Below are 118,109 nucleotides of genomic sequence, written 5' to 3' on the forward strand. Positions count from 1 at the left end.
GAGATGAGACAAAATATTCAGTTTAATTTTTTTCTAGCTCCCACATTTTCCCACATCTTTCCCATCACGCCTTGCAGTTTGACAAATTCCTACAAGTACATGCAGAATAAAACACGCAAATATTAGAACATAAGTGCATGAGAAGGTAAAAACAAGAACAGGTTAGGAATTTTGTCGGGTTCATCCACTTATTTGGGTCTATATACACTCTAACAATTAGTTTCTTTAAGTTCCTTCTGGTGCAATGCTCCTTTCCTTCAGTTCCACAGCTGGGCCTTCCAGTACTACACTCAAGTAATTAATGTTCATATCAGTGTCAATAGATTGATTGACTACAAGAGGTGTTGTAACTAAGCCCAAAGCTCTCTTCAGGCAACGTGCATGGACACAGACTTCCAGCATTGCCAGGAAAAGGAATTCTGATTCAGGGATACCAAAACTAATGATGACACCATAATCAATGTCCTACAGAAGCGATTTCATCGTTCAGTAGAGACTGGGAATCAAAGTTCTTAGTCTATGCAGACTAGACATCTGAGTCATTTTAACTCCCCACGCTCCCCCCTCAGTAACTTATCTTAGGCTGCTGGTGGGATTCAGCCTGTGGGTGCTGAGACTGAACCAGGACTAGAATACTTTCAGACGAAGGGTATGTAATATCTTTATAGACACTGATTACATGTTGTACTGTTATAACTTAAAAAAGTCTCATTCTTAATCTCTTCTCCAGGTTGTAGTACATTCCAGGAGTTGGCAAGTGTTATTGCATTTAGTCCGCAAGTTTGATTTGATTTGATTTGATTTATTATTGTCACATGTGTTAACACAGTGAAAGGTATTGTTTCTTGCACGCTGTACAGACAAAACACACCGTTCATAGAGAAGGAAACGAGAGTGCAGAATGTAATGTTCCAGTCATAGCTAGGGTGTAGAGAAAGATCAACTTAATGCAAGGTAAGTACATTCAAAAGTCTGACAGCAACAGGGAAGAAGCTGTTCCTGAGTCAGTTGGTACATGACCTCAGACTTTTGTATCTTCTTCCCGAAGAAAGAAGGTGGAAGAGAGAATGTCCGGGGTGTGTGAGTTCCTTAATTATGCTGGCTGTTTTGCCAAGACAGCAGGAAGTGTATACAGAGTGAATGGATAGGTGGCTGGTTTGTGTGATGGATTGGGCTACATTCATGACCTTTTGTAGTTCCTTGCAGTTTTGTGTTCCTTGTGTTTTGTTTAATGTTTTTGCTGTTTTTGGATTTAAAAATCTCGTGTTTTTGTAGTTCCTTGCAATCTTGTGTTCTTTGTGTTTTGTTTCATGTTTTTGGATAAAAAAACTCATGGATCAATAAGATGATCTTTTTTAATTACCTCAGAATAATGTCTGCTTGGAAGCCCAGTGAAATTGTTGCATGTCCAACATTAATTTTTTACCAAACCTTTGGATGCAGTCCAGCTGAATTCATTAAACAATAGAGATGCACATAGGTAGGTATGAGGGAGGTAATTTGACCAATCTTGGCTAGAATAAAAGACCTTAAGGCCAGTCCCAATATCTAATATTAACTTGAGTAAATCTAAGATTTTTGATGATATACTTTGTCCAGAACTGCTGATTATTCTTTGGGTTGTTATGATCCTGAGCCAGATCCCTAATTTTTTGGTAATATCTAATTATATTTGGAGAGGCGATGGTCTAGAGATATTATCGCTAGACTATTAATCCAGAAACTCAGCTGATATTCTGAGGACTCAGGTTCAAATCCTGCCATGGCAGATGGTGGAATTTGAATTCAATAAAAACAAAATCTGGAATTAAGAATCCACTGATGATCATGAAACCATTGTCGATTGTTGGAAAAACTCATCGGTTCACTAATGTCCTCTAGGGAAGAAAATCTGCTGTCCTTACCTAGTCTGGCCTACACGTGACTCCAGATCCACAGCATTGTGGTTGACTCTCAGCTGCACTCTGAACAAAGGCAATTAGAGATGGGCAATACATGCTGACCAGCCAGTGATGCCCATATCCCATGAATGGATTTCTTGACAACCACCCAGATGATAGTAAACACTGTGAGTCAACCAATCTCATTGAAACACTGTCTCTCACACAAAGGATTTCAGACACATGCTGAACACCTCCCAACTTCTCTGCACCTGGGATTCTCTGGTGCTGTTGCAGTGAAAGGAGTTTTGGCTGAGCAAATTATCCATTCTCACAATAGTGGGATGGGACTGGTGAATCCTGCCCTTCAGTTTCAGAGATCTCACCTTGCAACTCTCTCCAAAATTCATTCCAACTCAGTTGACCTCAACGACAGTCCGCCTTGCAGGGTTACAATCTTTCCTCCTGAGTTCACGTTCCCCTGGATTTCCAAGTATATGCTCAAGAACCAACTCATAAGCACAGCACCAGCTCTTCAGCTGCACTGACCACAAGAGCATAAGACATAGGTGCAGAATTAGGCCACTTAGCCCATCGAATCTGCTCTGTTATTCAATCATGACTGATATTTTTCTCATCTCCATTCTCCTGCCTTTTCCCCATAATCCCTGATCCTCTTATTAATAAAAAACCTATCTATAGTCCACTGACCAAAATATTACTGCTCCAGTTACCATCACTCCCATGGCCTGCAGCACAGTCACCAACCTACTGCTGTATTCTTAAAGACCTGAGTTTGATCAATTTCTTTCAAGGATATAGAAATCATGGAAATCCTACAGTACAGAAAGAGACCATTTGACCCATCGAGTCTGTACCAACCACAATCCCATACAGGCCCGACCTGCATATCCCTACATATTTACCCACTAATCTACTCATTTCAGGACACTAAGGGCAATTTTAGCATGGCCAATCAACCTAATCTGCACATCTTTGGACTGTGGGAAACTCACGCTGACATGAAGAGAATGTGCGAACTCCTTCCCAAGCTGGGAATTGAACACAGGTCCCTGGAGCTGAGAAGCAACAGTGCTAACCACTGTGCTACTGTGCCGCTCCACTTGATAAAAATATCAATTGTTCCAATCTGTCCTGATAACTTTTCTTTAACCTCAGGATTAGAGTTTTCCACGCTGCTTCAATGGTTTGAATGTTTTCCTGATGCCCTGCTCCTTATATCTGAACACATGGTTTCAAAGCACCGCCTGACTAGCAACTCACTTCCACAATGTACATAAACATGTCTCAGAGCGATGGGGCCAAGCTAGGGGTGTGGGGAATGAGGGCCATGGGAAAGAGCAAAAACATGGTAAAGAGTATGGCTTAAGGAAGCTAGTTAAAGCAGTGAAGGAGGAAACTAGAGTGAAGTCGCAGGAGATACCACAATTGTTGGATCAGACAAAATGAGTAATCAATGATAGAGAGCACTACACTGTATTATATTGGAATGTTTACCAAACTATTTTTTAAATTGACCAGATGTGTTTCTAACTGGCTAGGGCACATTTATTGCCCATCCCTAATTACCCTACAGAAGATGGTGGTGAGCCACCTTCTTGAACCGCTGCAATCCATGTGGTGTAGGTACAAGCAGAATGCTGTTAGAGAATTCCAGAATTTTGACCCAGTGACAGCTGATTCAAAATATATAGTTCCAAATTAGGATGTTGTAAGTGTCTTGGAGGGGAACTTACAGGTGGTGGTGTTCCCATGCTCTTGCTACGGTTGTCCTTAAGGTGGTAGAAATCAAGGTTTGGAAGGGGCTGCCAAAGATACCAAAAAGCCTTGATGAGTCGCTGCAGTGCACCATGTAGATGATACACACTGCTGCCACTGTGGTGGATGGACTGAATGTTAAAGGTGAGTGGAAGGGATGTCAAACAATCAAGTTGCATTGTTCTGGGTGATGTCGAGCATCTTGAGTGTTGTTGGAGCTGCACTTATCCAGGCAAGTGGAGAATATTTCATTACACTCTTGACTTGTGCCTTAGTGGTAGATTGACTTTGGGAAGTCAGGAGATCAGTTACTCGCTGCAGAATTTCTAGCCTCTGACCTGCTCTTGTAGCCATAAATAACTGATCCAACAATAATTTTTCCTTCCTTGTGCTTTGCTCCTTACTGCATCAGAGCAAGTTGACACATTAACTGCTGGTCCTTTTCCCACCCATACAGAATACACTTATGATGCTTACTTTTCTTTCCAATACGTAACATCTTGCAAATGTCTGATTTAAGTTTCTTTATCCATGCATTTGGCCATTTATTAGTTTTATCTTCAGCTCATATACAAGATATCAAAAAACTAAAATCTTCTATTTCACATGAAGATATGAGGGAACCAGCACCAGTTTTGTTTTGAATGCTGATATCTAGGGGTCATAAGCCAATTGATTATCAAATGTTATTTGGTTGATAACCAGCCTTTTACCTTTGTTATTGAGTATGCAGTGTCCCAGTTTAAACACAATCACTGTACTAATGCATATTGTATTTGCACATTTTTTTCTCAATATGTTTTCTCCCAAGGTCAGACTCAGCTCAGGTGGTAGATTAGTGTCTCAGAGTCACAAGGTCTTGGTTTCATTGCCCTATGCCAAAGTGCAGTATTGCACCTATTACAGTACTGAGTATGCAACATTGGGACCTATTAGAGTACTGAGGAGATTAACACTGGCTGAGAGGTTGGGGTTTAGCTTTATTAGGTACTCGAAAACTTAGATCTGTATTTCCCTAAATTCTGTGGAACTTAACTCCATAGTGTGCATCTTTTGTTCCTGACAGGTTTCATTCCTGAATTGATGAGCTTAACCTCCACTCAGCCCTATCCACAACCCGGAGGGTGAAAGGTGTCCAAACCCTGACCCTCGTGTTCGGAAGGGTTGGTGGGGGAGGGGGGGGGGTGCACATAAGGAATGCGGTTAGACGCTTGCCTTCTCCTGAAATTGTCCTTGTTTTGCTGAGGCTCCTGAGTTTGTCAGTGTCCCAGAAATCTGGGCAGCCATCTTTAGACTTTTAGTAAGACAAGACAAAGTCAGTGGCTTGGGATGAAATTCCTGATACAGGATTAAAAAAATCTGAGCCTACCACCTGCAGGGGAAGGAAGCAGGTTGTTGTTCACTCCAGGGTTGAACAGTGGAAAATCAGAACTGGGTCAAACCAATCTTTTTGGCTAACCAAATAAACTGTATCAATCTATATCAAATGAAAGCTTTTGAGAGAGGTGAGAAAACTGTAGCAGGCATATAAGGCAGAAGGTTTCATAGGGCTGAATGGGATACAACAGAGTTCCAAGCAAACAGAATATCTCTCCAAGGGGGTCATATGATGCTGTTTGCCCAATCAGTAGTGACTGAAGTTCTGTGAAGCTGATGGGCTCAAAGAATAAGTCTGACTTGAGGTTTAACTGTCCGACCTGAGTGCCTGCCTGCCCCTCTACCACAGCTATATTCAGGGCCAGGTGTCCCTGGAGGGGGAGCAGGGGGTGTCCAAGGGTACCGTTAACACCTTATATGCTTGCTGGGCAACACAGGGACTGGAGTACATTACTGACCCCTTTAATCACATTTTGATTTGATATTTTAAGTTTCCTTTGTATTTTGTCTTTTATTTTGGGTGGTTCCCTTCCTTCTGGGAGATGCCCCTTTTAATTTGTCCCCTTGTTAATTTGATTTATTTGGTTTATTTGTGATGTGCATTTAGTCAAACAGAAACTTTACCTGTATGGATTGATTGGAGACTCAAAGATCACAATGGATTTCCACACATGAATCAATTAATGAGGTAATGAATTAAAAGACCCACAAACATTGATGAAAATCACACCCAATGTTGTAATGGATACACCATTAAATCATAGAGAACCAGGACCTTTTAAGGTTTGATCCACAGTCTGCATGGAGATATCAGAGCCATGGTGTCAACACCCGAGTTAGAGAGTCCTAAGGTTATCCACTCAGCAACATTAGACAGTGTGTGTATGTTAGCATTGGGCTGGGTTCACACTGATTTTGACAGTGACGCACCTCATGGAAAACAGCATGCCGATTCACTGTCCAAACTGATAAAGGAGGAGAAAAAAACAGGCTAGACAATTTTGACAAAATATTGCAAGTGACTCACAACTCACAACTCAACCCTAGAAGGAAGCAAAGCTTTTGAGAGAGTGAGAAAACTGTAGTGACAAAAATTCAAACTGAGACTTTTTTTTAAAATGGAATACATGGGCCATATAATTCATTTTTTAAACAATCAAATATTTCATTTTAATTGTACACAATAATTACAGCATTTTGAATGACAGACTGTACCCAGAAATATATTATAAGTGCATATACACAGATTAATAAAATACAAGGCATATGATTATTAAAAGGCATTATTCAAAATATGAAATCAGCATTTCTGAATAATAAAAATACAAATGATTGTATCCCCAATGAACCCTGGAGATTTTCTTCCACATCTTTCATTTTGAACTTTGATTTGAAAACATTTTCAGAACAGTATTTAAGTAAGGTGATAGCAAGGTGCAACTTTCAGGGGACAGAAATCAAGTCTTAAAGATCTCCAAAATGATCTGCATTCCCTGGAATAGGAAATATACTTTATTCAACTTCCCTGTAATGTTATCTGTTTCAAAGGGAGATATCTATACTGTTGAGTGTCTATAGTTTAAAGTATTGCTGGGTAGTGAGCAGACTTGAGGGGTGCTGGTTCAATGTAGCCTGAGAGCTTTTTCATAAAAGTCAGACAAATATAAATAATCATTTCTTCTCTTTTCTGATGTCACAAAAGCCCAATGGCACACGAACTGTTATTCAATACAAAACGCCTGTTCCCAGGCTACTACTGATCAGAAGTTCATCTCAACAAAGTATGACCGAAACAAATCAGACTGAAGAATGTACAGATATCTCTCTTTTCCAACACTCAGCAACTCTGAGGGAATTAAACACACCTCCACAAATGCCAAGTTTTGAGGTGTGCCCAAGTGCCAGATTTGTAAGTAGCGGGTTCCAGAAGTGGAGGAGGGCAGATTGGAAAGATTGTTTTAAACGTTGCTCAAACAACTCCTGAGCCAGAATATCACAGTGTGGTGCTGATGTGTGTGGGGAATGGTCTGTGTGAGAGAGAGAGAGGGAGAGATAAAGATATGAAATGGACTCACTCATGTTATCCTACCTCCAGTTTCAGATGGAGAGTTTTACTTTTCTTTCTTAGTGCAAAGAGGCACGCAGCTGTATGCAATAACTGAGACTGGGCAGAGACTCAACTGCATTCTGTGAAACTGCAGCCGCTCCCTCTCCAATACCAGAGACACGCAACTCCATTCATCAACTCCTCTTGCAAAAAATGTGATGCTGCTCTTGTCCATGTTATCAACAGGAAACCTTTTGTATTATGCTGTACAAAAATATGCTTTGCAATCATGATTGTGTCATTTAGCACAAATAAGTCATGGGATACAGGAATTGTTCCTTAAGGATTGACCTCACCCGCTAACATGTGAGTGGAGTAAGAAGTGTCACAACACCAGGTTAGAGTCCAACCACTTTATTTGATAGTAAACTATCAAATTTACTATCAAATAAATTGGTTGGACTCTAACCTGGTGTTGTGAGACTTCTTACTGTGTTTACCCCAGTCCAACGCCAGCATCTCCACATCACAACATGTGAGTGGCACAGTGGTTAATACTGCTGCATCACAGAGCCAGGGACCCAGATTTGATTCCCAGCTTGGGTCACTGTGTGCAGAGTTTGGATGTCCTTCCCATGTCTGTGTGGGTTAATGGTAACTTGGGAGCTTTTTTCCCCTCAGTGTACCTGAACAGGTGTTGGAGTGTGGCAACTAGGGAATTTTCACAGTAGCTTCACTGCAGTGTTAATGTAAGCCTACTTGTGACATTATTAAAATGAAAATTAATTGTACATAAATGCTTTTCACTCTGGAGAGAGTTTTGGGTAAAAACAAATTCTAACAATTTAAATTTTAACATAAAATAAAACTTTTATGATTGGTGACAGGAAAGCAAAAATATTTGAGATCACTTAAGTCTGCTCAGTCCAGTGGAGTCTTTACAGCCATTAGATAAAAAACTCCACCACTAAACTCAGCGCAACTGTTGTCAGGATAATACCTACTGGGTTTTGAGTATTGTTGAACCTTGCCATCATCAGAACATTAATTTGTAAGAAAATACAGCTTTAAATTGTTGCAAAACAATCAGATTGAAATCAGTTAAAGGCAAAGTACTGCAGATGCTGGATGCTGAAACAATAACTGAAAATACTGGAAAATCTCAGCAACTCTGACGAAGGGCAGCCAGACTCAAAACATTGGCTCTATTTTCCCTCCACAGATGCTGTCAGACCTGCTGAGATTTTCCAGGTGATTGAAATCAGTCACCATTAAACAACTGCATATTGCCATCCCTTTCTCCTTTCATTTGCTTTCCTGCTGAAAGCTGTTTGTTTGTTGAGTCATCATTCAATGAGCAGTCCTCCATCAGCTCACCCAAGTGGCAACTTTTCACCTGTCTATTTCAGTGCCCAGTGCCTGAAAGCGAAGGGCATCACAATTGTGCTTGCTGCCAGTTTCATCCGATGTTCACCCATGCACATTTATGTCCGGAGTCACTGCACACAGCAGTCAGCAATGGGAATGCCAGAATTCAGCAGCACTGATGACAACTGTGGTGTCTTCCAATTGTTGTCCCTGTTGAGATGATCTAACTCAAACACAGACTGAGCTAGAGACCGCACTTACACACTGAATTTGGAGAAGGGCAGGAGGGTCTTTAGAACTGTGCCCCGTTACAAGGAGCTCACTTCTAGATAATGATTTTCAGAACAACACAAACATTGAATGATACCCTCAAACACCTTTTTGGTCAGCTTCCTTTGGTATGTGCTACATGTTTCCATCTCAGTATCTCAGTTTCCAGGGGTGCTGGTTTTAAAATTTCCAAATTCACAGTTGTAGTTATGTCTGAAATAGTGTGCAAAAATATTAAGTTGCATAGATTAGTTAGAACGTACTCAGCAGGATAATTAGTTTTCCTCCTTGGACCTTCCAACTCTTCCTTCAAGTGAAATATTCAAACCTGGTAGAACTGCACTCACAGAGAATCTGACTTTAGATCCTTGTTACCTAGGTCACTAGTGATAATTAACCTGAGATCCTCACTTACAGTTTATACATTTAGCCAACTCTTCAGGAATGACTCAAGTGAAAATTAGGCTGCAATTATTAAAATGAGCCAAATGGGCCTGCAAAGCATTTGTTCCCCAACGTCCTAGAATTTCTCGGGCTTACATTCAACCTGTCACCCAGAAAAGTGCTCGATTCATTTATTCGGTGGCAGTGACCAGGAACCATAAAAAAAATAATTATTTTTCTTTTGTTGGACTGCTGTGCAGAAAAAGATGGAGGACCACCTGGGCTCATGCCACCTCTTCACAACTTTTGAACCCTAGAGTATTTCCAACACGGCGACTTCAGGCAGCTTGGAAGCCAGGAGAGTGGCCACACATAGGAGCAGGGAACTGTAGTATGTACATTCTTCTCAAAGAAGATGAAAATCTGGAACCACCAGGCCTGGGAAAACTGATTGCTCTGTGAGGGAGTTTTCAAGCTCTGTTGAGAGAAACAAGAATTGATATGAAAAGATATCATACTATATATCTAATGGCATGTCTGAGAACAAAGATACAACAATGGCCTAGTGATTGGAAACCTACTAGATAAGCAGGATCTGCCTAAAATAAAATAGGTTGTGTTACTAAATATAGTTAATCTGTGTAATCTAAAGACACAATGACCTTGTCCTACCAGATTGTTAATCATCTTTTACTGCTCACAAACAAATACTTGCTGACATTTGACAGCATTTAGAAGAAGAGGTGATCTCATTGAAACAAATAAAATTCTTCAGCGATTTGACAGGATAGATGGCTGGGAGGACATTTTCCTTATGCAAAGTCAGCTATTTGGGAATGAGATGAGAAAAGAAAATACTGCAACTACTACTGTTCTAACGCCAAGTTGCACTTATGTAATAAAATATCCTCAGGAACTTTTCAAGTGAGGTCAAGCAAAATTTGATACTGAGCCACATATGGAAATATTTCACCAAAAACTCAAAGATGTAAGCTTTAAGGAACACGTTAAAAAAGGAAAGAATGATAAAGAGATTTAAGGAAGGAATTCCAGAACCTTGGGCCTTGGTAGCTGATGACACTGCCAACAATGGCAATGTACTTAAAGTTAGGAATATGGTCATTTCTGATGGCAAGTAACAGGTGCATCTGCAAACTCAGCACCTACTGTGGTCACACTCCTCTGTACAATACAATGGGTTTCTTTCACTGCTGACTGCATTGATGTGCACTTAACAGCAGGTGGCAATACTGATTTGTTGCTACGCCATCCTGTCCCCGACTGATCCAAGTCCTCCATACTTCACTCATTGCCTCCTACTCATCATCCCCCCTTCTCCCGGTCCTTGCTGCCTCCCATGTCCCCATCTCTCTCCTGAACCCTTACCACTTCACACTTGCTGCCTCTCGCTCAAGCACTCTCTTGCCATCTTTCTTCTGCATTTATAGCATCAGTTCCCCTCTACATTGAGCCATTACACATTCCCCTGGAAAGATACAACAGGGGGTTAGGTGTAGAGCAAAGCAACACACTTGCCATCTAAGTTGTCAAAATACCTGCCAGTTTCCCTACAGATCTGAAAAGTACTGCTGTCTCGAGTATTACAGTAACATCTTGAAACAATTATTCCAGGAACCATCACAATATCGTGCAACAATCACCTTATACTCAATCTGTTTAAAAATATTATAGAATCCCTGCAGTGCAGGAGGCCGTTTGGCCCATTGAGCCAGCACTGACAACAATTCCACCCTACCCCACATATTTACCCTGCTAATCCCTCTGACATTAAGGGTCAATCGAGCATGGCCAATCAACCTAACCCGCACATCTTTTGGATTATGGGAGGAAACAAGACGACGACATAGTATTATTTGCAGATTCAATGCAGTTCATAGTATAATCTTCATCCAGCAGAGCTTCGGCTACACTGTTGCTGGCAGTGACGTCACAGGTTCTGCAACTACACTTGCTGCATCACCATTTGGAAATGGTCAATAGGCCAGCATCGGTGGGGCACAGAGCTGTAGGGATGAGGGCTTAGGTAAATCTGCAGGAGATCCTGGAGGTGGAGAGAGTGAGGGCCATGAAATAAGATCCAAAAAGACAAAGGAAAATTTTAAAATTCAAATTTAAAAATCACCAATGTTTGTCCAGCTTGGAAATTCTCTAGCCTAGAGCATCATGGCCGCTTTGTCATAAAGCATATTCAGGATTGAGATAATGTGATTTTTGCAGCACCAACAGAACCAAACAAAATGGGGGAACATTGGAAAGTAGAGTTGCGGTGGAAGATCAGCTACAATCTTATTGAATGGTGGAGCAGGCTTGAAGGCTTACCAAATGACTGCACCTACTCCTGTTTCTTATGAGGTTGTGTGAAATAATATATGAAATATGGTTACTTAAATAATCAAGTAAATAGTTGCTAATAGTAAATCGATTTGATTTATTGTCACGTATTAATATACAGTGAAAAATAGTTTCTTGTGCTACACAGACAAAGCATACCATTCATAGACTAGATAGAGGAGAAGAAAAGGAGAGGGTGCAGAATGTAGTGTTACAGTCACAGCTAGGGCGTAGAGAAAGATCAGCTTAATGTCACCAAATTTGTAAGGGATTGAAATAGAGAGTTGTTAGAGAGTTTAGAAGAGTTAGGGTACAGTTTTAAAAACATAGAACAATAGTAAAAGGGCGGAATGGTAGCACAGTGGTTAGCACTGCTGCTTCACAGCTCCAGGGACTTGGGTTCAATTCCCGGCCCGTGTCACTGTCTGTGTGGAATTTGCACATTCTCCTCGTGTCTGCGTGGGTTTCGTCTGGGTGCTGCAGTTTCCTCCCACAATCCAAAAGATGTGTGGGTTAGGTTGATTGGCCATGCTAAAATTGCCCCTTAGTGTCCTGGGATGTGTAAGTTAGAGGGATTAGCAGGTAAGTGTGTAGGGATATGGGGATAGGGCCTGGGTGGGATTGTGGTCGGTGCAGACTCGATGGGCCGAAGGGCCTGTTTCTGCACTGTAGGCTTCTATGTTCTATGTAGTAAAAGACTGAATTAAAGGGTATGCTGGGGACAGTTCACAAGTGGTTGCCATGCTCCACCACCACCTTGAGAAAAGTGGTCAAAAAGAAAGCCACTTGTATATTTGTTTCTTGTTGTGCTGCAAGTTGGGTGTCCAAGTGTAACCTTCAAAATGCGTTTCCTTCTCCACACACCACAAGGAACTCACCGGAATATTGGCCATCGTGTGGTACCACCAAAACAGTCTTGTTGTAATATAATAAGCCACTAAGACATCCACACTGTAATGCTCATGGGCTATCAGGATGCACACGATCCCAGCCGCACTGAGGATCCAACAGATGCACGGATACCACCAGAACCTGCGTGGTGAATCTGAAAAAATAAAGCCACCAGGTGTTAACTAATTTAACAAAAACTCAGCAGGCTAGATTTTCACCTTCACCATCTGAGTGATTATCTGACCAAGTGAATTATTCACCCTAAATTTAACCCACTTGATTTCTATTCCATTGTAATCGAGCAAGTTCTGTAAAGGACTTGAAATCCGCTCCTCCTGATTACCACCTAGGCATTGAAGATCAAAATATACCTTTTAACAACCTTATGAATGACAAGCAGAAGTCTAAAACATAATTTCAAAAACAAAAGCAAGTGTAATTCTGCACAGGATTGACATCTGCACCTAAGCTGCCTGCCAGAAAGTGAACGGCATTGCGTACAAAACTGGTGTTGCGTGAATTTGTCTTAGAGGAAAGTGGCCAGGGAATGTATTGGGTAGGATGTGAAACTAGTGTTCACCTTGCCCTCATCCTGCGGTTTTCTGCTGGTCAGGCTAGGTTAAAATTAAATGCATCGCGCAGAATTTTCCATGTCCCCTCCCTTTCCCTGCGGCGTATTTTGTGGTTGCAGATTTTCCAATCCCGCTGCTGTCAAAGGGGCTTCCCGTTGATTGCACCTTCCATCGCCAGGGAACTCACAGCAGAGGGTCACTGTCAAAAGGAACGGAAGACCAGAAAGATCTGGGAACAGCTGGAATATTTCACCCATTGTGTCAATATTTGTTCCATTATCTTATTCTCTATATCCACATTTATATGGAGTCACACCCAGATAAATTATATTGTTAAAATCTTATTCATGTAGCCACTTCCTGTCAAGTGACATTATTGTAACTGGGAGCATAGTAACTTACAGACAGACAGCTTTTCTAACTTTAGACAGGAATTTATAATAGATGCAAAAATAGAGCCAGAATGGATAATTTTTATTAGGGAATTTTATTAGGGAAGTAGGGATCTTGTTGCAAGGGATCCTCTTGGGACGAGCGATATTGTATGGTTGAGTTTTTGATGCAGATGGAGGAGGAGAAAGTGGGGTCCCGGACCTGTGTCCTCTGTTTGAACAGAGGGCAGTACGATAGGATGAGAGAGGAATTGGCGAATGTAGACAGTGGGTGAAGATTGGTTGGTAGGACGACTGAGGAACACTGGGGGATCTTTAAGGAGGTCTTCTTCGGTGCTCAGCAGAAATATATTCCAATGGCAAAGAAGGAATGTAGGAGAAGGGATAATCAGCCATGATTATCGAAGGAAATAAAGGAGAGCATTAAATTAAAAGCTGATGCGTTTAGAGTGGCTAAAAGTAGTGCGCGAGTAGAAGATTGGGAGAGGTTCAAAAATCAACAAAGAATGACTAAGAAGTTGATAAAGAAAGGAAGGATAGACTATGAAGCTAAACTAACACTAAATATAAAAAAGGACAGTAAGGGTTTTTACAAATATATAAAGAGGAGGAGGCTGGCTAGAGTGAATGTTGGACCCTTAGAGGATGAGAGGGGGGATTTAGTGGTAGGAGATGAGGAAATGGCTGAGGCCTTAAATAAGTTTTTTGCCTTGGTCTTCACGGAGGAGGACGCGAACAGTTTGCTGGATATTAAAGATAGAAGGATGGTAGGAGTTGAGGGCCTGAATGTGATTACTGTCACTAGAGAGGTAGTGCTTGATCGACTAGCGGGACTGATGGTGGACAAGTCCTCAGGACCAGATGGAATGCATCCCAGGGCTCTGAAGGAATGGCAGAGGTGATAGTAGATGCCTTAGTGATTATTTACCAAACTTCACTGGATTCCGGGGAAATACCGGAATATTGGAAAACGGCTAATGTTACACCGCTGTTTAAAAAAGGCAGGGAATTATAGGCTGGTTAGTTTAACGTCTGTTGTTGGAAAAATGCTTGAATCCGTCATCAAAGAAGAAATAGCGAGGCACCTGGAAAGGAATGGTTTGATAGAGCAGACACAGCACGGATTCGTTAAGGGGATGTGACAGTGCGGTAGACAGAGGGGAGCCGGTAGATGTGGTGTTTCTCGATTTTCAAAAGGCGTTTGATAGGGTGCCGCATAAAAGGTTGCTCCAGAAGGTTGGGGGCATGGAGTTGGGGATAAGGTGTTAGCATGGATAGAGGATTGGTTGTCTAATAGGAGGCAGAGAGTTGGTATCAATGGGTGCTATTCTGATTGGCGGTTGGTGACTAGTGGAGTGCCGCAGGGATCGGTGCTGGGGCCTCAACTATTTACCATTTATATGGATGATCTGGAGGAGGGGGCTGAGTGTAGGGTGTCGAAATTTGCTGATGACACAAAGATGAGTGGAAAAGCAAATTGTACGGAGGGTGTGGAAAGTCTGCAGAGGGATCTGGATAGGCTGAGCGAGTGGGCAAGGACCTGGCAGATGGAGTACAATGTTAGCAAGTGTGAGATTATCCACTTTGGCATGAATAATAGTAGGAGGGACTACTATTTAAAAGGCGAAAAGCTGCAGCCTGCAACGGTGCAGAGGGACCTGGGGGTCCTTGTGCTTGAGTCGCAAAAACCCAGTCTGCAGGTGCAGCAGGTGATCAAGAAGGCGAATGGGATGCTGGCCTTGATAGCGAGGGGGATAGAATATAAAAGCAGGGAGGTCTTGCTGCAACTGTACAGGGCACTGGTGAGGCCACAGCTGGAGTACTGTGTGCAGTTTTGGTCGCCGCACATGCGTAAGGATATTTTGGCCTTGGAGGGAGTGCAGAGGAGGTTCACGAGGCTGATACCGGAGATGAGGGGGTTAGACTATGAAGAGAGACTAAATAGACTGGGTCTGTACTTGTTGGAGTTTAGAAGGATGAGGGGGGATCTTATAGAGACGTATAAGATAATGAAAGGGATGGATAGGGTAGAGGTACAGAGATTCTTCCCGCTCAGAAAGGACAGCAGGACTAGAGGGCATAGCCTCAAGATAAGGAGGGGGGGGGGCAGTTTAGAGTGGAGTTGAGGAGGAACTTCTTCACTCAAAGGGTGGTGAATCTCTGGAATTCTCTGCCCGTTGAAGTGGTGGAGGCTACCTTGCTAAATATATTTAAGACACGGGTAGATAGGTTTTTGACAGACAAGGGAATTAAGGGTTATGGGGAAAAAACGGGAAAGTGGAACTGAGCCACTTCAGATCAGCTATGATCTTATTGAATGGCGGGGCAGGCTCGAAGGGCTAGATGGCCTACTCCTGCTCCTATTTCTTATGTTCTTATGTTTTATAAACAGGGACCGAATATAATTTGCACACCTTGTTTCAGTAATGATATAGAACGTAAGGCACAGGGAAAGACCACTTGACACAACTAGTCCATCAAGTGTTTAAGATCCATTAAGTCTCCTCCCATCTTTTCTCATCTAAATTTACTATTTTAACCCTCTTCTCCCTCATGTGTGTCCATTTTTTTCTTAAAATGACTCCACACTATTTGCTTCACCCATTCCCTGTGATAGTGACTTCCACATTCTTATAATTCACTGGGTAAAGAAGTTTTTTCTGAATTTCCTATTGGCGATGATCTTATGTTGTTGCCTCTAGTTAGGCTCTTCTCGACAACAATGGAGTGGGAAAGGCAGTGGTGTAGTGGTATTGTTGCTGGACTAATAATCCAGAGACTTTGCATAATGATCCAGGGACCAGGGTTCAAATCCCACCACGGCAAATGGTTAAAAATTGAATTCAATAAAAAATTTAGAGTTAAAAGTCTAAATGATGACCACAAAATGATCAGTAAAAATCCATATGGTTCACTAATGTCCTTCTGCATCATTACCTGGACTGGCCTACATGTAACTCCAGACTCTCAGCAATGTGGTTAATTTCAGGGATGGACAATAAATGCTGGGCCAGCCAGCGACACCCACAACCCATGAATGGATTAAAAATGAATGATCCATTCTATCACAACTTCTCGCATTTTGAAGACACTATCTTTTTTCAAGAGAAAAGAATCCCAGCTGATCAATCCTTTCCTGATGTGTGTGGCCACACATTTCTGGTATAATCCACATAAATCTTTTTTGCACCCTCTCCCCTCTAACCACTCCTCCACTGAACACTGCATTTGGGATCTCCTCCCCAGTACCAATTGGGCAACATAGTCAAGAGTGATGCTGGCAATTATGCAATCTTGTCCCGCATTTTCACGAAGAGTTGAAAATGCGGTGAAAATGTTTTCTAGGAGTTAGAGATAGTTGTTGGGGCGAATGGGATCAAAGGATATGGGGTAAAGGTGATTCAGGCTGTTGAGTTGGATGATCAGCCATGATCATAATGATTGGCAGAACAGACTTGAAGGGCCGAATGGCCCCCTCCCATTCCTATTTACTATGTTTTTATTTAAAACATTGGGTACAAATTTCAAGATACTAAAATGAAGCCACATCTAACCAGAATTTAAATTCACAGCAGCTCCAGTGAATTTTGATTTAACTGTGCAGAATCAAGTGATGTGTTAAATAGTCGCATGCATCTTGTCTAACTCAGAAGCAAAGGCAAGTTACTTCAACCTGGGTAAAATACAATGATAACACAATATTCCATTGTTTATATGCACAACAAATTGATCAGACTCTGCTCTTCGAGCTTAATTATAACTGTATGTATGATTGGGCGTGGTGCAAATATCATCTGGGAAACATAATAGGCTCTGGAAATATAGCCTGGGGTAAGCTATATAGAAAATCTTGGCATTGCAACTCCAAAAGGACTGAATGAACTCTTTTATGGTTATGTAACTGACCACAAAGAACCCTGATGCTCACAGCTACGAAAGAAAAACACAGCTTTTTTGTATTTGAACCCAGAGAAAGCCTGCAAAAAAATACACATAACAGGATGAAGCTTGAAATGATAAGGCCAATGCATCAGTTGATTATTCACTACCACATCTAGGTCAGAGTTGGCTTGGGGACTTCAAGAAAGGAACAATGGTTTGAATAGACATTTGAACGTGAGCGGCCACACCACAATAGCACTGTCATGTCCTGTATTGTTCTTCTAAATCCGAACCAGCTCTGGGAAAGCATTCCTGGGTTATCTGTGGAATGAGATGGAAGGGTTCAGATTCCTGGAGGATCACAACAGGCTCTGGAGTCAGAGGAGTTGTGCCAACAGGACGGCCTCTCTCCGAGTACAGCTGGAACCAATATCCTTCTGGGGAGATTAATTGGAGCCAAGGGGACTTTAAACTAATACTCGAGACAGGGAGAAAGCAACAGAATACTTTAGGCTGCTAGGGTAGAATTTTACACCACTAGATTTTACAGACAAGGGAGTTTTGAATGGCCCGCTGATGGCCTAGTGGTATTATCGCTAGGCTATTAATCCAAGAACTCAGCTAACGTTCTGGGGACCTGGGTTCGAATCCTGTCATGATAGATGGTAGAACTTGAATTCAATAAAAAATATCTAGAATTAAGAATCTACTGATGACCAAGAAACCATTGTCGATGGCAGAAAAACCCAATCTGGTTCAGTAATGTCCTTCAGGGAAGGAAATCTGCCATCCTTACCTGATCTGGCCTACATGTGACTTCAGAGCCACAGCAATGTGGTTGACTCTCACCTGTCCTCTGAACAAGGGCAACTAGGGATGGGAAATAAATGCTGGCAAGCCCATGCCTCAAGTGAATAAAGAAAAAAACATTTTATGGCCCCACACCCAGCACAACAGTGCCATAAAATTCTACCCTAAAAATTGTAAATGAGTGATGCAGAGCAGTGAAAAGATGAGGATTAAAAGCACACAATGGATTTAAGAAGGGCTGCATATAAAGGAAATCCAAATAGAAAAAGTGCCTATTAATGCTCAGAGCCTAAGAAACAAAATTGGGCACCATTAAGTAAAACAGAGGTGTGTGATATCACAGCAGTATCTAAAATAGAACGGCAATTGGGTCAGCACTGGAGAGTATGTCAGAACTCCATAGCTCCTGCTCCCTTGCACTAGCCCAAAGGTCATTAACAACTCCACACCAACATAAAAGCAACCACTTACATTCTTTGATAAACAAGTAGGTGATAGTCAGCATGACAGTGTGACCACTGTACAGAAAGTCTCCGCACATGATATGGGAGCCAGTAATCGAAAGCCCTCCGCCAGATATCAGCTTTAAGATTCTCTGCAGCTTGGCCTGGGAGTCCCCATACAGCTGGAAAAGAAGAAAACTAGGATGAGAAATAGAAGGCCAACAACGTGAGAAACTTGGTGCAGTTCGCACCACATATAGCCCAGACATTACCCACCCGCCATGGCTCCAGCAAAAAATCAATTTGGAAGATACGAGTGTAACTGATACCAATCCTTTCTGTGCCTTTGCAAGCAAGCAAACATACATGTGCTTTTTTGTTTAATGGCACTTACATATCAAAAATAATTTATTTCAAAAGATCCAAGTGGCAACCAATTGTATAACCGGCTTATACAATAGAATTCAATTTGACCTTCTTCTGATGAATCCTTAGCACGATCTCTAGAATTGCTTGCATAGTTAACTTGCCTCAAACATAAACAGAGACTTCAAACAAATACAATGTAGTGACAGGATAAATAGCTTCATAGATTTAAGGCTATGATAACCAAACTTAATGAAATATTACAACAATTTAGGGAGACACAGTGGCTCAGTGGCTAGCACTGTTTCCTCATAGTGCCAGGGTCTCAGTTCGTTTCTGGCCTTGGGTCAATGTCTGTGTGGAGTCTGCATGTTCTCCCAGTGTTTCCCTGGGTTTCCTCTGGCTGCTATGGTTTCCTCTCTCAGTCCAAAGATGTGTAGGTTAGATGGATTAACCAGGGTAAGTGTGTGGGGTTTGAGGAATAGGGTGGGGAGAGGGCCTGGGTAATCAGAGAGTCAATGCAGTCTCAATGGGCCAAATGGCCTCCTTCGACACGGTAGTGATTCTATGACTTTACGATAACCCCTAAGAGAAGTTTCCGTGATCCTGTGCTCCCAGTAGGGGATGGCACTTATGGAGGATTGGGTTAAAGATTGACTACAATATTTCTGTGAGGTTGGGTTTCACCCGAAGAAATTATTTCTTTATTCTTTTTTTTAGGAATATTTTGATATCAGTCAATTGATCCTAAATTTCCAATTTCGTCAGAAACATGGAGAAGTTATTTTCACATTTCTTTCCACACAAAACCCTTTATAAATATTACCCAACTCCCAATAACCTTCTCTCTCTGCCAATCTCAAGCATTGTTGGATTCTCCTCGCCCTATTTGAATGTTTGAAAAGCATCACCAATACCCAGAAGGAAAGCAATTGTGCTGTAAATATCTTTGAAATTGCATACAGCATGCAACTAAGTTTAAAACACCAAGGGGTTTGTTGGACAGCGTCAAAGGCGGGAAATGTGACGTCCCTTTCACTGAACCAATACAGTGAAGCTAATTATGGCTCTCCCATTTCACCCCATACTCAACACCCGGTGGCACAGTGGTTAGCTCTGCTGCCTCATAGTGCCAGGGACCTGGGTTCGATTCCTGGCTTGGGCCACTGTCTGCGCAGAGTCTGCTGTCTGCATGTGTTTCCCCTGGGTGCTCCAGTTTTCTCCCACAGTCCAAAAGGCGTGCTGGTTAGGTGCACTGACTGTGCTAAATTCTCTCTCAGGGTGGCACAGTAGCACAGTGGTTAGCACTGCTGCTTCACAGCTCCAGGGACCGATTCCCGGCTTGGGTCACTGTCTGTGTGGAGTTTGCATGTTCTCCCTGTGTCTGTGCGGGTTTTCTCTGGGTGCTCTGGTTTCCTCCCACAGTCCAAAGATGTGCGGGTTAGGTTGATTGGCCATGCTAAAATTGCTCCTTAGTGTCCTGAGATGCATAGGTTAGAGGGATTAGTGGGTAAAATATGTAGGGATATGGAGGTAGGGCCTGGGTGGGATTGTGGTTGGTGCAGACTCAATAGGCTGAATGGTCTCTTTCTGCAGTGTAGGGTTTCTGTGATGAATCCGAAATGATATCGGAATGTGGTGGCTTGGGGATTTTCACAATAATTTCATTGCAGTGTAAATGGAAGCCTACTTGTGACTAATAAATAAACTTTTTATACTTTATAACACCCACAACTGAGATCAGCTAAATCAGCACAAACCTGGGACTGTCTCCCAGTCCATTTTGATTTTGCTTCTCACAACTTACCGATCCACTGCCGTACTGGTATTGCACTTGATCACTGAAAATAAAATGACCCAATGCAGAGCAACACATTATAAAGTGAGGGTCTTACTTTTGGTGCGCATTGAAAGTGCATGCCAGGCACCGGTAAAGTGGTGACATACATGGTGATACACCTGTAAAGGTACAGAGTTCCCATTATGAAGAAAAACCTCCGTCCCACAATCGACCTGCAATGGAAAGAAAAGCTGTAAGTTCAGTGTTTACCTACAGAGAACTCACTACTGTACCACAGAGAAACAATATTGTAAAAAGAAACACGCACCTTGTGATCGGATCATGACTTCCAATTCCAGAAGCTCCTAAATTAGCACCAGTTTATGGCAAAAACGAATCAGTACCAATGTACATTCTTCTGAGTGTTTACACCATGATTCCACTGAGCCTCAAATGTCCCCTCTCCACATTCTCACTACTGAGTTCTTAGAATCACAGAATCTACAGTGCAGGAGGCCGCCAATTGGCCCATCGAGCCTGCACCGACAATTCCACCCAGGTCCCATCCCTGTAACCCCTAATCCCCTTGACACTAAGGAGCAATTTATCATGGCCAATCATCCTAACCCACACATCTCTGGAGGGGGGAAAACTGGAACACTCGGAGGAAATCCACACAGACATGGGGAGAATACGCAAACTGCACGCAGTCACCCAAGGCTGGAATTGAACCCAGGTCCCTGGCGCTGAGAGGCAGTAGCGCTAACCACTGTGCCACCATGCCTACCTGCTTGAAACATCCTTCCTCTTGACATATTCATTTTGTGCACCCAATGGAAAGCAGATTGAATATCTGAGCGGACAATTCTTAACTGCCTGAGTTAAGATCTGAAAGTTAGCAGTGGGATGAGTTGGGTCGCTGGTAGGCCAGCATTTATTGTCCACGCCCAAACGCTCCTCAAGAAGTTGGTGACTTCCTTGAACTGCTGCACTCCATGTCGTGTAGGTACACCCATAGTGCTGCTTGTGGGGGGAGGGGGGTGGTTCCAGGATTTTGACCCAGTGACAGTGAAGGGACAGTGATATTTCCAAGCCAGGATGGTGAGTGGCTTGAAGGTGAACTTGTATGTGTTGGTATTTCCATCTACTATGCCTGCTTCCCCTGAGTTGATAGAGTTCTTTGAGTTGATAGAGGCAGTGGGTTGGAAGATGCTGTTGAAGGAGTCTTGGGGAGCTGTTGCAGTGCATTTTGTAGATGGTACACGCTGTTGCCACCATGCATCAGTAGTGGCGAAATTTAATGTCTTTAAGGTGCTGTATGGGGTGCCAATCAAGCAGGCTGCTTTGAACTGGATGGTGTTGAGGTTCTTGAGTGCTGTTGGAACTGAACTCATCCAGGCAAGTGGAGGGTATTCCATTACACTCCTGACTTGTACTTTGCAGATGATGAAAAAGATAGGGGAGTCATGTGGGGAGTTACTTGCTGCAGGATTCCCAGCATCTGACCTGCTCTTGTAGCCACAGTATTTATATGGCTAGTCCAGTTCAGTTTCTCGTCAAGCGTAACCCTTAAGATGTTGATAATGGGGGATTCAGTGATGGTAATGCCATTGAATGTCAAGGGATGATGATTAGATTCTCTACTGTTGGAGGAAGTCATTGCCTGCTATAAAAGTATTACTTGCCATGTGGCTTTAGATATTCCAGCAGCACTGGTTCACACATGCACAGAAATTCCATGATGTCTTTCAACTCAGCCTGGTCTGCTGTGTATGCATTGAGCATATTCAAATGTTCTAACTTCATTATGTTCTAGCACTGTGATGTCACGTACATTCGCAACCGAGGGCCACCCCCACAGTGATGTCAGAAGGATCACGCAAGAATTTCAAGACTCAGCAGTTCTTTAGTTGTAGAGAGAGAGACTGAAGAGAGACTTTCTGTCTGTACCCAGTTTTGCTGAGATCCTGGGATGGGGAGGAAGTGGGTGGGCGGCAGGAGGGGTGGGTCGGATGAGAGTTGTGGTTGGGGTATTGTCTCCCGAGTGATGTTATCTGAAATTGCCTTTTGTTAAGTGGTTGGTTCCTATGATAACTGTGCGAGATGTGATTCATCTCGAGAGGAGCAGTCTGAAGTTGACGATAATCATGGATTGCCTCAAGATCTTGCATCATCTTAGGGCAAGGATACCTTAGGAGCAGCTTAGTGGAACCCTGGGAGCACAGGAGGAGAAATAATAGCCCCCAAAGCCTTTCATACTATTCAAGAGTAGAGCAGATCTGTGACATGTCTCCATGTGCCTGCCTGTTTCCAATATCCCACAAGATCTTGTCTCAATTAACAATGGGCCCAGTGCCACTTTCCATTTGCAGATGAAAGTTGCAAACCACTATCACATTGTATGTGTAACGGTGAGTCTTGCAGTTCACAGAAACCAAACATTCCCGTGTCAGAAGACACCCCAGGACTCTGCTGGAAGATCCCCTCCTGCCCCAGTTAACAGCTCGATTGCCCGACTGGCACAAGTGTACCAGTGATACACAATCAATCAGATTGGACAAACAGCCTGCCAGTTCTGTTAGCCCATACTAGATGGTTGGATGGGGCATAGAGGGATATGAGACGATTGACTGGGAGTGTGGGATTACACTGTATCAAATAGGAAGAGGGGTATTAGACTTGGTGGGACAATGCATTGCATGGGAACAGAGGGGATGTGGAGGAGAGATGGGAGAGGAATTACACTGGGCAGCTGTTCAAAGCTATGGGGAGTGAGCAGAAAACAGGAAATTGGGCAGGATTGGTGACTCTAGGACAGGGTAGGTAGCATGCAAAGTGCTCAAGTCCAATAGGTGTGCAAAGGCATTGCCTAATCCCCAATGGCTCCAGCAACCACTATGGGCAGGCATCAGGCACACCTGTGGTTGATTCCCTAGGTATTGAAGGCCTTGTTCCCCCCAACACACCCCCGCCACACACACACACATGCACGCGCACGCACACACACATCCATGTGTAGCTTTCCCTCCCTCTTCCACTTGCCGCTGTTCTCCCCACCACACACACTTTACCAAAGGCATTGGCGCCCCAGCACATTCCAAAATGTGCAGAGCCAGGCTGGCATCCCACATGATCATAAGGGCAGCCACAGAGTCAGCAAGGGCACTCTCTATTGGCAGTGCAAAAACAAACACAAGGAATGGGAACTGGAGTAGGCCACAACCGACCCATCTACTGCCCAGATCCCTCAACTCCCCCAGACCAGAAACCCATCCGTCCCAGCCTTAAATATATTCAACAGTGCAGCATCCACAAGCCTCTGGAGTAGAGAATGTCAAAGTTTCACAAGCTTTTGAGTGAAGTAATTACCCTCATCTCAGTCCTGAACAATTGGCGCCTTATCCTGCACCATGTCTTCGATTCCCTGACCAGCAGAAACAATCTCTCAGGGTTTATCCTATCAAATCCCCCTCAGAATTTTGCAGGTTTCAATGAGGTTGCCTCTCCACAGAGGCGGGGGCCTCTACTTTAGCTCAACCACCTAGGTTGCAATGGATGTCCAGGAGGGGAAGTTGTAGGTGAGAGCATGATATCAGTAAGCAATCCATCAGTGCTGTGCCACTCATAGGTGTCACAGCTGGTTGGCCCAGGGCCACAGGTTTATAGACGGATCGAGTGGTGCAAGTGCTTACTTCTGCGGACTACAATGATAAAAGCTGCAAGAGTCACTCAGTGAGGCAAGAGAGGTTTGGCAACACAGGGATGCAGCAGCTCACTGTAAAGGGCAACGTGTAGAGAGGTGATGGAGGAAGAGCAACTAAGGGAAGATAATGCACCTGGGAAGGACAAACAAGGCTAGGGGTGACAAAATAAATGATGGGAAATGGAGGAGTTTAGGAATAGAGGGTAACTGGAGTGTCTGCAAGGTAGGTAAGGTAAAGTGGTTAGAAGGTATATGAGTTACTTTCCTTTCTTATTTAATGCACAGAATAGGCAGGTTATATTAGAGCTGTATAAAACACAGGGTGGATCACAGCCGGAACAATGTGTGCAATCTGGGCACAACATTACAGGGAGGATGTGGTGAATGATGTGTTCTTCCCATTCATGTTACGAGCACAGAATTGATAGGAGGGGTTCAGGGAATATATCAGAATTAACATGGGAATTCCTGAGAACGTTTCAGTATTTGCAGGCAATCCCTTAGGAATATGTCACCAATTGAATGGGTCCCTGGGTGGTGTTTCTGCAGTTTCATTGCTTTTCGTGGCAGGACTTTTGAGACTGAACTTTGTGCTTTTGAAAATTGCCAGATTGACAGGGAACACAAGCGTGTGTGTCCACTCACTAAAGAGTGTGTTAATATTTACTGTAGGCATGTGAACAACATTATAGTTAGCTACAGACGATTCCTGTGCGGTGTGTCAATACTTACAGGGATTCTTGTGGAGTGTGTTAGTATTTATAGTGAATCCTAGAACCATTGAATCCCTACAGAACAGAAAGAGGCCATCTGGCTTATCGAGTCTGCACACTGACTCTCCAAAAGAGCATCTTACCCAGGCCCACCCTGCAACACCACACATTTATCATGGCTAATCCACCCAATCTACGTATCTTTGGAGCGTGAGAGGAAGCTGGAGCACCTGAGGAAACCCACACAGACACGGGGAGAATGTGCAAACTCCACACAGACAATGACCCAAGCTGGGAATTGAACCTTGGTCCCTGACGCTGTGAGGCAGCAGTGCTAACCACTGTGCCACCTTCAGCACTCCCTCTCTCCTGTGATCGTTCTGACCAGCATATGGTTTCAAAAATTCAATTAGATTGTATTATTTTGCCAGTTATCGGGCTCTTTAAACTTCACTGTTCTCTGAAGATGTTCCAAACTGTCAAGATAGTTTAAACAAAGTCACTACATGAAAGCAATTTCCTTTAGTATGTGTGTGTCTTTTGTTCCCTGTGGTTACACACACATAACAGAATGGTGTACAATATCGGACACTGTAGCACTCTCGCTGTGACTTTGACCAGCACAGGTTGCCTGGGAGAATTCCAACATTCAAAGGTTTCTTTTTGAGCACAGATGGCATAGAAACTGACTTTGTATTCCGTTCTTACAAGATTGAGGTACAAGATTAAAATGATAAAGGCATTTGATGAGTTTGATTCAGAGAAACTATTTTTTCTGGCAGGACACAAAAAAAAGGCACAATCTTAATATTAGAGCCAGGAATGATGCATTTTTCCCTGTGGATAGGTGGTGGAAGTCTTAAACTCTCTCCCGAAGGCGGCTTTGGATCCTGAATAACCTGAACTGTTAATGACTGAGACTGTTCGATTGTTCAGGTATCTAAGGGATATGGAGCAAAAGGCAAGTAGGTGGGGTTCCGTTCAGATCAGTCAGGGAGAGGGGCTCAAAAGGGGTTGAAAAGCCTGCTCCATTTCAATCCAACTGGATTCAACATTGGAGGAAAATGGGAGGAAAAGATTTTTCACCCAGAGGGTGGTTGGTGTCCGGATCGAACTTCCCCAGCTGGGTGGTGGAAGCAGATTCGATCGAGGTGCTCAAACAGGGAATTAGATTGCTATCCAGAAAGAGAGCAGGTGTTAGGTTATGGGGACAAGAAGGAAGGGGGTGAGACTGAGTAGAATTGCTCTTTCAGATAGCCAGACTCGACAGGCCAAATGGCCTCTTTCTGCACTATAAAGGTTCTGTGATTCAAAACACCTCATCTGCCAGTGCTTTCATTTCCTGTCGTTTGAAAATTTAAGCTTCCTGAAAAGGTTTCTAAAAATGATTAAGCAGATTATATTATTCTTATAGGACAAGTCAACATTACAGGCCCCAACATGTACTTTGGTTCAGAGGTAACATTCTTACCTCACGGGCAGACACTTATAGGTTCAAGCTTAACTCCAGAGATTTGAGCAGCTAATCCAAGCTAACATTGTAGTATTAAGACAGTACTGCACTATTAGAGATGCCATCTTTTGGATGAGGCATTAATTAGAGTTTAACCTCTCAGGTGGACATGAACATTCATGTGGCACTACTCAAAGAACAGGCAGGGAGTTCATATGTTTCCCTGGGTCGATATTTATTCCTTCACTGACATCAAAAATTGGAGCTCCGAATAAAGGGTCATCGAATGAAACATTAATTCAGTTTCACTCTCAACAGATGCTGGTTCACTTAACGTTCTTTCAAAAAGAAAATAAATCTGCCATCTTTACCTGGCCTGGCCCACATGTGACCCCAGAGCCACAGAAATGTGGATGATTCTCAACTGCCCTCTGAAGTGGTGCACTCAGTTCAAGTGGATGGACAATAAACTCCCACCCCAGTAACCAACACTGACATCCCATGAATGAATAGAAATAACAATTCAGCTACTTCTGAACTGCAGTGCTAAAGAAGCCAACAATTTTGGTCCCAGTCTGATACTATCCAGGTAAAGGATTAGAAGATGGAACATAGAAAAACTACAGCACAAACAGGCCCTTCAGCCCCCAAGTTGCGCTGATGATATCCCAACCACTCGGCTTACCTATAACCCTCAATTCTATTAAGTCCCACGTATTCATCCAGAAGTCTCTAGAAAGACCCTATCGAATTTGCCTCCACCACCACCGACGGCAGCCGATTCCACTCACCCACTACCCTCAGTGAAAACTTACCCGATATCTCCTCTGTACCTACTCTGCAGCACCTTAAACCTGTGTCCTCTCGTAGCAACCATTCCAGCCCTTGGAAAAAGCCTCTGAGAATCCACCCGATCTATACCTCTCAACATCTTATGCACTTCTATCAGGTCACCTCTCATCCAGTGTTGGAGATAATTACTGACTGTGCTATAACAAGCCTTTGCCAATGCTCTGTCAATGGAATCTCACGTAAGATGTGCTAGGCTTTTTTTTCAGCATCCTTTGCTGGTTGGTAACGAGGCTATAAGCAGCCCTTTAGTCCCTACATGTCACGGGCATTTTGACAAGGACGTCCTTGTTTCTCCATATGTTTGTCCTCTGGATCAAGCACGGTGGCACTTTGGTTAGCACTGCTGCCTCAGAGCCAGGGACCCAGGTTCGATTCCTAATTTGGGTGACTGTCTGTGTGGAGTTTGCATGTTCTCCCCCGTGTCTGCGTCAGTTTCCTCCCACAGTCCAAAGATGTGCGGGTTAGGTGGATTGGCCATGGCAAACTGCCCCCTAGTGTTAGGGGGACTGCTAGGGTAAACATGTCGGTTATGGGGATAGGGCCTGCGTGGGATTGTTGTGGGTGCAAGCTCAATGATCCAAATTGTCTCCTTCAGCACTGTAAGGATTCTATGATTCTATAATTCTAAGAAATTGTTTACAATGTTGTTACAATCAGGCACAGTTACAGGGACTAGGCTCAAGAACAGTCACCTGGGCCAAGTGCAGGGGGTGAGGTGGATTGGGATATTCATACAGCTTCAGAAGGGGAGAGTAGGGATGGAAAAGGTTCAAGAACCTTTTGTGAAATTATCAAATAAAATACCGGGGTATCTCAGAGAGGGTTTCAGCCCAGCTAACAGATCTCAAGATGTTGAGAGTTTGTGTCTTGACTGATTTTCTCTGATTCCAGAGGTCATCTCCAGATGTGTTGATTCTATTGATCTGCCAGATGATATCCAAAAGAATGGTTCCCATTGATCGTAACAAACTCCCACTCTAATGCATCTTTCACCCTGCTACCTTTCTTTTTTAAATAAACAGAGATTTGGTTTCTCTTATTCTGTGTGCTGAACAACTTAAGAGGTTCTTTTTCCCACCCTCTCCTAAGTTTACTTTGCCCTCTGGTCCTAGATTCTAGGAGGAATTTTGGTTTTTACTCCACCACAACCTTGGCTCAATGACAGCAGTCACCCTGGACACAGAGGTCACAGGTTCAAGACTCATTCTGGAGATTGAAGACATTGTGCAAGCCAAGGGAGCTGAAGGAGAGTGCAACACTGTCAGATAAGGGGCGGCACAGTGGCACACTTGTTAGAACTGTTGCCTCACAGCGCCAGGGACCCAGGTTCAATTCCGGTCTCGATCACTGTCTGTGTGGAGTCTACTTGGGTTTCTTCTGAATGCTCTGGTTTCCTCCCATAGTCCAAAAGATGTGCGGGTTAGGTTGATTGACTATGCTAAATTGTCCCTTAGTGTCAGGGGATTAGCAGGGTAAATGTGTAGGGTTACAGGAATAGGGCCTGTGTAGGATTGTGGTCAGTACAGACTTGATGGGCCAAATGGCTTCCTTTTGTACTGGAGGGATTTTATGATCTCCTGTCATTCATATGAGATGTTAAACCCAAGGCCATGACACCATTCGAAAAGCAGCTGGAGAGTTCTTCTTATGTCTTAGTCAACCTTTACAACAAACATCATAAGGGGAAGGTGGGATCAGGCTATTGAGTTGGATGATCAGCCACAATCATAATGAATGACAGAGCAAGCTTGAAGTGCCAAATGGCCTCCTCCTGCTTCTATTTTCTATGTTTCTATGTAAAACATTGCAGTCTGTACGTGTCGTCTGTGGACAAATTGGCTGCCATATTTCCTACTTTGATTCCACTTCATAAAGGATTTCATTGGCTGCAAAGCACTTTCTAAAAAGTCCCAAAGTCAGCACGGCATTACACAAATGCAAGTCCTTTCCTTCTGGAATGATGCACACACTCAAACTTCAGCAGGAACACAAAAGATATTTATTAACAAGGAAAAGCTTTAAAGAGTCTAGCAGGTCACCTCCCCTCCCCACCCCCAACTCCCCATCCCAACATACTTTCGAGATGTCTTCTGCCTCAGATAAGACTCTCCTGGGGTGATTACCCACTCTTACACCGGGATATTCAGACTGCGCTCAGCCCAAAACCAGAAAATCCCACCCGATATCAGCAGACCTTCGCGTGGCTTGCACACCCCCCCACCTGCTATGATTCCCTCGGCGGGTAGGATGGGAAAACTCTCCCACCATCCTCGATTGATCCCTAAAGCCAGTTGACTCTCGTCTGCTCTGTTACCCTTAAAGGAATAATCACCCCACCTTCCCGGTGGCAATCAACTTCCTCTTTATTGAGGGGACAGCTTTTCAAAATTTGACTACGCGCCTAGGACTGCTTACAAACACCGGCCTGCCCTATACCAACTTTCAAAGTGTCAACTATGCAAAGATAAACCATACTAAAAGTTGCAGAAAAGGACTTGCATTTATATAGCACCTTTCATAATTGCAGGACTATGTCCCAAAGTGCTTTTTAGCTAAGAATGTATTTCTGAAATCAGTCATCATTATACAGTAGAAAATTACATCAGTCAATTTAAGCAGACTAAAAGGTCCCTGAAAGGGCAGTAAGTTGCTTTATTAACGTGTGCAGCAACAGAAATAGTGTATGAGCACATTGACAATCTCAGGATAGCAAACAGACACAAAGAGCCTTTGGAGAGCTCAGTTTGAAACTCATGCCCATACACGGATACACAGAGCAGTTCCCAATATGAAGACAGACCTGCATTGCACCATTTGGTTAAAATCCGGAATACTGCTACCCAACTGAAAACTCCAGTCAGCTACCTTAGAATGATGACCATTCTTACCCCCAGTAAAATGATCACAGAATCTGTCCTGTGCAGAAGGAAGCCATTCAATCCATCGAGTTTGTACTGACCACAATCCCACCCAGGACCCATCCCCATAACCCCATGTATTTACCCTGCCAGTCCCGCTAACACTAGGGGCAATTTTAGCATGGCCAATCAACCGAACCTGCACATCTTTAAACTGTGGGAAGAAACCGAAGCACCCGGAGGAAATCCACGCAGACATGGGGAGAATGTGCAAACTCTGTAGAGACAGTGACCCAAGTTGGAATCGAACCTGGGTCCCTGACGCTTTTGAGACAGCAGTGCTAACCACTGTACCACCATGCTGCCTTCATTTTGCTTTGAGTTAGCAAAGAGTGAAAATATGACACTATTGCCAAAGTCTTACTGATGTTTACACTGGCAGGATCTTACAGTCCTGCTGATGACCCACCCTACCGTGGGTTTCCCGGTGGCAAGGGGGACATTCAATGGGAAACCTCATTGACAACAGCGAGGCCATAAGACTCCACTGCCCGTCAGCAGCACACCATCTCCTGCTGCCGCGAAACACGCCACAGAGGGGGTGGAAAATCTCACTTTGAAAGTCTATGCATGCAGAACTTGTTGCTTGTGCCAATAATCAGCTGACTAAAATGGAAGAAAAATCAGAAAAGAGACTTGGAGGAGGCCCTTTCAGGCTTACCACCAAGGCCCAAGACATCTAGAAACATTCTGTTATTTGTCTAAGACCTCTAGAGACATGGTTATATTCAAACTCAAAAGCCAACACAGCCCCATCCCCATATTCATCCATTAGTCGCCAGGAAATATTACATTGCAGTCCATATCATTGTTCTAATAATTCAGAGGCCCAAGGTGAACATGGGTTCAAATCCCAACACAGCAGCTGATAGAATTTTATTTATTTAATTAATTAATAAATAACAAAAATCTGGAATTGAAAGCTAGTCTCAGTATGGTGACCTTTGAACAATCAGCAATTGCCAAGAAAACCCATCCGGTTCACTAATGTCCTTTAGGGAAAGAAATCTGCTGTCTTTACCCGGCCTGGCCTACATGTGACTCCAGAGCCACAGCAATGTGGTTGACTCTCAAGTGCCCTCTGAAATGGCCCTGCAAGCCACCACCAAGGGTAATTTGAGACTGGCAACAAGCACGAGACTTGCCAGCGATGCCCTTGGCCCATGAAATGATTTTTTTTAAATGAGAAGTTTATAGAGCACAAATGCAGAGGACAGTTTACATGTAGCATAAACATTGGTGATGCTAGCTAGAGTAGAAGTGGAGATGAATTTTCTTATTAGATTATTGAATTTTTTTTTGGGAGGGTGGGAATGGAATGCCATGGTCCCTCTTGGAATGCAATCACAAGGAAATTGGGAACATGCTACATATGAGCTATGTTTCTGTTAGCGGACACACGTGCATCATAAAGGGATTATAAAGTAGAATAAACTGGCTGGGCACAGCAAACAGGAAGTGGAAGGAATTTTGGCTGGGGACACACACAATGTGATGAGGAAAGGCCTCTTCTGCCCCCACTCCTGAAAACCATTTACAGCAACTCCCATGCTCACCCAGCTGAAAGATCAGAGTGTTGGGAAGTGGAACTCTTTTGCCAACCTCAAGATAAGGACTCGAGTTGGTGGCAGAGCAGCTGGATGCAAAACGAAGCTCTCTCTGCCGGATTTCGATGATGTACTCAAGGTCTATTTCAGAGGAAGGCCCTGGTTATACAACTGTCCCTTGCTTGGGTTTACATACTAGAGGCCCACGTTTTAAGGCCTCAGGGTTCCCCACAAATTTTATCCTGTGCACCTGCATCAGATATCAGAGACATATTGCTTGGAACATCATTGTTATCAGCAAAGATGAGATACTTGCATCCAGGCCACACGACCCAAGTTCAAACTTGGGAGTGCCAAAGCTGAAAGGACAGTTACTAATCAATACCCCCCCACACCCTATATTCCCATTCAGTTCCAATCGAACAACTAAACTACAGTGAGAAATATCTTTCCAGACCATGAAATAGTTTTATGTTCCTCAATATCATAAGGAACTTTCCAGAACAATACATTTAAAATCATAGAATCCCTACAGTGCATATGGAGGTCATTTGGCCCATTGAGATGGCACCAACTCTCTGACACAGCATCTTATCCAGGCCCTTTCCCCCACCCTATCCCTATAACTCCACAAATTTACCATGGCTAACCCATCTAATCTTTACATCTTGGGACACTAAGGGCAATTTAGCATGGCCAATCCACCTAAACTGCACACCTTTGCAGTGTGGGAGGAAACCAGGGCACCTGGAGGAAACCCACACAGACACGGGGAGAACTTGTAAACTCCACACAGACAGTCACCCAAAGCTGGAATTGAACCCAGGTCCCTGGCGCTGTGAGGTAGCAGTGCTAACCACTGTGCCACTCTGTTGTTTCCTGTGCTTGACAGGTTTCCCAGCTGTTGAAAGTATTCACGTCTTATGAGGTCAATGCCAAATCGGACGATGAATTACATGCCAAGGAGTCACTCACCGGTATCGAAGGAGCAGCCATTGGATTGTCCAGAGGCCAACAAGAATCAGACCATTGACCTCCGAGATCTTGAAAGCCCACTCAACACGGTCCACGTAGTCAAAGAAGGTATCAGGTAGTGGAGGATTCTTCTCTTTAGGCGGAACTCTTTCATGCACAACAGTGATCATAACACTCGTCATAATCAAGTTGAACAGTGCGTAAATAAAGGCGACACCAGTCTTCCACCACTCCATTGGAAATTTACTGGTGATATCTGGTAGGGAGATTTGAACGTACTCCTTTGGGCTCTTCCTGATGCCATTTGGTAAACTACTCGACTTGGCGCCCTCATTGCTGACAGAGGGCAAGGTGGACCTGCCATGACCGCTGGAAGGCATGCTCTGCTGATTGTCTGCCTGTTCTTCAAACTGTAATATCTCAATTACTTCCATCAATGTCTGTACATCTGACAGTCAAATTATAAAAATATGGAAACCATGCAAAATTACCACAGTTCTTATTCTTTTCTAAATGAAAAAAGTTTCAGCAGAACATCTGTAGTGTAAGTGCAGTTCTTTACGGCAAACCAGTCTATCGATTGGAGATGATTGTCTTGGAGTGTAGAAACTAGGTGTTCACCTGCAGGGCAGGTTCTAGAGTCAGGATTGTAACAAGGGTGTCCAAAGCAGTGCAGTTGTTGCTTCATTCCACTTTCAGTCTGATCATACCTGTGAAAAAGAAACGCAGAAATAAGCAACCATGTTTCAAACAGGGCAAGACATTGGTGGAAAACTTCACTAATGTACACGGGCAAAAATAACTTTAGCCCGACGCACTATTTTCTCCCCACGTGGATGACAATCACCGTCCAACATACTGGTGCCCTCCTTGTGCCAATCCAAATAGTACCTCAAGACAAGATTCTTGCACTGAGATAGGGTAGTATCACAACTGACAGCGACCCTATTCTCCCCTCCCAAACCCATGACCATTTCCAGCAACAGTGCTATCTTCCACATTTCAGTGGGTGGCACAGTGGTTAGCACTGTTGCCTCACAGCGCCAGACACCCAGGTTTGATTCCTGGGTCACTGTCTGTGCAGAGTTTGCACGTTCTCCCCATGTCTGCGTGTGTTTACTTCAGGTGCTCCAGTTTCCTCCCACAGTTTGAAAGACAGGCTGGTTAGGTGAATTGGCCATGCTAAATTCTCCCTCGGTGCACCTGAACAGGCACCAGAGCGTGGCGACTTGGGGATTTTCACAGTAACTTCATTTCAGTGTTAACGTAAGCCTACTTGTGACACTAATTGATAAATTTAAAAATATTTATTACCTCAAAGGCTGTGGATGTAGTTTATATGGACTTTAGTAAGGCAGTTGACAAGGTCCCACATGCCAGACTGGTAGATACATGGCAACAAGACCACCCACAAGTTCCCCTCCAAGCCATTCAGCATCCTGACTAAGAAATATATCACCGTTCCTTTGCAGTCGCTGGGTCAAAATCCTGGAATTCCCTCCCGAAGGGCATTGAGGGTCAACACACAGCATGTGTGGACTGCAGCATTTCAAGGAGGCAGCTCACCATCACCTTCTCAAGGGCAACTAGGGATGGGCAATAAATGCTGGCCAGCCAGTGATACCCACATCCCATGAATGAATAAAAACAATTCCCACATATACAGCAGCCACTTGATAATGGTCAGGAGCAGGAATCCTGGCCTTTCCCAGACCCAGATGTGAATATGACCCAAGCCACTTTCATCGCCATGCTGGTGAATAAACTAAGCACCACGCAGGAATTCTATTTTCCTCCACTTTTTTTATTGTTGGCTCTGTTCCACTTTCCGCAATACTCTGACCAAACTTCATACTCTCGGGAAACTTTGTGGATTTGTTTTTGAATTCTGGTCATAAAAATAGCAATCCAGCAAGTTCACCACAAAATATCAGCAACTGTCAAGTAATCTTAAGTACGTGGTCAGGTAAAAGCAACACCAGTCCAAGTTTGCAATTCACCGCACTGCAATCTAAATGGTGATGTGATTTTCTTTTGCATCTCAAAATCATAGGTCAGTGCATTGATTACTAGGAAGGTTAAAGAATGTTGGCTGCATCACACTCAAGTCTGCTATCGGTATTCTCACCCGAGTCAGAAGGCCAAACGCACTCTGATGGTTTCATGGTCATCATTTAATTCTAGAATTTTCATTCCAGATTTTTATTGAATTTAAAGCTGTGGTAGGATTCAAATCCAGGTCACCAGGGACACCCCAGGTCTCTGGATTACTAGTCCAGTGACAATACCATCACCGTAGTGGGTCAGATCTCCAACAACGATGAGACAAAGTACAGGAATAAGATAGAGAATCTGGTGAACTGGACAATAATCTCTCCCTCAATGTCAACAAAATGAAGGAGATTGTCATTGACTTCAGGAAGCGTAAAGGAGAACATGCCCCTATCTATATCAACAGGAACAAAGTAGAAAGGGTCAAGAGCTTCAAGATCACCAACAACCTGCACCCCCCTGCCCCCATGTCAATACTTAAATTAAGAAAGCCCACCAATGCCTCTACTTTCTCAGAAGGCTAAGGAAATTTGGCATTCAGCTACAACTCTCAGCAACTTTTACAGATGCAACATAGAAAGCATTCTTTCTGGTTGTATCACAGTCTGGTATGGCACCTGCTCTGCCCAAGACTGCAAAAAACTACAAAAGGTTGTGAATGTTGCCCAATCCATCATGCAAACCAACCTCCCATCTATTGACTCTGTCTACATTTTGCGCTGCCTCGGCAAAGCAGCCAGTATAATTAAGGACCCCATGCACTCTGGACATTCTGTCTTCCACCTTCTTCCATCCAGAAAAGATACAAAAGTCTGAGGTCATGTACCAACCGACTTAAGAACAGTTTCTTCCCTGCTGCTGTCACACTTTTGAATGGACTTACCTTGCATTAAGTTGATCTTTCTCTACACCCTAGCTGTAACACTACATTCTGCACTCTCTCATTTGCTTCTCTATGAACGGTAGGTTTTGTCTGTATAATGTGTAAGAAACAATACTTTTCACTGTATGTTAATACATGTGACAATCATAAATCAATTCAAATCAATACCACAATGCCATTTCCTCACCCCAAGTTGATACCTCACACAGGATGATAGGATTGCTGTAGTGTTGGAGGTCCCACCTCCATCAAACCAGGATTCCTGTTAAATTTTTCAGGTGAATGTTAGTGAACCCACAATATTATTCACAGAGCAAGGGACTCCTCCTCTTTCCAGCTCTCAACCAAACACAGAACAATAGATTATTTAATAAAAGCAAGTTACTGCAGATGCTGGAATCTGAAACCAAAAGAGAAAATGCTGGAAAATCTCAGCGTCAGTAAGAAAAGAGTTGATATTTCAAGTCCAGCTTTGGCAAAGGGTCGTCTGGACTTGAAACATCAGCTCTTTTCTCTCCTTACAGATACTGCCAGACCTGCTGAGATTTTCCAACATTTTCTCTTTTGGTGACAATAGATTATTTATTGCATCCTGGTTTGTGAAATCTTATGATGCTGAAAACGGTTTCACCATTCTGCACTTCAGAAGTAATTCTTTGGCATTATGAATCACACAGAAATGTTACACAGAATTGGCATAGGAGACGGCCGTTTGGCCCATCATATGTGCACTGGCTCTCCAAACAAGTGCCATTGCCCTGCCCTTTCCCCGTCCCCATGATATCCTGAGGTTGTGAAAAGTGCTGTGTAAATGCAAGTTCTTCCTTTGTTCTTCCTGTTTCTTGTGGTCATTTCTTGTGTTGGCCTTTGCAATGTCTAACAATTGAAAGAGCGAACCAGGTCATACATTTTCTGGTGATGTTGGTGGATGCATGTTGGATAACAGAGTTGTTTGAAGTCTCCTGTTCTTCTTCAAATAGTCTTGATTTGATTTATTGTCACATGTATTTGCATACAGTCAAAAGTATTGTTTCTTGCGTGCTATACGGACAAAGCATACGTTCATAGAGGAGGAAAGGAGAGGGTGCAGATTGTAGTGTTAGATTTACAGACAGTTTATAAGAGTTAGAGTTATAAAAGCACAGAACGAGAGTAAAAGACAGGATTAGAGGAAGTGATGGGGACAGCTCTCAAGAAGTCACCACGTTTGGCGCCATCTCAATGTCTGAAAGAACATTGTCATTCCACCCTTCATGTTTCTGATCAGGAAAAAAAAACCACCTGCAACAACCTGGCACTCATTTAGTATTGCATTGGAATGTCTGTCCTAAAGGTGAGACTTTAACCCACAGCCTTCTGAGTTCAGAGGCACTTTTGTTTATGGGATCATGCTGTGTACAAATTGGCTGCTGTGTTTCCCTGTATCACATTACTTCAAATGTACATCATTGGTTGTGGAGCATCTTGAGCTTGCGAAAGGCACTATACAGGTATAATAAATCTTTCTCTTCTCTCTGTTGCTAGGATCCTTCCAACAGTAATGTTGGCTTCTAGTTCAGAGACTAGCCCACAATTGTACGGATTGACATTCTACAAATTACAGTAAACTAACTGTTAACTCAGTGATATGGATTGAAAGAAAGTATTTGTGTAACAACAGTGACTCAGGAATAAAGAGAACTGGGGATAATTTGAAGCCAATTGCTATGTCGGACTGTTGGGATATAGCTGCTAAGTCGCCACTTGATCAAACTGGTCATATGTCTAAATACACATCATAGATGAGTAATGTAACAAGATTTGTAGAATTACTATCCCTTCTATCAACTGCAGCAGACTAATTCTGTCAAGGATATAATAAAACATTCATTTTAGATTACGCTGTGTTAAACTTTTTTTAATTCATTTGGGGGACATGGGCCTCACTGGCTGGCCAGCATTTATTGCCTAGTCGCCCTTATTCAGAGGGCAGTTGAGGGTCAACCACATTGCTGTGGCTCTGGAATCACATGTAGGCCAGACCAGTAAGGACAGTAGATTTCCTTTCCTAAAAGGACATTAGCGACCCAGAAGGGTTTTTCCTGACAATCAACAATGGCCATGAAACCATTGGTAGATCCTTAATTCCAGATATTTTTTAGTGAATTCAAATTCCACCATCTGCTGTAGCAGGATTCGAACCCGGGTCCCCAGAACAATTAGCTGAGTTTTTGGACTGTCTGGCAGTAATACCACTAGGGTATCGTCTCTCCTGAGCCTGGTTAACGCAGTACGAGGGAGGATACAAGCAAAATACTGCGGATGCTGGAATCTGAAACAAAAACACAAAACGCTGAAAAGTCTCAGCAGGTCTGACAGCATCTATGGGGAGAAAATAGAGTCAATGTTTTGAGTCTAGATCATCCAGATTCAAAACATTGGCTCTATTCTCTCCCTACAGATGGTGTCAGACCTGCTGAGAATTTCCAGCATTTTCTGTTTTTGTAATGCAAAATTAGGGTACTTTTGAATGATGCTCGATGGAAGCAAGTTGAATTCAGCAATTAAATTCCTTCCCTGGTTCTTGTATGTTGACAGAATGCACCATCCTTAAATGGAGAAGCAATGAAACAAAGCACTGTTAGTAATGCATCAAGTTGCACTCTGTTCAGTCTCTCACATTATCTGGTCAGAATAAAGTTAACTTGTGATTAACTTGTGTTTATTTAGTTTGTGCCGGTTGCCAAGCACTTTCTTGTGAAGAATTATTGGTTTATACATGATGACTCAAGGGATAATGAGTCACCATCAAACATAAAACCCTGGGGGTGGGTTAAAAAAGTCTCAGTTCCAATTCATTATTCAGACAGTGTCATCAGTGTAAGCTACTCAAGTTGACTACTCCTCAAGTACTGCCAAAGATGGCCAAATTTATTGCTTAAAACTGCAAGTACAAAATCTCGGTTGAAAGGATTTAAACAAACACTGGCCAAGCCCAAGGGTATAACGCTCAAGGCAGAGCATATGAGACAATCCTTTCAATGACAAGTAAATTTTAGCCTTCACTCAACAGATGTTCAGAAGCAGGTCCAAAATACACATCTTGTAATCCTGGAAGAGAATTAACTTTGCAACTTAACTGCCTTAGGATTTAGCTTTAATACTCAATGCTAACGCTTTTGCATTAGTGTCAAGCTATCATTAGCTCAGGGACAAAACTGCTTTTTTAAAAAACGTCAGGAAAATCTAAGTTCCAAAATTGTTTCTCAATGAGAGACTGATTTAATGCCAACATCTGGAAAACGTAGCGAGGTCCTTCTAGTCGAGTCTCCCACTCTCCTGCTGGCACTTGTGCTCCAGCTTCTTAAGAGTTAGTTTGTTAAGTCATTCAGCAGCTGTACCGTCCAGCAAGATGAACAAACTAGAATTCTTTTAACCTCCGATGTATTTTAATTTTATTAACTCCAGCTGCCAAAGCAAAGATTGCCAAGTTAGCTAAAGGTCACAGTAAGCCTGAGTCAAGCCACAATCCCATTTATCCCCCCCGACCCCCCAACCCTGCTGCCTTTTGTACAGATTACTTCAAAAGGTACTGGCGACACAATTTTGCATTGCAGTACAAGGGTACAAAATAGCACAGCATATTTTATATTATTTTGTGTGCGAGTGTGTGTGAGTATGCACGCAAGCGAGTGTAAGCATGTGTGTGTGCATGTATATGCGTGCATGTGTTCTTGAACACATACGAGCATGTGTTTGAGAGTGCATATGTGTGTGTACGCCTAAATGGAAATGGAATACTCCAGAGGAAAAAAAAATCATTGGTTTACTTACTTACGGTCACTATTTCTAGGTGAAAGTTGATAACAGATGCACTTTCTTTTCTTATAAGCTCTGCACGTGTGGATAGTGCGCTAAGTGCCTCATTTGGTCATAGCCATAGATAAGCAGTGAAAAGCTTATGGAGAGCCTCACCAACTTCAGCCTACATCCACGCAAGATTGCTTTCCTTTGAGGATCACTAGGTAGCAGCCTGGAGCAGGATCCCTGGTTGCTGTTCTGCTCCCTATTTTCCTGTTGTTCACCAGGGTTTCTACGTTGCCAGTAGAGTAGATATTACAGTTTATGATTTTGCTCTATGGTGCTTATACCGCTCACTATTAGCAACAGAGAAATTTTTTTGACAGTCCCTTTAAAATCTTCAGCCTGGAAGGTCGAAGGCAGCAAGATGTATGGGTTCACCATCCCCACAATGCAAGTTCCCTTCCAAGCCACCCACTTGGAACTCTATCACTGTTTTTTCACCGTGGCTGGATTTAAATCCTGGAACTCCTTCCCTAACAGCACTGTGGGTGTGTCTACACCACATGGACTGCAGTAGTCTATTTTTGTCTATCCTCTTCCTGAGCCACCGCCAAGTTCTCACTAATGATGGCCACATCCCATGAACAAACAGAAAAAAACTAACCCCAAAAAAAACTTAGTCATTACTACAAGGGAAATAAATTTTCCAAGTTAAAAGGCTGTTGTTGAATTTATATTTCTTCTGTAGCAACTGAAATCCTTCCTTAGTGACTCATGCAGACTACAGTTGCTGGAAAATATTGCTAACTCACCAACTTTAACCATTTCTAATACATAGAGTGGTTGATGAGTCAGTGACTTGGACATGAGTCTGACTGATGACTAGTTTTATTGAGCTGCGATTTGACTTGTTATGGGGAGGGGTGGGGGTGACTTGTGGATTTTAATTGATGACATATTTCAATTTAGAAGAAAACTCCTTTTTTTTTAATCCCAGCACAATACAGCTGATTGCTGTTTTTGGCACCAAACACAATTGGTGTATTCATAGAATCCCTACAGTACAGAGAGGCCATTCAGCCCATCAAGTCTGCACAGACAACATCCCGCCCAGCCCCTATTCCCTTCACCTCACCCTGCCAATCCCCCTGATAATAGGGTCAGCACAGGTTGTGCTTCCCCCTATGCAATCCCATCCATTTAAGACTGCTGATTGGCTGCTTCAGAGACTGGATACCAGATCCACAAGTGGAATTGGCCAAGAAGCTGGTCAATCAGGAATGGTCTTGGTGCCAGATTCCCTCCTTTCTCACCAACCTCAAGTGAGGAGAGATCTATTCATTGGCATCAGTGGAGGAAGCCCAATAGAGCAATTCCAATTCTCCAGTCAAAAGGTTTCAGTCCAGTTCTCTGCTGGTAAACATCTTCAACCCAAAGTCCCAAGGTCAAAAGCTATGTGTAACCACCCCTACCTCTGACCCATTACATGGCCATCTGGCTGAACATGAGCCAGGGAACCAGGGCGAGGGACTAGGGAACAAGTCATCAAAACTGACAAGCAAAAGCTCAGTAAGAAACCTCATAACACCAGGTGTTGGACTTTAACCTGATTTTGAGAGACTTATTACTGTGTTTACTCCAGTCCAACGCCGGCATCTCCACATAAAGCAAAAGCTCGACAGCCTTCACATGTAACACATCGTTGTAAATGCACTGAATGCGGATATGTTAAGGTCATTTTAAAATTGATTCAAGCACAACAGACATGGCAACACAGTGGTTAGCACTGTTGCTTTACAGTTCCAGGGACCTGGGTTCAATTCCTGGCTTGGGTCACTGTCTGTGTGGAATGTGCACATTCTTCTTGTGTCTGTGTGGGAGGTTTCCTCCTGGAGCTCCAGTTTCAGTGGGTAAATATGTAGGCATATAGCGGTAGTTCCTGGGTGGGATTGTGGTCAATGCAGACTCAATGGAACGAATGGCCTTTCCTTGTACTGTAGGGATTCTATGATTTACAATGTGCGAATTGCTCTTGCAAGGTTTCCAATCTCATTGTCACCAAATGTTACATCATTTGGTTAGAAAAGTGCTGAATGTTTGGTCACAAAGATAGCTACTATCTGTAAAACATATGGGCTGATTCACCAGAGGTCCTTAAACCGCACCTTCCAAACCCACATCCACTTCCATCTTGAAGGATGAGGGCAGCAAGGGAACACCATCAGTTGCAAGTTCCCCTCCAAGCCACTCATCGTCCTACCTGGAAACATATCATCATTCCTTCACAGTCGCTGAGTAGAAATCCTGGAATTCCCTTCCCAACAGCATTGTGGGTCAACCCACAGAACATGGACTGCAGCGATTCAAGAAGTCAGCTCACCACTACCTTCTCAAGGGGCAACTAGGGATGGGCAAAAAAATGCTGGCTAGCCAGTGACACCCATGTCTCACGAATGAATTAAAAAGTGTGGGGCACGGTCATTGGCACCGCTGCCTCTCAGCGCCAGGGATCCAGGTTTGATTCCCAGCTTGGGTCACTGTGTGGAGTTTGCATGTTCTCCCCGTGTCTGTGTGGGTTTCCTTTGAGTACTCCGGTTTCCTGCCACAGTCCAAAGATGTGCAGGTTAGGTGGATTGGCCATGCAAAATTGCCCCTTAATGCCAGGGGTACTAGCTAGGGTAAATGCATGGGGTTATGGGATAGAGCCTGGGTGGGATCAGTGCAGACTCAATGAGCTGAATGGCCTCCTTCTGCACTACAGGATTCTATAATTTTATGTTCCTTCAGGGCCGATTGAGGCTAAATTTCATTCACCACCTACAAGGCCATCCTGAAAAACAAGCTTCAACATCATGCAAAGGTCCATTGACCTTGGACGGGATTTTCCATGGCTGGAAAATCCTACCCAAGGACTCTGCTCCCACAGCTCTCTGAGGCAAAGAGTTCCAAAGACTCTCAATCTTCTGAGAGATGAAATTTCTCCTCATCTCAGTCTAAAATTGGCACCCCTTTATTCTGAGACTATGCCCTGTGGTCCTAGACTCTCCCATGAGGATAAACATCCTCTCAGCATTTACTGTCAAGCCCCTTAAGAATCCTCTATATTTCAGTGAAATCACTTCTCAATCTTCAACATTCCAAATAGTCCCAACTTATTTAACCTTGCTTAAGAAGACAATCCCCCCCCATGCTGGGGATAACCCCAGTGAGCCTTCTCTGAACTGCCTCCAATGAAATAATATCTTCCCTTAAATAACTCCAGTTTGCACATTCTCCCCATTTCTCACATGTTTCTTCAGGGTGCTCCTGTTTCCTCCCAAAGATGTGCAGGGCGGGTGGACTGGTCATGGTAAAAATGCGCAGGGTCATGGGGATAGGACAGAGGGGAGGGCCTGGATGGGATGCTCTTTTGGAGAGTCAGTGCAGACTCAATGGGCCAAAGGATCTCTTTCTGCATTGTAGGGATTCTACAGTTCTATGGAAATGTTAACTGTGGGTTGGATTTTCCTTCATGTGCCCTAAGACAGGATTCGCACCAGAGGTCTATGGACCTTTACATAGTCCGCTGAATTTCCCATTCAGCCTGCTACAATTCCCGCAGCGGGTGGGATGGGAAAATTTCACCCTCTGTTTCTCTTTGCTCAGATGCTGCCAAGACCTGCTGTGTTTTCCCAGCACTTTATTGTCCTAGATTTGATTCCCAGCTTGGGTCACCGTCTGTGTGGAGTTTGCCCATTCTCCCCGTGTCTGCGTGCGTTTCCCCTGAATGCTCTGGTTTCCTTCCACAGTCTGAAAGACATGCGGGAACAATGACCTCTCCCTCAATGTCAACAAAACGAAGGAGATTGTCATCGACTTCAGGAAGTGTAAAGGAAAACATGCCCCAGTCTACATCAACGGGGATGAAGTAGAAAGGGTCAAGAGCTTCAAGTTTTTAGGTGTACCAACAACCTGTCCTGGTTCCCCATACCGACACTGTTGTTAAGAAAGCCCACCAACACCTCTACCCTCTCAGAAGACTAAGGAAATTTGCATGTCAGCCACAACTCTCACCAACTTTTACAGATGCACTGTAGAAAGCATTCTTTCTGGTTGTATCACAGCTTGGTATGGCTCCTGCTCTGGCCCAAGACCGCAAAGAACTACAAAAGGTCATGAATGTAGCCCAATCCATCACACAAACCAGCATCCCATCCATTGATTCTGTCTACACTTCCCACTGCCTCAGCAAAACAGCCAGCATAAATTAGGCACCCTGGACATTCTCTCTTCCACCTTCTTCCTTTGGGAAATAGGTACAAAACTCTGAGGTCACGTACCAACCGACTCAAGAACAGTTTCTTCCCTGCTGTCAGGCTTTTGAATGGACTTATCTTGCATTAAGTTGACTTTTTTCTATACCGTAGCTATGATTGTAACACTACATTGTGCACTCTCCCATTTCCTTCTCTATGAATGGTATGCTTCGTCTGCATAGCGCTCAAGAAACAGTACTTTTCACTGTATGTTTATACATGTGACAATAATAAATCAAATCAAAAATTAAACATGCTGGTTAGGTGCATTGGCCCGAACACACAGCGGAGTGTGGAGGACCAGGGGAATTTCACAGTAACTTCATTGCAGTCTTAATGTAGGTCTTACTTGTGATTAACAAAATAAAAACTTTAATTTCAGATTTCCAGCATTCCTAGTATTTTGCTTTTACGATACTGATTTCCACTTTAAAAGAAACGACTTTTGACTTGGTTTGAGTTAAATGACTCGCAAAAAGCGAGTGTTTGCGGCAGGGTGTGAGGGAGGGAGGTGTTGTCTGCAGGGGAGGGCGACGGGTGCGAGGGAGAATCTTGGAGTATCAGAGATTCAAATTAGTCCATTCCTCACCAGACATCCAGCCGTTCCAGTAGGAGTCAGTGGCTGTTCAAGATAACTGTAACTACTTCCCTCTCAATTCTCCAAGTCACTCCCGGGGAAGGGTGTGAAGAAATCTCTTCCCCGAAGCGTTGTTCAAGGCTAAAGTCGGAGTGGAAATACGTCCCTCTCGAGTCCAGAGCCCAGCCCAGCCTGCGGGGGACGCTCCGGACTTGAGAACTTTTAATGCAGAGGGACACTAGATACCCCGACAAGGTGCTTTATCAGACGGAAATTATTTAGACACACTGGCAAAGAGTAAAAAAAAGTGAACCAAAGACAAATGAGCTTGGCTCGGGTTCGTAAAACCCACCCACATCGTTATCTCATTGCCGAATCTGAAGAACGTGTCCACTGTGCGCACTGTGATGTCGACGGTTCCACACGATGTTGTTAAATTGCCTTAGTAACTTGGCTGGAGTGCAATGCAAAGGTTAGGCACCTTTTTGTGCACAAGGTAAGGTCCCCGTTTCCCTTGCTGTATCTACTCCAGCTGACATTAAAGCTGGGGTCAAACCTGCTCTGGCTTAATAAAAGCTGGAGTGCTTGGCCATAGACAATAACAAAAGTATCCCCAGAGTTAGGCAGGGATTTGTGACTGTGTGTAGTGGGGGGCGAGGCGCGGCTTAGAAATCTTAGCAGCAAGCAGCGCTTTGAGCCAACTGCAAATAGCGATAGTACCCAGAGCATCAAGTGTGAGGTTTTTTGTTTGAATGGGCCGAATACACACACATGGGCTGGACTGTGTTAAAAGCCAGCGCAGACGGATATAAAAGGGGATAGAGTAGGAACAAGAAACACTGAGGGAAGATTACTGTAGTGTCAGATAGGCGAAAGTTAAAAAGTTAAATTTTATTTATTAGTCACAAGGCCAACATTAACACTGCAATTAAGTTACTGTGAAATTCCTCTGGCCGCCACGCTCCGGTGCATGTCTGGGTCAATGCACCTAACCAGCACGTCTTTCTGACGGTGGGAGGAAACCCACGCAGACATGGGGAAAACGTGCAAACTCCATACAGACAGTGACTGACCCAAGCCAGCAATCGAACCTGGGTCCCTGGCACTGTGAGGCAGCAGTGCCACCCCTGTAGTACTAATCACTTCCCAAGTTTTCCTGTTTTTTTTTCCAGATGGGACCTGTACAGGCCACTCCTGAACAAGGCAGGGCTAAAGTCCTTGCAGACCAATTTGCTGATGGGGTGGGTTTAAATCAACTTTGCAGGATTAGTTTGTGGACCAGGAAACTGTAAGGATTCTATGATAAAGTGAAAGAGAAACCAAGTACATTAAAAAATCGGGAGAGATGGTAACACTACAGTAAGAAATATTAAGTGGGGTCAAAGTTTGAGGGAATACAAGGAGATCTAAATTAGGCTTACAGTACATGTAGTTAGGCAGAGTGTGGTATGCAAGGTTGGTGAGCTGCAGGTACAGGTAGTGACATAAGAGAACAATGTTGGCAATAGTTGAGCGCTAGCTCAATTAAACTAAGGACAGTACCAGCAATCCAATATTCCTAGATACAAGATGTTCAAGAAAGACACAGAAGAAAGTTTTATAGTTTAGTTATTAATATCACAAGTAGACTTACATTAACGGTACAATGAAGTTACCATGAAAATCACTTCGTCACCACACTCCAGCACCTGTTTGGGTACACTGAGGGAGAATTTAGCATGGCCAATGCACCTAACCTGCATATTTTTGGAATGTGGGAGGAAACCGGAGCACCCGGGGGAAACACACGCAGACACGAGGAGAACTTGCAAACTCCACATGGACAGTGACCCAAGGCAGGAATTGAATCCGGAGCTGTCCATGGAGCTGTGAGGTAGCAGTGCTAACCACTGTGCTGGGAATATTACCCCCCCAATACTGGAGAGAGGATGCCCTCGAGGACAGATTCTGTTTGGTTAGAACTAAGAACCACTTAATCTATGATTGTGTTTTATAGACCACCAACTAGTGAAAAATATTTGGAGAAACAATTTTTCAAGGAAATTAGAAGTGTAAGAATTGTAATAATGAGGAAGGGGGGGCACTTAATTATTCTAATATGGACTGGACATTAAGGAATGTAAAAGGTAGAGAGGGGAAAAGAGTTTCTGAAGCATTCAGCAAAACTTTCCACATTAGTCTATTTCCAGTCCAACAAGTGACATTGCTCTAGCTCTGGGAAACAGGGTGGGACATGTGGACGAAATGCCAGTGTGGGAATATTTAGGGAACACTGATCATCTTATAGAGGTTTATAAAATCAGAAGGGGTTTAGATAAGTTAGCCATGATGTGGAGATGCTGGCATTAGACTGGGGTGGGCACAGTAAGAAGTCGCACGACACCAGGTTAAAGTTCAACAGGTTTATTTGGCAGCACCAGCTTTCGGAGTGCTGCCCCTTCATCAGGTGAGTGGAGGTCCATTCACCTGATAAAGGAGCAGCGCTCCAAAAGTTCGTGCTACCAAATAAACCTGTTGGACTTTAACCCGGTGTTGCGAGACTTCTTATTATAGATAAGATGAATAACCAAGATCTTTTCCCCAGGGTAGGGGAGTCCAGAACTAGAGGACATAGGTTTAAGGTGAGAGGGGAAAGATTTGAGAGAGACCTGAGGGGCAGCCTTTTCACACAGAGGGTGGTGCGCATATGGAATAAGCTGCCAGAAGAGGTGGTAGAGGTGGGTACAATTATAACATTTCAAATACACTTGGACAGTTGCACGGATAGGAAAGGTTTAGAGGGATATGGGCCAAACACAGGCAAATAGAACTAGTTCATTTTAGGAAACCTGGTTGGCATGGACGAGTCAGGCTGAAGGGCCTGTTTTCATGCCATATACCCCTATGATTCTATGACATGGTTTATGGAAAAAGGCCAAAGAACAATCCAGAATTAAAATAATTGAGGGAAGGTAAATTTCAATACAGTAAGAATGAATCTGACCCAGGTAAATCTAGAATCAAAGATTGCCAGGCTAAACAGTAATGGAACCACGGGTTGCCTTGAAAGAGGAGATAGCTACAGCTGAGGTACATTCCCCTTGGGGCGAATGAAGGACAAACAAAATCCAGACCTTCTTGGATGACAAATTAGAGAAGGATGAAGCACAAAAGGATGTGTATGACAGATTTCAGGAACATAAGTAGGAAACAGGATGAACATACAAAGTTCAGAAGGGAAACCAAACAAAAAGAAAATGAGAGTGCACGAGAAGAGACCGGCAACTAACATCAAAAGTCTCCAATAGGTTTATAAAAAAGGTGGTATAAGTAGGGCTGGGGGCTAATTAAAGACCAAAAAGATTTACGCATGACTAAGAGAGGGTGTGACTAAGATAGTAAATAATTACTTTGTATTGGACTTTACCAAAGAAGATGGCATCCAAGTCATCCTGAAAGAGTAGGTAGTTAAAGAGACTTAACAGGCCAAAAAGTTAATAAAACAGGCGGTGTTAGATAGGCTGGCTGGTGATGTGAAAAGGGAAGGGCCATGGCGGGGGGGGGGGGTGATCAGTTTTCTTGTTCAAAGCACTGCCCAACTATTCATTCCAAATAGAAAAAGACAAACAAGCAAATACTTTTCTTCTGAATTAACTTTATCATAATTCAGCCCATGATATGAAAGAAAAAAGTGTGTCAAAGCCTGTTCCACCTTTAAAGTAATGTTCTATTTTGTGTGATAGCTGGTCACAGTTTGGCTGATGAATGATGCCGATTTAAAACGCTGGTGCCTAAGGGGAAGGACCTGCTTTGGTTACCATCGCTATATTTTCAATAGCCAGGCAATGGAGAATGGGACTGGAGCCTCCTCTTTACACAGCTTTTATGTACAAAGAGCAGTGGCACAGTGGTTAGCACTGCTACCTCACAGTACTAGGGACCCGAGTTTGATTCCCAGCTTGGATGACTGTGTGGAGTTTGCACATTCTCCTTGTGGGTTTCTTCTGGATGCTCTTGTTTCCTCCCTCAGTCTAAAGACACGCAGCCTACATGGATTGACCATGCTAAATTGCCCCTGAATATTCAAAGACGTGCAGGTTATGTGGATAAGATGGGGTAAGTGTGCGGAGTTATGGGACTAAGGCGGTGGGGGGGGTGGTGGGTCTTGGTAAGATACTCTTTGAGTGTGTCAGTGCAGACTTGATGGGGCAAATGGCCTCCTTCTGCATGGAGGAATTTTATATGGATGAAGTAAAGGAAACCTGACCTGAAATACGAGAGCCAACAAATTTGCTGCCAATGCTCATAAATCTAAGAGAAAGAATAAACAAAGACACAGGGCGGGATTTTCTGTCCGCACCCACCCCAAGACCAGAAAATCCCACCTCAGGTCAATGGACCGGTCTGTGTCCCACCTGGTACAAGTCCACGTGGCAGGCAGGATGGGAAAATTCCACCCACAGTCCTACCCTAAACCTCTCAACATGTTGGAGATCATCGGGCAATGATGTGTGAGCAACTAAAACAAATATTTTATCTTGGTTTCTACTCCAGATTTTAATCAAACCAATATGACTAATTCAAGGGAGTGCGGTAAACTACTGACTTTCAAATCAGACAAGCTTGTGCAACTTGCTGACTGGAATTTGACACACCCAAGGCTGCAATATTTCGTCACAAGCGGCAGTAAAAGCACACAGGTGTGAGGAGATACATGCAGTCAGATGAATGACAATTTCTTACAGAAGTACAATGCGGTATCTTGTACATACCGCAACTGTATTCAAGCCAAGTGAGGCAATACATCAATACATAGAGCATTTTGAAACCTTCCACTACATCCTCTCCGGAGTCAAATCATTGTTGAGCTTTTTTTTTTACATACTCTAAGGGGCGAATTTTCCTGTCCCACCCACCACGGGAATCCTAGCGAGCGAGGGGTAGGCCATGGAGAGGTCATTGACCTCAGGTGGGATTTTCTGGTTTCAGGGCAAACGTGGCCAGAAAACCCTGCCCTAGAGCTCCCTATCTTGTCAATAGGATTTGGCTCAAGGTCAGAGGAAAGTGACATCAAGGTGACTGAGTGGGGCACCAAGGAACACTGTAGCAAAATTAAGTGCAGGTAAATGGGAATTGTAGGCAAAGTTCTTCCCTGGTTGGAGTCATACTTAGCACAAAAGGAAGATGCATAGAATTTATAGAATTCTGATAGTGCAGGAGGCCTTTTGGACCATCAAGTCTGCACCGACTCTCTAAATGAGTGTCTTACCCAGACCTGGGGCAATTTTCCAATGGCCAGTCCCTCAAACCTGCACATCTTTGGAGTGTGGAAGGAAACCGGAGCACCCAGAATAAACCCACACAGACACGGGGAGAATGTGCAAACTCCACACTGCTGTAAGGCAGCAATGATTTTAAAGAATTTTTGTTATTCATTCATGGGATGTGAGCATCGCTGGCAAGGCTAACAGTTATTATCCATCCATTGATACCATTGGCAAAAAGAAATTATTAATTGCCATCTTGAAAGCACCGATTGATTGAGCGTTCACTGGGTTTTAAGGGAAAGAATTTTACTACTTGTGTGAAAAAGGGCTTCCTAAATGGTCTGGTTTTGATTTTAAAGATAAATGTCCTCACATGGTTGATTTCCCCACCAAAGTGTGAAGTGTTTCTTTATGTCCACCCAATTGGGTCTTTTCTTTAAAAAAAAAATTTAAGTAACTCAATTGGATCAACCTGTAACCTTCAACGCAAGTAAAGGTAAACTGAGTTTTACAATCGGACAGCAGATACTATAATTACTTAAACAAGTTTCATTGTCAATCATGTCACTTGTCCCTTTTAATAAGAGACTGTGAAGTTGCTGCTGTTTAGTGTCAAAAATACTTTGATCAGTTTAATTCAAGACCAGGACACAAATGTCAATAAAACATTTGACAAGACTCAGTGGTTGCGGTTACAAACCAACTGATAATATCGAGAGCGCAGCATTCAAATATGTGTCAGATATTCCTCCACAATTTGAACCATAATGATCTAACTTCTGGATTTACTTGGGTCAAGGTCACCATTGCTCATCATTATTGAAGTGCAAGTTGAACAGCAAATGCACAAGTCCAGATATTGCTGAATTTCCTATCTCCTCCAGATGCTGCCCTAATAATGGTATCTAGCCAAGATATTCCACACCTGCAGGAAATCAGTTAACTTCAGTGATTCATAACCTCTAACCTCACCAGGAAATCTCAGGGCTTATCCATTTAAGCATATCATAGATTCCCTAGTCCATCAAGCTTTACACTGACAATCCCACCCAGCCGCTATCCCCATAAATCCATGTATTTACCCTGACATTAAGTGGCAACTTAGCATGGCCAATCAACCAGAGCTACACATCTTTGGACTATCGGTGAAGACCGGAGCATCCGATGGAAACCCACGCAGACACAGGAAAAACGTGCAAACTCCACACAGACAGTGACAGGGCCAGAATTGAACCCTGGTCCCCGGCACTATAAGGCAGCAGTGTTTTAAGTTTGCTTATTAGTGTCACAAGTAGGCTTACACTAACACTGCAACAAAGTTACTGTGAAAATCCCCTGGACATCACACTCCAGCATCTGTTCGGGTACACTGAGGGAGAATTTATCATGGCCAATGCACCTAACCAGCACGTCTTCTGGACTGTGGGAGGAAACCAGAGTACCTGGAGGAAACTGATGCAGACATGAGAAGAATGTACAACCTGCACACAAACAGCAACCCAAACTGGGAATCAAACCCAGACCGCTGGCGCTGTGAGGCAGCAGTGCTAACCATATGTAAATTTTTAATAATATATTAAGGCTTAGTTAATGCTGAACAATCCCTGACAATGGCAATTAACTTTTTTTAAAAAGTGTGGAGTTTTGTTCATTCCTATTTTTAATTATTGTTGGACATTTAAAAAAAATTAAAACAACAATATTTTCTTTCAGTCTCTCTTAATTCCATCTTTCTTCCCTGTTCTCTGATTTGGCATCAAATTAAATATTCAAACCAGCAATTCCTGGTTTAAGCCTTATGCAGCACAGTAATAACTCTTTAATCTGTTAGTTTAAGGAAGTGGATTGATGGTTGATTGCTGTGATCATGCAGGTCCCAGATCCTCTATATAAGCATCACACTGAAATACCGAGGCTTCATTCCTACAAATTTCAGCGTAAAACCCCTCAGTCTCTACGGAAGTGTATTGAACAATGGGTGGCTTGTCTCAGTATTAAATGATGCTGCACATATCAGCAAGTCAAATAACTCTTCAGTCACCTGTGACAGTCACATCACACCCATAAAGATACTTGAGCAGTGGACTCAAGTAACATGGAATAACAGACATGGTACGCTCTCAAACTGGATTACTGGAAGTCAGGTGACTTGTTTCAGGTTTTTGGACAGACGAGACAGTGGCACACTGGTTAGCACTGCTGCTTCACAGCTCCAGGGACCAGGGTTCGATTCCCGGCTTGGGTCACTGTTTATATGGAGTTTGCATGTTCTCCTTGTGCCTGCGTGGGTTTCCTCCTTGTGCTCCAGTTTCCTTCCACAGTCCAAAGACATGCGGGTTAAGTGCATTGGCCATACTAAGTTGCCCCTTAGTGTCCCGGGATGCATAGGTTAGCGGCATTAGCAGGTAAATATGTGGGGTTGAGGGGATAGGGCCTAGGTCGGATTGTTGTCAATGGGCCAAATAGCCTCCTTCTGCACTGTAGGGTTTCTATGATTCCAAAATGTCTGAGAACTTACTAATGTAAATGGATTTACTAAGTATAAAATGATTGTTTCTCACCATTTCAATGAAAGGGATTTAAAAGACAATGGCCACCATGAATTAAGGTCTTTCAGTGAGCTAATTATAATTGGTATATTAATGGGATACCAATCATCCTCCCACCCCATCAGATACTAATCTCCACAACTCCAACTCATTATGTGGACAATGCAACCTATTGAAACTACCATCAAAATTAGCAGAGGGGGAGGGGGGGGCAGTCAACAACTTATTACTCTAGAAGAGAACCAGCAAGGCAGTCTGGGGCACAGAGCAATCACCCAACAAGAAGAAAGCAATCCTGCCTCAAACATTCATCAAGGGCAGAGAGAAGAACGATTCACTTCCCTGCAATGGTTATATTTCTTTTCAAGAGAAGCTCAGCCTCAATTTTGTATGAAAAGTCGGAAAGCTTCCAATCTCCACTGTCTTCAAACAACCAAGAGAATGAATCCTTCAGGCCTTATAATGCTTCTCATCTTAAGGAGAACATTTGATTTGTTTCTTGTTAGCCTGTTAACAAAACAAGTGCATGTTTCTGTCTTGCCATGTTCATATGTCTGTGTTTGAGAAAGTGGGCAATTTGTTGCCTTTACATTTTGGGCGTTGTGGAAATTTACGTTTATCATTTCCTTTGACTTACCAGAAAGCCAGTGCATGTCTCAAATAAATTCACAGCATTCAAGGTTTAAAACACTAAAAAGAAATCTTAACGTGGTCTATTTAGGAAAAAAAAAGGAGAAAAACTATACTTCCATTTCTCCCCATTGGTAACAGATCACTTCACCATCACACATTGTTGGCAACACTGCTATGGTTACAAAATATTCTATTCTGACAATATGCATTTCTATGTCGTATACAATCCAACCACAATGTCAGCAAAGCTACTTTCTGAAGATGATCTCCCTAGCATTCTTACCTCATGGTGTGGAGATGCCGGCGTTGGACCAAGATAAACACAGTAAGAAGTCTCACAACACCACGTTAATATGGCGTTTGCTACCAAATAAACCTGTTGGACTTTAACTTCGTGTTGTGAGACTTCTTACTACAACCAACATTGCAGAAAAATGAATTACCTGGTCATTATTACATTGTTGTTTGTGGGAATTTGCAGTGCAAATTGGCCATTGCATTTCCCTGCAATACAACAGTGACTACACATCACCAGTATTAGCCTTGTTGCAAACCTTTCTTGTTCACAGGTATCACAGACTACATCCGTATGTTAGTCTTGTGGTCTTAATCATCTGGTCAAACAGGTTACCTGTGAAATATCTGTCAATTCTCTTTTCCATCTTCTTCCGTAAGGAAAAATATACAAAAGTCTGAGATCACGTACCAAGTAACTCAAGAACGGCTGCTTCCCTGCTGACTTTTGAATGGACCTACCTTATATTAAATTGCTCTTTCTCTACAACCTAGCTGTAACTGTAACACTACATTCCACACCGTCTCCTTTCCTTCTCTATGAATGGTATGCTTTTTCTGCAGAGCGCACAAGAAACAATACTTTTCACTGTATACTAATACAACAATGATAAATCAAATCAAATATGGAGCCTGTGGCCAAACTATGAGAAAGCATTTGAAATTATCAGGGGATAAACAATTATAGATGAGACAAATTAACCCTGATGAGACTAAACTTCCCTTTGCTGGACATGTAGTGTGCATGGCACGGAGGTAAGTAATAAAGAGACAGTATAAGAGGAGGAGACAGGCCTGGGATCTTGTTAATGAAAATCCTAAGAATTAGTACATCTTAGTGCACACAAGTATCGAGGCAGGATGGAATGTGAAAATTATAATACCTTTCCACTTTAAACAGCAGACTTCATCTACAGAATAGCTTTCTTGAACCTGAAATATTGAAGGCAGCAACATCACACAAACCAGCCTGCCATCCAACGGAAAAGCAGCCAGCATAATTAAGGACCCCACACACCCCGGATATTCTCTCTTCCACCTTCTTCCGTTGGCAAAAAGATACAGAAGTCTGAGATCACACACAAGAACAGCTTCTTCCATGCTGCCATCAGACTTTTGAATGGACCTACGTTACATTAAGCTGATCTTTCTCTACACCCTAGCTATTATTGTAACACTATTTTCTGCACCCTCTCCTTTCCTTTTCCCCTATGTACTCAATGAATGGAATGCTTTGTCTGTATAAGCAAGCAAGGAATAATACTTTTCACTGTATACCAATACATGTGACAACAATAAATAAAATCAAAACAGAACATTCATTTAGACAGCTTGAAGTTTTCTAGGGTGCATTTTGGTGCTGGGCAGATCGTTAGCCACCAATTGGCTAAGAAGTGAGCTCCATGGTTATTTAGGGTAAAAGATGAGGAGGTAATAGTTTGTGTGGCAAATTTACAGATTACCAAGTTCAAATCCCATCTTGGCTGTTTGAGAATTTGAATTCAGTTCAAAAGAAAGAAAATTCTGGAAATCAAAAGGCCCAGGTTCAGTAAGTGACTGAGATTGATATAAAACTACAAATGGGAAAGAAACCTGCCGTTCTTCTTCAGCCTGATTATATGTGACTCCAACTTGATTAGCTCATGATTGCTCTGAATGTAGAATTTCATAGAATCCCTACAGTACAGAAGGAGGCCATTCAGCCCATCAAGTCTGCACTGACAACAATTCCACCCAGCCCTATCCCCAAAACCCCATTTATTTACCCTTCTAATCCCCCAGCACTAAGAGGCAATTTAACATGGCCAATCAATCTAACTCGCACATCTTTGGATTGTGGGAGGAAACCGGAGCACCAGAAGAAACCCACGCAGACATGGGGAGAATGTGCAAACTCCAGACAGTCACCCAAGGCCAGAATGGAATCCAAGTTCCTGGCACCGTGAGGCAGCAGTGTTAACTGCAGTGCAACCTAGTTCTCAAAAGCAGCTAGACGTTGGCAATAAATGCTGACTTTGCAATCCATATCAAATCAAAATAACGTGAATGCTGAAAATCAGAAAATCCTGGAAGTACTCAGCAGGTCAGGTGGCACCTGCAGAGAGAGAAAGAAATAACAGTTCAGATCAATGGCCTTTCATTAGAAAATGGGAATAGGTAGAAATCTCAGACTTTAAGCAAGTTAAATGGGAGTGTGACAAAAGAACAAGTGGACAGTCTGTGACACGGTGGAAATTAAAATATCAAGAGTCAGTTCTACAAGGCCAAAGGGAGTGGAAATAGGACAAACAATGGAGAGGAGGCAGTGGCGTCATGGTATTGTTGCTGTTCCAGAGACCCAGGGTAATACTCTGTGGACCCAGGTTCAAATCCCACAATGGTAGATGTTAAATTCAATAGAAATGTGGACTAAAAGGTCTAATGATGACCATGAAACCATTGTGGATTGTCATAAAACCCATTTGATTCACAATGTCCTTTAGGGATAGAAATATTTCACTCTTGCCTGGTCTGGCTTACATATTACTTAAGTTCCACAGCAACGTGGTTGACTCATAAATGCCCTCAGGGATATATAATAAATAATGGCCCAGTCAGTGATGCCCACATCCCACAAATAAAAAACAAACAAAAAAGCGTGTTTCGAGGAGGTGCGAATGATGAACGGTTGCTATCTGAAAACAAGAGAAAAAAACTTGCAAAGAGAAGGTAACAAAATGGGGCAAAGAATTCAGATTGAAAGTGCGAGTTTAATATAACACTGACTCAGGTTTACAGCATGACATAGACCCTTTGATCCAACTTGTCCATGCCATTTTTTTTTAAAACCACTAAGCTAGTCCTAATGGCCCACATTTGGCCCATATCCCTCTGTACCCATCTTATCCACGTAACTGTCAATGCCTTTTAAAAGACAAAATTGTATCCACCTCTACTATTATTTCTGGCAGCCATTTCTAGACACTCACCAGCCTCTGTGAAAAAATTGCCCCTTAGGTCCCTTTTCTATCTCTCCCCTCTCATCTTAAACCTATGCCCTCTAGTTTTACACTCCTCTACCTTTGTGAAAAGATGACGACTATCCACCTTATCTATGCCCCTCATTATTTTATAGACCTCTACAAGATAATCCCTCAGCCTTTTACGCTCCAGAGGAAAAAGTCCCTCCTTATAACTCAAACGATCAAGTCCTGGTAACATCCTAGTAAATCTTTTCTGCATTCTTTCTAGTTTAATAATATCTTTTCTATAATAGGGTGACCAGAACTGTACACTGTACTCCCAGCGTGGCATTACCAACATCTTGTACAACATCAACAAGATGTCGCAACTCCTGTATTCAATGTTCTGACCAATGAAACCAAGCATGCCGAATGACTTCTTCACCACCCTGTCCACCTGTGACTCCACTTTCAAGGACCTATGAACATACACCCCAAGAGCCCCTTGTTCTATAGCTCTCCCAGTGCCCTACCAATAACTGAGTAAGTTCTGCCCTGATTTGATCTACCAAAATGTATCACCTCGCATTTATCCAAGTTAAGCTTCTTTTACCTTTCACCAGCCTACTGGCCCAATTGATCAAGATCCCACTGCAATTGGAGATAACCTTCTTCAATGTCCACAATGCCAATCTTGGTGTAATCTGCAAACTCACTAACCATGAGTCCTAAATTCTCATCCAAATCATTGATATAAATGACAGATAACAGTGGACCCAACACCAATGCCTGAGGCACACCGCTGGTCACAGGCCTCCAATTTGAAAAACATCCCTCCACAACCATCCTCTGACTTCTACCATCAGGCCAATTTCGTATCCATTTGGCTACTTCACTCTGGATTCCATGAGATTTAACCTTACGCAACAATCCACCATGCTGTACCTTGTCAGAGGCCATGCAAAAGTCCATGTAAATAACTGCCATCATCTACCTTCTTGGTTAACTCTTCAAAAAAAATTCAATCAAATTCGAGAGACACGATTTTCCATTCAAAAAGCCATGCCTACTGTCCCTAATCAGACCTTGCATCTGAATTAGGGGGCATGGAGAATTGAAATGAGAATTAGGGGGCATGGAGTTGGGGGTAAGGTGTTAGCGTGGATAGAAGATTGTCTAATAGGAGGCAGAGAGTTGGTATCAATGGGTGCTATTCTGATTGGTGGTTGGTAACTAGTGGAGTGCCGCAGGGATCAGTGCTGGGGCCTCAGGTTTTTACCATTTATATAGATGATCTGGAGGAGGGGGCTGAGTGTAGGGTGACGAAATTTGCTGATGACACAAAGATGAGTGGAAAAGCAAATTGTGCGGAGGGTGTGGAAAGTCTGCAGAAGGATCTGGATAGGCTGAGTGAGTGGGCGAGGACCTGGCAGATGGAGTATAATGTTAGCAAGTGTGAGGTTATCCACTTTGGCAGGAAAAATAGTAGGAGGGATTACTATTTAAAGGGCGAAAAGCTGCAGCATGCTACGGTGCAGAGGGACCTGGGGGTCTCTATGCATGAGTCACAAAAACCCAGTCTGCAGGTAATCAAGAAGGCGAATGGGATGCTGGCCTTTATAGCGAGGGGGATAGAATATAAAAGCAGAGAGATCTGGCTGCAACAGTACAGGGCACTGGTGAGGCTGCAGCTGGAGTACTGTGTGCAGTTTTGGTCACCGCACTTGCGGAAGGATACATTGGCCTTGGAGGGAGTGCAGAGGAGGTTCACTAGGCTGATAGCAGAGATGAGAGGGTTGGACTATGAAGAGAGACTAAATAGACTGGGTCTGTACTCATTGGAGTTTAGAAGGAGGAGGGGGGATCTTATAGAGAAGTATAAGAAAATGAAATGGATGGATAGGGTAGAGGTAGAGAGATTCTTCCTGCTTAGAAAGGATAGCAGGGCTAGAGGGCACAGCCTCAAGATAAGGGAGGGGCAGTTTAGATCAGAGTTGAGGAGGAACTTCTTCACTCAAAGGGTGGTGAATCTCTGCCCATTGAAGTGGTGGAGGCTACCTCGCTAAATATATTTAAGTCACGGGTAGATGGGTTTTTGATAGACAAGGGAATTAAGGGTTATGGGGAGAAAGCGGGAAAGTGGAACTGAGCCACTTCAGATCAGCCATGATCTTATTGAATGGTGGGCAGGCTAGATGGCCTACTCCTGCTCCTACTTCTTATGTCCTTATGTTATCTCAAAATGCCTGTAGTTCCTGTCTCTCAGAACAGCTTTGAACCACTTATCCACTTCAGATGTGAGGCTCACTAGCCTGCAGTTCTTAAGCTTTTCACTGCAGCCCTTCTCAAACAAAGGCACAACATTTGCTACCCTCCAAACTTCAGGAACCTCACCTGTGGCTGTCGATGATTCAAATATCTCTGCTGGGGGACCTGTAATTTCTTCCCTAGCTTCCCACAATGTCCTGGGATATACTTCATCAGGTCGTGGGGATTTATCGATCTTGATGCGCTTTAAGACTTCCAGCACCTCCTTCTCTGTAATGTATACACTCCTCAAGACATTATTTATTTCTCCAAGCTCCCAGTATTCATGACTTTCTCAACAGTGAATACTGATGAGAAATATTCATTTAGGATGTCACCCATTTCTTGTGGATCCATACATAGATGACCTTGTTGATCCTTAAGAGGTCTATTTTCTCCCTCGTTACTCTTTTGCCCTTTATGTATTTGTAGAAGCTCTTTGGATTTTCCTTTGCCTTATCTGCCAAAACAATCTCATGTCCCCTTTTTGCCCTCCAGATTTCTCTCTTAGCTCTACTCCTACACCCTTTATACTCTCTTGATTGCGGCAGCCTATGCATGTCATGTGCCTCCTCCTTCTTCTTGACCAGGGCATCAATATCCTGAGTATTCCAGGGTTCCCTGCTTCCACCAGCCTTGCCCTTCACTCTAAAAGGAATATGCTTACCCTGAACCCTGGTTAACACACACCTCTCACTTACCAGACGTCTCTTTGTCTGCCACCAGACGCTCCCAAACTTTTGAAAGTTTCTGCCTAATACCATCTAAATTGGCCTTGTCCCAATTTAGAACTTTAATTTTGGGCCAGACCTATCATTCGCCATAGCTAGCTTAAATTAATGGAATTATGGTCACTGGTGTCTCACTAACACAGTGTAGGGCAACTTTGAGCCCTTTATGTACAGGCAATCAGGTGAATAAGAGGTGTCACAAGCTGGAGCTCAGGGTAGTGCATATTGCTGTTTGCAAGTAGTGTACAGGAATGGAATGAAATTTCAGCTGGGCATTTTCAGAGGCCAACAATTAGGATGGAAATGAAGCAGAACCCATAAGAATAAAAAGGGCGATGGGTCAGAACAGTTCAACACAACTATAAATGGTTGTTTCCTGTCATTTCTTCCTGCTACTGTATGTGTAATGGTGATGGTTGCCCAGAGATTGTTTTGCATCCGGCTTCAGTGCATATGAAAATGTTCTATTCCACAGTGACTGGCTCGATACCAGTCTTGTGTTTAAGGTTGCCATCACACTTAACAAACACACACTGAGGGTGGAGATCGGATGAGTTATTCACCCCAGGGAGAATGGCATTGGACTGAATGTTCCCATTCAAGTTACATTTTTACACTCGGTACTTCTCAGATCATTCAAGTGTGTCAAACCAAATTAAAACCCTTCCTCAGCAGCCAGGTGCTAACAAAGAGGTCACATTTCCATTTATCTGGACAACACTAGGTTGTTCAGGAAGGCGTCACCAGCTGTCGACACTCATGATACTTCCCGAGAACGGAACGTATCTGAAGGACGTGCAATTTTTTTCCCACCAGTCACATCAAGCAGTGGGTCATTAAAAAGCCTTGGGAAGAACGAGCAAGCACAGCTCACTGAAGGCTGCATTGAGGCTTCCATTCTGAGCCCCTGGACCTTGCTAGATACCTAAAGTTGGCCTGTACAAACCAACTACTGGGAAACCTCCTAACTGACCTACAAAGATTGGTACAGCTCACATCCCAGGTAAAAGTGGTAACAGGTAAGGAAGGCACATGATGCTTTTTTTCTCATGACTATTTTGCTGGCTCTGGTTCTTCAGGTGAGGCATGGACATCTACTGTTGTTCTCCTTGGAGCAGGAAAGGTTAACGGGAGACATTCAAAATCATTAATAATTTGACAGATTAACTAAGAAACAACTGTTTCCACTGACATTCACATTGCCACGCACCAGACACAGGTTTAAGGGAATTAGCAACAGAACCAGGGACAATATATTTTTAAATTAGTTTGTGGGACATGGGCATTGCTGGCTGGCCAGTATTTATTGCCCATCCTGAGATGCCAGAGGGCATTTGAGAGTCAACCACATTGCCATGGCTCTGGAGTCACATGTAGGCCAGACCAAGCAGGGAGAGCAGGTTTCCTTCCCTAAAGGACATTAGTGGACCAGATTGTCTGACAATCGACAATGGTATCATGGCCATCAGTAGATTCTCAATTCCAGATTTTTATTGAATTCAAGTTCCACCACCTGCCATGACTGGATTTGAACCCGGGTCCCAGAACATTAACTGAGTTTCTGGATTACTAGCCTAGTGATAACACCAGTCGGCCATCACTTCCCCTAAAGTGAGAGGATTTTAAAAATTACATAGCAAGTGACAATGATCTGAGACTCCAAATTGTACTACATGGCTGGGTGGGGGGGAAAGCATACTCAACAGTAACTTTCAAAAGGGGATCAGATATATACTGGAGTTAATTAAAAATGTCCAGCAAGAGGGAAGAGTAGGGGGAAAGAGCAGGCCCAATTGGATTCATCATTCAAAGCAGTGTCCTTCTGTGCCATATCATGTGTGGTGATACAGGGAAAGGACAGGGGAGAGGGCCTGGCTAAGATACTCTGTCAGAGAGTCAATGCTGACTGAATGGGAAAGAGATTCAGAATCCTTGCCAATTTTTTTTTCCACTCTGGGATGGAAGCTGAAAGTCACAGTCTGACAAATCCAGTGATCCACAGGCACCTTGTTCACAGGCTTCTGGTTGGATGCACTGTACAATCATATCATAGAATCCCTACAGTGCAGAAGGCGGCCGTTTGGTCCATCGAGTCTGCATCGAGCACAATCCCACCCATGCCGTATCCCCTTAGCCCCATGCATTTACCTTAGCTAGTCCCCCTGACACTAAAGGGAAATTTATCATGGCCAATCCACCTAGTCCATATACTTTTGACTGCGGGAGGAAACCAAAGCACTTGGAGGAAACCCACGCAGTGACCCAAGTCCATAATCAAACATGGGTCTCTGGTACTGTGAGGCAGCAGTGCTAACCGCTGTGCCACCGTGCTGCCCCTACGCTGCCTCTTATTGCATAAACTGGTAAAGACATTACCACACAGAAAATGAAAAATGGGCATTTGGCCATCCATCTTGGTATTTATCCACTCCATACGAGCAACATTTCGAGTCCCATTGGTCTCCTATTCCTACCCTTTAACCTAAGTAATACAGAAGGCAGGATAGTTCAGAGATGTAACCAATGTTTACTTACTGAAGAGAGACATGTTTCCGAAACTTTTCATCTTGCACTCATCAGGACAACCACAAAAATGCCAACTAACTAACTCACTCAACAATATATACTACAAAAAGGAGAAAAAAAATTGGTTGGCAAGTTAACTCTGGCTGAGGTGCTGCCATGGAGACAACAACTGGGGAACTATAGGTATCCAAGAAGCCGGATAATTCAGAAAAAGGTGCGAGGCTTAAACACGTTTCATTAGTTTGCAGAGAATGGGTCCCTGCGTATAGATGTCTGTCACCCCTAGCAAGCACAAAGAAACTACATTACAAACTCTATTGCTTTGCTTTATTGTTGTCATATGTATTAGTATACAGTGAAAATTGTTGTCTCTTCACGTTATATAGACAATGCATATTGTACATAGAGAAGGAAAGAAGAGAGTGCAGAATGTAGTGTTACAGTCATAGCTAGGGTGTTGAGAAACATCAACTTAATGCAAGGCAGGTCCATTCAAAAGTCCGATGGCAGCAAGGAAGAAGCTGTTCTTGAGTCAGTTGGTAAGTGACCTCAGACTTTTGTATCTTTTTCCTGATGATAGAAGGTGAAAGTGTGTGTGTCCAGGATTAGGTGGATTGGCCATGATAAATTTCCCTTTAGTGTCAAGGAGACTAGCTAAGGTAAATGCATGGGGTTAAGGGGATACGGCATGGGTGGGATTGTGCTCGGTGCAGACTCGATGGACCAAATGACCTCCTTCTGCACTGTAGGGATTCTATGATATGATTGTACAATGCATCCAACCAGAAGCCTGTGAAACAAGGTATCTATGGATTTGTCAGACTGTGACTTTCAGCTTGCATCGAGTGAAAAAAAAAATTGGCAAGGATTCTGAATCTCTTTCCCATTCAGTCAGCATTGACTCTGACAGAGTATCTCAGCCAGGCCCTCTCCCCTGAACTTTCCGTGTATCACCACAGATGGAGTAAAAAGTCTGACAACACCAGGTTTTAGTCCAACCTGGTGTTGTCAGACTTTTTACTGTGTTTACACCAGTCCAACGCCAGCATACCCACATCATCACCACAGATGGCACAGAAAGACACTATTATACCTGTATCAGTGCTTTGAAAGATGAATCCAATTGGGCCTGCTCTCTCCCCATTCTTCCCTCTTGCTGTACATGGGGTCCTTGAATATGCTGGCTGATTTTTCAAGGCAATGGAAAGTGTAGACAGAGTCACTCAATGGAAGACTGGTTTGCATAATGGACTGGGCTTTGTTCACGACCATTTGTTATTTCTTGCAGTCTTGAACAGAGCAGGAGTCATACCAAACTGTGATGCAATCAGAAAGTATGCTTTTTATGGTGCATCTGTAGAAGTTGGAGTGTCTCGTAGTAGACATGCCAAATTTCCTTAGTTTCCTGAGAAAGTAGGGGCGTTGGTGGGTTTTCTTAACTATCATGTCAGCATGGGAGGACCAGGACAGACTGTTGGTGATCTGGACGCCTAAAAACTTGAAGTTCTCAACTATTTCCACTTCTCCTTTGATAGAGGCATCATCCCATGTCTACATGCTTCCTGAAGTTGATGACATTCTCTTTTGTTGACATCGAGGGAGAGATTGTCTACGAACCAGTTCACCAGATTCTCTATCTCGTCATTGTTTGAGATCCGACCCACTGTGGGTGGTGACATCAGCAAACTTGAAAGTCGAGTTGGAGGGGAAGTTGGCCACATACTATACTCCTTACACAATTATGACTAAGGGGCTGAGGACACACCCTCGTGGGGCACCATGTTGAGGATGATCTTGGAGGAAGTGTTGTTGCCTATCCTTACTGATTGTGGTCTGTGGGTTAAGAAATCTAGGACCCAGTCACAGAAGAAGGAGCCAAGCCCCAGACTACGGATTTGGGAGAATTTTTAAGATATAAATGGTGTGGGAGGCTGAGTTGTAGTCTATAAATAGGAGTTTAGGGTCAGGGAGATGGCGTCTGCTATGGACCTGTTGCGGCGATAGGCGAACTGTAGTGGATCCTGACAGTCTGGAATTGATTCATGCCATGACTAATCTTTCAAAGCACTTCATAATGATGAATGTCAGAGCCAGAGGATGATAGACATTAAGGTATGCTGCCTGGCTTATCTTTGGTACTGAGATGATGATCATCTTCTTGGAGCAGATAGGGACCTCAGATTGGTGTAAAGAGAGATTAAAGATGTCTGCGAATACCCCCACCAGCTGGTCTGTGCAGGATCTGAGTGCACGGCTGGATACCCTATCCAGGCCAGTCGCTTTCCAAGGGTAGAGTTGAGAAGGCTACTCTGACGTCTGTGACTGTGACCTCAGGTATTGGTTCAGCTGAGGCTCCTGGAGTAGAGGGCATGTTCTTGCTGATTATCTTATCTCGTTGATGTAGTTATTAGCACACCCAGGAAATATTTATTTCCTTATACGTTTATGGAGGGAATGAAGGTCAATTGCATGCTAGATTTGGTTTTCAAAGTAGAGAGCTTGATGCAGTACCAGATCTCTATGAGGGAGGTACCTGGGCAACACTGATTTGACTGATGTTGAAAGCAAAATCACAGGACATTTCATTCCATTACCCTATTTTAAAAGGGCCATATTTGTAAAGATGGCTGAAGGCTTGAACCAGGTTGACTGGATTACCCTGACAGGCAGGGATATAGAATACAGAAGAAAAAGACAGTAATTTCAAAGTAATTCTAATTACGCAAAGGGAAGCCACACTATTGACTATAGAGATTGGGTCACTGTGGCACAATGGTTAGCACTGTTGCCTCACAGTGCCAAGAACCGAGGTTTGATTCCTGGCTTGGGTCGCCATCTGTGTATGGAGTTTGTAGGTTTTCCTCCGGACGCTCCAGTTTCCTCCCACAGTCCAATAAACATGCTGGTTGGGTATGTTAGCCATGCTAAATTCTCCCTCAGTGTACCCGACAGAAGCCAGAGTGTGGTGACTAGGGGATTTTCACAGTAACTTCATTGCAATGCTAATGTAAGCCTACTTGTGACACTAATAAATAAACTGGACACATCTAAGCAAGACAACAATATGACACGAGTCGAAGGTTCACTGCCAGTGCTGAAAAAGAGAGAGGTGTAAGGTTTGATAAATGAGGTTTTATAAGATTGTTGTGTTTTGGAACAGTGTCTTTAAGGTAAAATGTAGGATTCACGTTACCGGTTCTGAAGTCTGTTTAACAGCAGGCCTGATTGATGTGGCTATGAAGATTAAGGGAAGACCCAGATTGTTTTGCTGAAAAAAGCACAATGTTCACACTTTGAGACGACTGCAATAGTTTACAGTGATTAGACTGCACATCTCCAAAGACCAAGGACAGATTTGAGAATATCAACTTATAAGCAGTTACATTTAAACTGCCAATGTAATTCCGAAATAGAGCTGGGGCCGAAGCTAATCACTGTTGCTACCCGGATACAAAGCCCACATGATTCATGTTGCCATGGACATGGACTCGTGAGGGTGGGGTAGGGGGTTTCTTGCATGTGAATTTTATGTGTCCCTCAATGTGTTTTTGAGATTGGCCAGCAGGTCTGCAAAACAGGATTTCCCCATCCTGCTGAACACAAGTCCCACCTGAGCCGAAGGAACGGCTGTTAAGAATGTAAAATGGCAGCAGGCCTGTTAAAGTCAGAGGGATGTGTTTCCTGCCAGCTCGCCAGATAGTGGAGGTCAAATATATTTCTGAAATACACAGACATTTTGGTCTGCCAGAATCAGGGAGAGAGACAGCAATTAGAGGACTAAAGTCTCAGTCGTTCTCTACACAGGGATATGGGTGGGAACCAGATCTCAGATTGAAAAGTCCAAATTTGAAGCTGAATAGAAGCCTCCCCTTCTGGTTTTAGAAATTCTGCTGGTTAGCTGAAAGCAAGGTTTTCCCTTTCTGGAGGGGGAAATCTGCTTAGTGGCTTGTTTGGAATTTTGGGAAACTGTTCCTACTTCAAACTATTTGGAGACTTCATCCAAAAGACCCAAGTCCAGTATTATGTGAGCACTAGTCTTTGCTGTGTTCAACCTGTGAAAAGAGAATTTTGTTTATGGGATTGGTTTGATTGGACCACATTAGATATATTTGTTAAGGGTTATACATTATAGTGGTTATTCTATTTCTTGTCTGTAATTGATAAAAGTTCTTGCTAATTATATATTAATTATACTCTTAAATAAATTTTGTTTGATAAAAAGCTCCCTAGTGGGTCATTTGAATGCTACCTGAAGTGAAACATATCATGCTTATCCTAGCCCAATTCAAGATGTGAAACTGAAATTTGTACAAATGGTGAAAGATGGAAAGAAGCAGCCCCAGGAAACTCCATGTCCCAAATGTCTGACTATTTATGGCAGTACGGGGGTTAAACCAACACCGGAACAGCACAGCAGCAGCTAAGCCGATGTACCAATGTCTGCAGTGAGATGAAGTCAGAAAGAAGAGCATGAGAAACAGAAGACAAAGCATGGGAAGAAATGAGAGAAAAATGTTAAAAATTGAGGCTATTGTCGAACCTAAAGCAGAGGCAAAGCTTCACTGGGAGTCCATGCAACAGTTTGTCACTTTCAATCACATGTCTATGTTTATGGGAAAACAGCCCAGCAGGTAATAATTTCAGCATATACAAAAACTGCACAGATTAAATACAAGAAATAGGAGCAGGAGTAGACCACATCACCCAGCAAGTCTGCACCATCATTCAATACAATGACGGCTGATCGTACTCCTGTCTACATCAATGGGGACAAAGTAGAAATGGTTGAGAGCATCAAGTTTTTAAGTGTCCAGACCAACAACGACCTGTACTAGTCTCCCCATGCTGACTCTATAGTTAAGAATGGCCCACCAACGCCTCTACTTTCTCAGGAGACTAAGGAAATTTGGCATGTCAGCTATGACTCTCACCAACTTTTACAGATATACCATAGAAAGCATTCTTTCTGGTCGTATCATAGCTTGGTATGGCTCCTTCTCTGCCCAAGACGACAAGAAACTACAAAGAGTCAGGAATATAGCCCAGTCCACATCGCTAGCCAGCCTCCCATCCATTGACTCTGTCTACAGTTGCTTCCGTCTCAGTAAATCAACCAGCATAATTAGGGATCCCAAGTCCCCAGACACGCTCTCTTCCACCTTCTTCCATTGGGAAGAAAGTCTGAAGTCACATATTAACTGACTCAAGTACAGCTTCTGCTCTGCCGCCATCAGACTTTTGAATGGACCAAACTCGCACCAGGTTGATCTTTCTCTACATCCTAGCTATGACTGTAACACTACATACAGCACTCTCTTTTTGCTTCTCTATGAACGGTATGTTTTATCTGTATAGCATGCAGGAAACAATACTTTTCACCATATTCTAATACATGCGACAATAATAAATCAAATCAAATCTATTCTACTTTCACCACCTGCTCCCAGATCCCTTAATTCCTCGAGACACCAAAACTCTATCCCACAGTCTTAAACAGTCTTATGACCCTGTGTTTTAGAATCCCCGACCAGCAGTAAACAATCTCTCGGCATCTACCCTATCAAACCCCTTCATAATTTTATAGGTTTCCGTGAGATTGGGAGTTTAGAAGAATGAAAGACAGAGGACACAAGTGCAAAATACAAGCTACTTTGAAGCAGGAATTTGTTTACAATCGTGTAAGATTTTGATGGAATGAATAACGAGAAAGATTGTTAATGAAAGGATAAAGATATAAGGCAATCGAGGAAAGAACCAGTAGGTGATTTAAGAAAGCGTTTTTTAAAATGCAAGAAGTGATTAAGATTTAGAATGAGCTGCCAGATAGGCTAGTGGATCAATGGTGGTCTGATAAATGAATTGGATAACTACTTTAAGGGATATCCAAAGATGTACGGGCAATGTCGATGGCCAATCTAAAAATTGGCGCTTAGTGTCCCAGGACGCATAGGTTAGAGGGATTAATGGGTAAGTATGTAGGGATGTGGGGATAGGGCCTGGGTGGGATTGTGGTTGCTGCAGACTCAATGGGCCGAATGGCCTCTTCCTGTACTGTAGGATTCTATGATTCTATTCTATGATGTGGTGAAAGAGTGGGGGAGCTGGATTGCTCTTTGAAAAAATTGGTGCAAATTCAAAAGACCAAAGGGCCGTTCTTCAGTGCTGTGCTGTGATTATAGATATATCATAGGAGAATCGTAGAAACTTTACGGTACAGAGGGAGACCATTCGGCCCATTGACTCTGCACCAACAACAATCCCATCCAGTCCCTATCCCTGCTCAATTACCCTGCTAATTGCTCTAACCTATCAATCCAGGATACTAAGAGGCAATTTAGCATGTCCAATCAACCTAACCCACACATCTTTGGACTGTGGGAGGAACCTGAGCACCCGGAGGAAGGCCACGCAAACGTGGGGAGAATGTGAAAACTCCACACAGACAGTGACCCAAGCCGGGAATCAAACTTAGGTCCCTGGAGCTGTGAGGCAGCAGTGCTAACCACTATGCCACCCCTAGAGGTACAGCTCAGAGTTCTGGGCTTAACACGCTGGGTTGACATCCAGTAGAATACTGGCATCTAATGGGAATGAAGCCCACTCCAATTGTAACCCCACAGAAGAAAGACTGAGATCTGCTGCTTAAGTATGGAGTTGACATCCAGGAAGGTGCCCAGAGCTGATGGCAGTGAGTGCATACCCCCTTGCTAAGTTAACCCCAACAAGTGGAGATCAGAGTTTAATCTCTCAATGGTGAGCAGGTATCCAATGGGATGTGCACATTAGATGGCAGCGGGGAAGTGACCTCTGTGCTGGGGGTGGGGTGGGGTGAGGGGCGGTCAATGAAATGTAGTTCCTGGCAGGGAGTTGTAAATTTTTGCTCAGAGGCTAATACCGATACAGCTCAGAGCATGATCCACTGGGCATAAAAGAGTGGAACAAGGAATTCCAGTCAGCAACACCAGGTTGACTTCTGACAGGTCTAAGATTTCTCAGATTTAACCAGGCTGAAAATGCGAAATAGCAACGATTAAGATCAATCTCAAAAGACACAAGATGGTGAAAGAACAAAGGTTATAACGAGATTGCGGAAAGTGGTGTAAAGAGGCAGCAAGACATTAGTTTCTCACTCACCGAAGGATCTATTTGTAGCTAATGGTCTAGCACACAATCAGCTTCACCCAGCACATTTACATGAACTGCAACAAGCAACCTATTAATCATGTGTTGTCCTCAAGGCAAGATCAAGCCACAACTCGAGAGATTAGTTGAATGAATTATATTTTGTACAGCAGCTGAGTTGTACATGCCCACATCCCAGGAACTGGGTCTGAAATTGATTCTGTGCCCCACCCAAAAGCCCGAAACTTGCATTTGATTTTAATGTTGGCATCTCTGTGCTGTGGACTTTGCTCTATTTATCAGGGTCTCACAATAGAAGTACTGTCATTATCTTGGACTGAAGGCTTAAACCTTAATAACAGTTTGCAGTAACCTGGCCTGTATTCCCTCAAGCGTAGAAGGTAAAGGGGAAGATCTAAATAAAATCTTAAAAGGATTCATAGAGGGAATTCAACACAAGCAGTATAAACTTAAAAAGGAGGTAAAAGGGGTTAAGGAAATCAAGGAATGTGGAGCAGGCAGGTAAAATGCAGTCAAGGTGCAAAGCAGCTGTGATTTAGTAGAATGGTGGAGCAGACTTGAGTGGCTGAAAGACCCACTTCCGTCCTTATATTGCAATATTCCTACATGAAGTGGCCCGTGGTTAGCACTGCTGCTTCTCAGCACCAGGAACCTGGGTTCAATTCCCAGTTTGAGTCACTGGCTGTGCGGAGTCTGTATATTCTCCCCATGTCTGCGTAGGTTCCTCCGGGTGCTCTAGTTTCCTCCCACAGTCTGAAAGACATGCTGGTTAGATATATTGGCCATGCTAAATTCTCCCTCAGTGGACTCAAATAGATGCTGCTGTGAGGCGACTGGTGGAGTTTTCACAGTAACTTCATTATAGTGTTAATGTAAGCCTACTTGTGACAACATTAAACAAACTTAAAAAAAAAGATAGAACCCAAACCTTTTCACTGATAGCAAGTCAAACTAAGAACACAAAACAAGGAACAGGAGGAGTAGACCACACTGTGCTATCATATTCCTAGATTCCCTAAAGTGCACAAACATCCCTGCCTTGGGAATTGACCAGGCATCCACAGCTCTCTGCAGCAGAGAATTCCACTGATTCACAACCCTCTTCACCCATTCCAATCCTAAACAATCAACCTTTTCCTCAGAGACTAATGACTCTTCAGTCTGGGGGAACAAACTGTCAGCTGTCTACCCTATCCAGTCATTTTAAGAAACTGATGAGATCGCCACTCCTGACAGAACATGGACCCATTCTATTCAAATCCTCCCCACCTGAATGGCCTTCTCATCCCAGAAGTCAATCCAGTTTAACCTTCAGTCACTATTCAAATCCGCAGAATATTTTGCTTATTCATTTGGACGTTGCTGACTGGCCAGAATTTACTGCTACACCTAGTTGCCCTTGAGAGAATGCACAAAGGCACAGACTCGGACAGCTAGCTGCAATACCAACATGCTCCAAGTAAATGCAGTTATACCTACACAGAAGTAATAAAAGCCTGAAATCCAATCCCTGCTGACGACTGCAGAGAATGGAGGGTGCTGGGGGAGGCGGGGGGGTGGGGGGTTGTTGGTTGGAAGTAATGTGGCTCTTCCTTGGACATGGATTTAGATATCTCCAGGTCTATGGAAATGTACAAAGATCGATGTATGTGCTGTGCGAGGCTGCAGTGTGATGCCTGACACAGTTGGACAGCTCAACATCACTTTCTGATCTGGAGAGCGTCTCCTTCCTCGATCAATGCTGGACAAATTGATGAGCTACCCACAAGTCAGGGTGGGGTGTTGTCAGGTCGAGGAGGGGTTGGGAATTCCTATGTGGCTCGAGATGTTGCAGAATGCTCTGGAGAGTGTGGTGCTCAGTTGGGTGGGTTTCCCATGTGGGGTTCAGTCTGAATCTTTAAAACCCTGAAGTTAGAAATGCATTTATTTCTTCTAATTCTTTCAGAGTAACTATTAGTGTAACACTGGCTGAACCAATCAAGTTAGCGATTTTAAATCGCTTTGCTGGATGGTTCCCAGCCCAGGAGGAAGTTAGCGCTTACCCTTACCTGGGGACTTCTGAGAGAGATTCCTCAGCGCATCTTTGGGGTACCCCGCCCCAAATCCACGCTAGGGAGCCAAGAAATTACAGACTATTATCTAGTTCTTTCCACTCCCATCTCTGACACTCCAGTACACATTTCAGAGTTAAAAAATTTCAGGAGAAACGCAGAGAACACTGGAAAATATCAAGCAGCATTCTAAAAGCTCTGGTTGGATCTTTTTAAGGTGGATCGATGCCCACTATTTATCAGGTGTACCCCACCTTTTGAGCAATAACAAGGGTGGAACAAGGGGTACAGTTGGAGCGAGACAGAAGAAATAGATGTATTACAATTGGGTTACATGAAAGAGAGTGGGATGGAGCAGAAACACTGGCATGTGTAATTGAACCAATGGCTTGGTCCATAATGTAAAGTTTATATAATTTGGAGTTACTCATTTCAACAATTGCGTGCACAATGATGCCAACTTTCAGATGGGACATGAAACTCAAGCCTTGCTGGCATGTTAAAGTCTTGGATCTTATTACAACACTGTGGTTGCCAAATAAATTAATGTCAAACATTTTTTAAAAACAGCTAGCAAGCGTAATGAAGATGTGTTATACAGAATATTAATTTATATCGTTGACTGTACATTATTAGAGAGAGACAAAACTTTTTGAAAATAGTGCAAAGAACATCAGCTGTCTTCCATTTGTGAAGGACACAAGATGCTTTCTCGAGATAAAGGGCGGGATTGTACAGCCTCGCTCAAGACCAGAAAATCCCACCTGAGGACAACGGACACTTCCATTGTCCATCTCTCGCCTGTTCCAATTCTGTGGTGGGCAGGGCGGTAGAAGAGAGTCTTCAGAGGTCTCAGATTCAATGGCTAAGAAAGCTCAGATTGAAACAAGGTCACGTGACCCAGCTCCTGGGTGTAAAGATTGGATTTGAGCTATCAGAGAGACTGCCATAGGGCAATAGTCTTACCCCATTGCTCTTCCTCAGAAACCACGCTCAAAGCTGTTTTGTAATTTCCAAACCCACCAGAAGACCTCATTGCTGCAATGCAAGACTTCTTGAAGGAAGATTGCAAACCAACACCACCACCACCATTGCCAAGAGAAATGAGAACCAGCAAGCCACAATTGCTGAAGTGAGATACCCAAGTATCAGCAGTTATGGCAGAAAGTGACTCTTTTTTTAAACTCCGCAGGCTTTTTATTTTTTTGCATGTGGAGGTTGAGGGGGGGCAGGGCATGTTAGTTGCAAGTGAGTTGCTTTGCATTGGTGGGTAAGTGGGCATATTTCCCAAGTGAGTTTTAGCATTAAAACTAACTCTTTACTTGTTCACTTAAGGAACCAGGCTGACTTTTATTTTTACCCAAACAGGTAAACACAAATATATACATTAAATTGGCCATATCACCTTTTTAAGTTCAAACTCAGTTATAACCAGCCCAGGAGTGGAACAAAGCGGGGAGTCAGTTCGTCCCTTTTAATCTGGTCATAACACAAGTGTTAGGCTGTCACTGCTGCACCCAGTTGAGAGTATTTACCTGATTATCAGCCCATTGCTGATTGCACCAAAGTGTATTTGCATTGTTGTGTAATCTCACATGACAGATACCCTGGCAGGTTTGTCAATGCTGCTCTGCAGATCCGGCTGAATTATCCAAGAGCAGCAAATACCCAGTCACAACACAATTGAAACTCAAGCATGCACGAATGAGACTGACAACTCTTGAATCTGTGTTCTGGGTTCCACTCCTGCCGCAGTACTTAAATTGCACCAAAGTTCAAATCACGTCCCACATGACTGTGCCACCTCTTGGTTCTTGGGCTGTTCCCGCAGTTTGCGACATGGTTGGCCCAACCATCCTCCTCTAAAATTCTTCCACTTTCACCAAACGGGTGAGCCTGTCCTCACCTGGTTCCATTCTTACCCATCTAATAACAGCCAGAATCACTGATGAAGAATCACTTCTTGCTTCCACCATTATCTCTGATCTCCCCAAACATCTATTGTTGGTCTTTTCCTATTTCTCATCCACACGCTGACTCTCAAAGTTATATCCCACTGATGACTCAGTGGGCAGCACAGTAGTTAGCACTGCTGCCTCACAGCGTCAGGGGCCAAGGTTCAATTCCAGTCTTGGGTGATTGTCTTTTTGGAGTTTGCACATTCTCCCTGTATCTGGGTGGGTTACCTCCAGGTGCTCCGGTTTCCTCTGACACACCAAAGATGTGCAGGTTAGGTGGATTACCCATTCTAAATTGCCCCTTAGTGTCTCAAGATGTGTAGGTTAGGTGGATTACCCATGGTAAATGTGTAGGGTTACAGGGATAGGGTGGGGGAGAGAGCCTGGGCAAGATACATTGTAAAGTCAATGTGGACTCAATGGGCCAAATGGCCTTCCTTTGCTCTCCAGGGATTCTATGATTCCATGACTCCCAACTTGACCTCAATCACCCTTCCCAACTTTTCCATGGCTTTTAAATGACCAGACATGCACGTCCAATGTCCAGTCATGGATGAACAAAAAGTTCCACCCACTAAGTATTGTGAAGATCAAAAGCCATCGTCTTTGGTCCCACCCAACATCAAAAGCTAGCTAGCAACTCAGTCCCTCTCCCTGACAACTGAGAGGCTGAACTAGACCATTCACAGTTGGCTTTGTATTTGGCCTCAAGATGATCCTGTGGCCTCATATCTAGCCTCATCACAAAGACTGCCTAACTTCACCTCCATAACATCACCCAACTTCTCTCTTGCTCCAGCTGAAGCCTCCATCCATGCTCGTATTATTTGCTCGCCTCCATGCTTGAATATTCTGACCCTCTCTGGGTTGATCTCCCACATTTCATCCTCCAAAACCCTAAGCTTGTTACGAACTCTCCTGTAACTTGCACCAAGTCCTGTTTACGCGTTGCGCTTTGACCAATGTCAGATTCCAGATGAGTGACACCTCCATTTTAAAAATTCTCACATCTCTCCACAGCCTCAGCCCTCCTCCAACCTAAAAACTCAAGGTATGAGTTCTTCCAGTTCTGGTTTCCTGAACACTCCACTCATAGGCAACCTTGCCTGTAGTTGCAAAGGTTCTAAAGTCCAGAATTCCCTCTCTCACTCTCTTCACCTTACTGTCCTCCTTTAATATACTTCACAAGACCTCGTTCTCACCAAGCTTTCAGTCAGCTGACCTCATATCTCATCTGACTCAATGTGAAATTTTGTTTGATGTCATTCCTGCGCAGCACCTTTGGATTTTTTTAATGTTAAAGTTCCTCTAGTGACAAGTTGTCGCTGCTTACAAAATCCGAGCCAACAAATTCAAACACACCTCAATCAAGTCACTAATCAATCCAAATACATATTAAGTAGATCACTGCTCACAGGCAACAGAATTTCTTGCCTATACACCCAAGAAATATTTATACAACATTCAGGATGTCTAAAGTGTTTCACAGCCAATAAAATATTTTTGAACTGTAATTACCACTTTTATGTCACAGATGCAGCAGCCAATTTGCATGCAGCAAAACCACACAAACTGCAATGTGACACAACTTGTTTTTATTTGTTGTTTCAGGGATAGGCGTTGCTCAGGAGACCAGGAAACTCTTTTGCTCCAATAGTAAAATAAGTAACGTCACCCGGCATTTTGGCCAAGATCAGGTATGTTGGATCAAGCCCAAGATGGGGTGCAGTGCCTCATCTTGTCAGCTTGAATCTTGTTTGTCTCTCTTGTGGGGCCCTTGAATTGGATTCAATTTGAATTTGGTTTTTGGAGTAAGCAAGGAATGGACTTGGGTTTCCCTGGTCCACTCTGAGCACTGGCTTTGTAACTTTAACAATGGATTCATTAAACAAAGTCAATATAGTCCTAGATGACTGTAAACTGCTCTCCCCTTTGAGGGGGGAGAGCTGACTGGTGCTGATTTAACCCGAGCATCATCACACCTCAGACAAGGGGCAAGGTTGAGAAGTCGGGGCCTTTGTGAATAACAAAGAAAAGAACAAAGAACATCACAGTGCAGGAACAGGCTCTTTGGCCCTCTAAGCCTGCACCAACCATGCTGCCTGGCTGAACTAAAACCCCTACCCTTCCGGGGATCATATCCCTTTTTTCCCACCTTATTCATGCATCTATCTAGATGCCCCTCCCCTGGCAGCAAGTTCCAGGCACCCACCATCCTCTGTGTAAAAAACTTTTACATTTCCTTGTCCCTCACACCTTAAACCTGTGCCACCTACTAATTGACTCTTCCACCTTGGGAAAAAGCTTCTGACTATCCACTCTGTCCATGCCTCTGATAATCTTGTAGGCTTCTATCATGTCTCCCCTCAACCTCCGTCGCTCCAGTGGGAACAAACCAAGTTTCTCCAACCTTTCCTCATAGCTAATGCCCTCCATACCAGGCAACATCCTGGTAAATCTTTTCTGTACCCTCTCCATAGTCTCCACATCTTTCTGGTAGTGTGGCAACCAGAATCAAACACTATATTCCAAGTGTGGCCTAACTAAGGTTCTATAAAGCTGCAACATGATTGCCAATTTTTAAACTCAATGCCCCGGAATTGAACCCATACTATTGGCATTCCTGGAAGGAAAAAATATATGATGTAGAGATGCCGGCGTTGGACTGGGGTAAACACAATAAGAAGTCTCTCAACACCAGGTTAAAGTCCAACCAGTTTATTTGGTAGCAATCCCACAAGCTTTCGGAAACGGTGTTCCTTCGTCAGGTGTATGAAAGGTCCACACACCTGACGAAGGAACACAGCAAGCCAAGGACAGACACATGGGCATGGGAGCAGGATCGTGTATTAAAATAGCAAGCAACTGGAAAGTCAGAGTTCTGACTGTGCACAGACTGGAGGTGCTTAGCAAAACGATCACCCAGTTTATGCTTGGTCTCTCTGATATAGAAGAGACCACATTGGGAGCAGCAAATGCAATGTACCAAATTGAAAGAGGTGCAAATGAAAAGCTGCTTAACCTGGAATGAGTGTTTTGGACCTTGGATGGTAAGCATGGAAGAGGTAAAGTGACAGGTATTACACCTTCTGCTAACCACCATGCTGTTGGCATCACTCTGCATCACTAACCAGCTGTCTAGCCAACTGAGCTAAACCAACTCCCCCACTCCAATAGTGCTCCATGATCTTTAACACCAGAGAGTCAAAGCAACACTAATGATAGTGAAGTGTTCCCTAATAGCAGATTTGTCGCATCAGTATCGATTGCATTCTCCTCTCTTGACTGGGGTGTGATTCCATGACTTTCTGGCTTTGAGGCAAATGTTCTGCTGCTAAACCATATTTGACACCTAAGAGCCAAATGAGGGGATTTTCTTGAGCCCTAGCCCACACAATTTAACAAGCTTCCTGTACTATTCCAGGGAGGAAGGAGAGGAGAAATAATGAGGAAGGGCTTGAAAAAAATACAGTTGCTACTATGGCGTTTGATGAAACATTTCCATTAGACCACATCATCACACACTCAGATTCAAGTCATTACAGACTCAACATGCGATGAAATATGTTTGACAATATTATGGGGTCTGGTGGGGTTTGGAATATCACAGCATCATTATGGTTTACAGCTAACCTATACCACTCCAAATTGGCTCTTAATGCTGCTTTGCCAACCAGCAATAATCAAAGGCAACTTATTCCAACTGCTCCTACACCTATGTAAATCAGAGATATTTTTAGCATTTAATACTTTGGAATTACCAGCATCAATGACAATTTCTATTCACCATAGTTCCAACATTTCATCCTCATGGCAGGCTGGTGCAAAAGATTAAATCACATGGGGATCAAGGGTAAACTAGCTGGATGGATTCAGAACTGGCTTGGCCATAGACGACAGAGGGTAACGTTGGAAGGGTATTTTTCTGAGTGAAGGTCTGTAACTAGTGGTGTCCCGCAGGGATCAGTACTGGGACCTCTGCTGTTTGTAATATATATAAATGACTTGGAAGAAAATGTAGCTGGTCAGATTAGCAAGTTTGTGGATGATACTGAGATTGCTGGAATTGCAGATTATGATGAAGATTGTCAGAGAATACAGCAGGATATAGATCGATTGGAAAATTGGGCGCAGAAATGACAGATGGAATTTAATCCGGACAAATGCAAGGTGATGCATTTTGGTAGATCCAATTCAAATGGGAGCTATGAAATAAATGGCAGAACCAAGAGGAGCATAGACACACAAATCTGGGTGTGCAGGAAAACAGATCATTAAAAGAGGCAGCAAAGGTGGAAAAGGTGGTGAAGAAAGCATATGGCATTCTTGCCATCATGGGACAGGGCAGCAAATATAAAAGTTGGCAAATTATATCACAGTTATATAAAAAGGTTGGTTAGGCCACATTTAGAATACTGTGTCCAATTCTGGTCATCACACTACCAGAAGAATGTGGAGGCTTTGGAGAGAGAGCAGAAAAGGTTTACTAGGATGTTGCCTAGTATGGAGGGTATTAGCTGTGAGGAGAGATTGAATAAACTGGGATTGTTCCCCCCGGAAAGACAGAGACTGAGGGGGCAACGTGATAGAAGGTTATAAAATTACGACGGGTATGGATAGGGTGAAGAATTGGAAGATGTTCCCCAGGGCAGAAATGACAATTACAAGGGGGCACAAATTCAAGGTAAGGGGGGAAAGGTTCAGTGGAGATGCGAGGGGGAAGTTTTTTTTTATGTACATAGTGGTGATGCCTGGAATGCACTGCCAAGTGAGATGGATGAGGCGGATACATTAGCGACATTTAAGACTTATCTTGATAGGCATATGAACAGACAGGGAAATAGAGGGATACAGGCGGTGGATCTGTATAGGACAACTTGATCGGCACAGGCTTGGAGGGCCGAAGGGCCTGTTCCTGTGCTGTACAGTTCTTAGTTGTTTCAGAGCAGTCAGGATGTTACATTGCATTAAAAGATGACACCTGTGATGAAGTTAAATGGTGATGCCATCTGCCAAAATTGAATCAAAGATTCCAATGTATAATCAGAAGAGGAGCCAGAGAATTCCCCTATTACCTTGATCAATAATCCTCCTTTGGCCAAATTCACAAACAGATTAACTTGAATTTACTGCTTGCCTTTAATGGAGTATAAATGTACTTCACAGGAATGTTACCCAACACAATTTGGCACCAAGCCACGCAAGGAGATTTTGGGAGAGGTGAGCAAAGACTTGGCCAGAGAGATAGGTTTTAAAGCCCATCTTACTGGAGGAGGGGGGAAGAAAAAGAGAAGTTTAAGGAGGGGAATCTAGTACTTAGCAACTGGGCAGTTGAAGATCTAAATAACAGGGCATAATTGGTCATTTTTCTCCCTTAATTGTTTGTGGGACTTGATTATTAGATCCTGCTTTCATTCAAAACTAAAAATTGCATTTCGCTCAGTGGATTGCGAAGCACTTTGAGATGCCACATCAGAGCCTCAATTTGCTTTCAAATCAAGTGTGACCTCCAAAATGCGCAATAATTTCAATAATGCTCTTATTGTTTATGCCTGTCACAAGTTGGCACTGACAAATCTTCAAAATTAACCTGCACAATGTTGAGAAAAGGATCTGTTAACAATACCTGCATCATCACGCGTTCTGAACTGGGCAACCAGTCATACACAAATAGGTCACTGTATATTTGAACAATGCTTAATAAACTAGAAAGAAACAACAGACAAAACGTATGACTGGCAGAGATCAGCCGATAATATTTCACAAACTATCTGGCTCACTAGCTAACTTGAAACAACTCCAACCATTCAAGTTGCACTTGGCAAAATAATTTAAAGGGGATTTTCTGGTCAGCACATCTTGCACGTCAACTAGCAGAATCAGCAGTTACGCCCACCTATTTAGGCCAGTGAGGTGACTTTCCATCATATATAAAGTTCAAGTTTATTAGTCACAAGTACATTAACACTGCAATGAAGTTACTGTGAAAATCCCCTAGACGCCCCACTCCAGCACCTGTTTGGGTACAGCAAGGGAGAATTTAGCATGGCCAATGCACCCTAATCAGCACGTCTTTCAGACTGTGGGGGGGAACTGGAGCACCCAGAGGAAACCCATGCATATATCCACCAAACATTAAAGGAGGGGGAAAAGAATAAAAACCAAGAATAAAAACCAAGAAAAGAATCATAAACCAGATTATTGCTGCTCGAGTCTTGTGGAGTTTAGGCTGTAGTTTTAAATGGGATATCTTCCAGAGTGTAGCCAATTGTTAAAGCGATCTCCTTAATGCAACTATAGGGTGATTCAATGCATCCACTTACTTTATCCCAATATTAGCCACAATAAAACAACCAATACTTAAATACCCCTTCCTAACAGCACTATGGGTCTTCCTACACCAGAGGACTGCAGCGGTTCAATAAAGCAGCCCACCACCACTTTGTCAAGGGCAATTAGGGACAGACAATAAACGTTGGCTTAACCAATAATGCCCACATCCCATAAATAAAGGTTTTTTAAAAAATAAAAATCAATTTTTGATAATTTGCTCAATTGTTTTCAGCAATAAACTAATTTGTAATCCTGCTCATGGTTTTTAAATATATATTTGTTCATGGGATGTGTGCATCATTGGCGAAGTCAGCTTTTATTGCCCATCACTCATTGCCCTTGAGAAAGCAGATGGCACACTGCTACTAACATGCACGATAGTGCAGGGGGTGAATTACACGTAAAGTGGTGGACTGGTGCCAATCAAGTGGGCTGCTTTGTTTTGGATGGCGTCGAGCTTCTCAATTGTTACTAGAGCTGCACTCATCCAGATTTGATCTCCTGGATGAGTATAGTATTAGAGGGTTGGATGGAGAGAAATTTGTTGAGTGTACTCAGGAGGAATTTCTCATTCAGTCTGTGGACAGGGGGCAAAACCTGACCTCGTCTTGGAAAATAAGGAAGGGCAGGTGACAGAAGTGTTAGTGAGGGATTACTTTGGATCCAGTGATCATAATTCCATTAATTTTAAGATAGCTATGAAGAATGATAGATCTGTCCCAAAAGTTAAAATTCTAAATTGGGGCAAAGCCAATTTTAACAGTTTCAGACAGGAACTTTCAAAAGTTAATTGGGGGAGTCTGTGGGAAGGCAAAGGAACGTCTGGTAAATGGCAGACTTTCAAAAGTGTGTTAACCAGAGTTCAGGGTAAGCACATTCCCCTTAGAGTGAAGGGCAAGGCTGGCAGAAGTAGAGAACCCTGGATGACTCAGGATATTGAAGCCCTAGTCAAGAAGGAGACGGAGGCACATGACATGCATATGCAGCTGGGATCAAGTGGATCCCTTGAAGGATATAGAGGGTGTAGAAACAGAGCTAAAAGAGAAATCAAGAGGGCAAAAAGAGGACATGAGATTGTTTTGGCAGATAAGGCAAAGGAAAATCCAAAGAGATTCTCCAAATGTATAAAAGGACAAAAGAGTAACTAGGGAGAGAGTAGGTCCTCTTAAGGATCAACAAGGTCATCTATGTGCAGATCCACAAGAACTAGGTGAGATCCTCAATGAATGTTTCTTATCAGTATTTACTATTGAGAAAGGCATGGGTGCTAGGGAACTTGGGGAAATAAATAGTGATGTCTTGAGGAGTGTACATATAAACAGAGGTGGTGGTGCTGGAAGTCTTAAAGCGCATCAAGATAGATAAATCCCCAGGACCTGATGAAGTGTATCCCAGGATGTTGTGGAAGGCTAGGGGGGAAATTACGGGTCCCCTAGCAGAGATACTTGAATCATCAACAGCCACAGGTGAGGTTCCTGAAGATTGGAGGGTGGCAAATGTTGTGCCTTTGTTTAAAAAAGGCTGCAGAGAAAAGCCTGGGAACTACAGGCTAGTGAACCTCACATCTGTGGTGAATAAGTTGTTCGAAGGCATTTAGAGAGGCACAGACTGATGAAGGACAGTCAGCATGGCTCTATGAATGGAAAATCTTGTCTCACAAATTTGATTGAGTTTTTTGTAGGGGTAACCAAGAAGGTAAATGAGGGCAGTGCGGTTTATGTTGTCTACATGACCTTTAGCAAGGCTTTTGACAAGGTACCACATGGTAAGTTGTTGCATTAGGTTAAATCTCACGGAATCTAGGGCGAGGTAGCCAAATGGATACAAAATTGTCTTGATGGCAGAAGCCAGAGGGTAGTTGTAGAGGGTTGTTTTTCAAACTGGAGGCCTGTGACCAGCAGTGTGCCTCAGGGATCGGTGTTGGGTCCACTTTATCTGTCATTTATATCAATGATTTGGATGAGAATTTAGGATGCATGGTTACTAAGTTTGCAGATGATATCAAGATTGATGACATAGTGGGCAGTGAAGAACATTATCTCTGATTGCAATGGGATCTTGATCAATTGGGCCAGTGGGCTGACAAATGGGAGATTGAATTTAATTTATATAAATGAGAGGTGATGCATTTTGGTAGACTGAATCAGGACAGGACTTATTCAGTTAATGGTAGGGCGCTGGGGAGAGTTATGGAACAAGGGGATCTCGGCGTACATTTTCAAAGCTCCTTAAAAAGTGGAGTCATGGGTGGACAGGGTGTTGAAGAAGGCATTTGGTATGCTTGGTTTCATGAGTCAGAACATTGAATACAGGAGTTGGAATGTCTTGTTGAAGTTGTACAAGACATTGGTAAGGCCACACTTAGAATACTGTGTACAGTGCTGGTCCTATTATAAGAAGGATTTTATTAAACGGGAAAGAATGCAGAAAAAATTTACTAGGATGTTAACAGGACTTGATGGTTTGAGTTATACAGAGAGGCTGGATAGACTGGGACTTCTTTTTTCCTGGAGTGTTGGAAGTTTAGGGGTGATCTTATAAAGGTCTATAATATAACAAGGAGCATAGATCAGTTAGAACATCAATATTTTTTCCCAAAGATAGGGGAGTCTAAAACTAGAGGGCTTAAGGTGAGAAGGGAGAGAAGCAAGTGTCCGGGGGGCACTTTTTTCACACAAAGGAGTTGTGTGTCTGGAACAAACAACCAGAGGTAGTACTAGAGGTGGATACAATTTTGTCTTTTATAACGCATTTAGACAGTTACGTGAATAAGATAGCTATTGTGGGATATGGGCCAAATGCAGGCAATTGGGCCTAGCTTAGTCATTAAAAAAGGGTGGCATGGATAAGTTGGGCTGAAGGACCTGTTTCTATGCTATGAACCTCTATGGCTCTAATAAAAGCAAATTAGTGCAGATGCTGGAATCTAAAACAAAAGACAGAAAATGCTGGAAAATCTCAGGGAGATTAGACCTAACGTTTGGAGTCTGGAGACCCATCGTCAGAGCTCAGATGCTGTTCAGACCTGCTGAGGTTTTCAGAACTTTCTGTTTTTGTGCCCCTTATCTCGTACATGAGCTCCTGTTCCTGAAACTACTTAGACTGAGAAATCCCAGTCCCAGTCTGTCTCCACCCTCCCAGTCTGCGCACGAACCTATCCCAAACTCAAGCATTCCTCTCCATTTAAACTCTACTTCTCTATTGCTTTCCCTTTCTGCCCCAGAACCTCTCTGCCCATGTTAAAAAAAAAGCTTTATTGGCACCCAGTCCATCACTGTATCAGCTGGGATATAATATCTTACCCCGCTTTCCACATTCAGTGTATCGATCAACTGGAATAGAGTATCTCACCCACGCCGCTGTATATCAGCTGGGACAAAGTACCTGACTCCCCCCGCCCTTCCCCTTTCTACACTTATTGTATGTCAGCTGGAATAGAATATTTCACCCCATTCCCCCTGATGACCCAGCTGTTAGTCAAAAGATGGTCAATAGTGAGGGAACAAGGGTTAATTGTGCTCTAATCATCAAAACAAGAAAGTCTTTCTTCTTACCCAACTTGTCTTTCTGTCCTGGCACACCTTTACACCGAGTGCCCACTTGCCTGCAAGTGATTAACTCGTCTTGGAACTCTCTGCTACTCATGGATGAGGGAGCGAGCCTTAGAAACAGAGAGAGAGAGAAAACAAAATAAAGGATTAAAACGCACCAGGAATGGAGGAGGAATTAGTTTGTCACTAAAAATAAACTCCCCCCAATTTGGAATTAAACCACTCTGAAGATAGTCCCGGGGTGCAGGAGTCACTGGAGCAAACACTGCTTAATTTAGTTCCATTTCACTGGGAGAGAGGAACCTCTGTCCCGTACCCCATGGTCATCTACCCTAGCTCCGAATTTCACAGACACGAAGCCCCCCGACACGGTGACCCCCTTTAATCTTTGTCCCCGTTTCTTTACTAGCCCCTTTAAGCTACCAACTCATTTCCAAATACTTCAGAAACTCTCCCCTGAGCTGTGTACCAATCTATCTGAAGCTATTCAGAGCGCCCACGAAGTCCAGTCCTTTCAGACTGGTTTCCACTAAATCAGTGACTGAGGTGTGAAATCTGTGTCGTTTTTAAACAGGACACCTCCCCCCCCCCCACTCCCTCCCTTACCAGGTGCACCCTCCCCTCCGGAACTGGAGAAGTTTCTCGGGCGTTCCTGACACTTTCACAAACTCCTGCAAAATGCAGAGCAGAGAGAGAGAGAGGTGAAAGTGGAGCCAGGGGCTCTCCCACTCCCGCTCCCATAACCCCTAGCCACTTACCGCAGCTCACACCATGCATGTCCTCCTTCTTCCCAGCCCCGCTTTGCAGTCTGCCAGCCTGCGACAAGAAGCTGTAACGAAGCGGTCAGAGAGCACACAGCTCCGGACAAATCCCAGTCCCAGTCTGTCTCCACCCTCCCTCCCAGTCTGCGCATGAACCTATCCCACACTCAAGCACTCCTCTCCATTTAAACTCCACTTCTCTTTCGCTTTCCCTTTCTGCCCCAGGAACTCTCTTGTCCATTTTTTAAATAATGCTTTGTTGGCACCCAGTCCATTACTGTATCAGCTGGGATATAATATCTCACCCCCCTTTCTACACTCAGTGTATCATCAGGTGGAATAGAACATTTCACCGCCCCCCACAATTACTGTATCTATCAGCTGGGTAGTATATGTCGCCTCCCTCCCCCCCCCCACCACCCCCGCCACCACCTTTCTATGCTCGGTCTATCAACTGGAATAGAATATCTTATCCCCTCCCCCCCTTTCAGCTGGGGTAGAATGTCTGACCCCCCCCTTTTCTACATTTACTGTATCGATCAGCTGGAATAGAATATTTCACTCCCCCCCCCCCCACTTCCTTTTCACACTCTGTGAAATTGTATATCTTTAAGTCATTGTGAGGGCAGATCAGTCAGCCAGTGCAGTGATGTGAGGAGCCACTATTCATTCCTTTCTATTCTGAAGTATCAGAGTTATTTTTCTTCCTCCATATTGTGAGTGTGGGATTCGATGACGGTCGAATCTTCTATGTGAAGGTGACAACAAAACATCCACAACCCATTCCATTCGCCTAAATGTACCTTAATTCTGCTCTGCCCATTCCGCCATACAGTTGTTTCTGAAATGATTCCAAGGATCTCCCTCCCATTAAATAAAAGAAAGCTTTTGCATTGATCTCCCCCTTTCCCCAGCCTCAGGATTTTGCAGAGTCAAGGATGGGGGGGGTATCCCTGATGTTTAACAATTGTTGTAAGATTGTTCTACCAGTAAATTCACCTCCTACATTCTGTGCGAAGAAGTCACCAAAAAACAGTTGTAAAATCTTTTTGAGTCCGTCCAGGTTTCTCATCTACACAATCTAATTCAAAAGTAATATCTTGCATTCACCGTCACCTTAGCCTCCATATGTGCCTGAATAAGCTACACCTTCCTTCTGAGATCAACAGAATTATTCTCATCAGATATGGTGAAAGCAAGCTTCACGGTCATTCAGGTTTTTGTTCAAATCTTAATAATCCTTCTAAAGGATATTTTCAAATACATATACATATAAAATATATATCCTTATCTCTCAATAGTTGTTGTACAAATGCTGACACTTATACTTAGGAGCCTGGCAATTGAGTGTCAGCAGATGTTGACAATAGGAAACATCACAGCCAAGTCTTATCGTGTCCTTAGCCCACAAATACTTACCAGTGGTGGTGGGGGGGATGGGGTTACTGGACAGCAGTCAGGAGCAGGAGATGGTTTGAACCCTCCCCAATCCCATAGTTGCTGGAGCCTTTGCTGCCGCAATGGAAACTTCCAACAATTCATTACAAAAGAGGAACTGAACTGGGAGATCTTTGCCTGAATGATTCAGTTTAATACTGGGTGGTGCAATGGATCACTGAAGTACGTAATGCAGGTTTGTGCAACACATTGGTTCAGCCTCAGCTGGAATATTAGGGGAGAGGATAACGCATTGGAAATGTCACCGGACTGGTAATCCAGAAGCCCTGGGGACACGGGTTCAAATCCCACCACGGCGGCTGGTGGTAAATCTGTAATGGTGACCATGAAACTATCACTGATTATTGTATAAACCATCTGTTTCACTTTAGGGAAGGAAATCTGCCGTCCTTACCCAGTTTGCACTACATGTGACTCCAGACCATCGTGGTTTGCTCTTAACTACCCTCTGAATTGGCCTAGCGAGGGCGTTCAGTTTGAGGGCAATTAGGGATGAGCAACAGTCGCTGGCCTTGTCAGTGACACCCACAGCACATGAAAGAATAGAATCATGCCCAGTTTTGCATGGGCACTACATTGCAGGAGGAACGTGAAGTCATGAGAAAGGATGTGGATACAATTCATGACATTGGTTTTAGTGGTGAGGAACTCTGAATGTATGGATAGGTTGGCGAAGCTGGGGCTTTTCCCCTTGAAGAAAAGATTAGCATGAGAGGGTTGTGAAAATCCTGAGAGATTTGAACAGAATGGGGAGAAACCGCTCCCATTATTGGGAGGCTTGGAAGAAGAGGGCACTGATTTGAGATGATTGACAAGAGAAACATTGGCGACATGAGGAGAAACTTTCCACACAGCGAGTGGTTAGGATCAGGAATGCACTGCCTGAGTGTTTGGCGTTTGACAGTCATGGCTGACAGAGGAGAAATGGATAATAATTGGAAAAGGAAGCAATTGTCAGATTTTGGGGATAGGCTGAGGGCACAGAGCTAGCTGAATTGCTCTTGCAGAGAGCCAGCATGGACACAACAGGCCAAATGGCCTTCTATGCTATAGTAAGAAGCCTCACAACACCAGGTTAAAGTCCAACAGGTTTATTTGGTAGCAAACGCTATTAGCTTCCTCCATATTGTGAGCATGGGATTCGGTGACGGTCGAATCTTCTATGTGAAGGTGACAACAAAACATTCACAAATTGAATTGGCTGAATGGATGTGCTTAAACAATTGGAAATGAACAGACAGTGTAATTAATCGGAGAGGGTGGGAGGGCGGTTGGGTGGGGGGGGGGGGGAAGGTCTCTCTACTCCTGTGAAGGTGAGGGAAGTAGAATTTCTGTCTCCAACCTAGCTGAAGCTGACCATCCTGACTGCAGGGTTTAAATGACTGTTTTGGTGGGGAGGAAGGCACAATGCCCCAGTATACTGGCTGCTTTCAGAATCACTCTTAATGCAGCGATACAGTGGTTAGCACTGCTGCCTCACAACGCCGGGGACCTGGGGTCAATTCCGGCCTTGGACGACTCTCTGTGCGGAGTTTGCACATTTCCCCCGTGTCTGCAATGGTTTCCTCCAGGTGCTCCGGTTTCCTATCAAAGATATGTGGGTTAGGTTGATTGTCCATGCTAAATTGCCCCTTGCGTTTTGGGGATTAGCAGGGTAAATATGTCGCGGTTACGGTGATAGCAGCCTGAGTGAGATTGTTGATGGGCTGAATGGCCTATTTCTACACTGTAGGGATTCTGTGATTCTATGATCTCTAGCAAGAGACCTTGAGGCACCTACCTGGCGTCAACATATCTTGCCAGTGAATTTATTTTATTGATCAGAAGGATACAGGTACTTGAACAACAATTGATCATCTGGCAGGATGATTACCATTTTCCCGGGTGCTGCTGAGATTTCCCCTGCTGCCTAAGTGCATACATGCGTGTCTGTGTGTGTGTATGCATGTGTGTGTGTGCACATGTGCATGTGTGCGTGTATGTATGCATGTGTGTTTGTGTGTGCACATGTGCATGTGTGTGCATATGTATGTGCATGTATGCATGTGTGTGAGTGTGTGTGCGCGCGCGTGTGTGTGTGAGTGTGTGTGTCTGTGTTGCACTGAGGCCAAACAAAAGCAGAATTTCCCTTGACCTGGTGGACAGGGGGATGGGTGACAGAGCTGGTTAAGGAATTTACAGGATCATTCTAAACAGGGCAGAATCCTGATATAATCTGGTTCCACCCCAAATTCCTGGCCTTCCTGGGTGGGGATCTTATTTTCCGTCCTCCTGGAGCTCAGGAATTTCAAGTGCATGCGTGACCTGGCTGATAGAATAGGTCTTTCTGCAGCATAGCCAAAGTGTTTGAGCATGGTACCCTTAGAGGGTAAAGCTGGGGAACTAATAATGGGAAACAAGGAAATTGCAGAGGCTTTGAACAACTATTTTGCATCTGTCTTTACAGCAGAAGACACAGAAAGTACTCCAGAAACATAGAAACTCAAGAGGCAAAAGGGAGAGAGGGTCTTAAAACAATCCCGATCACTGGGGAAAAAGAAACTAATGGAACTAAAGGCTGGCAAGGTCCCTGGACCTGATGTTCTGCATCCTAGGATTATAAACGAAGGGGCTGAAGAGTTGGTGGATATAGTGGTTGTAACCTTTCAAAATTCCCTAGATTCCATCAAAGTGGAAAACCACAAACGTACCATCCCCACCTAAGAAAAGAAGGAGTGGGAAAGCAGGAAACAATAGGCCAGTTTAACATCTGTCATGGAAAAATAATGGAATCCATTATTAAGGCAGTGGTTGTAGGACATTTAGAAAATCATAACACAATCTGGCAGAGACAATATGGTTTTGTGAAAGGGAAAATTGTGTTTGACAAATTTATTTGAACTCTTTGATGATGTAACAAATACCAGTGGGTATAAGATACCAATCGATATAAGCTGGAACTTTCTGGCCCCATCATGAAGAGAGATTGGATGACCCAACCAACATTCCAGGTGCTCCGGTTGTCCCCCCCACAGTGCAAAGATGTGCGTGTTGATTGGACTTACTAGATTGCCCGTAGTGTATCGGAGTGTGTAGGTTAGAGGGATTAGAGAGGTAAATCTGTGGTGTTGTGGGGACAGGGCCTGGGATGTTGTTAGTGCAAATTCGATGAAACGGCTTCCTTCTGCACTGTAGTGATTCTATGATTCTTTCTATGATTCCATTTACTTTTGATGAGACTGGACAATCCCGGCTGAGAGCAGGGCTGGAATTTTCCAGTCCCACCTGCCATTGGAATCATCGTGGGCGGGAAAGAAAATGGCTTCCTCCTACTTCCATTTCTCACGCCGTAATGGTCTTATTGGACTTATTAGTTGGTGAGTCAGTTATCTCTGTTGGCTGGATGTGGAGTGACACCAACAGCGCGGGCTCAGTTCCCGTACTGGCTGAGGTTATTCGTGAAAGCTCCGCCTTCTAAACCTTGCCCCTTGCCTGAGGTGTGGTAATCCGCAGGTTACAATCTCCCTGAAAGGGGAGAGCAAACTATGGTCATCTGGGAATATGGTGACTTTACCTTTTTGATGGTATTATTCAGTTCTAGGCACTACACCTCAGCAAGGATCTATTAGGCTTGGAGATGGTGCAGTGCAGATTCATCAGAACTAATTTAGGGATGAAAGGGAAGGCAGATTACATAAACTCATCTTTAATTTTGGTAAGTATAAAGGGTTTAAAGGATGACCCAATAGAGTTAATTGTAACGATTCAAGCTTTTGATGAGGTGAGGTTTGGCAAGTTATTACCTTGGCTGGGAGATTCCGAACCCATGAGTCACAGCCCTTAAAATTAAAATGTGCCTGTTCAGGATGATGCCAGAAAGCACGTCTTCACACAAAGGGTGGTGGAAATGCAGAACTCTCTTACCCAACCGAGTAATGTTTTGTCATTTTTCAAAAGAGAGATGATTGACTTTTGTTAGTCAAAGGTATTAGAGGGGTTGTAGAACAAAAATAGGTGGTTGGAGTTAAGGCAAAGATCGGCATTTTTGGATGGCAGAACAGGCTCAAGAGGCCAAATGATCTACTTCTGGTGCAATGGGCAGGCTTTTACGACCTCGCTCGTCCCAAAAGCATAAAATCCCGCCTGAAGTCAACGGATCTTTCCACTGTCCGCTCCTTGCCCGCTCCAAGTCCCAGGGCAGTAAAATACCTAAAGTAAAGTTTATTTATTAGCCACAAGTAGGCTTACATTAACACTGCAGTAAAGTTACTGTCAAAATCCCCCAGTCGCCACACTCTGGCACCTGTTCAGGTACACTGAGAGAGAATTTAGCACCACCAATGCACCTAACCAGCACATCTTTTGTAGTGTGGGAGGAAGCCCATCAAGTCCGTGCCGATTACAACCCACCCAGACTCTGTCTCCATTACTCCCATGCATTTACCCTATTAGTCCCCCTGACACTAAGGGTCAATTTAGCGTGGTCAATCCACCTAACCTGCACATATTTGGATTGTGGGAGGAAACTGGAGCGCCTGGAGGAAACCCACGTAGGCACGAGGAGAATGTGCAGACACCACACAGACACTGAGCCAAGTCGGGAATTGAACGTGGGTCCCTGGTGTTGTGAGGCAGCAGTGCTAACCACCGTGCCACCCATGCATGGACGAGCTGTTTCCACAATCGACATCGACATGGAATAGAGAATGGAAAAATAATATTATTTGAAGATCCAGCAACTTCCTGATGGACAGTTGCTAAGATTGAGTGTCAAGATAGGCTGGAAATAGACTCGACAGCAAAAATATAGGACTGATCAGCCTGAGAGCAAGGGTCGAGGTCCCCATGGATTGTCCCAGCATCTCTAAGAATTAAAAATGTATCTCCTGGATGCTGTTGTGAGAAATTCAGGAAGGAATATTGGATGGGGGTAATGATGGAGAATGGTTTCATGAAGGAAGTCATGATGCTCCAGCCGTGCGTGATATGGGGCAGCCTCGATGGTCGATCTGGCCTTTCCTTGCCTGTCAGTTTTGTACCTTTGACTTTCTGTTAACATTTACAAAAACAGTTCTCATTGAAACTTTTTCCATTCCTGTGATGAAATGGAAGGAAATGTGGTCTCTAATAGTTGTTAGAAAGCATGTTTGCACAGTGTGGAATATTTGTTAAATGGGCTCTTGTGCTCAGGCAGGATAGATTGGCACAGAATACCAGAATGAAGGAAAGTGACATAACTAAAATAGGCCAAAGTATCAAAGGCAAAGGTTATTCAAAGTCAAGCTGATCGATTCCGATAGTGCAGGGGATTGTAGAAAGTAATGTGTCATTCTGATTTGAGGCCAAGCCCTCTGTTGTGTGGGGCAGTAAAAACTCACATTTGATTTATTGAAAAATGGAGACTCTGTTTCAAGCATAGTTCTGGGAATTGGTTGCACTTTGTACTTTGCTTTTTATGATGGCAAATTCAGCGAAAGCTCAATTGATTACTTTGTTCCTAGAAATGTAGAATTGCTCCAGTGCAAAAGGAGACCATTCGGCTCATTGAGACCGCAACCACAACAATCCTACCCAGAACCTATCCTTGTAACCCTTCATACTTACCTTGCTAATCCGCCTGTCACTAAGGATCAATTTAGCCTGGCCAATCCACCTAACCTGCATATCTTTGGAGTGTGGGAGGAAACCGGAGTACCCAGAGGAAACCCACCCAACACAGACATGGGGAGAATGTGAAAACTCCACACAGACAGTCAGCTGAGGCCAGAATTGAATGTGGTTCTCTAGTGCTGTGAGACAACACTGTGCCAACGTGTTCTAAATTCTAATGAACTCACTCCATGGCTTTGATGTTATGTTTCAGCTATTCCATGAATAGGGAAGGGAAACGTCATACACTGGCCGTTGTGACTGTGTAATCACAGTTTGATTGTGGTATCTCTCTATAATTCCCCTATCATGAGACTGTTCTTTCGTAATTGAGTAACCTAAATATGACAGGATATCTCTGGATTGCTTTCCAAAAGAGATAGGGCTAGTTTTAACATTGCTCATCATGGTGGGAACTATGGCAAGCTGAACACACTTCATTGTGGTGGGGGTGAGGTCCCAGCTCAGTCTTCCAACGATGGAGAGAAACCCCCACTCCCCACCTGCCCCCCATCCTGATTAATTCGGAGGTCAGAAGTGGTTGATGCCACTGGTTGTGGGATGCCAAGTTGACTCATTAATGAGTCAATTGACCCTCATTACCCCTGAGGCCACAGCAATTTAATGGTACCTCCAGGATTTAATGGTTTTCCCGCACCTTGGAAGACCACTCAGAAAACCCTATTGTGTTAGCCAGCGGCCTCCAAGAGGGGCGGAAGGATCCTCATGATCAGCCATTCAGTGCTCGATTAAGGGACTTGGGGAGGGAAGGGGTGGGTCCTGCGCTGAAAGCTTCCTCACCCCCCACGATCCTTGACTTGGATTCCCGTACACTCTTTCTGTGGCACCCATCCATCAACCTCCATCCCAACTTCACTCACCTTTAGTCTGGGGCCTTTGGGCCTGTGGTGGGTACAGTGTCACCAGCTTCCACTGCTCCCACTCCCGTACCATTATCTCTGGAATTCGCCCAAGGTCCTCCTATTTCTCATCCTGTCCTCAGAACACCCTGGGCAGTATGGTGGCACAGTGATTAGCACCGCTGCCTCACAGGGCCAGGGACCTGAGTTCAATTTGCAGCTTGGGTCACTGTCTGTGTGGAGTTTGCAAGTTCTCCCTATGTCTGCATGGGTTTCTTCCAGGTGCTCCGGTTTCCTCCCCCACCCCAAAGATGTGCGGGTTAGGTGGATTGGCCATTTTAAATTGCCCCTTAATTTCCCAACTAGTGTCAGGGAGTCTAGCTACGGTAAATGCATGGGGGCTATGAAAATAGGGCCTGTGTGGAATTATGATCGGTGCCGACTCGACGGGCCAAATGGCCTTCTTCTGCACAGCAGGAATCTATAATTCTACGAACATCCAGGTCCACCTCAACATTACCTCTCTCAACGCTTCCACTGTTGCTAGCCTATCGACCTGTTTATCTGGTATCCAGTGCTGGATGGGCAGGAATTTCCACAATAAGATTTCAGGAAAACATTGTTTTTGGTTCCTGCTCCAAAGTCCATTCCCTAGCTACCAAACCTTTCCCTCTCCCTGACAGCAATCTGAGATTAAGCCAGTTTACGTGTTGAACTGTCACTATTGATTTCATGGTGGGCTTCCCATCACATCATTGCACCATCACTCAGATCTCCAATTTTCACCTTTGCAATTGTGATCATTCCAGCAAGGCTAGTCTTCCATCAACAATAATTCCTTATTGATGACCACAAGAAAGAGCCACGCCCATGGCTTACACCATATAAATCAATATGGGGACCTACAGAATATTGGTCCAGAATGAAGCAATGGATTTTAACAACCCCCTCCCCCCACTGCCCTCTGCTGTTCATTTCCCAGTGGGTGAACCTCCACCCACTCAATAAAGGAGGTTGTACAAAGGCCACAGGGAGATCTATTGATGGCCCCCAGTGCCCATCATAACAGTAACATTATCCAACCTCACTCTGTCTCGATTCACCTGCTGGTAAGATCCTCACTCAGATCGTTGTTACCTCTATATCTGAAAACTCAGATGCGCTCCTGGCTGATCTACCACCTTTGACCCTCTGGAAGCTTGATGTCGTCCAAAAGTTTGGATCTTAACTCTCGTCAAGTCTCATTCATTTTCTCACCTCTGTGCTCACCGACCTACATTGGCTCTTTGTGGGATTTTGGGAAGGTCTTAATGGAGGAGATGAAGGTGGAAAGATGGAGGAATATAGAAAGGGATTCAAAAATGTGCAGCCTGGGATGTTTAATTCAAGGTTGCTGGGGGGAGGGATTGGAAGGGGGATGGTGGTGGGATAATGAATAGATATGGTTGGGGAGGGTGGTGCCTGGAGTAGTTCCCAAGCCCTTCAGGGTAGGCCTACTCTTGGTCACGGTGGGATTATCTTGGTCAGAAGCACCAATGGTCTCACTGGGAGGCGAGTAGGGTTGCCAACTATGATTCAATGTACTCCTGGAGGTTTCATCACATGACTTGCCCCACACTCCAGCCATTAGTCAGCCAACACATCCATCCTTGTGACATCCTGCCTTCCTATGCCAGTTAGAAAGCAAAGATTCAGTTCCCCATTTGGATGATGTTTGCAAGTCAGTCTGTCAGTCTTTCTTTCTCCCCTATTTTAGATCTGGAATAGAGAAATGTTCAATCAAAATGAGAACAAAAAAAAAACCCAATCTCTTTTAACATCCAGATGATTTTTCTCTGGGGTTGCAAACAGCAGTATCCTGGAGACTCTGGAACAATCCTGACATCCCTGGGGTTGGGGAGGAAATCAATAATCTCAATTGTAAGGCCTTTTCCTTTATCCACCCTTAGATTAGTATATACCAGTCAAATTCTCTTTCCTAGTGGACAGTGTTCATTCACCTTTGCAGATAGCTACAGTCCATCCCAAGTGAGTGGTTGACCCTCTTCCCCAGGACTTGCAATAGAATTCCTGACCTAGTATCTGGGCAGTTGGAAGTTCTGCTCCATTACACTTGAGAAGGACTTGTATAATGTCGGGCCCGTTGTTTTTTGAGCAATGTTTGTGGTCACGTCACATGATATTATCTCCCTGTAACATTTAAAGGCACCAACAAGAAGTTACTTGCAGTTATTAGCTTCCATGGGGGTGCCAAATATATTTTAACCATCCAAACATATCTTTATTACCCTCCCCACCCATCCTGGCCCCCACACCCAGTTGTAACTCTTCTCTCCTGGAAGCATTGGCTCACATTGGACCACAGGGAATGAGGCTCTCCATTACTTCGTCCAAGTGGCCATTCTACATGTATGAACGTGAGAAGCCAGAGTCCAGCTGCTTCCTCCATTTCAAGACTATCTTTCCTGAGGCACAGGAATTTTCTAGCAGGGGAGGGTCAGTCGAATGGCAATGAGGGAGTGGAATTTTGGCTAGCTTTCTTTTCCATAACACTGCCGTCCTGAAGGGCCAACTGTTGTGTTTCAAATCCTGCCTTGGAATGTTATCAAATAACTCAGGAAATCAAAGCTGCCCAGGGATTTTCTGGCTTTGTACGGCTTAGAACTACATCACATGGTACATTTATCCCGCCAGCCGGTGACTTTCTGCTTTGTTTCAAGCTCTGTTCAATTCTCCATCCTGACACCTGCTGCCTCACAATGCCAGGGACCTGGGTTCAATTCCTGGCTGGGGTCACTGTCTGTATGGAGTTTGCACGTTCCCCCCATGTCTACATGGATTTCCTTCGAGTGCTCTGGTTTCCTCCCACAGTCCAAACATATGCAGGTTAGGAGGATTGGCCACGCTAAATTGCCCCTTAGTGTCGGGGGGATTAGAAAGGTAAATACATGGGGTCACGGGGTTGGGGCCTGGGTGGGATTGTTGTTGATGGGCAGAATGGCTTCCTTCTGCACTGTAGGGATTCTATGATTCTATCACATTAGAGTCAGTTTCCGGCTGCTCTGGTTTCTTCCCGCAGTCCAAAAGACGTGCTGATTAGGTTGAGTGGCCATGCTAAATTCTCCCTCAGTGTACCCAAACAGGGGCCAGAGTGTGGCAACTAGGGGATTTTCACAGTAACTTCATTGCAGTGTTAATGTAAGCCCACTTGTGACACTAATAAATAAACTTAAACTTAAAACCAACTGCTATTTGCTTGCTGGGTTAGTTCTGTGCGTGGGCTTACTGAATGAGAGCTGCTTCCTCTTCCAAATGACAATGCAATGTTAAGACTAACTTCATTCATCAATGTAGTAACCCAGCAATGGTTATACAAACAGAAAAGAACCGAATGCTGGACAATGACCCATTGGGTGTTCTTCATTGCATGGCACCTTCCCAGGAAGGCCTTCTCAAGAACGACTGTGCCAAGCTCATCAACCAAATTGAACGTTCCGCTAGCCAGCTTCCTTGGTAACAGTACATGGTCTGTAAGTTGATGTAACTGTTCAAATGGCATCCTCCATGGTAGGCACCTCCCTCTTTCCAGCTCCATCGGTTCCTGAGAATGTAAGCAAGATTCACTCTTTCCCTTTATCAGTCTCAGCTACAGAACCGATGCTCAATCCTGATGCTTTCCAACCTCAGACACTATTCATTTATCAGAAGCATACATCTGGGCCTAATGTATGACTGGAGAAGGGAGGAAATAAAGGTTGAAGTAACACTTTGTATAGCAGCTCATGGGCCGTGAACACTGTCACCACAGCCATTGTGATGCGATGGTTTTGAGATCGCCTCTCAGGCAACGAGAAACTTCATAGATCAGTTCAGTCAAGTCTGTTATTGTAGCATAGCTCCAGCCTGTAAATCAAGCTCATTCTGTCAGCCTTAGCTCACTGATAGCGTACTTACCTCAGCCAGCTGTTGTGGGTTCAAGTCCCACGTTCAACTGGTTAAGTAATTTAAGCCCACACGCTAGTGTGGCTTTGAGGGAGAACAGGCTTGTTGGAGATGCCATATGTCAGATGAACTGTTAACCAAGGTCATGTCTGCTCTCTCAGCTGTAGGTAAAAGATCCCATGGCCACTATTTCAAAGATGAATAAGGATGTTCTCTATAATTTAGCGTTGTGGAGCCAGGGAATTATCCAGAAATATTATCCATTGCTGATTGCTATTGAGTAATCTATTCTGGTATTGTGGGTGTGTGAATGACGGGTGAGGACTTGTTCAAAACTGCTAAGCTTCCCCCTGTAGACCGTTTGACTAACTGTCTCAATGTGTAGATACTCAAAGAATAGCAGCACCTTGCCCCTTGCCCCACCGAGAGTCAGCATCTTCAGAAGGAGAAGGTCACAGCTGTAGATTAGGATCAATGTGCCCTTTAATCTGTGTAGGTGTGTGGCCCTTCCTTTCTCACACACCCCCCAGAAGGCCATGTCCTGTGAGAAATACCACATGGCTGCAAGGCAACCATGAAAAAATAAATTGAAAGGAACCACGTACTGAGAAAACTGATTGCACACAACAAAAACTTTAAATGGAACATTGGATAGGTCATAAAATCCTGACAGTGCAGAAGGAGGCTATTCGGCCCATCGAGTCTGCACTGACTCTCCAACAGAACATCTTATCCAGGCCCATCCCTGTAATTCCACGTACTTAACCCGTAAATCCCCCCTAACCTACACATCTTAGGAAATAAAGGGGCGATTTAGTACGGACAATCCATCTAACCTGCACATCTTTGGACTCTGTGAGGAAACTGGAGCACCCAGAAGAAATCCATGCAGATACGGAGAGAACATGCAAACTCCACATAGGCGGTCACCCTGGCTGGAATCAAACCCAGGTCCCCAGTGTTGAGAGGCAGCAGTGCTAACCACTGTGCCACTGTGCCACCCTATGTATGATCTCAATAGCTTTAATGTCCTCCCTGTAAAAGACTCAAAAACAGCTTCTTCCCTGCTGCCATCAGACTTTTGAGTGGACCCAGCACATATTAAGTTGATCTCTCTCTACACCTTAGCTATGACAATAACATTACATTTTGCACCCTTTCCTTTTCTTTTCCACTATGTAGAATCATAGAACCCCTACTGTGCAGAAGGAGGCCATTTGGTCCATTGAATCTGCACTGACCACAATCCCACCCAGGCCCTATTTCCGTAACCCCACATATTTACCCTTCTAATGCCCCTAACTCTGGGGTCAATTCAGCATGGTTAATCAACCTAACCTGCACAGCTTTGGACTTTGTACGCAATGAAGAGTATGCTTTGGCTGTAAAGCGCACAAGAAACAATACTTTTCACTGTTTCTCAATACATGTGACAATAATAATTCAAATCAAATCAAATCAAAGAGATATCTAAAACTGCACACTAACTGCAGCCAGACCAAATTTCGTTCAGATCCACATCACACTTAATTGTTTGATTTAAACAACTCAGTTGATCGATATGGTGTGACCTACCATCACCCACACATTCAGGTGGTAATGCATTTGACCCTCTAATGATATTTTTCGTCCATCCACATCTTTGCAATGAGTATATGCAGTCACTTGTCTTTTCCATGAAAAATGCATTACCTCACACATCTGAAATATTGCCTGTAATAGTGTAAACCTAGTGATCACAGGAAGTTTCTCTTAAGGATCTAACACATCTGAAACACATTATGGGGGGCAGAATTTTGAAGGGATTGATGTTTACTGAGGACGGCGGATTGGAGGCCAGCCAGGAGAACCTTGGAAAGGTCAAGTCTGGAGAGTGGTGAATCTGTGGAACTCTTTGCCACAGAAGGCTGTGGAGGCCAGGTCATTGGGTGCTTTTAAGACAGAGATAGATAGGTTCTTGATTAATAAGGGGATCAGGGGTTATGAGGAAAAGGCAGGAGAATGAGAATGAGAAAAATATCAGTCATGATTAAATGGTGGAGCAGACTCGATGAGCTGAGTGGCCTAATTTTGCTCCTATATCTTATGGTCTTATAGTAACAAAGGCGCAAGAATTTTAGCTGCAGTTGGACAGAGAGGCAAGGACAGAAATGCGAAAAGTCGTGTCATTTGCTTTTCTAACTGAACGCAAAGCAGAATGACGACAACAAAAATAACAGATAATGATGAAGTTAGTGCTTCTCAAATCCTGAATTCAATCTAAAAACATTTTGATCAAACCATAGAAGAAGAACATTTTAATTTACTTTACCTACAGCCGGGAGGAGACATGTGTAGTGGAATATAGTTCACTATTATTTAATAGGTTGATAACTTTAGCTAATGGAATGGGATCTTAATCAGGATAAGTTTACCCCAGTTCGATAAACTCAGAGTCATATGATGCCCAACAAAATTGTCGTCATGAGGATCATAAACTGGAATTAGATTACGTAAATGAATTGTAATAGTTTCAGATGTGACCATATATGGGCAATAAAATGGTTATAAACAGTGGGGGAGAAGCAACCAAATTCTGTCACTTCAGGAATTCAAGAGGCAGCTAAATGTCTCCAATCATAGAATCTCTGTAGTGCAGAAAGAGGCTATTCATCCTATCGAGTCTGCATCGACCCTTACCCCATAATCGCACTAATCCCCCTAACCCATGTATCTTGGGACACTAAGGGGTAATTCAGCATAGTGAGTCCACCTAACCTGCACATGTTTGGACTCTGGGAAGAAACCGGAGCACCCGGAGAAAACCCACGCAGATACGGGGAGAACATGCAAACTCCACACACTCTGTGACTAAAGCAAGAATTGAACCCGGGCCCTTGATGCTGTGAGGCAATTGGGTGCTGTGTTTCCTACATTACAACAGTGACTACACTTCAGAAGTACCTCGTTGGCTGTAAAGCGCTTTGCAAGGCCCACTGGTAGTGAATGGAACTTCATAAATAGGAGTCTTTCTTCTTTCTATGCAGTGAGTTAGTGAACTTGTGAGGGACAGCTTCTTTACAGATGAATTCAGCTAGATCCTTAAGAGAAACTTTCTGTGGACCCTAAGGTTGCGTTATTATAGGGAATATTTTCTACAGATACAATCTTTCTCAAAGAGCGGCACGGTGGCACAGTGGTTAGCACTGCCACCTCACAGCGCCAGAGACCCGGGTTCAATTCTCAGCTTGGGTCACTGTCTGTGTGGAGTCTGCACGTTCTTGCCGTGTTTGCGTGGGTTTCCTCTGGGTGCTCCAGTTTCCTCTCACAGTCCAAAGAAGAGCAGGTTAGGTGGATTGGCTGTGTTAAATTGCCCCTTAGTGTCAGGGCAACTAGCTAGGGTAAATGCAAGGGGTTATGGGGATATGGCCTGGGTGGGATTGTGGTCAGTGCAGACTCAATGGGCCGAATGGCCTCCTCTTGCACTGTAGGATTCTTTGATTCTATGATGACGCACTTTAATTGATCTAGGACCCAATTCCCTGGGTAAAAGGAATTAATGAACTGATAGAATGGTTGGACAATGTAAATGGTCTACGAATACCAATGATTTACATGTTATTGAATCACTAAATGTGTCATGGGAAAAGCAATAGGTTCCTATATCAGTTAGGCAAGGTGAAATCCTTTTTTATCTCATTAAGGAGGCCTACACTTCCCGCTGCCTCAGAAAAACAGCCAGCATTAATAAAGTTCCCCATGCACCCTGGACATTCTCTCTTCTTCCTTCTCCTGTCAGGATAAAGATACTAATGTCTGAGATCACATACCAACCAACTCAAGAACAGCTCCTCCCCTGCTGCCATCAGAAATTTGAATGGTCCTATCATATTTTATCTATATGTAGAGAAAGATCTATATGTAGATCTTTCTCTACATCCAAGCTGTGACTGTAACACTATATTCTGCATCCTCTTCTTTTCTTCTCCCCTATCTTCTCTATAAATGTTTTGTCTGTACAGCATGCAAAAAACAATACTTTTCATTGTATCCCAATACATGTAACGATAATAAATCAAATCAAATCAAATAACTGGAGGTAGGGAGTGCGCAGGTCAAAAATTTGGGGAAAGATGTGAGTGCAAATAGTGAATAGGACTCCATGAAAAACCATAGTTTGTTTGTGTCAAGTCTCAAGGTTGATACTGAGGGGGATGGAAATGGGTCTAAGGGCCCAGGTTAATTTCTTTAGCAAGCAGGAAGCACTTCGACTGACTTATTAGCCAAAGCAAATATGGCCGATGATAACCTCTCAAGTGGTCAGGTGGGCTAAAGCCTTTCATGTTGAGGAATCAGGGTCAGAACAGGCTGTCCTGATGGATCACTTTTAGAAAGGACAGGGTTGTCACAGAAACCATGATTGCTTGGTTGAGACCAGCATGATCCCCTTAATACGCATATCTGTAGCCAGTTACACCTTGGCAAGAGGGAATGATTGTATTTACATGGTCATTTGTGGACTGAAGTCACCAACAGCAGCACCACCCTCTCCTCTGGGACGGTGTGCAGCACCACATGTCCTTGCTCAACACTGAAGGTCACAATGTCTTGTCATAAGAAGATATGGAGTAGGCCAATCGGCCCTTCAAACCTGTCCCACCATTCAACACAACCATGGTTGACCTGTCATTCACTCCATATCAAATATACAGAACAGTCCCTTCAATTGGTGAACAGACTTTCCTCCAATCTGATACCAGTTGGATTTTAAGAAATGAGTGGAGAATGATTTGATTTGATTTATTATTGTCACATGTATTGATATACAGAGAAAAGCATTGCTTCTCGCGCTCTATACAGACAAAGCATACTGCTCATAGAGAAGGAAAGGAGAGGGTGCAGAATGTAGTGTTACTATCATAGCTAGGGTGTAGAAAAAGATCAACTTAATGCAAGGTAGGTCCATTCAATGTCTGGAGTGCGTGGGGTCCTTGATTATGCTGGCTGCTTTGTCGAGACAGCAGGCAGTGTAAACGGAGTCAATGGATGGGAGGCTGGTTTGCATGATGGACTGGGCTTCATTCACAACTTTTGTAGTAAAAAAAGATATAAATCTCATCAATGTGCACCATTAAATTCATGTAGGCTATGGACTGGCATGTTTACATCGCCAGCCTCGTGGGATACTTTTAACATGCTCTCTGGCACTGTCACTCCCACAGCAGTATGAGGAAGGAATATTATGAAGTGACACTTGGTTCCTTTCAAGTGTTGCATCAGTTCACTATATTAACAGTGCTGTTATGAACTCCAGCTTTGACTTGTGAGGTAAATACAGTGTTAGTAAATACATATAAAAAACAGAGCCCAGTCATTGGATCAACTAGCCTGTGTTGGCACGAGCAAATAGTTCTAATCACATTTCCCCACCCTGTTTCCATCTCCCTTCAACCCCTTTCCCTTCATTCACCTATCCAATCTAATCTTGAATGTTGACATAGTTTCTGCGTCAGTCATTAACCCTGGAAGTGAATACCACAACTCTGTGTACAACAATTTTCTCCATACCCCACCCCAGCCCACCAACAGAGGTCTCTGTCACACCTTCATCTGCAAAACACAATATTTTGCCTCCAACCTATAAATTGAGATGAACTGGAGCTTGCATTATTACCAGCTAAGTGTTTCAGTGACTTGGCTTCAACATGCTACAATCAATTCAAATAAATCATGCTAGATATGAGATAAACATGTACATTCCCTGGTCTGTCTTATCATACTTCTCCATGGTAAATGTTTGTACATGACTGTTTAATTGAGTGCAGTTATTCCATTTGCGTAACCAACAAGTCACAGGTATCTCACTTAGCTATGTAACCCATAGTTTGCTTACAGTGTTCCCACTCAAACAGGGCAAAATCGCGTTTAGATAACTCTATCAACATTCAGAAATGAGCTCTCTGAGTCTCAAAGCACTGAAGGAGGTCATTTGGCCCATGGCACCCTGTGCTGTCTCTTTGAAAGATTAGTCCCGCATCTTCTGCTCTCTACTCCATCGCATATTTCTCCTTTTCAAATATTTACTTAATTTCCTTTTAATAGTTACTATTGAATCTGCTACTATGAGGGGAGGCAGTACTTTCGCTGGACTAGTAACCCAGAGTCCCAGGGTAAAGCTCTGGAGATCTGGATTGGAATCCCCCCACAGCACATGGTGAAATCAATAAAAAAAAATCTGGAAGTAAAAATCTAAAGATGACCATAAAATCATTGTCATAAAAACACACCTGGTTCATGAACGTCCTTTGGGGAAGGGAATCTGCCACCCTTACTTAGTCTGGCCTACGTGTGACTCCAGAGCCACGCAATGGGATTGACTCTTAAATGCGCTCTGAAAATGGCTGAGCAAGAGCAAGAGCAAGGGCAATGAGGGATGGGTAATAAATGCTGGCTTAGGCAGTGATGCCCATACGCCGTGGAAGAATAAATACCAGCCCTCAGAGAATACATTCCAAATTATTCAGAGATGAACTAGGCCTCCCAAAAGGACATTAGAATCTCAGGATCTTCACAGGCTCTGGTGATGCTATGGAACCATTAATGTGGGCACTTGGGACTTCTCCTTACTATTCATATGAATAGTCCACCCCACGTGCCCTTTAGTTTAGCACCTTTCATGTGCTCAGGATGTCACAAAGTGCTTCACAGCTTGAAACACAGTCACCATTGCTTTGGAGGCAAACACAGCAACCAATTTGCTACATCAGCTACATGGATAAGATGGATATAGAGGGATATGGGCCAAACACAGATAGTTGAGACTAGCTTAAGGGCGGCATGGACAAGTTAGGCCAAAGGGTTTGTTTTCATGCTGTAAATTTAAATGACTCTATGCTGTAAGGTCAAGGAGCACTGACATATCCAGCAAGCTACTTTGGTATTGTTTGGTGCTGGTGAAGGACGAAGATTGACCAGAACTATTTACCAGTTCCTTTCCAAATAGTATAATGGAATCTTGTGCTAACAAAGTGTATGGATAGATCTCATCCAAAACATGGCATCTCCAACAGTGTAGCACTCTCTCAGTGCTTGCCTGAAATGTTCAGCTAGACAATGTGCTGGAGTGACTGGAGAGGGCTTGACCCCATAACCTTCTGAGACAGGAGTGAGAATGCTACAAAGTGAGTTACCAGCTGTTAGACAAATGTTTAGGGATGTAGTATCTCGAGTAAGGCTGGCCTTTCTCACCTATTTTTAGTTGTCCTGAGGAGGTGGCGAGTTTCTCTCTTCATCTGCTGCAGTCCATGTGGTGAAGGGACTTCCAGCATTTTGATCCAGAAGCAAAGGAACTGAGTTATATTTCTAGTCACTCACTACTGTGAGTGAATATCATAGTCCTTGGATGACAACTTGGAACCAATGGTGTTTCCATGTGCCTGCTGCCCTACTTCTTCTAGATGGTAGAGGTTGAGGGTTTCAGAGCATAGGATGGAGGGTCCAGCAGATACAAGTGTTATGATCTTGGAGCAGAATACACCGTCCCCCTCCTTACCATCCCTGACTTCCCCACATTTTTTGTAGGACCAATAACCTTTTGTTTAAAGTAAGACAAAGTTTGAGATCCAAGGCACTTGCTAGGAGAATGAAGCCACAAGACTCCATTTTGTTTTTGAACAAACAAAATAAACTTTATTATATAAAGTTAGAAGATAAAACAATTCACAATATCTATCATATACTTTAACACTCGGGGTTAATGTGAGGTAAATGTGAATTAACTGTGGTTGTACACTATACTGGACAATATATGGCAGATGCAACCAAGACAGATCCCATGGATTCCTCAGCAATTAACCTAGATATCTGGAAACACTGTAAGCCAACAAATTTCCTTGAAAATTGCAAGAAACTTATGAAGAAGTCTTTATCTAAATGTTGGAGAGAAGAGTTTGTGGTGCAGTTTCTCCAGGTAGCATGCTTGATTATTCAAGCATTGCTGATCCACAGCGTATGTCATGATTCACGTATGAGGCATACCCTGAGACTACCTCAGCTAGATCAAGGATCAAACACTGCACTGTTTATGTTATTCTGCGCCACACCTTAGCCATCCAGCCAACTGAGCTAACTGGCATTATGTAGATATATATAGCATTGTCATTAATAACACACTGACATGAATGGCAGTTTAGCAAGGTACATGGCACAAATTATTGTTACCTCCTGAGGCTCTGAGACACTTTTGAAAAACAACTTTTGCACAATTGCCTTCAGGGGCTGTGGTAACAGGGAAGCAATGGCACTTTTCTCTGGGTGTATGAAGGCTAAGCGTTCCAATCACAGGCCTGTAGGGATATATCTTACCATTTAAGCTTAGATGCTTGTGGCACAGGAGTGGGCCGTTCGGTCCATCGTCCAGTGCTGATTGTTTGCTAAGTCAAAATGCATCCCAGCATTCATCAGTGCAACCATCAGAGAGCTGGAGGCCAGAAAAACAAAATCACAAATGACAGCTTTCAAACTATTGGAATTTGTGTGTAATAGAAAAATAACAATGAACAATTCTGTCCCACTATATAACGTAACATGAGTGGCATAGTGGCACAGTGGTTAGCACTGCTGTCTCACTGCTCCAGGGACCTGGGTTCGATTCCAGCCTCGGGTTACTGTCTGTGTGGAGCTTGCACATTCTCCCTGTGTCTGCGTGGGTTTCCTCTGGTTTCCTCCCACACTCCATAGATGTGCAGGTTAGGTGGATTGGGCCATGGTAAATATGCCGGTTATGGGAATAGGGCGGAGGGGAGGGCTTGGGTGGAATGCTCTTTCGGAGAGTCGGTGCAGACTTGACAGGCCGAATGCACTTTCTGCGCTTTAGGGGTTCAATGTTTCTATATAACATTCTATAAATTGTATGTGTTACATTAGACTAACTTTCTTTTCTCAAATTAAACTGGGCCCTGTGGTTATCATCCTAGCACAAGGTAGAATCTAATCTATTTGATCCCTCCACGCAGACTCCAGTTCTGTTTTGCGATCACTCCATTGGTTCACAATGCAATACTATTCAACCAATCTCCTCCTAAAACATTACTTCAAACTCAGATCAGTTTTAAGTGTCTTTCAATTTTACCAAGTTGTATTTGGAAAAGTCATTTCGATGTCATTGTATGAGGGGCATTCCAAAAACCAATTGTCAGTTTCCTCAAGTGTTTCCCTGAATGCTGTGCAGATGGCAACCTGAGAGAGAAGCAAACAGTCTTTGAGAAGGTAATATTTTGAACAGAGTGGTGGGAAGATTGGCTTATCTGACATTACGTTTTAAGCACTTTTTTTTGCTCAATCCTCCCCCCCACCCCACCCCACTATCTCCTGAAGGTGTTAAGCTGTGCTGAGATAGTGTCTGCAGAAACCAGCAGCCCACTGGCTTCTCGCTCACTTCTTTCACATTCGCATACGTGGACATTATTTGGGAGGTCAGCGTTTATTGTCCATCCTCGACTGCCCTGAGAAGATGTGGATAAGAGCTTCATTGAACACAACTGAATGTTTTTGCTACAAAAACAGAAAATCTCAGCAGGCCTGCCAGCATCTATGGAGAAAGCATAGGGCCAACATTTTGGATCTGGATGACCCTTCAGCAGAGTTGGGGATGACCCCTGTCAGACCTCTTGAGATTTTCCAGCATTTTCTGTGTTTTGTTTTTCATATTCCAGCATCCACAGCATTTTGCTTCTCTCTGAATATTTTGCTGGGCCATTTCAGGAGTTAGTTAAAAGTCAGTTACATTGCTGTGGCTCTGGAATCACATTATAGGCCAGGCCAGGTAAAAGCAGCAGATCTCTTCCTCCAAAGGACATAAGTTAACAATCCAACAGTTTCATAATTTCTGCTGCCAGTTTTTTCTTCAATAAATGTCCAGATTTATGCTATTGGGTTTAAATCTCCTCATACTTCCTTGGTGGGATTTGAACCTACATTCACGGATCATTTGTGCAGACTTACTGGATTATTGATACAGTAACATAGCCACTGTGTTATGCACTTAATCTGCAATCTGCATCTGTGGACTTAGACATAAGGAGATAAAATTTCCTTACTGTTTCCCCAATCTCCCGGCGTAATTTCAGTGCAAGATCAATGGAATCCCCAGAGGAAGATAAGCACAACAAGGTTCCTTGTGCTGCTTCTTCTGTTCAGTGATTGGATTTGACAGACTGTCCATTCTTAACCTTGGTTGTGGATATAGGTGAGAAAGCTAAGGACACGGAACAGGTAATGTAAATAAAATTACATAGAAATGAGTTGAGTCATGCACTGTAATTTGCTCTCAGTGTTTGCATGGAATCCTAGGGTTGAGAGGTTGATGTGACTTGCTTGATTAAATTATGTGTTAAGTTCAATTTCTACAAATCAAATTAAGAAGCTAGTGTGTTTTATAATCTATATTTAGCCGTGAGATGTTGTTAAGTTAGTTGTATTCCATCCATAAATTTTCACTGGAGCTTTCCATGTCATAAGCTTAAGTTTATTTACCAGTGTCAAAAGTAGGCTCACATTAGCACCGCAATGAAGTTACTGTGAAAATCCCCTAGTCGCCACACTCCAGCACCAGTTCAGGTACAATGAGGGAAAACTTAGCATGGCCATTGCACCTAGCCAGCACTTCTTTCGGACTGTGGGAGGCAACTGGAGCACCAGGAGGAAACCCATGCAGACACAAGGAGAATGTGCGGACTCCGTGTAGACACTGACCTAAGCTGGGAATTGAATCCGGCTCCCGGGCACTGTGAGGCAGCAATGTTAACCACTGTGCCACACCTCGTGGGAATTGATTTGGGGCAAAAGGATTATGGGCCTGATTTTACCATTTGGAGTCGAAGGGCCAGATCCAGGCGTAACACAGATCCGAGCCCGGAATCCTCTTTTCAGTGCACCCATAAGCTTTTTGCCGACTCCAGTCCAATTCGCGCTGTGGGCAGGGCTTAGCATTGCCAGAATGATTGAAGTTCTGAACTGCGCGTGCACAGTTAAAAAAAATTGGAAAAAGCACGCCCGGGCGGGAAAGGAAAAAAAGCAGAAAGCAGAGAGAGCGGCTGTCTGACACAGATCATCCTCTGGGAGAGGGGTGGGTGGGGGAAGAGGGCTGAACGTTGTCTGGTGGTGGGGGGAGGCCCGATGGCTTACTGATGGGGGGAAGCAGATGAAGCTCTGGTGGGGCGGTGGAGGGGGGGCGGGCGCAGTCAGCTGCCACTCTGCGAGCGATCGGCGAGGAGGAGGGGTCGCCAGCAGAGTGGCAGCTGACCCCCCTTTTCCCCCCCACCAGAGATTATCCCCCCTCCCCCCCCCGATCAGTGAGCGATCGGGCCTCCCCCCCACCAGCAGAGAATGATCAGCCCTATTCCCTCTCCCCCCAGAGATACATCTGACTCGCCTTGTCCTCCACCACCATCACCGCACCCCCCCCCCCCCCCCACCCCCACCCCCACCCACCCTTCTCTCCCCAGAGGATGATCTGGGTCAGAGAGACCTTGCAGGCTCTGAGGCGGCTTCGGAGGTTCCCCTGCAAAATAAAAATTGGTTTCGGATTTTTATTTTGCAGGTCGCTTACAGCGCAGATCCAGAATGGACCAGAAGAAGGTGAAGTGGGATTTGGTGGGAGAGTTGGGTGTGCAGTTCATTAAATTGATTTAAATGCATGCTAAATTAATGCATTTAAATCGTCAGGCTGCCCGATTCGGGGATGGACCGAATCCGCACCCGTCACTATTTGCTTGGATTCGGGTGCAGATCGCATTAAGGCCCAATGCCCGAATTTACCGCAATTCCGCGCCCAAAAACTTGGGCCCTATGAGTGCAGAACAGCAAATTGCTCCTGCACTGCCATCCAGTTAGATCATGATCTCTACCTCCAGTCCACTTACCTGCTGTACACCCATATCCCAGGAAATCCTTATCCAATAAAAATCTATTAATCACTGTTGAAAAAGCCAGTTGATGTAAAGTTTATGGATTCTTGTCACTGGTTGGACCGAAGGATGGATGGATGGGTGGATGGATGGGTGGATAGATGGATAGAGGGATGAATATTCACCAAGCTTCTAGGTCCATGTCCTTCCAGTAATATCACTGGACAGAGAACAAAGCTCTCTCTTGGGCAAAAAATGCCCATCATCCTGTCGGTCCAACACAACCAACTTGATATTTCCCTTTCCCACCCAAGCTCCCATTCTGGCGTCAGTAACGATAAACGGCCATATTTGATGCTAATTAATGACAAGCCATTGGCAGCTGTCAGCTATTAGGACATTCATGCACAGTTAGCTTTAATTAACTGCCAGCAAATAAGAACTTTGATGATAAATTCAAAAGCATATCCTACATATTGGAGAACTGTATTCAAATGGTAGTTTCGATGCTGCCATTATGTAAGATGAAAAAATAACTTGTATTTACATATCACCTTCCCCATTGCTGGACACTCTAAATGTTTTGCAACAAATCAAGTATTTTTTGAAGTGTATTTACTATTTTAATGTATGAAAAATGCCAGGAACATTGGAACAGGAGTAGGCCATTCATCCCCTTGAGCCTGTTCCTATCTTTGCTCCGTAACCCTTATACATTTTATTACCTATCAATCAGCTTGGTATGGCTCCTTCTCTGCCCAAGACTGCAAGCAACTACAAAAGGTCATGAATGTAGCCCAAACCATCACACAAACCAGCCTCCCATCCATTGACTCTGTCTACACATCTCGCTGCCTCGGCAAAGCAGCCAGCATAATTAAGACCCCACACACCCCGGACATACTCTCTTCCACCTTTTTCCATCGGGAAAAAGATACAATATTCTGAGATTACATACCAAACAACTCAAGAACAGCTTCTTCCCTGCTGCCGTCAGACTTTTGAATGGGGCTTACCTTGCACTAAGTTGACCTTTCTTTATACCCTGGCTATGACTGTAACGCTACATTCTGCACACTTCGGTAATACCTTCTCTATGAACAGTATACTTTGTCTGTATAGTGTGCAAGGAACAATACTTTTCACTGTATGTTAATACAAGTGACAATAATAAATCAAATCAAATCAAATCAAAAATCAGATTTAATATTAGCAACTGACTTGGTATCAATTGACATTTGCGGAAGAGAGTTCCAAATTTCTACCAAGTAAAACTGTTCACAAATTTTACTGCTGAAAATTACATCCTGTGCCCCAAGGTGATGAGAGGACCAAATCCTAACCACCGACTGCATCCAATTTACACACAGGGAGGCCCCACAAACAGCAATGAAGTAAATGAACAATTAGGCTCAGGGCTGAATGTTGGCCAAGAAAACTCCCCCCTTTAAAATGTATTATTGCAGAGGCTGGAAGCCTGGAAGCTTTCAACATAAAATTAGCAGAGCGGTCTTCAAAACAGGAATGGCCTTCTTTCAGCTGTGCAATTGACCCAATAACATTAAACATTGTTGCATTTGGTGAGTGAGATGATGAGATAAGTTAATGCCTTTATATCTTACTGAAGCTGTTGTATTTTCAGTTTGTCCACACTTCTATGAATAGTTCACCTCCCCTCTCTCACTCTGTTCTACCATCCTGGCCCTGCAAATGGAGACCCTCAGAGCTGTTGCTTTGCTCATGTCTGCAGTCGTCCCCTACTGATATCCACGGCCCTGGTCCACTTCTGCCCAAGTGCGTACACCCTGGTGTATGTACCCTGTGAGTGGTGAATCTATGGAATTCTCTACCACAGAAAGTAATTGAGGCCAAAATGTTGTGTGATTTCAAGAAGAAATTAGATAAAAATCTTGGGGCTAAAAGGATCAAGGGAAATGGGGGGAAGTGGGGATCAGGATATTGAATTTGATGATCAGCCATGATCAAAATGAATGGCGGAGCAGGCTTGAAGGGCCGAATGGCCTCTTCCTGCTTCTAGTTTCTATATATACTCCTTAGAACTGCTTCTAGTTTCTATATATACTCCTTAGAACTCTTATATAAAGATGTTTATTTATTTAGCACGTGTGTTTTACATGTGGCGCTTGCTACCAAATAAACCTGTTGGACTTTAACCTGGTGTTGTGAGACTTCTTACTGTGTTTACCCCAGTCCAACACTGGCATCTCCATTTCAAGCCCAATGCCATGACTTGTTGGCTACAGAAGGAGCCTTCAGTGTGGTTTAACGGGCTGATAATCAGCTCAGAAGTCCTTTCACCACTCCTCCCATCACTATTCCCCAAGAGGGTAAGAAGAAACAGTATGGGGTGTTAAAGTATGCCAACAACAGCAGCTCCTCAACCCTGCAGAGGAAACAATATATTCTCAGGTCAGAGTGGTGTATGATTCGGAGGATGGCATGGTGGCACGTTGAGGGGAGTGGGTGGTAGTGGGGAGGGGGCACAGTTGCACAGTGGTTTGCAATGCTGCCTCACAGCACCAGGGACCCAGGTTCAATTCCTGGTTTGGGTCACTGTCTGTGTGGAGTTTGCACATTCTCCCTGTGTCTGTGTGGGTTTTCTCTGGGTGCTCCGGTTTCCTCCCACAATCCAAAAGACATGCTAGTTAGGTGCTTTGGCCATGCTAAATTCTCCATCAGTGCACCCGAACTGGCGCCAGAGTGTGACGACTAGGGGATTTTCACAGTAACTTCATTGCAGTGTTAAGATGTGCGGGCTAGTTGGATTGGCCTGATGAGGGAGCGAGACTCCAAAAGCTTGTGCTGCCAAACAAACCGAGTGGACTTTAACCTGATGTTGTGAGATTTCTTATGATCCTGCCCCAAGACAGAGCAGAGTGCCTTTCTCTCAGCCACTCGCAGTCCGAGTCAGAAGGCTGTAAGTTCAGGCACTCATGAGACTTGAGCACGTAACTGAGGCAGTGCCGAAGGGGTGCAAAGGTCAGAGTTGCCATGGTTTTGATTAGAAGCTAAACTGAAGTCCCTTGTGATCTTTCCAGTAGATTTAAAAGATCCAGTTTAATACTCAGAGGTGAGTGGGACAGTTATCCTGTTGTCCAAAGCAATTTATGTTATTTCATCCTTAAAGTTAGAAAAGCCAATGTTCAGAGTGGACCAAGCCAAAACAAATCCATTCTTTGCTTGCTCCAAAAATCAAATTCAAAAACCAATTGAATCCAATCCGTGGTCCCCACAAGAGATACAAACAAGATCCAAGCTAACAAGATCAGGCATGGGCTTGTACTCGTTAGAGTTTAGAAGAATGAGGGGAGATCTCATTGAGACATATAAGATGATGAATGGGATGGATAGGATAGAGGTGGAAAGACTCTTCCCGCTCAAAAAAGACAGTAGGACTAGGGGGCACAGCCTCAAGATAAAGGGGGGGCGGTTCAGAACGGAGTTGAGGAGGAACTTCTTCACTCAAAGGGTGGTGAATCTCTGGAATTCTCTGCCCGTTGAAGTGGTGGAGGCTGCCTCGCTAAATATTTTTAAGAAGCGGGTTGATGGGTTTTTGATAAGAGAGGGGATTAAGGGTTATGGGGAGAGGGTGGGAAAGTGGAACTGAGCCACGACAGATCAGCCATGATCTTATTGAATGGCGGGGCAGGCTCGAAGGGCCAGATGGCCTACTCCTGCTCCTATTTCTTATGTTCTTATGTTCTTATGTACTCCATCTTGGACTTGATTGAACGCTTGATCTTAGCACAGACTTAGTATTTTCTTATGTGGAGAGGTTCAGCAGGTTGGGCCTGTTCCCATTGGAGTTTAGAAGAATGAGAGGCGACCTCATTTTAAGTTAATTTATTAGTGTCACAAATAAGCTTACAATAATACTGCAATGAAGTTAGTGTGAAAGTTCCTTAGTCGCCACACTCCAATGCTTGTTCAGATACGCTGACGGAAAATTTAGCACAGCCAATGTACCTAACCAGCACTTCTTTCGGACTGTGGGAGGAAACCCACGCAGACACAGGGAGAACGTGCAAACTCCACACAGTCACCCAAGACAGGAATTGAACCCGGGTCCCTGGAGCTGTGAGGTAGCAGTGCTAACCACTGTGCCACCCAGGTTCATATTCAATAACATCCATGTCTGATACAAACAAACTGTATACATATTTCACTGCAATGCATATTTTAACACATATACTGGCCGGAATTTTACCGTGTCGCTCACCATGGGAATCGGAGCAGGTGAGGAGTGGAGCATGGAATGGTCAGGTAAGGGGAGAATGTACAAACTCCGCACAGATAGTCACCCAAGATAGGATTTGAACCCGGGTCCCTGGTGCTGCAAGGCAGCAGCGCTAACCACTGTGCCACCGTGCCGCCTTAACATATAGAACTCTCAGGAGGCATGACAAGGTAGATGCTGAGAGGTTGCTTCCTCCTGTGGGGGAGTCTGGGACCAGAGGACATAATCTCAGAGTAAATGGTCGTCCCATATAAGACAGAAACGAGGAGGAATCTTCTCTCAGAGGACCAGCAGCTAATACAGGGCAGCGAGTCCTGAGGTTGTGACTGGCACTATATAAATGCAAGTTCTTTCCTCCAATATGGTTGTTTCAGGTCTGACTATTGCACTGTAAAACTTTCTGAATTAAATCATTAAATTCCCTTCACATTATGCTAATGAGGCCCGAGGCAGAATCTCATCGTGTGTGGGAATAATGGACAAAGCTAACTAAAAGGTATTCAATGGAATCAGTGCTAGGTCAGTCAACTGACTGGGAAGCCATAGATCCAGCTGAGAAGGTGTCAGTGATTGAAACAGGGTCATTGTTCAAGCCTCCCTCCCCGCTGGTGAAGTGTTGTCCTACCGCACTCTGCTGGCTGGGTTGTCACACTACATCTACCAGCGATTTTAGTGAAGCCAATGGTCGGTGTCTGTTCAGCTGTCATGGGTACGGCAGAGTACTGGTTTATGTTACTGGGTTAACAATGCAGAGAATGAGTTCAAATCCGAATGTGGCCATCCAGATCCATTCTTACAATTTGGGGAAAAAAAACCGGTGGCTTTAAAGGTTCGATTGTCGTAGAATTCCAAATTGGTTCACTAATGTCCTTTAGAGATGGGGAGAAAGTACTATTATTTTCAAAACCAAGTCCTTTACAGCCAATGAAGAACTTCTCAAAGAGTAGTCTATATTATCATTGTAATGTAGAAAACGCGGTAGCCAATTTGTGCACAGCAAGCTCCCACAAAGTGATAATGACCAGAAAATGGGCTGAATCTTACGATTCAAAGTAGTTGTATTGCTACTTTGCTCATATGTTCTCACACTAATATGGAACCCTATACATGCACCTGAACCTGCCTCTTCAGAAGCGGAACACATCTGATCTCGGGAGTCCTTCTTCCTAGTGCAGGATTATTGGCGGAAGCCAAGCCATGTCCACTTTTTATGTCATTAGCTGTTGTACATTGGTAAGTTTTTAGTCACTAAAACAGCAAGAAGCTTTGGTTACATATGATTTAGCTTTTCACCGTGTCAATGAATGAGTGGGAGTGAGATAAGTGGGTTGGGGATCGGGTCACGTTGATCAGGCACCAAGAGGCCGATGGAGAAGCCAAGGGTTGAGGAGATTAGGAGAGCTGGGAGGGCATCAAAGTTGGATTAGTGGGGAGTTATGGTGTCAGTTGTGTCATTACCAGGAGTTAGACATAATATTTCCTGGGTAATTATGCAGGTGAGTAATAACTATCCAATCTTTCACTCAAAATAGTGCGGTGGGATTTTACGGCCTCGCTCATCCCGAAACTGGAAAATCCCAACTGTGGTCAACGGACCTTTCCATCCACCCCTCTTCTGCTCCCATTCCCATTGTCAGGCCGGACGGCAAAGTTCGCACTGATGACTTTTTCAGAGAGTGCTGGGGAGCATTGGAATTGCCCACCTGAACTTGAAACTTCCCAGGCAATTCCCGCAGGGGTCCTCGTGTTGGGACTTCCAAGGGGACCCATAGCCCATTTTCTGTGATAAGTCCTGTCTCCGGAGACTGGTAGGACTGTGCCAAAGCACTTTCTGTGATGGTGACTGAGAGACATTTTGGCCAGGGCACCAGAGAACACGACCACAAACACAATCACACACTCTCTCTCTCTCTCTGTTGGAAAATCTCAGCAGGTCAGGCAGAATCTACGGAGAGAGAATAGAGTCAACGTTTTGAGTGTGGATGACACTTCTTCAGAACTCATATTACACCAAGATTAACTCCACTGCTCTCCTTCAAAATAATGCCATGGGGATCTTTAACATTCCACATGTGTAGATAAGACATTGGTTTAATGCCTCATCCAAAAATGAGACTTCACCCATACAGCACTTCCTTGGTACTGCATTAGTGTGCTATCCTGTACTATGCTGGTGGCGCAGTGGTTAGCACTGCTGCCTCATAGCGCCAAGGGCCTAGGTTCAATTCCTGCTTGGGTCACTGTCTGTGTGGAGTTTGCACATTCTGTGTCTGCGTGTGCTTCCTTTGGGTGCTCTGGTCTCCTCCCACAGTCCAAAGATGTGCAGGTTTGGTTGATTGGCCATGTTACATTGACTCTTAGTGTCAGGGGGTTATGGGGTGAATGGGTAGGGTCATAGGGATGGGGCTGTGGTTGGTGAGGACTTGATGGGCCAAATGGCCTCTTTTTACACTGTAGGGATTCTTATGGCTATGATTCTATTTTCAAGGGGTTGTGTATGAAACTGAAGCAGAGGTGCCCCTGAGGAGAAAAAAGGGGCAAATTATGTCAAAATGGGCAGGGGTGAGCAGGGATTCTTCTTTTGTGTGTTGTGCAGTAGGGGCCAAGCCTTGGGAGAGAGATTGTGGTGGTGAGAGAGAGAAATGATGTGAAAAAAACAGAGGTGGAGAGAGGAAATCTGTAACGTTCTGTTTTAATACCAGTGTGTCAAACGTTTCATGAAAAGTATGATCTATACATTGATATTTAAAACACAAATGACATAAAACGTTATTATTTTCAATAAATTAATAATATCACTGATGGGCTGGACAAGTGACTCCATTGTGAGATGCTATGGGGAAGTTGGAGATTGAGCCTGAGGAATAAGATGCTGTAACGTGACTGTGTGGCAACGGGAATTTTAACTTTAATCAGCCAGAAATGGCTGTGTTTGAGTAGTGAGGAAATACGAGGAAGTGAACCCTCCAGGTGCACTCGAGGGTGGACATTGTCCCAATTCATTGATCCCAAGAGAGCTTAATCATACGGATCTGGCAGGGGTGAAACCATGATCAGGCAGGGAACGAGGCTAGTCCATTGCACTGGGGGGGCTGTGCTGACACCTGTGATCATGGTTTGTTGAGGTTAGGGTAAAGGATCAGGGTAGCCAATGAGGTTAAACTGAGACTTTACCTGGTGCAACTTTTCAAAACCTCCTCGGCCTTTTGGCTAAGATGAAGCTCAGATCAAGTTCGGGAGGAGGACAGTGTAATGATTCATCTTGTCATCCTGGATCTTGTTTGATCAAACCCAAGTTGGGATGTGTATTCTCTTGTCAGCTCGGATCTGGTTTGTCTCTCGCGTGGGCACTCTGATTGGACTTAATTGGCTTTTAAGATTAGGAATAAAGTACCAAAAGGTACAATAAAAAGATCTGCCGTAACTGGCAATTGATCTTCGCTTCAAATGTTCGATCTTAACGAGAACTTTTAAAACAGTGACAACCTTGAATGTTTGATTTGCAATCAAAGCTTTTCCTTACGCCTCTCATATTTTATATTCAAAATCTTTGGTAATTGGCAATTCTTTGCCAAACAGCTGTGTTTTTTTAATTCGTGGTATTTGGTTTCAGAAGCACCATCTTCTTATCACTTATTTATCTGAGCTCTACGGCCTATGCCTTTGGTCACTCAAATCTCAGCCTCCTTCCGGCGTTTTCCTTCCCATGCGTGGAGCTGAGAGCACAAAACAGTTCCAGCTTTCTCCCACTCAAGGCTGCCTGTTTGAACCTTTTTTCTGAAAATCAATCAGATCAAGGAGCTATAGAGGAGGAGGAGGAAGCTGATGAGGAGGATGCAGAGGAGGAAGAAGACATGAGGAGGATGGTACTGGAAGGATGAGGACAGTTCGGGTAATGAGGGCAATTTCTTTTTATTCATTTGTGGGATATGGGCCAGCATATATTGCCCATCCCTAGTTGGCCTTGAACTGAGTTCCTTGCTAGGCCACTTCAGAGGGCAGTTGAGAGTCAACCACTTTGTCGTGGCTCTGGAGTCACATGTGGGCCAGACCCAGAAAAGATGGCAGATTTCCTTCCCTAAAGGACATTAGTAAACCAGATGGGTTTTTCCTGACAATCAACAATAGTTACATGCTTATCAGAAGATTCTTAATTCCAGATTTTTTTTATTGAATACAAATTCCACCATCTGTCTTGATGGGATTTGAAACCTGGGTCCCCAGAACATTAGCTGAGTTTCTGGATTAATAGTCCAGCGATAATACCATTAGGTCATCGTCTCCCCTTGAAGATGAGAATGATGGGAATGATAATGAGGTTTTTGATTTATTATTGTCACGCGTTTTGGGAATACAGTGAAAAGTATTGTTTCTAACGCACTATACAAAGCATACCGTTCATAGAAGAAGGGGAAAAGGAAAGGAGAGTTCAGAATATGGTGTTGCAATTGCAGAAAGGGTGAAGAGAAAGATCAGCTTCATATACAATAGGACCATTCAAAAGCCTGATGATAGCAGGAAAGAAACTGCTCATGAATCTGTTGGTACCTGTTTTCAGACTTTAGTATCTTTTTCCTGACAGAAGAAGGTGGAAGAGAGACGTCTAGTGTGCCAGGGGTCCTTAATTATGCTGGTTGCTTTTCTGACACAGTGGCAAGTGTAGAAAGAATCTATGGATGAGAGACTAGTTTGAGTGATGGACTGGGCTACATTCACAATCCTTTGTAGCTTCTTGTGGTCTAAGGAGGAGGAGGAGGATGGAGATGATGATGAGAAGTAGGTGGAGGAAGAGGATAATAAAAACAAGGACAAGAAGGAGGAGGAGGATGATTAGAATGCTGAGAATGAGGATAAGCTGGATAGTGAGGAAGAGGAGGACAAAGATGTGTTGTAAGTTGGTGCTGATGAGGGTGTCATTGAGGAATATATTAAGAGTGAATAGTTTCTATTGTATGAGACTGTGGTCTAGCTCTGTGCATAGGATGAATTTTGTCTACTGATACACTGCCTTTTCTTTTGGTTTTTTTATTGGAGTTACTTGTCTTAGAGGTACATCTTCATAACCTTTCTTACACAAGAGAATGTCTGAAATTTACCCTCATTTTCACTTCTGAACTTTTACCAACTTTGCTTTAACTCCTGAAATTCTATGCCCTATTGTTACCCACTTCTCTAAGGTAAATATCTCTTGATGGTGTTGTGAGGCTAATCTGCATATTAAGGATGTCAATTCCTTCACTCCAGCAAATCTGCCTTCCTAACCAAGTCCCATTTAAATAGTTTGCTCTTTTTTAATCCAACACCCACCAGAATACATTCTCAATGCTTAAATTCATTTATTTTCATTTCATTAAGCCTCTTGAAGTAAATATCATCAGTGTCACTCCCTCATCTTATTCCTTCTCACCAGGTCAGTTATGATATGGCACACTGCCACGGTGATTAGCAGTGCTACCTCACAGCATCATGGACCCAGGTTTGATTTCGACTTTGGGTGATTGCCTGTGTGGAGTTTGCACATTCTTGCCGTATCTGCATGGGTCTCCTCTGGCTGCTCCGGTTTCCTCTCACAGTCCAAAGATGTGCAGGTAAGGTGGATTGGCCACGATAAATTGTTCCTTAGTGTCCAAAGATGTGTAGGTTTGGTGGGTTAGTGGGTTAAATATATGCGATTACAGGGAAAGGGTCTGGGTGAGATTCTCTGTCAAGGGGTCGGTACAAACTCAATGGGCTGAACGGCCTCTTTCTTCATTGTAGGAATTCTATGGTTCTATGTTCACCACTGCCCACAGTGGCAGCAGTGTGACCATCTCTAAGATGCACTACAGAAACTCATCAAGACTTTTTTGACAGCACCTTTCAAACACATGGTCTTGACCACATAGAAAGTGGGCATCACATGCATGGGAACATCACCACCACTTGAAAGCTCCCTCCAAGGCACACACCAACATGACTTGGAATTCCTACAATGCTGGCCAATTTCATAAGATAAAGCCTGTGTCCTCTCCTTGCCCTTCCTCACTACAATCACTCTCCACCTCTCCCTCCCCCTTTGTCCTAACTTAACCCACCCTCCCCCGTCCTCCATCCTCTCCTCCCACTCCCCATCCCCTCACTCATCCCCTATTCCACCCACTTCCCACTCCTCCAAATCACATTCTCTCACTTACTGCCTCATTTCAGACTCGTCCCCACTCAACTACCCCATCTCAACCCCCATCCAACCTCTCCTCCTCATCTATATCTCCCTCACTCCCCTCCCTCAATGCCTCTCCCTCTCTCAATCCCATCTCCGTCAACCCTCTCACTCCATCACTCCACTTCTCCTCACTCCCCTCCTTCAATCCCATCCTCCCCTTCAATCCCCTCCTCTCACTCCCTCAATCCCTTTCCCCTCACTTCCCCAATCCCATCCTCCCCATCCCCCCCTTCCTTCACTTCCTTCAGTTCCTCACTCCCCTCCTCCTCACTCCCCTCTCTCTCAGTCCCTTCCCCCCACCGCATCTCCCTCACTCCCCATTCCCCCTCACTCCCTCTCCTCCCAGTCCCTCACTCCCCTCCCCTCTCCCCCTCAGTCCCCTCCCCCTCTCTCCCTCAGTCCCCTCCCCCTCTCTCACTCGCTCCTCTCCCCCCCAGCCCCCACCCCCCCTCAGTCCCCACCCCCTCAGTCCCCTCCCCCTCTCCCCCTCAGTCCCCTCCCCCTCAG

The 118,109-nt window shown here is 43.8% G+C and overlaps 1 protein-coding gene across 2 annotated transcripts; it reads right to left on the reverse strand.

The window, feature by feature from the left end:
- Positions 1–7,536: 7,536 nt before the first annotated feature.
- On the reverse strand, positions 7,537–83,483 carry sgms2a (sphingomyelin synthase 2a). Of its 2 annotated transcripts, XM_080195282.1 has the most exons (7): positions 83,367–83,483; positions 82,612–82,718; positions 32,755–33,464; positions 20,709–20,826; positions 18,476–18,629; positions 12,336–12,502; positions 7,537–9,582 (listed from the first exon to the last, which is right to left on the reverse strand). In XM_080195282.1, exons 3-7 carry the CDS (start codon positions 33,186–33,188, stop codon positions 9,403–9,405), a joined length of 1,053 nt encoding a protein of 350 aa, XP_080051408.1. In that variant the 5' UTR covers positions 33,189–33,464; positions 82,612–82,718; positions 83,367–83,483; the 3' UTR covers positions 7,537–9,402. The 2 variants fall into 2 exon arrangements, with proteins under 2 accessions (XP_080051408.1, XP_080051418.1); XM_080195292.1 differs by lacking the exons at positions 82,612–82,718; positions 83,367–83,483 and adding an exon at positions 64,766–64,832.
- Between the last annotated feature and the right edge of the window lie 34,626 nt (positions 83,484–118,109).

This window comes from Carcharhinus amblyrhynchos, chromosome 1 (assembly GCF_965287045.1).
Source record: "Carcharhinus amblyrhynchos chromosome 1, sCarAmb.v2.hapA, whole genome shotgun sequence".
Classification (NCBI taxonomy): domain Eukaryota; kingdom Metazoa; phylum Chordata; class Chondrichthyes; order Carcharhiniformes; family Carcharhinidae; genus Carcharhinus; species Carcharhinus amblyrhynchos.

Excerpts from the sequence above, each read along its gene's own strand:
- sgms2a (XM_080195282.1), bottom strand. The coding sequence starts at position 33,188 with ATGGAAGTAATTGAGATATTACAGTTTGAAGAACAGGCAGACAATCAG. Across the intron at positions 20,827-32,754 it reads TGGCTGCTCCTTCGATACCG|GTCGATTGTGGGACGGAGGT; the intron begins GTGAGTGACTCC and ends TTTCCATTGCAG. Across the intron at positions 18,630-20,708 it reads ACTTTCAATGCGCACCAAAA|CTGTATGGGGACTCCCAGGC; the intron begins GTAAGACCCTCA and ends CTTCTTTTCCAG.